Source organism: Cinclus cinclus, chromosome 12 (genome assembly GCF_963662255.1).
Source record: "Cinclus cinclus chromosome 12, bCinCin1.1, whole genome shotgun sequence".
NCBI classification, from domain to species: domain Eukaryota; kingdom Metazoa; phylum Chordata; class Aves; order Passeriformes; family Cinclidae; genus Cinclus; species Cinclus cinclus.
Window position 1 is genome coordinate 17,872,722 of NC_085057.1, and position 110,814 is coordinate 17,983,535.

A 110,814-nucleotide genomic window follows, 5' to 3' on the forward strand; every position below is an offset into this window, starting at 1 on the left:
CCTTGCAGACACTTGTCCTGGTACAGGGAAGGTAAGGGTAGGTGTAAGGCTATGGTGTCAGTGGTGGCAAATCCATCTGAAATTGCATGTTAATTTCTTGTATACTCTCCAAAGTACTCCTGTACCCTTAGGGCCCCATCCAGCCTAGCCCTGAACATTCCCCTGGAAGTATTTCCTGGCCTGGCAGTGTTCCCTGAGCACACTGGTGTAGTGGGAGATGTCCCTGCTCATGGCCGGGGGGTGGAACAAGGTGGTTTTAAAAGCCCTTTCCATCCAGTCAGGGATTTGGGGAAATTCATAAAGTTGATGTTTGTCCTGTAGAATTAGCAAACAAACTCACAAAAAAAGCCCCTGAAGCAGAATGCTAAAACTCTGAGGGTGAGGCTGAGAGAAGAGGCTGATGAGGTTTGCCCCATCAATACAAAGATCTTCCTTGATCAATGACTTCATACTGTCCCCTCACCAGAAACATTACATTTGGTTTTATACTCCAGTTTAACAACTCTTGTGCCCCCGGGTAGGATTCTTAGAACCATTCTGCTGATTGTTTCTCTATCTAGTAGCTGTCAGCTGCATGACACCAGCTCATCAACATAACTTACAGCTGGAGTGCAAGATGCCAGTTTTTCCTTGGGCATTGAAAACACTTGCTCAGGAGTATGCAGTGAACTAGCAGAGCATGTGTGCTGGGACACTTGCCCTGCTTGTAGAGGTCTGCATTTTCTCTAGCAAGAACTTTACCTGCAGGATGATCTACAGAAGAAACATGTAAATAAATCTGCATGCACATGAGAGCAGACCTGTGAAACAGGATAATTCAAGAATGCTTTAGTAAGAAAGAAAATGAGAAAACAGTCAAAGGAAAGTATTTATGTTAAAAGCTTGTCTAGTGAATGGCTGTTGATTAAAACATTCATTTCTTTGACTCTTCTGGGTAGAAAAATCCCCTCCCTAAGCCCTAGGGGAAATGTTGCCTCTGCAGAGATGGAGGGTGGGTTCAGCATTACAGCTGCAGATGTGGCTGGAGTTAAGTCTCTGGGAGAGGAATCTGCCAGCAAATGTCACACCTCTGCTTTCTACAGAGTCAGTAATCCAGCAGTGATCTTTGGTTTCTTGCAAGTGAGGCTTGAAAACAAGTTCCTCACTTCCCAAAAAAGGAACAGGGCAGATTTCTGGATGTACTGAGATACCTCAAGATCAGAGATCTGAAAGTTCCCAAGTACCTGGTTTTGTGGGATGAAGGCGATGAAAATCAAGACAGAGATGCTTTTTGGAGATCCCACTAGATAACACAGTAAAATTCAGCTAGACAAATATTTACAGTAGTTAGAGTTTCAAAAATATATTCACATTCTTGTGATTTTTAAAGGCTGATGTAATAGATGGACCTACAGGAAAAGGTATTTTTGCATCCAGTTAAAAATTACAAGGATCACCTCTGGGAGCTCATAACCAAGCAAAGCAGCTAGTCAATGTGATTATTCTGAGTATATTATTATTATTATTATTAATAATAATAATAATAATAATTATTATTATTATTATTGTGACTATTTATCTATAAAAGCTTCAAGCAAACATTCATTCATTGTTGTTGGGAAAATCACTCATATCCAAGCCACTCAAAAGATAGTTTCATCTGTCCTTTCCCAGGAAAGGAGGGGAGGATGCTTCCCAGTGTGAATGCAGATTTCTCCAAGAAGGAGCTGTCACAGCTGGGGAGGGAATGTTTTTCCTCATCCTTACTGGTATGTCAAAGGTAACCTGAGAGCTGATCTGCCCCTTACCTTACCCAGCCCTGTGACTCTGGGATGTGCTGCTCCTGAACTAAGCCATCAGGTTTGATAGTTATCAGGTGAAGGGGTTGTAAAATGCCCTAGGTACAGAAACTGTTTAAAAAACTCAAAAACCCCATGAAAGCCAACTAAACAAGGTGAATCTGGTTCTAAATGTTAGAGTAGTTCTGAAGCAAAGGTAATACGCTGAGTGGGAGCAGTGTAATGAAAGCTGATTTTTGTGACTATGCTGGAGAAAATCTGAGAAAAAATTTAAAATTTAGACCAAATCTATACTGATATCTTATTAGGACAATGTATGTAATGTGTTTACTTGCAGGTGAAAGTTACATACCTGAACAAAGCTTGAGTTAGCTCCATGTAGATGAGGTGAGTTTAAGGCAGGCTGAAGTGAATTAGTGCATGTCCAGACCTCTGCCAGCTTCATGAGAATAAGAATAACTAAGCTGAAAATTACTTTCAGAGCAGAATCCCCAAATACTGTGGCTTTTGGCTGAATCAAGTGTCATTAGAAAGACACTCCATGTAGGCCAAACATGTACCTGTGTGATTCTCTTTATGTTGCAAGAGTTTTGCACAATTTCATATATTTGAAACATCTCTGATGTTACTTTTAAAATAAATGTCAGCAGGTGGGCATTTGGGCTGTGAATGTTCTAGGCTAAGATATTGTAGTAGGCTTAACAGGCAGGAGAAACTTCATACTGATGATTTAGTATATGGCTTTAAAGCAATCATAAGAGAAAAAAAAGTTAAAAGAGCAAACCTTTTAAAAATAAATTCTCACTAGCAATTACATGATCCATTCTCAATAACAGCATTTTAAAATTTTTTAATTGATCATTTCTGGTTTTTAAACAGTCACCTGTTTGAGGAATTACAATTCTCCATTACTAAGTTTAAGGAAAGAATAAGAAACAATTCATTTAACTATACACTTCCTCATGTTGCTTGGTATAATTTCTTCTGTATCTTCTCCACAAAACCTTACTCCCTATTTTTTACACAAAAATTTTCAGTTCAACATTGTCTCAGCATTCAGATACATGCTAACTCAAATTTAGGGAAAACATTCAATTTGGCAGTTCCATAAAACAAACATTTTCTGGTGGTGAGACTGCTCCTAACTATGACAGTTATTTCTAATTATATTGATTAAACATTCAGGCAGCTTCTATTAATCTCAAATGTTGCTTAGCTTTTTTTTTTCCTCTGTGACTTCTAACCTGAAATTCAAATTAATGCAGCTCAGTTTTATCAAGGGATAAAGAATGAAATATTTGATCCAGCAGTGAAAAATCAGCTTCCTGATATTGCCAGATGAACAACAAACCTTTATTGAGCCATGTATCAGAGTCCTGGAGCTGGAGCAGAAATCTCTCTCCTGTTTAGCAGCCCAGTGTCTCCATGGGTAAGCAGCAGAGTGCTGACACACCATTGACAATGTTGGAGGGAGGTTTTTATCATGTGAACTTACCTGGCTCTAAGGAGTATCCTAAAATTACTCTGCCTTATTAAGATGGGGAAAGCATTAATTCTTTTTAGCTGGTAATCAAGGGGTTGTTTAGTAACAGGTCTCAAAAATAAGATTCAGTTTGTGAAAGTAAGTTCCTTGTGGTTTTGTCTTTCTCCATAGGGACAGAATTCCCAGCTACCAGCTCTCACCAGTACACATAATTACCCAGTTGCTGAATGTCCACAGCAACTCCCTTTGGAAGTCAGCTCAGAGAAATAACATTGCGGTGTACATGAAGGGAGGAGAATCCATGGTGAGAGTTGAAAAATAGTAAGAAACAAAAGGGATGTGACCCTTATGCCAGAACATGCAAAATACAACTACTGGCAGCTGTGTGTGATCAGGGAACAGTTCTGGCAGAGAGCACAAGATGGCAGGGCCAGGCAGCAGGACTCGTCCGCTTACAGGAGCCTCTGCTGCTTCAAGGAAAATGGGAGGTGAGAGCAGATCAAAGCTGGTCACACTTCTTCCACACTAAAAGATTTGACTTTTGTCTCAAGAATTCTCCCCTTCTCCCTTTTGTTCAGATTTGCTGTGGTTACCCATGGTTTTGTACAGCTCACCCTGGATGTATTTCTTGCTCTTTCAGCAAGTCACTGGCTTGGCAGCTCAGGAGTATGAAGCTTTATGAATGGATACCAGTTCTGCAAGTGATTAGCCTGAGCCACGTGACGGGCAATAAATGGAACCACAATTGTGAAGAAGTTTTTATTTTTCCCCCCCTTTTTTTTCTTTTTTTTTTTTTTTGATTGCTCTGGTAATGCAGTTCACTTCCTGAGCATTCACAATTTGTCTGTGTGTCATATAAATATTCTGGGCTTGTGCATGATCTGTTGTGCATAGAACTTGTCCTGCTTGTTTACTTCAATGCCTAGCAGGAATGGATTGGGACAGCAAAAGCTGTCTTCAGGTGTGTGCTGTGTCACAGATCTGACAGAGTGGTTAGCAACCAGCAAGAGTTTGGTCTGCACCTTCCCCTTTGCCCATCCATAACCCTGAGTCTGAGAGCACTACTTCAATCAGCATGGCCAAGGTTTCATCCCAGCTGAGTCCAGTAGCCAGTGGCCAGGCTGGCAGATGTGGCTACCTGTAAATGAGTACTTCTGCACCTTCTCAGCTCACCACTCCCTGGCATTGCCAGTTTGCAGGAGGCCTTTGTGAAAGGTAAGAAACCAGGGCAGGCAATGCCAAGGGTCATGCAGCAGACATCATCCTATTGTGCAGAGAGGAACAAAGCTAAAATTACTGAAATTAATAAAAAAATCTCACTATGTAATGATGGCATGCCTAGTTTCATTAGTTTAGGAAGTTTTGATACCAAGAGCTAATGTGGAAACTACAGTAATTAGTCCCAGTGGCATACCTGCTAAAATTGGTTTAATTTCTCACTAGCAGATCAACCTGTTACGTGAAAAGTAAATAATTATATTATTTCATCAACAATTAAAGGCTAATAGCACTCCTGGAAATACTTGATTTCTCTCAGAGATTTGAAGGCACTCCACCAGAAATTCCCAGCTTGGATCTGCAGTTCATCTCCAACTGTATTTTTTAACTTGTGAACGAAATCATATGGTGAAACTGTTGCTGCTGGTGGAAAAGTATTTAAACCTCACAATTGGATTGCTAATTAAGACCACACTACTTAAAGCGGGCCTTTACTCATCATAGTCACAGCTAAGAAAATACAGGTATGAAGACAAACAGTCTAACATCTTCTGTCTGTTAAGTATATCCAAAAGGTCTGCACAAGGTAAAAACTAAATCTAGTATATATTTCAGGGGATAAATATCTGGAAATAAAAGTGCTTTGGCTAAAAAGCCACTCACAGATTCTGAGTCCCTGGGCTGTAGCACATGTGGCTGCCAGGGCAGCTCTGGGGGCTACAGGAGTAACTGATGACACTCTTGCAGTCACCAAGATCCTACTAACACATCCAGGTCTGTGCATAGAGCAATTGATGATGGCTGGTGTCAAATTTTATGAGAACCTTTGAGTAGTTTCACGGAGAGTCACAGAGAATCTGTTTTTAAAAAACATACACCTGTGTTCTGGATAATTTAATAATAGATTACAGAAATATTGTACTAACCATTTTGTTTTGGTTTTTTTTCAAAGTTTTACTAAATATTTGGGCTTCAGCTGATTTGCTGGGTCACCGTTAAGTAATGGAGTAATTCCATAATTGATGAAATGTATGTAGAATGACAAAAAAAGACATGAGAACTCTTTTATCAAGATTCAGAATGAGTCAGTATTTGTTTCTGAACCCAGATAAACAGTGACGAGGGTGACAAAAATCAGGTGCTGGAATTCCCTCTTTCTGTTTAAAAGCTATAGCTTTTGTCTGTCATACCATTGTGGCATGTATTAGAAATCAACATTTCTGGACTAAATTTCTTATCTAGTGGTGCCCAGGAAAAACAAAAAACAGTATTTCCCTTTCCTGTTTGACAGAGATTCCAGATTTAGTTCCTTTCTAATCAAAGCAACAATCTGACAATCTCTGGCCCATTTCAGGATACTGAAAATCGTGGGTAAAATCTGCAGTGCCCTTTAGATTATTTAATTTCTGAAAGGGCTTAATTCTAATCCTGCTCAGTTTTAAAAGTACTTAGCTACCTCTGTGCTTTTTCCTTTTGAATAATGGGATTCCTGAAAGTCATTGATTGTGAATCGCATCACCCTTGATGCATGATTCAATTGATAAAGCACATCTTGTTTTTGAAGGTAATGGAAAAGTCAGTGTTTTTTTGAAGTGTTTAATTGAATGGTGACAAGCTGTAGCTCCTCATTTACTTTTTTATGTGGTACAAGAATAAATTATGAACATGGGAGCTGAGAGAATCTTCTGGGTCACTGAGTTCACCCCCACTGCTGCAAATTAATGCACACATCTGACAAGCCTACAGCTTTAATTAATCTAAAAATATAAATGCAAACCCACAGTAAACAGAACCTAATCTATTCACAGAGGTTTCTGTAACACTACTGTGCTCTGTCATGAGTTCAGCCCTGGTATTCTGGTAACAGCCAGTGACAGGTGAGGATTCTGCTGTCTGTCACACGTGTTGGCTATTAGCTAGTGGTCAGCAACATCTCCTCATCATCATCCTCTCTAATGAGGCTGGACAGTCACATATCAAGTATAGTCTTTCTGGTCAGCATATAATGATCCACCCTCTTTATACCCCAGAGAAAAGTGAACAGATCCACCACCCTTGTAGGTTTTTTTTATATTTTAAGCAATGGCAACAGGATTACTGTTTTCCCCCAGCACAGCATTTAAAAGATGAAGAATGGCTCTTGTGCTCTCCTAGGACGTAGAAGACATTTTCCATAGTGAAGATCAGGCTCTGAAAACAGGTGGTGCACTGATCATTCATTACCTGTTGTATGAACCTAATTCTGCTTTCAGAGAGTTCAAAGAACAGCTCTAAGGTATATGACCTTAAAAAGATCTGAATCAATTTAAATGGAAAAAAAAAACCCTGTTAAGTCAGTGTATAAAGAATACCAGTGATATTAGAAATTCCAGGACTGGAAGTGCCTCAGTGCTAAGAAAACTTAACATTCAAGCCCCAGTAAACATTTAAGTTCAACTACTTCATGATGTGCAGCTAAAATACTATTCCACTCTGCTATAAAAAAATCTCATGCCAGAGTTTAAAAGCTGCTACAGGACCTACGTCCCAAATGGAGGGCTGGTTTACTTTTATCTGCGGTTCCTTATTTCTGTATATTGTTCTGTGGGATTTTTTCCTCTGGATTCTTGGCTGCTGTGGTAAGTGGGGTTGTTGAATATGGAGTAGACTTGCTTTTGCCTAAGATATCATTAAATAAAACCCCCAAACCTCGCCCCCCACCCCAACCACAGTATGGTTTAGGCTTAAAAATCTTTTTCCCTTGAAAACTACCTTTGATCAATCATTTCTTTCTAACTTTTTTTCTTTTTCAAATTTAAAAGCAACAGAGTAAGTTTCAGTGCTGCCATAAAATTTAATTGTTTTTATTTAATTTGCTGGTTTAATCTCATTGTGAATGAGAAATAAAGCAGTTCTGCTTTATCTGCAGGTGCAAAGGCCCAGCTTCAAATTCATGAGAATGAGATTGCACAAATACTCAAAAGACGTCACAGTAATCTTCAAGTCTTCATTTTCACATGAAAAGTAGTCTTTTCAGAAAGGAAAAAAAAATCACAAATCAAAATTCCAAGATTTATAAATAAGAACTCTGTGCACAAAGGAACTCTGTGTTTGCCATAGAGTGTCATATGATGGCAAAAGCACATGAGGGTCACCCCAAGGATTACAGGATCCGGAACAAAACACAATGTGCATCTCCTGCAGGAAAAGCATCTCAGACAAACCCCATGTATTTGCAAAGCCTTGGCTTTTTGGTCTCCAATGTCTCATTAAATCTAGAAGAGGTTATTCTTACCCTCCTTAAATCTATCTTTCCTGGACATGTAGTGGCAATCTTCATTGAACTGCAAAGCCTACCATGAAAGAGAATCACTTTGTATTGAGAGAGCTCATCTTGTAACAAATTTAATGCAGTATGACAAGCAACTTTTTTATTTTTGGAGAGAAAGAATATTTCTATGAACTCTGCTAACCACTCACACTGTGATTATTGGCCCTTTACTCTTACCCTTTCACACATGTGCCTTAGATACCAAGGGGTTGAAAACAATTAAAACCAGCCCAAGATAAAGACTATATTCAATGGACAATGCCCAGTGCTTCAAAGCTTAAGGAAGTTCATTGTACTGGGCACAAAGTAGAATTCAAAGCTAAGAATTAATAAAACTAAGACTTTCAGGTGCTCAGCAAGGTCCAGTTCATTGCAGAAGGTTTCTAACCAGTTTCTAATATATTATAGGAGAATCTTCAACTTCTTTGAGACTAACACTGTGAATGCTAGAAGTGACAGAAATATTGACAAGGCAGACTTGTTTCTATTATGACTTCCTTCATAACACATGAAGGGAAACAGCTCAGGTACCTGAGACAGGTTAGAAGAAAAGGGCTTTACAGAGCTGTATATATATCTACTGCCTGCAACTCAATGAAAGGTGGCATCCCATGCTTGTTACTCAAGAGTCACAAACGGTGCTGTAAATGATCCCAGGATCTTTTTGTCCCTCACAGTTTTAAAGGATTGCATGTCTCTCAATTCAGGTGGGAAGAAAGTTCCATTATTCAGGGGTGTCACGGCAATTTCTTTTGTCTTCCCAAATCTGCACTGTTTTGCTCTTTTGCTGGTAGTGTCAGACCACCTTTTCTTAGCTTTTATTCCTTCCAATCCCTAGCAGAGCTGCAAAGCAGAGCCCTTCTTTTATTTGTTGCCTATCTGCTGAAACTTCTCTCTGACTCCACAGGATTTACCTTGGCTGGAGACATGGCTTATTTCCCAGATGTAAAGAAACTGACACTGGCCCTCTTACAATTTTGCTGGTCAAAAGCAATAGCTACAACTTGCTTAAATTGTTTAACTCACTTCAGAATAACTTAACTGATTCTGGTCAGAGATACAAATTAAACACTGCAAATGCCCAGACTGTAGATACTGAGTGCCTAAAATGAAAAATGGTCCAATTCTCTAGAAAAAAAAAAACTAAAAATCAAACCAAACCAAAATGCTGGCTAGTATGGGGAAATAATCAGACAGGAAATAAATAGGTAATTTTAAGGCATGCTGGTTGTTTGGTGTTCTGGTGCTACATTTAACAAGTTTAAATGCTTAAAATAAAGCTTTTCTCAGCTTTACACTTGCTTTCATGAGAGTGAAGCACCTGGGAAATTTCCAACGATTTGTAAGTTTTGTTTCTGCTGCTGAATCTCTAATATACCTGATAACCATGCAGCAATAATTGGTGAGCTTGGATGTGTTCCAGTGAAAATGGTGTAGAGAAGACCCACCTCATTGTCCTAAAGGACAGGACTAATCTAAGAGAGCCATATCCATTTTTACAGCAATAAATGTCTGAAATAATTAATTGCATATTAAATTTGTGTATGTACATTAATGCTTCAAGGTAGGATTTTGAAAGTAACAGGTTGGATTTTCAGAGTGACAAGAATTCCAGGTTGGTTCATGAATCTGCTTTCTTACTCTGGTTTATCTAGACCCTATTCATGGAGTTGATCCATGAATACATGAACAACTACTTCTTTTACTCTGGAATGATTAGTCCACAGAAATTAATTTTGGGAATGTCACTGCAAAACTGCATTTCCATTCCACCACACTGTTGAAGTGCTCAACAGTACATTTCCACACTAATGCCTGCATCAACATTGGATATTTCAGAGGGAAGGTAAAGAGCAATGATGAACTACTGGGTAATAAAAAATGGACTAAAGCCGAACACAGATAACTTATCACTTCTTGTTTTGCTGTTTTTTTCTGAAGGTAAATTCCTTTGTGGAGACCATTTTACATGTCTTTGTGCTTTCAGATATAGATTGCTTGATAGGTACTTCTGTTTTTGTCTGTGTTGTTTACTCTTTGTGATGAGAAGCTGGGATCTTAAATCTCAGAAAGCTCTCCTTTAAATACGTGTCTCACCTGAAGAGTCAGGGTTTTACCTCTGTGGAAGGAGCACTTCACCAGGGCTACAAAAGAGAGCATCATCCTCCAGCTCAGCTGCAGTCCCTCCCACCTACAGCGTCCTACTCCGTGTCCGGGCACAGAGCAGTGAGCCAGGTGGGCCTTCGGGTCTGACTATTTAAGGAGCTCTTGTTTTTTTGGAACGGTCCTGAGAGGTGGGAAGAGGCTGGCAGGGTTTGGTCCCCTCAGACAAAATTCGTATCTGAATTGCTCTTTGACACGTACATGGAAGAACAAGTCGGTCAGAGAAGCCATGCACAGCCCGGGGTCTCTCCTGGGCCTCAACGCGTGTCCCACAGCCGCCCTCAGCAGCCGCACTGAGAAGCTTTTGGCTGCAAGGGCAGCAGGCGGTGTCGAGTCTGTAGCCTTTAGCTTTCCCTTTCTATTGCTTGTGACGTGATTTTGAGCTTCGCCCTGGGCTCGTACTCTTTCTTACCGAGGGGACCCATAAACACCTTCCCTATGGCATGCGAACGGTGAAGAGCTTGGGCACCCCTTGCTCCCTTCAGCTGCATCCCGGAGCCCAGCGGTTCCCTCGGGGCAGTGGGATGCCATCGGTTGGCTTCGGGCTTGCCTGGCTCAGCGGGAGCTCCTCGTAGCGCTGCCCGGGGTCAACGCAAGCGGCAGACGCTGCTTCTCCAGGGCCGGGCGGGAAGGAGGCAGGAAAAGGGGTTCTCCCCCTCCCCTTGGCCCCCGCTCCCGGCCCTAGGGAGGGGCCAGCCCCGGCGGGTGCGCCCTTTCCCCGGGCCCGGAGCAGCACCTGGTCCCCCGGCAGCCGAGACGGTCCGTCCGCCGCGTCCCGCTGCCGCCTGGGCCGGGCCGGGCCGGGCCGGGCCGGGCCGGGGGCACATTCCGCCTCCGCCGCCTTCAGGGGCGCCCATACCCGCTGACGGTGCCTCATGGCGCGATGCAGCTGCAGCGGGAGGGAGAGGAAACCCACCCCCCTCTCCTGGCGGCCGCCTTTGTAACCGCCCGGCCCAGCTCAGCGCGCAGCGGCTCGCGGGGCGCCGGAGCGCGGCGGCGGGAGCAGATGGAGCCGCAGGGTAAGGCTACGCCCAGCCCCTCGCTCTAGCCCCGATTCCGAGAGAGCCCCGCGGCGGCTCGCCGAGCTCTCGGTGGAGGCTGCGGCGGCCGCGGGGAGCCGGGCCGGGAGGCGGCGCGGGGGTCCCGGCGGGCCGCGGGGTCTCAGCGGCTCGGGCGGGGAGGCCGGTTCCCGGGCCGGCCCCGCTCCAGGTGTGCGGGACCCCGCCGCCTCCCTCCCTCCCTCTTTCCCTCCCTTGCTGTGCCCTCCTCTCGCCGACCGGCGGGCGGGCGCTACCCCGCGCGGTCCCGCCGGCTCTGCTGGGGCCGGGGCCCCGCTCCGCCCGCGCCCTCGGCGGGGAGCCCGGGGGTCGGGCCGCTCCACCGGGGGAAGAGGGGGGCGCAGCGGAGCTGCCCGCACGGACCGCGGGGCGCGATTGACTAACTTACTTTCTTTATTTTTTTTTTTTAAATTTTTTTTTTTTTTAATTTTCGTTCCCTGCCCCCGCGAGCGGCTGGCGCGGTTCTGATGCAAACCCACCGTCCCCGGGGCCGGCCCGCCCTCCCCGGGCTGGACCCGGAGCGCTGCCCACGGCCTCCCAAGCGCCAGCTGCGGGCTCACCCCGAGCTGCCCCCGCACACGCAGCCTGGACCTCGCGTCCCTGTGCGGCTCACAATGGCCCGGGAATCCATGTTTGAGTAAATGCAGCACTGAGTTGTGTATTTTCTGAAAACCACACAAAATCAGTTCTGTTAAACATTCGTTTCAGTATAGTTGCTGTTTACTGTGTAGATTAAATTTATTTCGTGCCAATCCGTATTTGGGCACTTAGGAAATGCTGAGGTTTTTTTTCCTCTTTCCTTTTAAAATACCTTTTGGAACTGTTAGTACTCAAAACGCAAACGATTTCCAGTTGCAAATTGGAAATCTCTTAACAATAATGGTCTGTTGTGTTTAGCTGGCTGTCACTGTAAAATCAAAATTCTTATGGGGGGAAAAAAAAGCGGGGGGAGGAAGCCCTAAAACCCCTTATGAGATTCATGTTTTGAAAACTGGCCACATGCATCGTAGCTGTTTTTTAAACCTCAGTATCTATGTCACATTTTCCATTCCAAATATTAAGAGTGGTTTAACTGTGTTAAAGGGATATACTGTACCTTAGTTCCATTGCAAGCTTTCGGGAGTCTTAACACAAAGGAAAATAGCTCTGCAACATAAAAGAATCTTGCAGTGCCTGATACTCAGCGGCACCAAGGAATGGGAGAGGCTATTGGCAATTGTTAATGACCAGAACTGGTTTTGTTGAGAAGCATGCAGAATGGAAGGGGTTATGTACAACAACCAATAATTGATAGAAGTATTCTTGCATTCTTTAGAAGTTTATCTTACATAGTAAGCTGTTTTTTACAATACTAGGAGGATGTTTTAGAGTTCGTACTCCATAGCAGAGCTGTGTTTATAATATCCCTTGAAATAAGCAAGCTGGGTTGTTCCTGATTTAGCTCACTTGTGACCCAGTTCTTTATATTGTATGTGTTCTTGCCTAAATGACGCTAAAGAAAAATGATAAAAATGAGATTGAGTTTGAAGGAACTACTTTCATTTTTAAAGAAACTCCTTATTTTTAAATAAATAAATAATTATTTTTTAAAAGTGACGTTTTTCTGCCCTGCTTCTTGGGTAGGTAAAAGGTGGATCAACCTAGGAAAAATTATGGTGAGTTGCAGAGTTGCTGAAGTTCCCCACCTGTCCTGGATACAGAGATATTCAGGCAATCTAACTTCTGGCACCTCCTTGGGTACCAATCTTCAGTACATTAATTTTTAGAAGTTGGTCCTCCCACATTGGCTTAGAACCTGCAGTAGCTGAAATGCCCATGTTTGCCACCTCCTGATCTGTTAGGAAATCTGTAGATCTTGCTTGCTCTTGTGGCTCTCATGTGCCCTGCTTGCATAGTCCTGACTGGACTCATTCTTGAATGAGGCTGGAATTGCTGTTGTCCAGTCTCCTTTGGTGCAGCTTCTTGCATTTAAATGCATGTCTAAAACTCTTGCTGAAGGTGAAGCCGGGACTTTCTCTTTCCGGAGGACCTTTGTCTGTTGCCGAGTGTGCAGATCTAAGGCCTGTCAGGTATCCTACAGAGGCAGGGAAGAAGGATGAGGTCGATACTAGGTTGCCCTTTCCTTAAGGAAATCTAGTGTAGTGTACTAATGCTACAGAAATACTGACCAACACAGTTCTTGTGGGACTCATCTCAACTCCCAACATTGGATGAGATGATAATGTGGGACAAGGCTGGGACTGCAGAGTGTATTTGGTCTTATATCTCAGGTGCAAGAGTGAATATTATATTCAAAACAATAAAAACAGTAGAATCGTAGTGATGATGGTCCTCATGAATTTTTGTGTGGGATAAGCTTCTGTAGTCTGATCCAGAATGAGGAACACTGCCTTAGGTCAGTAGTGATGGAAGTGGGATGTTGAAACCTTGTGACACCAGGGGTGACAGACTTGGGAAGTCAGAATCCCAGGTGATGATTTATCACTCAAGCATTGTTTGCACTGAAGTGTTTTCAAGGCAGTTTTTGTGGCTGGGTTTTCCAAAGTATTCCAGTGGTTTTATACTCTGAGTTCCCCGATCAGGTTTAATGTGTTTGGTTTGAGAAAGCTTTGTTCTCAGACAAGTTATGTGAGATGGAATGATGTGGGCAATGCAGCCCTCTGAAATAAGTCCAACCATTTCCTACTGGTTTTCAATGAAAAATGTACAGGTAACTTCTGCAGGAGGTTTTGAGAACAGCTTTGTCTTCCCATATGTCTGTAAGCTCAAAGAACAGTGAATGTTCCTGACTGAAGCATGTCTGTTACTGCTGACCAAACTCAATAGTTATGGATGCATGTTTTTTTTTTTTTTTCCAGATTGTCTGGTCCTCTTTTTTTAGGAATCTTGATAAGATTATTGGAGATCAATAGTGGTCCTGCTTTGGTCAATAAGTGTGACCCAGTGGTCTGTGTGAGAATTAAAAGGGCAGGGAATGCACATGCAGCAATGATGTGATTAATGCTTTAATTCCTCTGACTGTGCACTGGTTTGTACTAAAGCTACAAAATTGTGAAATGCTTTTGAATAACATTAATTTTCTTCTTCAAGCTGTTTTGTTAAAATTTGCATTTTAATTTTTAAATTTAAATTTTTCATTTACTGAAAACTCAATTTGAAACTAAAAGAAGTGTCTGATAAAAGCTAAGTAATGATATTTCTAGCTCCCTGGATACAGATATTGTGTTAGACTTTTGAGCCATTGATTGTGTAAATGTTAACTTGTTTGAGTGGAGTGAACAGTGGCAAATTAAATGCAGTAATAACTACTTTGTTATCCATTTGTATTGCCATTATCAAATTTTAATGTGAAATTTGATGTTTCACTCGAGAGAACTGAAATGACATTTCACCGACAATGACCTGCGATTCTTACAAAATTATGAATATTGATGGTCTTTTGAAAATATGTCTCTTGTTCCAAAATCTCTGAGCTAGCTGCAAGTCCCTTTTGAGTAAAAAATGGATTTCATATAACTTCATATATTTCTCAGATGTGGGAACAGATGGACTTGGACATGAGTGAGAGGAGAGGGAATATAGGAGGGAGTATTGTTGAACTCCTTTCCATGATGTGACAGTCTCAAGCCACACTGCATACCTGTCACCAGCTCTCAGGGCTCTCATTTTTTTTGTCCTCTGCTGACCCCTTTGAACACCCCACTGAGAACTGAGCCTGGCACCCCTGAGCACAGGACCCCAGATCTCCATGGTGAAAATCCATGTAAAATTGAAAATAGATGCCTGTAGCTCAGTGTTGCATTCTCTGGAGCATTTGGGAGGCAGTCAAGTCCCAGCACGGAACCCTGACTGGTTTGGAGGTTATGAGTGGTGAAATTTGAGATGCCTTTGTTGGTGGAACAATAGTGAGGTACACTGGAAAATGCTTCCAGGGAAACTTTTTTTCCCCTCCCACTACTTTTCCTGCTCCCATTTCCAGCCAGCTTCTAAAAGCAAGGGTTATCATAAGTAGCTTTGCATTCTACACTTCGCAATATCTTAAAATTTTATGGGTTTTTGGGTTTTATTTCAAAGTTTGTGGTTGTTCATTCTATCTGTCTGCCTGTTGTTAGGAGTTCCTGATACTACAATACTGAGTGCTTGCTTTACCTGGGTACCCAGCAAGTGCTGTGCCAGCCTGTGCAGGGATGTGCGTGGTGTCCCTGCCGGTGATGCTAAATGGAGTGACAGCCTTGTGCTCATCTCTGCTCCCTTGGTGGTGTGGCTATTGCTTTTTCTGGCAGCAGTCACCATGTCCTTCTATGAGAAACACTCAGGTCTGCAGTTGTGGTCTGGCTTTTCAGGGTTAACTTGTTGAGTTTAAGTGGCATTATTTAAAGCACATTGCCTCTGTGTTCCCTGACCACTGCCTCACAAAATGCTGCCTTTTCTTCTGGTCTTACTGACTTTTGTTGATATTTTTGTCTTTCTGTGAGAGTTTATTGGTATTACCTGCTTCCTTGTTTTCTGGGTTGCACTTTTCTTGCTCTTTGCCTAGGGTTAAGACCCTTATGTGAAACAGAAAGCCAGTGATTTAACTACTGTTGAGAGGGCTCAGTGAAGAATTGTGGTGGAAGACTGTGAAGAGGAGGTTGTTGATATAGCATAATCTCAGTCATGTCATCCACGACTCCCTACTTGAGGGGCTCAGCAAAGTGAGTTCATCAACTCCTCATCTATAGTCCCTCCATTAACAGAGGGATGCAATTCCTACTTTGACGCCGAGCCGTTTGAACAACCTTTCAGATATGGGCACAATACTTTTGTCCCTCAGTCTTTCTTCTCTTCCTCTTAGTGTAATTAATTTTGTGGCTATGAGCTCTAAAAACCAACAGCTCTTTCACAGTTAACCATCAGCATAAAAAAGTTGCAGGAGTGCTAAAATGGGATTTTTTTCTCCTTTGTTAAGAAGCCTGGTACTGCCAGAATGATGTGATGCGTGTTAGTGGTGAGGCTAGTAAATCTGGCTTTACTGTCACATGGCATCCCCAAGAAGAATTATTGATCCCTCTCTGTACTCATGCTGGGCACCAACAGCCTGAGAAGGATGTTTTGTGTCTTGAAGAAATATGTCAAGTGTTACCAATTTCGGTGTTTTAAATGCCGGTGACTTTCTAGAGAGCCCAGAGTTACTAAAGGCAAGAATAACCGTTTCTAAATTTTAAAATTTCATAGGCCGCTGGAATTTAAATGTGCTGGAAGTATTGATACCAGTTCAGAGGGCACTCTTGAGGTTGGATCAGAAGCAGTCATTGAGCAGTGAAAAGAGTCGTGTAGAATTAATGATCTTCATATCTGTTGTTAGTCATAGGAAAAAATGCATCTTTTGGGATGACAGAACCTTCAAGGTACTAACAGTGACAGAGCACACCACTGGCCATTACTGTGAGAGCTGAGGAGCTCTGAAATGTAGGTCCTCATGCATTTCAGCGTGGCCATGAGCAATTGCTTTACTGTAATTACATTTTAAAATTCTGAAATGCCCCCTTTTGAAAGATTGCTCTAGTCCTTTATTTCTTGTTTATTCATCTAACTTTATGCTGCTTCATATAAATTATTTTATTTAATAAATATTCAAGGAGAGAGCATTTTTATGCTGGACTATTTAATGAATCAATTGCACATGGTACTTGCTGTTTTTCTTTCTTCAAGCATTTTGAGTAATCTCCACTGAAATATATAGAATCACTGCTCAAAGTGTGGTACCTTTACGGTTAATTTCTTGATACTCACTGAGCTGGTTAATCAATGTGAATGGCTAAAACACGAACACAGAGTCCAGAGTTAACACTGGTTAGATGTTAGCCTGTTATTGGAAACCCAACCTCTGTCCTTGGGATGGAGCATTTGGGTACAGCGTGTGCAAGCAATATACACATCTGTACATGGCATCATGGCGATTTGGATGGAGATTTTTGGAGGATACCAGTCTTGATTTAAAGAGTCTAATCTCCAAAAGTCTGAAGAACCCAGTAGCCACAGTATTTTTTGAAAGACAGAGTGACATCTAAATATCACTTGGATGTTAGAGGTTTATCTTCTTTATTTTATACTTCTGAAAAGCAGGCAGGTGTCTGATTACAATGAAGGAATTTAACACTGGTCTCTGGTTTTCTTAAACTCTTGGCCTCTTTTTTTTCTTTCTTTTTGGACTTGCAGGCTCTGAGCAGAAATTCTCTCTTGGTAATTTAACTCTGAGCAAATATTTACATTCATGAGATTCTTGCTACTTCAGTAATCATTTTGAGCCTTGAGGTTGGAAAAAAAAGGGTGAAAGCTATTGTACCAAACACTGGGGCAAAGAACTGTGAAAGGAAGACTAAAGAAGCCTCCAAACATGGGTTTACCATGTTTGATATTAATCACCTGCTAAGTATAATTTGGTTGTCACCTCCAGAATGAGATCTACAGAGATACTCTCTTTTCTGCCACTGTCTGTCTGTGTGTGATGGAGGCTTGTGATTTAAATTTCACCCACAGCTTTAAAAAGCTGAATAAAAATGTTTGTGTAAAAACTGAAGGGGATGAAGTAGTAGAAGAGAATACTGAAATAGAAAAGAAGGGGAAAATTAGTACAGTGCAAAAAATCCTGATAGGGACGAAGGAAGAGATTGAAGAAAGAGAGTTTTAAAGTCAAAATTAATGAGTAATCTGAAATTCGTAAAAGAGGAAACCTGTACAAAATGCTCTGAGAGATTAACCTGTGGGCACTGCAGAAGTAAGGGAAAAGTTCTCCAGGGTAACACCAACAGAGAGCCAAATAAATAGGGTGAAGGAAGGAGTGATCTCTCTGCAGACCAGTGAATGGAAATACCACCAGATCTCAGCTTCCCATGGCTTTGTTTTTTTTTCCTAGGTTTTGTTGTCACAATTCAGCATCATGCCCTGTGCTGGCTGCAGTGCTTCTGGGAAAGACAGGGCATGAGAGTGTACTCAGTTGTCACACCCTTTGGGGGAGAAATATGCCAGGTTCCTCATGGAGGCTCTCAGTGGAGAATGGATCTTCCTCACACAAGCCCACCTTGGCCACACATTTGGAGATGTGCTTGGAGCCCCAGGGATTGGGTAGTGGTCTGGCCCTTGGGTCAACCACTGCAGGTCCACGCTGCTGCCATTGAACTGCCAGGGGAGCAGGGGTGTGCATACCTGCATAGGGTAGCTGAACACATAACCTAGTACAAGCTGGGCATTGTATTCCCTCTTAAATTGGGTGGGAAAAGGGGTTGTGCCCCTAAAGGTAAAATTGTGCTTTTGGTAGACATAGTTGTACTGTAGCTGTGGCTGAACCTACAAAAATTGACAATGATTTAGGCCCAGCCCCCAGGGTGTAGTAGTGTGTACAGCTGTATCTTGGAACTCTTAGGGGTTTGTATTGAAGTAACATATATGGTTTTTCTATTTAATTTTTTTTTCAATTTTTTCCTTGTTTGTTGAGTATCTGCAAAGCCCCTTGCTGGGGGTAGATGGATTTTGCCTGGAAGAAAACCTCAGCCATTCCAATTTCCTGCTGGAGCCAGGTGTTCCACCTCTATGAATCGCTCTCACTGTCTGTGGGAGTCATTCATGCAGGGTGAAGTTTCCCATGGAGGAACAAACAGTGCTGCCTGCTGAGCTCTCCTGGATCTGTTTTACTAATTGCTGTTGAAATTCTCACAGCCTGTTTCTTGGATGTAGAAATGCAGAACCAAATATTAACAATGGGGGGAGAACTCCCCCTCTAATTATTGTGAGGTTGAGAAATGCATTTCTTAAATTTTTTTTTTCATCTTATGCAAATACATGCCATGCTTTGCCATTCCTAATTTACTGGTAGAAGTGCAAGTGTTCACAGCTAGGGGAGAGTAAGATTTCCTCAAAATAGTAAAAGAAAAATATTAATTTTTTAAAAATTTTGTCTCATCCATACTGTGTAAAGTTGTTTGAAACTGGGTGTTTGGTTGGAGTTATGGCTGCTTGATCTTGATGGCTGTGCAGTGAAAAAGGTTGCTTGCCTTGGAATGCAGAACAGATGCTTTTCTTATTCACTTGAAAGCACAGTCTGGTGTTTTGCTGGTATTTCCCAGACCATGCAAGTCCAAAAAGTTATTTTAAAAACTGCTAATCCTCATCTTAGGACAAAGAAACTGATGAAGAAAATTTTGAGGAGAACTGCTGTGTTACTTGACAGTCTACTTTGGGGTTCTGGCCACAGACTGAAAACCTTTGTAGCAAATGGTTATGGACTAGCTGGTAGCAAGAGATAGTTTTATTATTTCTTTTCTTCCCCCTACACGCAATTGTTTAAAAATTCCATTGTGTCTTAAAGCTGGAGAGTTCATCGACTCACAGAATTCATGGCCTTCATGGAAATTGAGTTTTTCTTATGGCTGGTAACAGAATTTCTAGTTCAGAAACTGTATACGGAGTTGTTCCACCGTTTTACTTGTATGTTTGAAGTGGTAAAATGTTGCATCATGACATTATATCGTGAGGGTGGATGTTCCACACCACTCCTCTGTGTCAAGTGTTGCATTTTGGGTTTGAGCTGATCCATTGAAAGCTGTAAGGATCCCACAGGTGAGTTGCCTCCAACTGCACAGTGTGCACTGTTTTATTGTTCCCTTTTCTCTCCTCCCACTTGGTTGGATTAGATTTCACCATGGAAAATTGAGCAGGATCTTGCTGAATGATTTTTGATGACAGCAGAGGCTCTATAGGGTGGTGGTTTCCTCTGTCTTCAGGGGAGGGTCAGAAATCCAGGAGTCATAGGTGATGCCTATAATCTGGGAGAGGCTTGGTGAAATGCTCATAAAAATCTTAAACCTTGAGAACACAGGTTTTAAATTTGGCTGTTTGATTCCCCTACATCTGCTTTTGCATCTGTATTGCTTGAGTCTCCCAACCAAAAAAGTTATTGTATGTTAAGAGTATATGCCAAATCTGCGAAACACATTAGATTGTCCTGTCTCCTGATTTCTAGTCTGTTCCATCAGCTTTATTGGATGAACATCAAACTCCTGTTGAGTCCTGGTCATCTGTTTGTCCCACTTCACAGTGTCTGAGGAATCCTTGAGTACTACTAATGTGGCTCGGCATCAATCTACTACTCTTTTTTCTTTTTTTTTTCTTTTTTCTTTTTTTTTTCCTTTTTTCTTTTTTTCTTCTTTTTTCTTTTTTCTTTTTTCTTTTTTCTTTTTTCTTTTTTCTTTTTTCTTTTTTCTTTTTTCTTTTTTCTTTTTTCTTTTTTCTTTTTTCTTTTTTCTTTTTTTCTTTTTTTCTTTTTTCTTTTTTTCTTTTTTTTTCCCCATTTCCAGCTGTTCTTGGTCTCTTCCCTCTGACATATTCCAGTTCTGTGGAAGCTCCATATTCCTGATGACATCTTTTCCCAAGATGTTTCTGCTGTGACACCTGCTTGGCTGACTAATGAAATTTAATAAACCCTGAGTTACTGCTGTTTGAGCTGAACTTACCCTAGATCTTCAGATCCTTCTAGAGAGCATTTTTGCATTTTTGTGCATTATTTTCCCCCCTCTAAAACTTTTAGTTTTATATCCAAAACATTGAGGTTTAGATAGATTGTGCTTGTGGAGTTATGATAACTGTGCTGTTGTTTGTCTGATTTTTAATTTTATTTAATTTCATCCCCACATGCCACTGAATTTATGTTCCTCTATCTTGTGATGGAGGAAGTGATCTTACATATTAAATGAGAATTTTGAGCATGTAATCTCTTGGTTTGTCTTGCAGAATTCTGGGTGTGGTGATATGATAAATAACAAAATCCATCATCGTTGTCATTCCTTAGTACCATACATCCCATGGGCACCTACTGAGGAGGTGCTTGGTACTAAAAGCTGCTTTTTTTGTTTCACCAGGTAGCGGGGTAAATAAGATGAGACTTAATCTTATATCCATTTGATTAGTAAACCAATATATTGATCTATCTTTTGAAATGCACTAAAGATGTTTAAATGACATGTGCCTTAGTTTCTAGAAATACTGCAGAATCATAAGTTGCAGTAAAGGCCTTAAAATACTTTTTTATGAAATAAAATTGTTTGGTTTTTTTTTTAATATTAGTAACAGTTTTCAAAGGGAGTACAGTTACAGAAGGGGGAGTAGTTCAAATGTGATTCTGTAACTTCCATTTTGGTTTTGTTTATTTATTTTTTTTTTAAGACTTGAAAACCAGATGGTGCTTTAAGGATTTTTTAAGTTGATGCTGGGGATTTCAGTGGCGTGCCATTGCTGAGAAGGCTTGTGGCAGACCTTCAAATCCAAATCGTTATTTTTCAGTCTGGTGTAGTGATGATTACTCTCCTTAATTTCACTTAGAAGCACAGTATGCTTTTCAGCAACTTTGGTGTTAAAAGACATGACCCAAAGAGATTTTATCATTTTCCCCCTGATGATTCTGCTGCCAGATAAATGTATTGGAGTGAGGTCACATTCTCAGGGATTAACACAGGCTGGAGCAAGATAAGGTCTCTTCTAAACAGAGTAGGCAGTGCTTTACCTGGGTATTGCTTCTTGGATGTCTTCTAATGTCGGTCCGGGACTAGAGCTGATCAGCTAGATTGCATGCCCACAGTTTCCCATATAAAGGGAATCTGTTGGAAAAATTCTTACCCAAAAGGGAACCTGATCTGGAAATATGGTGGTAATGTTCAAGTTAATGTTGGATTTATAATGAGAGTTCTGCTTAAAATTATGCTTCTTAATTATATGTATTTTTAGGTGGTGTTATAGCTGGGTAATAGACTTGTATAAATCTGTCTACTGAATGAATGTGTAACTAATGTCCAGAATAAAAGAAATGTAATTAACAAAATTTTTCTTCATAAGGACCACGTTTATCAAAAAGGTTTGTCTTTTCTTTGTTAGCAAGCTGGTCTGGTGGAAAGTGTCTCTGCCCATGGTAGGGGGATTGGAATGTAGTGATCATTATGGTCACTTCCAAAGCAATGTGTGATTCTACAATTCTATGAATAGGTAGAAACTGGATGTAGATTGTTACACTTCCTTGTTTTGGCTGTGACTTATAGTAGGTTTGGTTTTCAGTGATGAAAATGTGTTGCTGCATCTTTAGTTGACTCTTCAGCTGACTCTGAATTTATCCCCTCTCCTTGCACCCAGCTGGCCTATTCAAGATGTGGCATAGAGTCTTCATTTCAACTTCCTGGTATTGATTAAACTGTAGTGTCCAATTTTTTTCCTCTTCCTTTTGGAATATATTAAATACATTTTTAAGAGCTGGATGTCACAATTGCAGGATTTGAACTAGTTTGTTTAAACAAAAAGCCCATAAAAATTGAAAGTCTGTATTTTTTCCACCCTGTTATTTTTACATTTACTTAATGACAATCATGACAGAGGCTGATTTAAGCAGGATTTCAAGTTCAGCTCAGCTACAGATAGCTTAGAAATAAATGTTCATAGAGGCCAGATAGTGACAGTTTGGTTCCTTTGTCTGGCTGAAATTTGTAGCATATTCATTAAAGATATTGACATCTCTGGTGTCTTACTTGGAGTTGACCTTGATAGGTCAGGGTTGCTGCTCTGTCAATCCCACCCATTACATCTGTTCTCTGTGTAGTCTGAATACAAGGGCTAAAATTGAATTAAATGGATTTTCTGGTTTTGTTGATTACTGATATTAAATCCAATGTGGTTTTTGGCTTGAGTTTAGTCTTGTAGTGTTAGGATTAGGATTTTGTTTTAACTAATTGCTTTTTGAGAGATATCAGGAGTATGACTTTCTTCTTTCTAATCTGTTTTTCAGTGCTGACAGGTCTCCTAAATGTTAGATCTGAGCTGACAGATCCACACTCCATCAGCAGACCCGCTTCTGAATTCGTTCCCAGCACACTAACTATTCCAGAAAGTTAATGAAAACACCTCCAGTTTCTTCCTTCCCTCAGCTTCTGTCATACTGACCGTGTAAAAAGAGCTATTTGTGTTTAGACTTGATTAATTTCCCTGTGCTAATATCCAGATTTGGAGTTCTCTGCTGCTAAAACAACTTGCAGGTAGTCAGCTCCTGCCTTTTCGGGGCTGTCCATGTAAACTCAGTTGAGATCTGGCCACTATGGCTAAGGGTCTTCTGCCTGAGGACATAGTGAAATCTTTGTTACAAGTACTCCTTTGGGGGTGCTTTTCTTGTTTTTGTTGGGGGATCTGGGGAGGCTTTTTGTGGGAGGAGGGATGTTGTGCTTGGTTTTATTTTTTTTTATTTTGGGCATTAATTTTGTTTATTTTGTTTGGTTTGGGGGTTTTTTGAGTGTTTTTGGTTTTTAAGAAGACCTTCTAAACTAAAATCATGTGTTGTATACCTGCTGAAATAGCTTCATTCCAGTAGAGGCAAACAGCAGATCCTTGGCAGTACGAGCTCAGCCTTAGTTTGCATTACATGTTATTGGATTCCTGGATGTGTTTTCCACAAGAACAGAAGCATTATCTTCTGAGTTCCGGTAGGCTAACCCACTATTAAAAGTTGGCTTGTAGTGTTTGTAAATGTAGGCACACCATAGTTTTATATCATGTAGTCTGGATTATTATAAACAGTGACATGTTTTCTCCATCATGTTTAGTTTCATGGTGTCATTGTTTGGGAATGGTACTCCCCAATTAAATGTTCCCACCAAGACTTTTCAAATCATGCTCCACCTGCTCTCTCCCTCATGGCAGCTGCATAGAATTGGAGGCACAGCAGATAAAGATTGTGAATTGAGAGAAGATAAATTCACTGAAAACAGCAATGAGGTAAGAAAATTAACAGTAAGGGCAACAGTAGTAATACAGAATGAACAGGAGAGAGGCCAATGATTCACATGCTCATCACCACGCAGAACCCCTGACAATGCCAGACCACACCATGCTGTGCCACCTGGAAGGGACTCCTCCCCCCATCCTGGAAAATGATGTGAAGTGGTATGGAATAACCTGGGTTCTGCAGTAAAAATTAACCTTGTTGTGGCTGGAACCAGAACACGTGGGTTTTTTGGGATGACACTTCAGAAACAAGCACTGATACTTGAGTTTTTAGTGCTGTAGTAGTGCTTAGAAGTACTAAGCAGACCCACAGTGCAGCAGAGGAAAAATACTGACCAGTGTCTTGTTAGGGGAAGAATATTCTTCTGAGTTCATGGGCATTCAGTATATTACCTTGTGGTTAGATTGAGCTTTGTAAGAAAGTGGATATTTATTTTCCCCAGATTTAGGTCCCAAGTACGCTCAGAGATGTGAACTGAATGTAGAGTTCCCTACAAGTCATGTTATAAGTGTTCTCCATATTCAATCTCCCTAAATTATCTTTGAATGCGTTTGAGGACACAGATTGTAAAGTAATCTTAGTTTAAGATCTGGGGTGCTTAACAGCTGAGGTTTGTCTTCAACATGTCAATATCGTTAGGAAAAAGCCCAGGCTATTCTAAATAGTTTTTCTGTTATCTCTTCCACTCTCTATTTACAGGCTTGATAGGAGTTTTATTGTTTATATAGCATGAAAGACTTTGGTCCATAAGAACAGGAAATGATGGGGAAAAAAATGTTTACTGCCTGTTACGTCCCTCTGTTCCAATAGGAAAACAAAAGTAGGAACAAAATCTTGTTTTTTTTCCCCTTCATTTTCCTCTTTGTCAGAGGGGATGTGTTTGTTACAGTAGGAATTGATTGAAGAAGTTCCTTTTGTGCTTCAGCTTGTGAAGGACATGGGTCCATCTGGAAAGAGTAGATTTCTTTCAGTTTGGGAGATTAGGAAAAATTGCAGCAAAGAAAAATATCTGTCATTCTTGAAGTAAATATAAGATGTTTAGTGATCAGTGGCTCAGGCAGTTAAGACAGGGGAAGACAGGGAAAAAATGGGATTCTGAAAAGTGGGGGAATTTGGGTTCTGCCAAAGAAAGTAGCTATGCAATGTTCTTATTAATTGTGTGTTAGTCGAAACTGTTAGCTCTGCAGTAGTTCTGGGGGTCCTACAGGCAGTCACAGTGGTAACAGAGGTTGTCTTGGCATCTTAAAATGGCTGATCGAGTCTAAAAGAAGAAAGTAAATTTCTGCATTTCTGACCTGTTCACCAGTGAGTGCTCTGCTGCCATTACAGGAAACTCCTAATTGCTAATATTGTCGGGAATGTTCCCTTGCCCACTCCACCCTCGAGTTGCTACTGTGCTGGCAGCCAGCAGTCTTGGCACTAACACCCAGGGCAAAACTAGAAAGATGAATGCGTAAGGAATCTCTAAGATGTATGTCAGGAAAAGATTCCTTTAGTTAGAAGCTGGTGTCGTGGTGGACTTACTTCTTTTTGTATTGGATAAAGTGGCATTTGATTGAGTCCTCAAAAGACAAGAGATCTCCTTCACGGGAAAAAGTGGGTGTTGTAGGAAACTCAAGATGTGGTCCTACTAATTCTTGTAAATCTTTCAGCTTCTTTCCACGCTCCTAAACACAGTGTTTGCAGTCCCTAATGGGGTGTGCTGGTTTTACCTTTGAAGGCACCTGAGGGGAGGGCACACTAGGAAGTTTTTCTCCATGAGAACTTCCTCTGTGGATTGATGGGATAATTGGAGGCTGCTTTAGTTGTTGACAGCCTGAGAAACCAATTGGAAAAGTCGGTTCGCTCCGTGAATCACATTTGAAGCAAGTAAACGCCGGGAAAATCTCTCTTTTCTGGCCTTTCACAAGATAACACTGACCTGTGGCCCGGGCCCCTCTCCAATGGGGCCCGGGTCAGGCAGGGCTGGGCTCCGGAGGCTGCTGGGCCCCGTTTCCAGCCAGGAGCCCCGATAGCCAAAAGAAAAGCCCATTGCTGGGATCCTCGCCCTTTTCCCGGTGTGTCCGTGGCTCGGGGGCCCTGCCCTGCCCTGCCCCGGCTCGGAGCAGCCCTGGGGTGGCCGAGCCCGCCCGGCCGCCCTCACGGGCTGGGGTGAGGCAGCCGGGCCCGGTTCGGGAGAGCCCCCAGGGCTTTGTGTGCTGGGCAGGGCAGAGGGAGAACCCCCGGGCTGCGGCTGGAGCTGGGGGCGGGCAGCGCCGGGGGAAAGCCATGGACACACGGCCTTGGCACCCATTTCTCCTCTGCGTGCGCTTTGCAGTTTTCGTCCGGCTCCCCTGGGCACCCTGAGATCCTGACACAGCTCCGGCATGACCTGGAACAGCCCCTGCAACTTCTGTGTGGGATTTTATCTTTTCCAATGCTCAGATAACACTTACAGACTTTCCGTCCATCCTTGGGTGAGAGGAAGAAGAACGTAAAGGATACACTAAAGTCAATGAAGCAAAAGCTAAGTTTTTAGATGGAAGGAGAATGAGGAGACACCATGAAGGTTGGCTGAAAAATCTTTTTGTAAGTTATAGGGGTGGACTGTACTACACTAAAAAGTTCCTTTAAACCATGGGGAAAGGCATGGTGGGGGGTGGGGGGGTGTAAGGTGTAAAGTGTTTGGAAGATCCTTTGCCCTGAGGGAAGAAAGGGGATCTCTTTCTGGGAATGAAGTAGGAACAGAGAGAAGAGAGCTTAAGAGAGCTTTTGCCTTTGAGCAGCTCATCCTTAACAGTAATACCCCATGAGTTTAACATGGCCCACGAGCACAGCTCTGGGAAGGCTGTGAAGGTGAGAGGAGTTTCATGATTGCAGATCTCCGGGTGGCTGCTATTCGTGAAAAAAGTGAAGTCAGGAGAGAACTGTTTGTTTTTGTGTTTTTCTTCTGCTCTTAAAAAGATCCCTATAGCTGAACAAGAAGAAACTCCTCTCCCTAAAGTGAACTGAAAAAGATTTTTTAAGTAAGGAATTGACTGAAGTGTCTCTGTATGTGGTTGAAGTGTGAAAAGGGGAAGGAGGGAGTAGTCTGAAGATCTATTCTGAAGTTATTATTATTTTTCTTTGCATTGTTAATAAAGTTTTCGTTTATCCCCTGTTAAATTTTAGGCCTGCTTTGCTATTGCTCCTAATTCTATTTAACAACAAAAGGTAAATATATTAAAATTGGCAAACCCAAACTATAACGTGGGGCATGCGGACTCCTCACTGAAGTGGCCTGACTTGGCACTGTGGTAGGACATTCTGGTGCCTTGTGATGTAACACAACTTAATTTTGGCACCGTTGCTGCCCTGCAGTTTGAGGAGGAGGGTTCCTCTTATTATATATGAAGAGTTTGGAACTTTTTATTCTTCTAAGACTAATAGCAAGATCATATCTTTGCCTTGGAGCACCAGCGATAAATGCATGGTATATTGAAGTATCTGATTTTAATTTTTAAAATTTTAATAGCTGTATTAACCTCTCTAGCTGCCTAGAGTATTTTTAGATTTCACCTGAAACAACTGGGCATGGAGCTAGGAGGTTACTGAGAGGTACGGTGCTGCTCTAGTGTTCTAGCTTTCTCTGCATTTAGGCAGACCATGTTTTGCACTTGGTTGCTTGATGGTTTCTAATCAGGAGAATTAGAAACTTGTCCTGTTTCACGTGCTGACACTGTATTAATGAAACAACTGACCTTTTAGATGCTAATATACAGTGCTTACACTTTGTCTGAATCAGCTACTTTTGGATTGAGCTTTGAGGTAATACTTTTTTGCTCTTGTCGGCTCAGCTGGACCTCTGACAGCAGTTGAGAAAGTCAAGAAGAAGATTGGCTTTGTTTCCTCTGACCTCCTGAAGCTTTTTGTCTCTTCCATACTTCATTGTGGTCAGTTGAGGACTTTACTTGGAGTTTATAAAAAAGAGGATTAGGTTCTTTGAGCTGTGTGTGGAAAACCCTGTTGGACTTGTTTCAGCTTTAAGGCTACCCAAAAGCTTGGGCTAGATCTAGGCTAGTGTGTTACCAGCAAGACAGCTCTTTGCGTGGAGAGCTGGTGATGTTTTGGATAAAGTTTAAGGTTTCAACGTGATCCAGAGGGCACATATACATGGTCTCCCTTGCAGCTGGATGGATCTGCTCTCCATCTGGAGCATCAGCATTTATTAGTGGGGACTGTGACCTGAGATGCAGAGATCAACAGTTTCTTACAAACATTTTCTCAGTGGGTGCTGCCTGTTAGAAATCCTTGCTGAGAAGTCTGCTCTCACTTTCTCCTGGATAGACTGGACTTTGTGGTTGCCTTCTCTCTTGTGTCAGGCTTGGAGTAAGACTGGATTTAGCTTGTAAGGGAGGAATATAAACAATTCTTGTAGTGTTTCTGTTTCTGATTCAGGAGTGGGAAACAGTTATAGTTGACATTGTTCTGCTTAGAATGTATTCTTAGTTTTTAGTATTTAGTGGTAGATTTTGCTTAGGTAAGAGTTTTACTTTGGGGTTAAAATATCAACGAAAGGAAGAATATCTTGTATTTGTTGTGTCTATATCAGTAGTTACTGTAGTCTATGGAACTGGATCTTTGGAAGGAAGGTGGTGCTGAGGATCACCATCTACCCTGAGTGTTAATATGAAGGGTTTTTACATTAGATCAGCTCATAGTAGGCCCTGAAGGACCATGTGCCTGTCAGCTGCCCTTATGTTCTTGACACACTCACTGAATGCCTCTCCTCTTGTGAGAGAGCAGGTCATACGCTCTGAGACTGTGCTTGGCTACAAACCAGAGCACACTAGTATGAAGGGAGGTGGGAGATAACTTCAAAGGGGCTCTCTGGCTAGCACTAAAATGGGGATGGTGACACATCCCTTGTCAGCCCCTGGAAAACATGCACAGTGGAGTTTTACAGTCACCTTGGTGGGGCCATGGCCCAAGGCTCAAACTGAGCCTTGGCTGCTTTTCTCGTTGGTCCCACACAGGAAAGAAATGTCAGAGAGCAGATTAATTCTGTGTCTGTAACGTGTGCTTTGCTCATCAAATTGACTTCGGATAACGATGAATTTGATGGAGTCTGACTTCATAACACAGAACAACCCAGTCTAACACAGAACTCAGCCAGTAAAGCCAAAAACTAAAGCAGGAGAACCTCGATCCATCCCACTCCTTCTGGTTTGATAGCAATGAGAGCAAGAGATGCCCAGAGTCTGGAGAGGGATCACAGGTGAGCAGGAGAGCACCTTAAGGACAGTGAAAAACAATTTCAACCACTCCAGCCAGTATACTGGCTTGATTAGGACCCAGTTTAAATCCTCTCTGCACATTAATAGAGCATGGGAAAGAAACAAGTGGAATTAAAAGTGTGCAGTCCTATGATTATACCAGCTGTGGCTGGAGCTAGGCTGAGAGACCTGTGGGTGTTTAACCTGGAGAAGAGAAGGCTCTTGGGAGACCTTAGAGCCCCTTGCAGTGCCTAAAGAGATCTAAATCTCAGTGTCTAAATCTCTAAGAGATTTAGAGTAGGACTTTGGACAAGGGTCTGGAGTGACAGGACGGGGGTAATGGCTTCCCACTGCCAGAGGGCAGGGTTAGATTAGATTTTTGGAAGAAATTCTTGGCTGTGAGAGTGATGAGGCCCTGGGCACTGGTTGCCCAGAGAAGCTGTGGCTGCCCCATCCCTGGCAGTGCCCAAGGCCAGGTTGGACAGGGCTTGGAGCACCCTGGGAGAGTGGGAGACGTCCCTTGCCATGGCAGGAACATCTTGTTCAAATGAGACAGTCTTTAAAATGCCATTGAGCCCAAATCATTCTAGGACCTTGACAAATAAAGCCATGCTGTGGAGCCAAGGCTGCCTCCTCTGGCAGTTGGCTTTTGCAGTGATTTCAAACAATTAAAACTTGCCTTGGTGCCATCAGTAGCCATGACCATGACCTTCCACAATAAGCAATGAAATTGTTTGAAGAGCCAGGAAGATGCTGCTTTGTAAGTTGATCAACACTTGTCTTCTTCCTATAAACTGGAGTATTTCCTGGAAGTGTGTACCCCATTGTTTGCTTAACAAGATTGCAAAATAAGTTTCAAAATCAATGTCTTTAAAGTAATATGTTCATTGGAGGGGGGATTACTTTTCAAACTGTACCATTAAAACTGATAGAAAATCATATTTTTTTGTGATCCTGGCAATGGCTCCTTTTTGTTTGTTTGTTTTGTGGGGTTTTCTTTGTTTGTTTTTGTTTTGTTATGTTTTTTAAATTTTATTATTATTTGTCTCCAGGAGCTTCATTAGTAGGATTTTCATGTAATATATCTTTTTCTTCTTGGCTTGGTCTCTTACTTCTCTTTAGTGATAAAAAAGCAGATGTCCTTTTTTAAAAATTGTTCTATCAGAGGTGATTAATATTGTTTGAGAGAGAAGTGCAGGATGTATGTTTCAAAGGCACAGAATGAAATAGGAAGTTTGATTTCTAGTTAAATATCTGATGTTGTATTTGAAGGTTTGCAGCATCCCTGTTGGCCTTTGTTAAGGCATCTGACTCTTTTTCCCTTTTATGATGTTTTTTTTCTTCATGAGGGAAAACAGCTTGATATTTCACCCAAGGTGACAGTTTTCCTTTAAAGTTCCAGTACCAGATTCAGGGAGTTACTTATGGATCTCAGATTAGATTAAAAAAGCTAAATAAATATTTGATTGAGATTTTTCAATGTCTTTGTTGGAGGCATACATCTTTTTAGTAGCTTTTGGACAGTAAGTCATAAAAATTTTGTGTTTCCTACATTTCAGAGAGGTAAGTCCACCAGATCCCTGGATGTGTTATAAGAATCTTATGGCTGATCCTCTTCTAAATACCTGCACCTGGCAGAGGTTTGAGCTTCTGTTTTGGGCATCTCTGAGTCTGTAGGTAAATATTGTCTCTGTTTAGTTCTTTTACTTTTTCCTTCCTAGTAAATTTTTTTGTGCGATGTTCTTTGGTGCAGTTCTGTGTCAATCCACCAGATGACACTTAATGCTTAAGGATGAAAATATGAGTGGTCCCGCATGAAAAATTCCATATTCTTATGTTGACTTAGAAAAAAAAAATCAGAATATCGTATTTCCAAAGTGTTTCTGTATGATACTTGTAAAATTTGAGGGGTGTGTACAAATGATACTCTCCATCCCTGGTCTCAAGGCCAGGCTCATCCTCATCCCTCAAGGTCAGGCTGGATTTGGCTTGGAGCAGCCTGGGATAGTGGAAAGTGTCCCTGCCCATGGCAGAGAAAGGGATGAGATGAGCCTTGAGGGCCCTTCTATGATTCTATACTCTTGTTTAATGAGAGGTTGCTGGTGGGAGCAAAGACCCTCAGAATGGTGCTTTCTTACCCTGTTAAACTCATCAGAATGTGAGTAGTTCTGATATAAATTCGTGTGGTAGAGCCCTGCAATATTGACAGCAATTACAAATCCTCCAAGCTGGGATGAAATAGTTTACAGACCATAGTATGCGTTTGTCACGTGTTTGCTGCCCTCCGTCTTCCCTTACCATCTGTTCCCCAAATCCTTTATTTTTCACTTTTACTCTTTTTTTCACAACTTTTCTTATAATGTTCATGGTCAACTCTTTTGTTCCACTTCAGTTTTGTTGCAAAACCCCATAAAAGAATTAGATGAAAACCATAAAGCAGTAAATGAGACAAACTGAGCTTTTAAACTGTGTTCAAAAGAAATTTGAAATTGAACAAGGGGGGGTTGTACATCCCTAATTAGAGGCAAAGCTAAGTGAGCACGACAGATTTATTGATGATAGACCTCAGTCCTGTTTAAACATCTGTTGAAGCTCAACTTAATAAGTGACAGCAGATTATTGCTGCTTCAGATGCAGTTCCTGGGTGCCTGTGGGACTCTGGAGGAGCTGTGTTGTGGTGTGTTTGCAGGACCAGTCCCAGCAATCCTGGGGCTCTATCCATTGTGCAAGGTTTACTGCAAATGTCCAGAAAATTGTCCTTCTTAAAATCAACTTGTTTTACTAAAAAAATAAAAAAAAAGATCCAGAGTATTCTCAGGGTGTACTAGTTAAGGGGGCAAAAGATGCATAAAAATTACTTTCTTTTGGATTAAAGAGGATCTGAACAGATCTTGAAGGCAGGCAGAAGACTGCAATGTTCCAAGGGCAACAAAATATTTACCTTAATATGAATGTAAAATTACTTGTGTGGAAAATCATGTTTTACAGGTTGGGGAAGAGTGAAGTGGGACATCAGTCACAGGGTGGTTCAGTTCAGCTCTGTTTTAGTGCTGTTGGCATTATTTGAGGGTATGGGTGGTTTGTTTGACTCCATTTACACACATTTTCTCACAATGGGAAACTTGGGAATTTCTTGAAAGTGGTGTTCTGCCTTTAGTATCTCCTTGTGCCCTACTTCTTTTTTTCTGTAGTCAAACAGGTCCAAGTTTTGCTTTGTTTCATAATCAGTGCAGTAGTTTTCCACCTTTTTCATACAGAGATCCTAATTTTTTATATTCATTTAACAACATGGAAGGACATTTCCTTGAGAAAATGCAGGTTTTTTTGAGCCAGGAGTGCATTGCCAAATGTTTGTCTAAAGGATGTCATTAGTATGGAGGGAACAAATGATAACCAGCCCAAATCAAAACCTCTTGGCAGCAAACTACAACAAAGAGCTTTTTGGACTGTCTTGTGCCAAACATTTAAACCCGAGAGGCTGTGCTTAAAAGAACAACATTCAAACCAGAAGCCCTAGATGCCACAGAACAGGCAAGTTAGTGCAAGACAAGTGAATTCTAACTTTGTTCCTCAAGCCAGGGTGCAGTTTCATGGCTGTTTGAAAAATCAAAGGATGAAAGTAAATCTTCCTTCTGCAGCTACTGAGCTAGTTTAGAGCATCTCAGGCTCTGGTCACAGAGCAGTGCTCTCTGAATTGCCATGCTCAGCACCCAAAATAGCAGCTGGCAAAATTCAAAGAACTGAGTCACTTGATTTGTAGCTCTTTGTCTGGGTCCCTTCAGCAAAAACCTGCAAAATCTCAGCTGGGAGGTGTTTGAATGCCTGTAATTGAGATATTGTTTCATGTGAATGGAAATGTTACTTCATTAAGTGCTTTAGGATTTTGGGGGGGGGGGGGGGGGGGTTGAAAGACACCTTTTGTATGATAAGATTATTATTAAGCCTGATTAATTATGATTGAACACATTCCAAACTCCAAGACGAGGGCTCTAGAAACTACAGGCTTGAGTTGATTTGAATTTTGCAGATCTTTGTACAGGCATGAGATGCATGGATTGACCATGTCAAGCAAGTGGGCTGCTGCTGGTTCCTGGCAGGGAAACGAGAGCATTTGTACCTCTTAGGCCTGGTAGAGAAACGAGCAATTGAGTGAATGATAACCTTCTTCTTTGCAGCAAAGAATAAATTGAAAGGCAAAATTAAACAAAAATACTTTTGCTTTGTTTTTAGTGAAAGCATGCATATGTACAGCTAATTGCAAAAGCTGTAGAATAAAGCCTTAAATTTAACGCTTTTTTCATAAATCTAAAGTAGAGCAATAGTCCATGTGAAAATTGCTGATACAATTACAGGCTCTTTGTTACTGTGCAAATTTCTGCAGAGTAAATTTTCTTAATACCATTTTTAGTGTTTCTGAATTAATTTGAAAACTAAGTAAGAGAAACGAGACCTCTGGTGGTCTAGTTGGGTGTTTAAGTAGAGGAAAGCAGTGTGGCATACTGCCTGCTCCAGCAGGAGATGCTGCACTGAACCAAAAAGAAGCCCAGAGGGGAAGTCTCCTATTTTTCTCTGTGCTGGGCACTGATGAGGCTGTGTGTCAAATCCTGGTTTCAGTTTTTGGCCCCTGTCCTGGTTTGAAAGACAGGTATTTGCTAAGAAAGGCAGAAGCCTCACTTTGAAGTGGAATTCCCCCCTCCCTCCAAATTATTACAATTTTTGAAATTAAGGGGCCTCTCAGGCAAAGATATGGGGATAGGAATAACAGTTCTTGACTAATGTATCTAACAAGACAAACAAAAGAAACAACCACAGCTATGAAATTAGCAACAAACAGAACAGTAACTCAGTCCCAGTCCTTTTTTGGCTGCAGGCACCCTCTCCCTGCACTGCAGTTGCCAGCGGTGGGGGCAGGATCGGTTCCACACAGTCACAGGAGGTCTGGGGGGGATGGCGGTGCCGTCCCAGGTGGGGGAGGACTGGAGGACAGACCCCTCCGCTCACGGTGTCGGTCCCAGTGCTCAGCAGAGTGCTGGATGATGGCAGGTTAAAGCAGAAGGCAGCAGTGCAGGGTCTGACAGCAGTGAGGATGCCTCCCGGCGCTGGGATGGCAAGGATGGAACAGCGGGGATCGTTCTCCTCCGATTCCATTGGAAAAATGGGGAGAGCCGGTGCCTTCCATCTCTTCTTCTGGCTTTCTGGATCTCCAGGGGTTTCCCCCTTGCCACCAGGGCCTAGTCAACAGGTATCTTAGCATGACAATGGGGAAAATTCCACAGAGAGAAAAGGGAAAACCAACCCTCAACGGCCTCTTATGATAAGAAAGACCTTGAGGGTCTGGTGAGCGCTGGAGAAGGGTCTGAACCACCAGGAGTGGCTGAGGGAGCTGGGAGGGGGGCTCAGCCTGCAGAAAAGGAGAGTCAGGGGAGACTTTGTCTCTCTCCACAACTCCCTGACAGGAGGGGGCAGCCAGAGGGACATCATGATCTACTCCCAGGGAACAAGGGACTGGACAACAGGAAATGACCTCTTCCCCACCAGGGAAGATTTAGCTTGGCTGTTAAGGAAAAGTTCCTTCACTGAAAGTGAAGCATTGGACAGGCTGCCCAGGGCAGTGGTGGAGTCGCACTCCATGGAAGTGTTCAAAAAATGTTGCTGTGGCACTTGAGGACATGGTTTAATGGTGAACATGATGGTGCTGGGTTGGCAGTTAGACTTGATGGTCTTCTAGGTCTTTTCCAGCCTTAGTGATTCTATGATTCTATTGCAGAGTTCTGCCACCTTTAGTAATGCAAAACAGATATTCATTCAACGAAACCTTCCACCTCTTTTGTCTAAGGCTCCTGTATTATGGAATTTGGATGGGAATTGGTGGTTGTTTTGGACATCCCATATTTACGTTATAAATCCTTACAGAAATATGGTTTCTGTTCTGGATAGCGTTACTTTGATATAAATCCTTATATGAGCCCATCTGCCTCTTTCCGTGTGCTAACAAGTATCTTTACAAACAGTTTTTAATGGGCTTGTGAAAATCAATCCAAGGCTCTACATGTGGAAGACAAAATCTTTGATCTATTAAACCTTGTATGGCAGCAGTGGAATGACTCTGTTTCAGAGTGCCATGAAGAGGACTTACATTCTTTGAAAAACAGGTTTGGATTTAAACCTTGATTTAAACCCGATTTCTTTAAAATACACTTACTGCTCAGTGCAACTGAATCCATATGGAATAATACTCTGTTCTTTTTACTGCTTCTTGCATGAAATGCTATTATGATACTAACTTCTCTGCATGATGTCAATCTCTCCATGCTTCTTCACTTTTTCTTTCACTGCAGAATTGTGCATTCTGTTTGCATTGGGCTGTGACTGATGTACAGATTTGCTTTCTGTAGTGCCAGTGATGTTCTGCCAGTGTTTTAGTAGGGGATTCCCACAAGAATTCCCCTGCCTCTCCCATGTGGAGAAGTTGTGGACACCAAGAATACATGTACTTCAGTTATTTACTTTGTGGAGTGGGAGAACAAAGGCTCCTATTTATTTCTTTTTGTTTGAAACAATACTACCAGCTCACTAACTGGTGCTGAGGGGAGTTAGCTCTGTCCCAGGAGCCTGGTAGGGTGCTGGCCAGGAGTCCATGCTACAGTTCTTTTCCTGCTGTGAAACCTTGGCAACGATTTCCTTTTTTAAAAAAAAAAAAATTCTTTCATTTTCAAGCATTCTTTATTTGAACTGTGAACAAAGCCAGTTTTTAGTAAGTGTTTGTACAGTGCCTATCTCAATGGGCTCTGCTTTCCTTTGGGATTGTTTGGTGCCTTTGTAGGAATAATAAAATTAAAACTAGTGATCGGTCCAACAAGCTGCTATCAAAGTACTCTGACCAAGAGCAAGCCCTGGTACTTCCAAAAAACTGTGAACTCCTGGAAATGCAGCCTGCAAGTTGCCTACTTTATACATACACATGTATTCAGCTAATTGCAGAGATTCATTCTCCTCACTGATGACTTCAGGATGTCATGGACCTGAGCACAGTGTGCTGCTCTCATGCACTTCTGCTATGGGAGCAGTGATACAGATTTTGGGAAGAAAATTGTTCAGTGATGTTATTTGCAGGTATTTTTCTTAAAGAGATGATACATAAAATTAATAATGAAGAATTACTGTAACACAAGCAAACTCTATCTCCTTAATTTGTAGTTATTAAAGGGAGTGGTTGTCAAGGTGTATATGTGTACATGTAATGTATGGATGCATATATACATATATTAAAAATTAAGAATTACATATAAAAATTGAAAATAATTGGCCTGGCTCATGTTCTTGCTAAAGTTGTGTGGTGTTATGCACCATTCAGAGCATACAGCTGTGGTTCCCCTTGCACAACGACTACCTTTGCTTTTTGGGTGAAGTCATGGTCTATTTTAAACCCCATGTTTTAATAATGAAGTTCACTGGAAACTGAAGGAAATGAGACCATGAGCTTTTGTCCTGATAAAAACCAAACTGGAACTTGCAAAGTCAGCTGTGAATAAATATGCATGTCATAGAGTATGGTTTCAGTTTTTGAGGTTTTTTTCTAAATGTTTTGGAAGAAATATGCAGCTCCCATCAGTGACCTCATACAAATAAGTTCTATTTACTTTCAAAGCATTTTTAGACTGTGAAAATAAAATGAAAGTGGAAAAAGGCACTTCACACATATTTGTTTCTGATAGATTTCACTGAGTTGAGCTTCCAGCTCCCCCTGTTTCCCAAATCATGCTGGCTCAGTTCTGGGCTTTCTCCTGGCATATTCCAGAGAAGAACGTTCTGGGAACACACAGCCTGATGATGAAACTCAGAAGTGTTTGTGCTTAAAGGAATGGTCAGCACTTGCCTGTCTGTTGTTGATGATGATAATAGTAGTTATAACTTATTATTAGTACAGTGAAATTTAATATGCTTATTGAACATGTGGTATGAAATGCTGGATCAAAGGTCTCTAAAGACCCATTCATGTAGCTTTTTTGAGGAGTATTTTTTTTGGTTGTTTTTGTAGCAATATTACCCAGTTTAAGTAGGTGAAGTTATTTAGGTATTTAACCTTTTTTTTGGCCACCATTTAAGCCATGCAAGTGATTTAAACCTCTCTATTTTTACTGCAGGTCTTAATGGGGGGAGTTTCTAAAATAAGTTTCAGAAATTTGTGTGACCAGGGCAAAAATTTCTGTTTGGTTTGTTTAAGACTAAAAGAACAAAGATGCTGAGTTCTTCAAGGAATATATTTTGGCAGCAGAGGTGACTGACAGCAGCGCTACTTCCATTTTCTCAGCAGTTACTTGGTTTTCAAAAGTTTCTCTTGCAACAGAACAGTGATTAAACCCCCTTACTGTCTTAAGGCATTTAAGGTAACTCCTAGTGTGTTGGAATGATCAAACTTTAAAGTTGCAGTGCCCCTGTAGTGATTGCACATGCAGAGGGAAATAATAATTAATGAACAGTGTTTCATATAGTTTTTAAAATTTGATATTTTAAAGCAGACAGGGTCTGTAGAGTAGCACCTATATGCCTTTTTAGTGCTTATGGGGATTTTTTCTACTGTTATATGAGAAGGAAATGCTGAGTGTTACCAGAGATGGGGTTTAAAATGTTGAAAACTTAAAGGAGGATTGTGAAAAGTCATCTTTTAAAAAAATCACTTCTGTTTCCTTTCAGGTGACTTGGACTAGGTTGAAATATATGGCAAACCTGTATGGCTCGCAAAAGTGAGCTGAGTGTTCTGCCTTTCTAATGTGTTAGTTCTGCACAGGAGAAAACTGTAAAAACACATATTGCAAACCACAGTGTCCCAGAAGTAACGGGGACCTTTATAAACCACCATTTCCATGGGTGGGTGCACCATTTCAGCTTTAGTGGTGTTATGTAGTGGTGGTATATACCAGATAACATAATACACTTGTGCAGCTCTCAGACATATTAGTAATTGTACATATTTTTGTTGGTTATTCAAAAGATATTATTCTTTTCAAAAAAAAACAAGGCTCTTCTGCTTGCTCCACTGTGCCTTGAGTGATTCATTGCATCTTCTCAGTTTTTTTGTTTTTTGGTTTTTTTTTTAATTTAGTTTTGGTGCATGCAACTAGTGATAGTATGAATATACAGCAACACAAGTGTCTGCATCAGATATCAGTGTTGCAGTTAGGCAAACTGACTTTTCCTCTGTTTCATTGGTAGGTGAATGTAGTTGTCAGAATATAAAATATAGGGTAAACAAATAATTGATATCAACTTGTTCCCTGTTTTGCTGGGTACATGATTTGAAATGATAGCTCGTCCTTAACGATGTCTTCTTGAGTTTTTTGTTTGTTTTTGTTTTTGTTTGTTTTTGTTTTTTTGGTAATTTTATATCTGCTCTTCCAATAGGAGATTGTCAGTCATCTACAAGCTGCCACCAACCATGAGATTAACTCTTCATTTCTTTGCACATGCAAAGTTCTGATAAAAAGCTTCAAGAAGATCACAGGAGGATCATGTAATAATAGCCAGTCATTTGTCAGTTTTGTTTCATTTATTTTTTTTGCAATAAAGGATTAAAGTCTGTTTTTCCCCTCAGCTTTGCACATCTGATACCTTGCCTTGTTACTAGGAGACGAGGTATGATTTGTATGATGTGTATGTTCCTCTCCTGGAGCACAGTGGTTTTAGCCACTTAATTACAGGAATGTTGGCTGGTCAGTCTGTTGCTATTTAGCTGTTAGAAAGTGCAAAACTGATTGCTTTTTTACTTGTTCAGGGAGGCTTCAAAGAAATCTGTCTGCCCTTTCCAGACATACCTGGATATATATGATTTTTGTATACATACAGAAATAAATATATTCTTGACTTTTAATAATCAATATATGCTCTCCCTGCAATTTCTTGACCTTCAGCTCAGCCTCACTGTTTACCTTTGTCTCTCCCTGGCAGCTACCTTTTAAAGAACAGAATAATCAATTTGATCTGCTCCCTGGTCTTGTTGAGCTTCCCTGGTAGTTGATGGTGTGGTTTCCTGAGTAAGTGAGGTTTATGCATTGTGCTTTCTGTCCCTTCTTGCTCCTCAGGCTCATTTCAGAGTGGTCAATAGAAGCAGTAAGGAGCTATATAATATTTTTTTTTTCCTTTTCCTTTCTGTTTTTACAAAATTTATTAGCCAGGTAGATAGATCCCTTGAGAGGAGATGAGTGCAAAGAAGCATCAGGATGGCAGCTGCCAGTTGGACAATGGACATTTGAGTTGCTCCAGATAGGCCCCAACTTGCACTGGTTAGTGCCTGCTGGAGCTGGGAGAGGGACCCCGTGGAAAGCTGGCATAGTGTGAGGGGATGTGGCCAGAAACAGGTAAGCCCATGCCAGGTGAGCCCTGCAGAACTGCTCCATGGTTTCTGGCTATTTGGATTTTTAAGCCCTTTCAGCCCTTCCCCATTACTTGTGTGTAGCACCTAGTGTTTTATAGTGCTTTGCTGTGTTTGCATTGGCAGATTTAATTCTGCTTTTCCTTGACATTGCATATGAAGTGAGATTTTGCTGTGAGTGAAATTTTGCTGTTGATGGTTACGAAGACATGATGATGAGGCCACCTGTAGGAACTTGGGAAAGTTGTACTGTGTGATCTGGGTCATGTGTGATCAACAAAACTGATTTTTATTGTGATATCATAAAATCAGGTTTGTGTTTTGTTTGTATTAGGGTTTTTGATGTGTGGCTTTGTAAAGAAATGTTGAACTCTTGTTTGGCTGAGGAGGAAAACAGGTGGAAATACATGGGTTGGACTGTTTGCTCTCTACTTCACAGGGAGATGGACCTTCCCTCAGGTCCAGGAAGGGTTTCTCCACTCCTGGGACAACTGTGTGTCTTTTAGGGGTTTTATAAGTGTAAATGTAATGTATTAGTTCATCTTACTGCTGTGACATGTTGCAAAAAACATGTTTTCATACTTTTTTCTTTCACTCATTTCAGTTTGGGGCAGAAATTGCTGCAAGTGAGAGAGAAGTGAGAAAGGGACCTGGCCTAGGTTATTTCTTCCACCAGTTCTCCCCTGGTCCCCCTTAGGTAGAAGATACCAACCACTTCTCTCAGGGCACTGGGACCTTGGTGGTGTCTCCTTTTCTCTGGCATGAGACTGGAGAGATAAGGGAGCTCCAGGGAGAAGGTGGCTGCATGAGGGCTGTCTGAGGCAGCTGTGGAGCAGCCATCACTGGGGTTTTCAGAAGAAACTCCAAAGCCTGGCTGATTTTTTCCAGCCCTGTGCCCAGCAGGCTTATAATTGTTCTCTCAGTGTCTCCACCCTAGCTTTACTCTGTCCTCTAACATGGCCCACAACTTGCTTATCTCCTCTCTCTTTGGCTTAACTTTCTAAACAAGCCCATTGGAAATGATAAGTAAATAAATGGTGGATTTTGGAGCGGATCACCGTTAGCTGTTGTGCTTGCAAATCAAAGTGGTCTTTGTGTTGGTGGAGTTTTCTTGGTGTCCTCTACAGAATGTCTGAGGAGGGAGGAGGTCTGGCTATTGTGCCAAGGTAGAGCTCTCTATTAATTGTTGTTAAAAAACTTTTTCTGTGTGTTCAGAGACAGTGTTTGGAGAATTTTTTTGATGTGCAAAATTAAACTACATTGGTAATAGTAATAAACTGATGACTGTGGAAGTTGCTTTGTTTTGTGGCAAATATTGGACGGTGCGTATTGCACTTTAGTTGGAGGATTTTGGTAATATCACTGTAGTTAGCAGCTCTTACCTCTTTCTGAGGCTGGAAAAGACCTCCAAGATCATCAAGTCCAACCTTTGACTGAATCTTATGGTGGCCACTAAGCCATGTCACCAAACGCCATGTCTGCTCATTTTCTGAACACTTCCAGGGACAGTGACTCCACCACTGCTCTGGTTAGCCTATTCTAATGTTAGCCTATTCTAATGTTTAACCATTCTGTTTCAATGAAAGACTTTTTCTTTATATCCAAAAAATACTAAGAATAATATCCTAAAAACACTAATTAATATCCTAAAATGCTAATTAAATTTGTATAAAATATAATCAGTTTGATGAAATGGTATTGGCTGTTCTCACTGGGAATTTGGTGCCAGGCTTCCACCTCCCATGGATTATTTTGAGTGACTTTCCATGGCGACCCTGACAAGACCCAAGGAGGGGGAAGGAGGTGGTTGTGTGGGTCAGGATATCATGAAGAAGCACTGCAGAGCAGTGTATCAGTGTCCACCCTGCTTTTGTTGATGAACTTTTCTCAGTTCTTCAAAGGACAACAAAATCTTTGAGGTGATCTGCTTCATGTTATGTGTGAGAATTGTTTGTGAGAGAAAGGCTGCCCTGTGTTTTAATGATCAGGTGATGATCCTTATCAGGCCTTCCTGAATTAGTCCTCCTTGCTACAGCCTCAGCTCTGCAACAGGTTCATCTTTGTCAACCAAGTTTTAATTGCAGTTGAGCATTTATTCCTATCTGTGTAAATTCTAATATGTAAATAAAGTGTCTTCAGCTCCTCACTGGAGGGTTCTTACATTGTACTTGTTTCAATCAGTGTCCCCTCAGTATCTCAGGGAAGTTTCATGCTTTTCAACGATGTGACATTTGGTGCAAATGAAAGGAAGCACAGGTAAAATTATAGTAGTAATAGTAAAACAGATCTTCTTCTCCTGGACTACACTCCCAAGCAGTCTGGCTTTAGAACATCTCCACCGAGTAGCAGCAATTGCCATCAGCGAAGCCCCCTCCCCTTCCCACATTTATTTCCATGGTAACCCGGAGAAGGCATTCTAGAGCCTCAAAACTACTTTTGCTCTTTCATCATGCAAGCTGGCTTTGTCAAGGGCTGAGTGTATTCCTACAGCTTTGAATGAATATAAAAAAAAAAAAAAAGCCTGAATTTGGCTGTGCAATTTTTATTTGGGAGGCCCTGCAGCAGGAAGGAACAGGCAACCTTCAAGTGACCTAGTGTCCGTACGTTGCTTAGTAAGGAAAAAACAGTCTTGCTTCATTAATTGATTAACGGGGAGAGTGGGGGTCATCAGAATGGTGTGTCTGTGATTTCCTGACTGCTGGGAGGTGGGTGGGCGAGGGGCAGATGGCTGGCCAGGCTGGGTTGGTGAGCTGCCGGTAAGCGTGCGTGCTGTGATCTGTTCAAATAGCGCTTGCTTGTGGAGCCTTTAATGCTTTTTCAGGTATCATGTAGAAAATGGTATCTTACTAGATGCCTGCTCCTCGACTGTGTTATGTGTTAGCCTTTTCCTGGTGTAGAAGTCGAGGGCTTGGGCAATGCTTTCTGGGTGTGAGCAGTTTAGTGCTGGTAGTAAAACATTTGCTCTTTCCATGCAGCTCCATAATGAGCTGTATTGATTTTATGCTTTTTAAAATCTGTATTTATGCAGCATTTGCATGTAAATGTTTAGAGGATTTTATTCTTTTTTGAGCCAGCTAAGGCTGTTTGATTGCTCTGTATGATAACAGCAGCATGTGGAAAGCATAGTACTTGGTAAAAGAAAACCAATTGCTTGCAAACAGTGTCTGCAAATGGGGGATGAATGAAATGATGTTGTAAGTAATTATTTTTTAAATAATCTGAAAGCAGAAACTTGTCTGGTCCAAGTGGTCAGAATCTTGTATGACAAAGGGATTGGATGGATTATTAATTTGGATTTTCTGCTGATGTCTGTTTCCATGTTGTCTGAGTACCTAATTCACAGTGCAGGAGAAGTATTGGTTAAAATATTTCAGGGGTGCTGCTTAATGAAAGGATTCAGTTGCTGTTTGGTTGGCTTGGGACAAGCTGGCAGGATTTTTTTCCCTTTCTTACATTATTTGGTTGAGTGAAATGTGAAAGGGGTGAAAATGTAGCTTCTTTCTAAATGTGTCTGAGGTACATAAATGACTGAGAAGTCACCATGACAACATGGGGACCTGGATCAGTCTTTCCCTCCGCGCTTCTGCTGTTTTGTTGTTTTAAAATATTTGTTATTTAGGCATTCCCTGAGGTGTTTGAGGGAGTAGCAGTTTTTCCACCCCTCTTTGCTAAGGGATGCTGAGTATACCTCTCAGGGAGGAAGAGGGTTTTGCTTGATGTGTTACTGGCTGTTCCTCTGCACTTGTTGGGACACAGTGAAGCCATACTGCCTGAAGGGAGTAAGGTTTGTGTTCAGTTCCTTTCTTCATCTGAGGTATTCAGATGTCACCACTTTAAAAATTGTGGAGTGGTGAACATACACTGGGAGAAGTTGGACCATACAGGGCATTCTGAGCCCTCCTAAAGCCCTGGCACTTTTCAGAAGGGAATGAAAGACTCCCCAGGTTAGAGAGGGTGTGCAGGAAAGGCAGTAGCTGCAGGACAGTGGGTAAGAGGCTTTCATGGGGAGTTGTGGAGGAGCAGCATTTGATTTCTGGCCTCCACTGCCACAGCTGTGGGCACGTGTGTGGAATCAGATGTGCTTATTTTGTGGTTAATATTTTGTGGTGATCCATCTTGGGAATCTTCTAGAAGAGTATTTACTTTGGGGAGGAGACATCTTACCTGGGGATCTCTCCCTGGCATTGTATTCTGCCTCCTCCTTCTAGGGTTGGAGAGATGTTTGTTTCATACTTGCAGCAGCAACCTATGTAATTGATAGTGAATTTGGTGGAATAATGAGTAGTACTAGATGTTCTGTGGAGATGACGTTTCAGTGTCAGCAGAGGAGGGTAATTACATACTTCTCAGTTATCTTCATACTTCTTGATGGGAAAAAAACCACTGTAATTCAGGTAAATGAAAGTAAAAATCTTTGCAGTTGTCACTTGTGCCCATCTACAACTTGGAGGGAAAGTATGTCTGTGACATTTTCTGAGAATGTATGGATTTACTTGCCCTTGTGGAGAGCTGTGAGTATGTTTCAGTATTGAGGCAATTGAAAAGTAAGTATAACATGACTGACTTTCACTTTGTATTATCACGCTGCATCTCAACATAAGAATTTGAAGAACCAGGCATTTTTCTCTTGACACCCATTAATCATATGTTTTATTTGATGCCAAATGAACAATAAAATGGCATCTTTTAATTTGGAAAAATGTTGAGTTCTGTCTTATGCTGGAGCTAAATTTTTAAGTAATGCTTAAAAGAAATTTTCTACAGCTGGGTAGTAGTACGTCCTTTGAAGAACCTCATGTCTGTGTGGTGTAGCCTATTTTCCCTTTCTCTTGAAGTTTCTCTGATGTTATAATTTTGAATATAGAAAATGTGCAGAAAATTTAGTTCTTCAGAAATTCATCTCAGGTATCTACGAAAAGATTTGTTTTGAGCCAGAGGCTCAAATAATGAGATAAATCCATTATGAAAAGAATGAGTAAGAGCAAGAGCCTGGTGGAGTTAGTTATACAGAATTTTGTGGTTACATACCTTGCTTTCAACATTCTTACAGTTAGGATACATATCATAATGCTAGAGGCAAAAAACATGAAAGTCTTGAATTTAGGAGTAGCTAAAAAACAAAACAAACGTAAGCCTGCCCTTCCTTTCCCTGCCAAAAAACCCCAACCACAAAAACAAAAGAAACCTCTTCTTATTTCTGGGGTTGGAGTCAAGCTTGATGCTGTAAGGAAATCAACAGTAAAATAAATCCCTCTAACATATGAAAATCCAGTGGGAATAGGGCAGAGTGACACAGGTGGTGCTATTACAGCATTCTTGGGACTTAAGGGTTCAGGTGATGGAAATGACCCTTTTTACTCTCCCTGTTCTCAGCAGTAGTGCTTGAAAAGGTCAATGACAATCACCTGAAAATCAAGGCATATGTATTTTTTTTTCTTATTAATTGTGTTCATTTCTAAGTGGGGAAAGAAGAGTCTTGGTTTCAGTCCTACAAAATAGGATTAAATTAATTTTCAGTATTTTATTAGGAGCAACCTTGTTTTGCTGTGTGTCAGAGATTGGCACTAGCTTGCAGTGTAATCCTGCTTCTTGTCCGTTCCCAGTACATGAGGAGTGTGGGTGTATGGACCATCATGAAGAACTGCATCCAAAAGTTTAAAAATTCTTTCCAACTTACAGGGTCCCCCTTATCACCCCTTCAAAAATGGGAAGAATTCATCAAAGTGGATAAATTCATGATTCAACATTAATTTTTTTTTTTAATAGAACTATTGTTCTTTGCCTTGCTTCGCCCCACCCTCACCCCCCCCCTCCAATTCTAAATATGCAAGTTCCAACAGGAAACCAAAATGGAGCCTTTTCACTTCAGCATGGGATCACTTGAAGTTTAATTTCCCCTATAAATGTGATATGGCAATAAAAAAACCTTGCCACAAAAACTGTAGAGGTCTGGAAAACACACTAAAAATCTCAAGGTCTTGACCTCTTTGGTTATAAAAGGCAAACTGGTTTAACTTGGGTTATATTTAGTGAATGAGTGGTAAAAATGCCATGGTCTGAGAGGGTGGAAAGATCAAACTGCAGTTTTTTTCATTGTGGAGGTGACTTTGCTTTTAAGGGGAATAAATTGTAACAGTTTTTGAATATGTCTTCCAGTATTTCTGATTCCCAGTGCAAAAGTATTTTGTTGCAGAACAAGAGGTTTTGATACTTTTTTTTCCATGCCATTAGGTAATAATAATTGAGATGAAGTGTTACTGATTGCTGGCCAGTTGAGTTGCAGTAAACCATGTCATTCCCAGAGGTCTGGAGAGTGTAGGACCTGTTAGGACAGCAGCCGTGGTTGTGGTACCACTGTAGAAGATGCCTCCAAACCCAAACCCTCCAAACCTTCTTTTTGCTGCCTGTGGTCTTACCAGCTTTCCACCTCAAGCACTGTTTTCAGACCACTTCCTATGCATGGGATCACCTCAGTCAATTCTGAGTTGGGTCAAATCTTCTAAGTAAGAATAATGTAATGTTTGTGGTTGAGGCACCAGCACAGGAAAACTCTCTCAGTGGGAGGATGTTAAGTGTAGTACAAAACCACACCGTTAGTCCCATGACCTGAATCTTGCATCTTTGTTAAATTCTGTCCTTTAGCCCAGGATTTACCATTACTTTCTGGTATTGGGTGTTTGGTCTGGTTTGTTAAAATGTTCTTTTTTGAAAATACTACTATGAGAAGCAGAATGACAATAGATACGAAACCTGGAACGCTAGTGGTGCTCGTGTGCTGATCCTACCAGGTGCTGAGTTTCCCCTCCAAAGGAGCTGTCCAGTACTCTTGAGTTTCTTCTGAGCAGCCTGGATGGAAGATTATGAAGGGCTTCAGGACTGGGCCTTCAAAGAGTTAAATACACAGAAGTACTAATCAGTGTATATTTAGGTCATGGAGGACTGAGACTGGAGAAAGTCAGAACATTACTGACAGCCGGGTGGGGGAGGAGGGTTATGGTTGATAATGGACTCAGGGATATCTTCTGTCAAGCTGTAGCACCAGATTTTGACTTTGTAATTGTCCTTTCTGTTGTGTTTATGTTCTTAGTTGCATTGCTGTTGCTTTGCAAGAGGTGAAGTGTTCAATAAGTCTCTAAATGGGCTTTCTAGAACCATTACTTGTGTCTTTCATCATGTCCTGCAGCCCTAGTCAGAGCTGAATTCCTAATAATCACAGATATTTTGAAGATTACCTTTAATCTTCAGGTAATTGGTTGTCTTTTCTGAGGAAATGGTTACAAAATTCAATGTCTTACTGACTTTTTGCAGGACTCTGACCCATAAATCACTTCTCAGTGACATGGACAGTTCCAGTTTGAAAAGTGTGGTATACAGGCCTGTCCTTGAAGGCTTTGGTTCCTAAGGGCAGGGCTTTCTGTTCTTATCTGTCTGCAAATTGTCATTGAACATCCTTGGCGTGATCTACATAAGAATGGTAATGATGAGCTCACAGTGTGTGTATGTCCCTGGGGAGAGAGGCAACTCCTGCCTGCTGTCCCTGATGCCCAGATGGTGGTGACTCTTAAAAGGCTTGTTTGCATCCTTTTGAACACCAAAACTGCATGAAGGCTTTGCTGCTTTCAGGAGAATAAGCAATCAAATGTAACAAATTTAATGATTTGTTTTAATTGTTGTTAAAATATCAAACCCCAATAATTTTAATTTAACATTATCATGCGTATTTCCAATAGATTGCTGAGTGGATTGGAATTTTATGCTGTTAAGTGTTATTACAATTTAAGTTCTTTAGTCAAAGAAGCCAATATATTGTTATGGCTTTTATATAGCTTTTATATTTTTAATTCTGAAAATGTTTTGAAATAAAACATATCTTACTGTACAGAAGAAAGAGGAATCCTAGTGTATAATACAGTTTAGAATGTGTGATAAATTGAATTTTACTTGATATGAAAAAATTTGTATAGTTTTCATGGCTATAATGAATTCTTTGATGGAACTGTAATCTGGCTGTTGTAATTCCATCATCAGAGGAGGTCACTGAACTGACATATTTGGAGAACATCCCTGGTTGGGTCACTTATTCTGAAAACTGCCCTCGCTTTGCGTATCCTATGCACTCTGACATTCAAATGTTATATGACTTTTTAAATGACAGATACAGAATTTTAAGATTGCTACAATGTGTATTGGGTGGCCACTTGTATTAAATGCAAAACGAGCTGGAGGTTAACACACTTAATGTTTTTTATACTAAGGCAGTCACATATTCCTGTTATCAAATGTATCTCCTTGTGGAAGATTAGTAGAAGATGAATGTAGTAGTCCTTGGTAGAGTGCATCTTGTGCTCTGTGCCTTTTTCAACATATATCTGTAGCAGGGGATGTTGCCTTTTTGTGCATCTGAGAATTCCAAACTGGCTGCTCTGTGGAGAGGAAGAGGGATCTGCTCAGTCTAATAATATTTTTTGTAGATATTGCGTTGGAAATGCTGTAGGAGTTGCATTCAAGTATCTGGGCAGGAGGAGAAGGTGCACTATGGTGAGAAAGAAGAAATACTCTTGGATCTGTGACTAGAAAATTTGAGAGATTACCTAGGATTTTCAATTTGTTTCTAGTTTTATTCTGGTTGTTTTTTCACAGTGCCAGATTGCATGAGTCTCTGATCAGCCTAGTCTAGTGGAAGGTGTCCTTGCCTGTGGTATGTGTTGGAACGAGATGGTCTTCAAGATCCCCTCTGACCTAAATAATTCTGTGTTTCTGTAACTGTGCGTCCTGTGGGGAACAAAATACCTGATTCTTCCTGGCCATTTGTGCAAATGAGCTTTTCAATTAAAACCCACCTTGAAGCAATTATTTTGCTTGACAGGTCTGATTTTCCCTTTGCCACAGTAGATCACGGAACCTCACCAGAGTATTCCCACTCTGAAAACACAGCTTTAGCCAGTGGTCACTGGAGCTCAGGGCTGGTCCCTCTGAGTGTGTCTCTAAGGAGCGTCTGCAGGAAGGCTGAGAGGTGAGGCAGGAACCCAGAAGAGGGATAGTCCCACGGCACATTGGTGTAGTGGCCCCATCAGGGTGAGGGTGGGGGAACAACAGGCCTGTGTGCTGGGCTGTGCATGACAGGATGTGCACAACAGGCTGTGCACTCAGACTAACTTAGAAATTGCCAGAGCTGCAGCCGTCCTGTTTGGCTTCTCTGAGGAGACCTGTCCTTCCCAAAGAGGGCAGGTGCGGAGACGTGGCCGGTTCAGACGTTGCATATATTTATGAATGCCAGATTTGGGGGTATGGGGAGATGACACCTGAGCTCTAAGAATCTCTCCATTTGCCTCAGTTTATTTATGAGCTAGGATAGAATGGCTTAAGATGCTTTTTGAGCAGTTACTTTGTGTGGTGACAATCATCACAGTGTTTGGAGGGGTCTGCCCATCATATGCAGAAGCTGATCTCGGTGACAGAGGGGAATGTGGCTAAGGACTGTGTGGCCAGTCGGTGTCATGATCAATGACAGCCAATGAGTTGGTGTGTATCAATCATTCCTAGAGTGGAGCAGGGTGGCCAGGGCATAATTAGACCTTATTGCAATTTGTGTATGCATGTGCTTGATGGTTTTTGTTTTTCTTTTTTGGAAGGGCTATGGAGGGCTCAGTGGTGTTTGCTGACATCACTGTGTGTCAGCGTGAGGTCAAAGAAGCAGGAAGTGTCCTAGGCAATTTTGAGATGGATTAATGTTACTGCTTTGTTTTTTATTTATGGATGCTAACTCAGGTCCTCACTTTACATGTAAAGATATTGCTCTGAAAGGTGCCTTGTTCCTCTCCTTGTGATGTCAGCAGCAGTTAAAGCTCTCTGAAACCAGTCTACCATAATAAATCCAAAAAAACTCCAGCCAAACAAAAATTATTTATCCACAACCCATTCTAAGCAACTGATAGGATTATGATGTTATTACCAAATTATACTTTCACTGTCAATTATTGTAAGAGCTCAAAATTGTAAATTCATTACAGGAGTCATTTATTATCTAAAATAATCTTGCAACGATCTTTTCTTCTACTGTTTTTCTTCTACAGTGAGAATTCTTTGCATTTTTCTAATAGCAACTAAATTTCTGTAATGGCTTTTATTTTTACATCCCTCCAGTCATCCTTTCTTAATAATACAGCTTTGCCAACAAGCATACATTGTATGTATGGAGATTTCTCCATTAATGAAAGAATAATATGGAATAATGATGCAGAAATTACATGGAAACCAGTTATTTTGGAAATAGCGGCTGTCATACAGTATGTGCTGTTTTATGCAGTGTAATTTTAAACACAAATATTCAGATATCCTGTGCAAGTAGCATGGTTTATGATTATTCATGTTAGCTATACGTATATATTGGAAAATGCTAGTTGCCTGTTATATTTTATGTAATGTTAGACCACACTCTAAGTTTACTTCAGAATTGAGAGCTATCACTTAAGGAAGAGAGAATGTATGCTGTTTACACAAAAATAATTTGAATGTGTATTTTGGATTAATGGTCTGATTCTGAAATTGTTGCCTGTTTCTCTTCAGCTTGAACTTCCAATTTCTTAAAAAAATTCTTGTAAAATAATTTCTGGCAGAGTTGTAGTTTGATTTTGAGATGAAGTGTGTTGTCTTTTTCTTTAGAATGAAGATTTAGCAGTCATTGATAGGATTTTATTGTTTGTGATTTATGACTGATGTCCCAAGTGATAACTTGGATTCTTGCAAAATGTCCTTGGGTTTCACTTTGTAGTGGCTATGGATTGGATGAAAGTGCAATAATAGATAGCAGGAGAGATGAAATAACTTCTAGAGATACAATTAATTAACCTAAGTTTTGTTTAGAAAACTTATACTAATTCATTTTACTCCAGTTTTTCTCTATACTCTATGTTACAGGCCTTTGATCTGGTGTTACTTTCTTTGGAGCTTGTCAGGCTGAAATAAAGGATGCTTTATGCTGTCCTGTGACTGGGATCCAAAATACTGGAGTTGGTTCAGTGGTTTCCAGTCTCTTCCACTTTATCTGTGAATTGTTCCCATGGATACCTTTAAACTTTCCCAGGTTCTTTTTCTTGCTCTCATTTTGGATCTTAGAGGCTGTGGCTCACAGAGTGAGGAAGCACTGATTTAAGCTAAGGAGATGGTCGTGCAAGGGAAAGAATGTTCTTTGCTCCTGGTTCCTCCATCTGCAGCATACAGAACAAGTGTGTGTCCCTCCATAGCTGGAAGAGACGTGGAATTTGACCTCAGGAGTGGCTCTGGGATAACCTGGGTGTAGGTCTCTGGAGGAGCAGGGTGCAGAGCCTGAGACTGCAGAGAAGGGTAAAGATTGTGTTCTCTAGTTGGCTGAGAAGCCAGTGTGAACCTTTGGTCAACATTGTAGGCTGCTCCAAGTCTCCAAAAAGCAAAGACTCACAGTGGCTAGACCCCTCCACTGCGCTGGATTTACAGTCACTGTGTGGGATTGCTTTGTCAGAAGTGTAGATATGAGGAAGAGGCATGGGGCTAGGGATGCTTTTGCTTTTGACGTCTCAGTGCTGTCCAGGCTCTTAAAGGCTCTTCCAAACTGTGACTGCTTTTGTGAGCCCAGTTTTGTGGCACTTGATCATCCAGTCCACAGCAGAGGCACCAAAGAGACCTGTTTGCTTCTCTCTAGTTGCTGCCCATGTTCAACTCATTAGTCAGAAATTTTTTCTTCTGTGTCCTTTTCTCAATAAAGGGCTTATTTTTGGAGAACTTTTTTTTTTTATAATTTGCATTGTTATTTTGTTACATTTGTTTTAAAAGGGACAAAAATATTATAGATATCACAGTGTAATATATGTCCATGCTTGGAACTAGTCAAACCAGGTCCTGAGCAGCCTGCTCTGTGTGGCCCTGCTTTGAGCAGAGGGGTTGGACTGGGTGATCTCCTCAAGCCCCTTCCAGCTTCAAAGACTATGGCTGGGCCATTTTCTGTCAAAGCTTTAAACTTCAAGTAGGGTGTTACTGGATCACAGTGAAAGCTAAAATATTTTTTCTTTTAGTGATTATTGTGAAATTGTTCTGGATTTTGAAATATGCAGCTCTGCTGTCAAAATAGTGTCAAAACTGTGCTTTTCAGTAATGAAGTTGAATTTTCTTGATTTCTGCAGTGTGGAATGACAGCACATTGTGATCACACAGAAAAGCTAGTCCTGTCCTGCAAAGCTCACTTCTGTAGCAAAGAACCTGAGCTCAATTTTACCTACTTTTATTTAGTACCTAAATAGACTTATAAATCAGCAAAGGCTAATTATTGGTTTAATAAAACTAATAAAACAATTCAGGACTATAAAGAGAAATCCAGTTGATTGGGACACTGTTGGAGATGAATTATATTGTCATTAAATCTTAAATGGAGGATAATTTTTACTCATTTTGCTGGTTAAATGAGATCTTACACTTTGCAATGTGTGGCATTAAGAAGATGCACAGGCACATCAATTGAGCAGAGATCCTTGCATGCTGCTTTTAGTCATTAGGAATAACAATTTAATAAGCTTTTAGTGAAAGAAGAAATTAAGCATTTTTTGACATGGTTTTGAATGAAGGCTGGAATTTGCTCCAAGGACTCAATCAGGCTGTTTCTCATCACTGTGTCTTTTAAATCACTGGAAGGTGGGCAGTGTAATCCTTTTCTCTGTTCTCCCCTCTTCCCACAACTCGCCAGTTCTGGGAATTGGAGATCTGCCATCTTTCTCGTTCTTGGGAGAGAATCCCAAAGACAGTAAATCACTCAGATTCAGGTAACCTGAAAGGAATAAATTGAGATGGCTTTGGCTGTAGTAATTTGTTCATAGAACAAACTTTTTTAGGTTTTCACAGTAATGGATCGCTCTGGTGTTGCAATTCCTGTGTTAAAGTAATACAGATGTTAAGTTGCAGGTGTATGTGTTGTCTAAAATAGTTGTTTGATTTGGACAATCAGTGTAACTATAAGCTGGGACTCTTTCATCATCATGAAAAACCTTTTATGTGTCAGGAGAAAAAGAAAAAAGCAAACTCTCTGCCCATCTAAGAGGAAGTCTCAGGAATGCTGAATAAAGATTCTGCCTGCATCCATTCATCGGGATCTGGTGTGTGCATCTTAGAGGAGAGTCATCCAGGGTGGGCATCTTAGAAGTGATATAGACATCTGACATCAGTGAGAGCTCTGAGGCTATCAGTCAAAATTATAGCTTCAAGTTGGGAAATCCATGGTGAAAATGCATTTATAGATGCAGCTACACACTGCACCTTATGCTCAGCTGCCTTTGGCTGATCTCTGAGAACACTAAAGGGATCAGTTTTGTATGGGGTATTCCCTTCTGGGAGATCAGGAGCTGTCTGTAGATTAGCACCCCTGTGTCATGGAGAAATTATCTTCTCTCTTCAGTGAATCCTCTTGCAAAAGAGAAAAGCAAAGCAAAACACAGTCTTACAAATTAACAAATTCTGGTTTTCAGGTTAATTGTAATGAAATATATGAATGAAAAACCAATTCTCCTTTCCCCTTCTAAATTAGGCACCTGCAACAATTTAAGATGGACTTTGATATCTTGGCCTTGGCCAAGGCAGGAATTAAGTCTTGAAATCCACTGCTGAAGTTAAACAAGTTGCTATGTGTTTCATCACACAAAAGTAGGACAAGACTTGTATGCACCAGAAAAATTAGTCTGGCTGCTCATCCCTTCTTGCTTCGCTTTCTCTGGTAAAGGAAGAGCATCTGCCAGCCCCGTGTGATGGCTGAATCTCCTGATGTGTGCTGTGAGCAGTGTTCTGGCAGGGCTTTTGTTGCCCGCAATGTCAGGCTGGCTGACACCTAACCCAGGCTCCTTCTTTACTTTGTCACTCTTTATGCCTCAATCCTTTTATGTCATTTAACCTGCTTTTCTTACTATATGAAGGAGTCTCAGGGGCTTTTCTCTTCTACCTTTGATCTTGTGTCACAGAAGGTTACTGTGGTGATTATTTTAGCCTAATTAAACCATGCCATTTGAGGGGAAAAGTCAGCTAAATGCTTCCTCCAGAAGAATGATATTTTCACAGCCTCTTTGTTATACTTTGTTAGATCATAAAAGTTTGTAACTGCCTTCCATTATGGGGATTTGATGTTCAGTATCCCCTAACATCTAATCTCTGTATGTCAGTATGAAGAGCAGGCCAAATGTTAATATTGAGATGACTATGGTTAAATGCAGGAATTTGCTTACCAATGAAGAGTCTCCAGCCCTATACAGAGACATTAAACGTTTTTGCAAATTGGAAATTTGTTTCCTGTGTGCCTTGTGGGAATGTCACTGGAGGCTTGAAATCATAATGCCAAAGTTTGGAGCCAGATCTGTGAAGATACACCCAAATGCTGAGGTATGATAGAAATGCTGATGCAAAAGTTACTGGTGGGCACCTGTGTCAGAGTCAACTGAGAGGTGAAATCTAAGGCCAGACTGATACTCTCCAAAGGGATACAAATATAAACAAAATAAGAAAGAATAACTTTGGTACAAGTTTGTCATAGAACAGCATGAAATAACTTGAGAGTTGCCACTTAGGTGGGTGTCAGTCTCTTCTCCCAGGTAGCAAGTGACAGGACAAGATGGAACAGCTTCAAGCAGTGCCAGGGGAGGTTTAGGTTGGATATTAGGGAAAATTTCCTCACTGTAAAGGTGGTCCCAGGACAGTGGTGGAGTGTTCAAAACGTGTAAGTTCAAAATGCATGGAGGTGACACATGGGGGACATGGTTTAATGGTGAACATGCAGGTGGTAGGGGGATTGATGATTCAACCTGGTGACCTTAGAGATCTTCTTCAATCTTAACCATTCTGTGATCCTGTGATACTGTGGAGAAGCACTTAGGGCATTGACTGTGTAGTTCATTATCACACTCAGCAGCACTGCAGGCACAGATCTAGAAATAACAGTATTTGCATTAAACCACATGAGAGAACATATATGACTGCTTGAAAAAATCTCCCAAGCCCCTCAAAATCCATCAGTCCTCATTTAGACTCCAGCAGAGTTTAAATTATAATCACTTACAAGTTTATTAGGAAAGAAATAATTACATGTGAAGTTTTCCACTCTTGGGACTTGCATCCATCCAGTGCTTTGATAACAGTGATGCACGGTGAGGAGCTGCTTGCCCACAGTCCCTCCTTCTCTGCAGGAGATGGTGAGGCTGGACTTGTTCCTGGAGTGCCAGCTGCATGAGCTGGGTGCCTTCTTATAGTGAGGTTTCAGTACAACCCTGTCATTTGGGGCTGACTCCTGTGACTGAAGGGAGGCTGGGGCTGTCTGTGCAGCAGATGGTGTGTCTTCTGTGTGGATGTTAATAGAGGGCTCAATTAAAACATAGTCTGTAAAAACACAAGACTTTTTTTTTAACTTTGGACCAGTAGCCCCACTAGCGGAAGGTAAGTGCAGTACCACATCCTGTTTCATACAGGAAAGAAAAATATTTTTGTTTTGGGGCTTTGTTGTGCTTTATGTTAGTCCTGGAGGAGAATATATTCTGTGGTGCTTTACTTTGTTTTTTTTTCTCATTTTTCTTCTGAGTGAATTTATTCTGTCCTCAGTATGGCTTTTCTGGCTGTTGCTTCCACTTCTCAGGCCCCCTTGGAATTGCCAGGTTTGGAAGCTGGTCCTTCTTCCCATTCAGCTGATGTGGTTTTCCCCTTCATTCATTTTTGGCCAGAGTTTTCTTGGCAGCCTACTACAAAATAAAAATAAAATAAGAAATACCACCTTTCTTCTTTACTAGGTAAAGATGACCTTCCATATAGTTAATGATAGATTCTGATTTTTTTGACCTGGAAAGAAGTTTAAATTTTCTCTACTAGTGGCAAGTTGAATTGATCCTGTATTATATCTCAAGATAATCGTTGGTACTTTGGTTGAAATTATGGGGCATATTTGACTGGCCTTGGAAGGATCCTTGCTTTGTGCTGTCTGTGGGGGATGTGGCAGACAGCTGTACTCAGAACAACATAAAACGCCTAAGAGTAGGAGTGTCTGCTTGATTTTTTTGCCTTTTCTTTCCTTGCCCCACCATAAAGTTGTATGTAACGACTTTCTTGCAGCAGGATTTCCTGAGACATGCTTGTATTTTTGCCTTTTCTTTACCTTGCCATTGGGTAAGTATGAAGATTTTGTCAGGAATTTGGTTTACACATCTGTGTTAAGTAGTGCTGCAATAATTAGGTGTTGAAGCTCCTAATTTCTGTCACTCAGAAACCTTCTCCTGACCATTGTAATTATATAAATGTAAAGTAAACACTTAAGAATCACTTTTATAGCCAACTTTTATTAGCAGCTTGCCAGCTAACCCATATCTGAGATAAAGGCCCCAGTGCCCAAGCTGCCCCTGCAGTGGTGGGGAGCCAGAGAGCCTGTATTGACACTGCATTCCTGCTTCGTGTAGAACTGACAGTGCCCACAGTGTTTCTGGCTGGACAAATGTGGGTATGGAGTGTGAAGTTTTTAAATTTATGTGCAGTATAGAAAATGAGGACTGTGCTCTAGTAGCCTGTCTGGGGAACACTGAGTTGGGACAAGGAGTGTGCTTTATTGTTGTGAGAGAAGGGCTGATGTAGGTCTGTTGTAAAGGTAATTCTTTAAATTAAAATATACCACATTAAATGAGTAATTAAAATTCTGTAATGGTTTCTTTAAAGCAGTTGTGGAGAAATCCCCTGCAGGATCAGAGGTGGAGGAGTGTTGGAAAAGATTTACACAGGTACCTGGATTAGGTGCTGTTCTGGATAGGGCAATAAAAACAAGATTGCAATGACAGATACAGAGACTGCACTGAAATGAGTGTGTAAAAGAGGTTTTTAGTCATTGTATGTAAAAACCTGTTAAAGAAGAACACAAATCAGAGCTGAAAACTCATATCTCCAGAATATGCCTGTTGTGATTCAGATGATGAAAAATATAAGGTGTGTGCCAGTGCTGGTAAAGCACATACTTTATCTGGATTAGCTTTGTCTTGGTTTGAAAGACAGGTGTCTGCTAAAGAAGGCAGGAGCCACTTTTGAAATTGAAAATGTCAACCCCCTCCCTCAAAATTACTGTAATCTTGACATTAAGGAGCTCTCAGGCAAAGATATGTGAATAAGTATTACAGTTCTTTACTAGGAAAATTAAAATAAAAAGGCAGTAATGCAGAAAACCAAAACAGTGACAGAGTCAGAATACAACCTGACACCCTATCAGTCAGGGTGTTGGTAGCAGTCTGATTAAATGGTGGCTGCAGTCCTCCTGAAGTAACAGATGTGGTTCTGTTGAAGCACTGGTCCTGTAGAAGGGTGCAGTTTTCCTCTAGAATCCAGTGGATAAGGCTGCTCTGATGTTCCAAATATCAGATTTTGTCTAGGCAGGAAATGCTTGGCTCCTCTCCCTGAGTGGAGCATCTCCCAATGGGATGATGTGATTTTATTAGTCCTGCAGTGGGACACAATGGCCCATTAACAGAAGGATATCTCCCTAGAGGAAGGATGGGTTGTGGAAAAGATAAAGAACACTGTCCCAGTGATTCTAACAAATGGATTAACAGAAGATATCTGCCCTGGAGATAAGGATCACTGCCCCACCTGGTTTTAACAGACAGTGATAAAATACATACTTTTGGTTACATACTGCTGTTGCAAGCCAAGACAAGCTTGCAGGAATGTACCTTAGATGAATCTAATGAGAATAAAGGGGATATTTCGATGCAGATTTGTGGAAGATACAATGACAGTGATGTTCAATAGAGATGCTATGAAACATCTTTTAGAGAAAGCATCCCCACCTGATGCAGATTAAATTAGTCAGAACAGGTTAAAAGTACACGAAATCTCAGAATCCCAAATACTAGCATTATAGGTCTAGGGAAACTATTGGTCCTTCTTATGCTTTACATGCACAAATTTATTAATTTTAGCAACATGATTATTTCTGTGAAAAACTCTTTTTTGTGTCTCTATTGCTGTAGTGGTGTGAGGTGAGCTGAATATACCAAATTTCTGGCAGCCCTACTCAGACTGGGCAATTTGGGTTTTTCAGCGTTGTTATTTTTGTAGGAACCCAAAGCAGCAGCTCCTCTGTGGCTCCTCAGAGTTGGAGTCTACCCTAAAATGCAGCATTCATTCAAAAATTTTAGATTTTATTTCATCCTTTATCATTTCCCATGAAGATTCTGATGGGAGAGCAGGATAGGGGAAGAAGAAGCTTTGAACATTTTCAGGGCATTTGATGTAAATATTTTAGCAAGCTCCATCCCATGCTGGTAGAAATGCATTTATTGTCACTTTTGTGGCCCCTCATTATTGCCACCTTTTGTGGTCCCTCATTTCCCTTTTCAGACAGCGAAGCAGACTGAGAGTTTGTGTGCTGAGAGCTGTGTTTTTGTTGGTTTCCATGATGTTACTGCTGTTACTCACTGTTCTTGCATTAATATCAAACTATATCTAAGCAAAAAGCTCTGTAAGAATATGAAGGAGGCCTACAAGAGAGCTGGAGAGGGACTTTTTACAAGGGTATGTAGTGATAGAACAAGAGGAAATGGCTTCAAACTAAAAGAGCTTCGGTTTAGGTTGGATGTTAGGAAGAAATTCTTTTCTGTGAGGTTGGTGAAGTCCTGGCACAAGTTGCCCAGAGAAGCTCTGGCTGTTTCATCCTCAGAAGTGTCCAAGCCCAGGTTGGATGGGACTCTGAGCAACCTGGTCTAGTGGAAGGGGGTTGGAACAAGATGCTTTTTGTGTAAGGTACCTTCCACTCCAAACCATGCTGGGAATCTAGGATTCCACAATCTACATTTCTCTTTTCTGTTTCAGAAGACTCAGGCTTCTAAACCATCCGCATCCTTTGTATTGCCTTTCAAATGGTTTGAAACTCAAACCCAGCAGTAATCCCCTATGAATTGTGCTTAGCACAGCTCCTCCATGGTTATTTGCCACATTTATATACTTTGACTCACCAACCGCAGTTGTGGTCGGAAGTGAGCTGGGGGAGGCCAGTTCCTGTGAATATGGCATTTAACGCATGAAATGAAAGCTGCAGCAGGAGCTGTTCTTCCTTTTTAGTTTTCTTACAGCTTAAGCCAGTAAGAAAAATGTGTGAGTCTCTGCTCAAGCACAAGTAAGTGGTATGCCTCTCTTTTGGTGGGGAATTGCAGTCCATTCCAGATTCTTGCTTGGTTTGGAACATAATGTTTACTTAATTGCATCTGTTTCTGAAAGCTTATGGCAGTAACTTTGCTGTCACACTTTTTTGCTGAATTTTATGTTTTGGAATGCCAGAAAAATGTAAGCTAGTTGTTGTCTGTGTTCTGAGCTGGGTTCTGTAGCAGGGCTGTACAGCCCCAGCACACACTGCCTTACCCCCCTTTTGAGGTCTCAGCTGGGCTGGGGACAGGAGGAAGAGGTGAGCTTTAAGTGGGTTTGAGGAAAATGCTGGAGTTAATAAAGCAGGCGTAAGAGGGAGAATTTATGTGTGAGTTTATAAGATAAGCGTCAAAACACCCTACTTTGCAGTACCATAAGAAGTTCTAGCCTAGACAAAAGGAGTGTCTGGTGGTGCCATACATTTGAAAGCAGTGAAGGAACCACAAGCTTTTGGTTCTAGTAAGAAAAGTAAGGTGCCTCACAGCAATGAATTCCAGGAGGAAAAAAAAAGGAATTGGGTTTTAATTCCTTTTGGAACTTCACAAAATTATGCCAACTGGACTGACCTTTTTTTCTGGCTGTGGTTGAAGAAGAATGGGGAATGCTTAGGGTAACTGGTACTTTATCCCAAGTCAGCATGGAGTAGCTGGGCTACTAGGGATACCCCTAGGGATGTGGTGCCCGAGGGCAGGAGGAGCTGTGCTCTCCTCCTTCAGCTGCTCTGGGGGACTGTGGACATGTCTGGCATCTACCAGGACTTTGGTGCTTTGCCAGAGTCAGCTCAGTGCCATGTGCCATGCTTGTCTCATCAGACAACACAGCATGGGTTAGAGGGGTCTTGTCCTGTTTTCTAGAGCTGTGGTAGATGCAGAGATTTGTCCACTGAGGAATTGGATCACTGAAGCAATTTTTAAGAAAATACAACATTGCTAGATTGCATTCCAGTCACACGCTGGTGAATACCTGCAGAAACACTGGACTCTGTTTTCTACATGCTGCCCTTCTAATTTTCTCAAATTTAGGCTTTTCCCTTGTGCAGTGTTTTAATTTCTGTCTGTGTTGAGCTACTGATCATAAGGAAGAAGTCCTAGTCCTTCCCCTTAAAAGCTGGCCTGTGACAGCACTGCTGCTGTCACAGGGAGTTTTTGGTACCCAGAGCTGAGCTATCAGTGTAAATTCTGTCAGTGATGTGTTTGCAGTAATCTAGTAATCTGTTCTAATAATCTTCTCTGTTTTCACTGCATTTTTCTGTTAAATGAAATTATATTTGAATAGAACTTAGTACTTAAAATTTCCTGGTTTTAGCTGGAAGGATGTCTTAATAGCTGGTCTCAAATATGCTGAAAAGAAGATTTTTGTGGTAGAAATACTAATGAAGCTTCAAACAGCAACAACAGGCAGCCATACATGGCGAATTCAGGGATTGTATATTTGGGTGGCAGAGATCAGTAAGTAGATTTGTGCCATCTGAATCTATTTTTGACAGCAAAATCTGCAGTGTCCATGGCTCAGACTCCAGGGGCTTTATTCAAAAGGTCACATCCTGATTTAATACCATTAATATAAATCCAGGACAATTTAGTTGATGTGAATAGGAGTGCTTTTCATTTCAGGTTTTTGATCTTAATAGGAATCCGGCTGAAAGTAGGTTGTGTTTTTGAAGCTAAAGCCATATTGTTGAAGACATCAGAGAAAGGAAAAGACTGGTTTTTCACCTTTAGATGAATCCTTCCTGTGTGATGCAGGCCACCCTCTGCTCTGGCGAGATTCTGGTAAATTCAGCCATTTCAAAACAGTAATAGGGAAAGAATGTTTGTCATGTTTTCTTTGCCCTTTTTTAGTGCATTTATGTTCAAATTTCTAAATTTGATGTAATTTTCATTTCTGAGTACTGCAAGAACCCTATATATTTATATGTTCATATACAGCAACTTTAAACCACATTCCTTTTAAAACTTTTTTTAACCTTCTTGTGACGCACTAGAAAAGCTGATGTGAGGATTTTATGTAGGGTTGCCACAAGTTCAAAAAACTCCAACTCAAATACTGCAGGGTCCATGATGGCTTGTTTTCCAAGTCTTCACAGAAGTGAATCAAGAATGTAAAACTAAAGACCAACGATCATATTAATCACTTCTTTCTCTGTGTTGACACTGGATTGTATCTTAATGGCATCTTCTGCACTGGAGCCTTTTGCAGGCATGTTAATATTTTACATAAGGAGGATTAATAAATAGGGATGAAATGCAATGTGAGTAATTAAATCTGAAGAAATGTTCACTTGTAATGTTCCCACCACATGGAATGTATTTCAGAATCATTATAATGCAGTTGTATTTTATTAATGTAACATAACGTTTTATGCTACAGCACTTGTATTTCTGTTCAGAGAAATCCTTGTGACATGGTTTTTAGGTTTTATATTTGCTCTATTATTTTGGGTATCCGTGGTAAAGAAGTAAATAATTAATTAAAGACAGGATTGCTGAAATTCTGCCTTTCTTATCAGTCAGGCATTTTAACAGGATAATTAAGGCTGGGTATATTGGTTGTGATAACTTGTGAGTGAACGACTCGCCCTTCTCCTTCCCCTCTTCCCTTCCTCAGGAACTTGGATGAGTGATATACTTCCAGAAGTAGCACACATTTTCTTCAGGATCAATAGAACCAAATAAAAACTTCTTTCCTTCCTTCCCTCAGGTTGCCCTTGTTCTCCTTTTCAAATCAAGTGTCACATTGACTCCAATCCCTTGTTGGAAGCATGTGGGGAACTGCAGCACATCAACTCAGCTCAATGTCTCCATCAAGCTGGAAGGAAACCCAAAACCAAAACTGCACTGGCCAAAATGCATCCTCTACAGAAACCCCAAGGCAAGTGGCTTGGACCTTCTAGAAATTGTACAAGCTGCTATTGCACAGTATAATATTTTAAAATATTATACTGTATAATAATTATTTAAAAAATATATAAAAATATTATACAGTATAATATTTTAAAATTATTGTTCCAGTTTGAGTCACAGCAAACCAAGTACTTTTACATTCTAATGTATAGCTGGTAGGGTTTTACTGTCTTCATTTTCCAGTGTTAGATAACCACTTAGAGAAGTCTTCAAGAAGAAATTGATTCAGCATTAACCGATCACTTAGCTTGTCACTTTATATTTCATCCTGTTGTTATACCTCATGCAGCTTTGATGTGTAAGTTGAATTTAACAATATTGTTTGCATTTTTTATAAAATATGTAGAAGTATTTTAGGTAATAATATCTTACTGTTTAAACCTGGTCTGTTTTCCATTTATTGTAAGAACTATGTATGTAGGCAACAGGAAATGCCTAAACGGAAAAAAATGAATTTTGAAAATATGAAGTAGAAGCTAAACCAATCATCTGTGGCTGTGGTATTTCCACAGAACTGCCAGCTGATAGTCAAATAGGTGGCAATCCCAAAGTATGATGAAAGAAGAACCAGGAAGAAGCGTGTTCCAGCTGGTCCTAAATTGTTCTTCTGGTCTCCCCAGGCATCTGAATTCTACAAAAAAACCTGTAGGAAATTTCTTGAAGGAATATAAATTGTTTTCATGGTTCTTCATCAGCAAAACAACATGTGGTCTCTCTTTGTAATGCCAGTTTGCCAAGAGCCCTCCTCTCATCACCTCATGCTTTGTAGAATTGATTACAGTTATGTATGTAATGGGTATTTGCCTCAAGGGAATTGAGGATGCAAAAATCATGGAGCTTGAGAGATGTTTGGAACAAAGAAAGCTAGGCCTCAAGAAGATACTAACTTCATAAATTAAAATGTTTAGAAGATATAGGTCCATGTGGTAGATGGTGATTGTCATCTGAAAAAGAAGATATTTTGGTGTTGTACACACTGAGCCATTGCACCACTACCCCCTCCCAATTAAAATATCTATACAAAAGGAATTCAAAGAAAGCATTGTATTTTATGCTTCTGGGAGTAAACCTTAAACATTAAATTATTATATTACTTCATGCTTGAAACATCTCACAAGGTCTGTGTCTTTATGGAGCTTTCACCTAGAGGTCTTGGTAGCCCAAGTTTAATTAGTGGTTGTTCCAGGAATGTTGTTATTACTGACAACAAAAAGGTATAGTAAAAAAGTGTCTGTTCAGTAATCTTGATCTGTTCTCTGCCCAGTCTTCATCTGGGATTGCCCTGACCCAGGTGCACTTGGCCTTGAACCACATCTGGTGTGGCTGAAATTTTGCTTGCTAAGTAGTCCTTAGTAGGTTTAGTGGCTTTGCCTCCATGCTGATGTCTCCATTTCTCAACATTACTTCAGTAGGTAAAAATTCAGAATGAACAAAAGTGCTCTCCTGCTTCCTTTTGGTCCAGTGCAGAGTGTGATATCAGAGGTGATTCAGATGAATCCACTAACAGGAAAGACATCAAACGTTTACATGGACAGCAGTGAGAGACAGTGTAAATGCATTGATGTTATTACAAAACCTTTGGGTATTATGGATCAGGGCCAGCTTTGAAGGCCTGATGGGGTATGTAGGGTAGGTTCTGACGTGCCTGCCTGCTGAACTATGCACCCTCTGTAAGGAGCACAGAGCTTGTCTTTGGCTAGATGTGTCAGATCACTATGTGGATGCTTGTTTTTAGGTTGTTCTTTATTTTTACAAGGAGAGACATGGCCAGACACTCACTGGTCACATGGTGTGCATATGAAATCCTGGTGAACAAAACTCAGATCTTCACCATCCCATTTGTATGCAAGAAGACCTTCTTTTCCTGTTTCCCTGTTATTCCTGCATAAGATAGGGCTTGTAGAGGTCTCTTCAAAATTGGACTTGAACGAATTCCTATCCTTTATTTTAGGATAGGAATTTCAGATGGTTTTGGAGTCTGGGCAAATCAGTCCTCTTATAGGAAGTGTCATCTTAGAGCTCAGATTCTTAGAAAATTTGATTTTATTCTTTCATGCTGAAATAAATCAAATAATGTAGGAACTTTAAAATCTGACCTATACTCAGAACTCTGAAATGCTTTAACAGCTCTTCATCACTGACCTCAGACACTGTCTGGCTATGTACTACTTTGGCAGCTGCCCATCTGCTGGAGGAGGGCAGACATCTAGGCTGATGTGGATCATAGAACAGATGCAGAACCTTCTGCAAGGAAAGGACAGTTGGAATTGTCTTTTGGGGTGCATATGCCTCTGTTTATCCTCCTGAAGCAAGTAACCCTGGAAGTACATTCAGAACAGTTGTTAATTCAAGCCCCATTACAATGCTGATCACATATGCCAAATGAATGATCAGAGTCAGAAATGGTTGGAAGAAACTGTTCCTGAAAATGTTTTCTAACACAACGTGTAGTTAGAATTTCCTCATTTAATGTGTTAACTCATTGGATAGTCTAGATTAGAGGACACATTTGGCAGTGCTATCCAATCAGTGTGCGCTTTGGGAGCAGCTCCACAGTGAGGTTTCCTGCCTTCCAGTGTCAGTTCTCCCTATGGGAGTTGCTTTCCCTATATGAAACCATGACAGCATGGGAACCTGTGGCCATGAGTTGCTGCCTGTGTATGATAAATCATTTACTCTGCAATCAGTGGAAGATCTGATTAATTTTTTTTAAACAACATTACATTTTAATGCCATTGTTTTTGAAATACTGTGGTAAACTTTGTACCTTGGCCTCCTTGTGAGCTCTGAAGTGGAATGTGAAGGTTCTTACAATACTTGTTTTATTTATACCATATGCAACTCAACATAGAACCAAAAGAGGAAGGAAATTTGTGAAGACTTCTACACCACAGGAGAGAGGGGGGAGGGAGAATGAGAGGAAGAAAAGCCATTATGTTCAGCCTGTGGCAAACAAACACAAGGCACTGAAATCCATGCTGGGGTTGGGTTTTGATAGTTTATTTTGGGATTTGGTTCATCCCTCTGCCCTTTTTTTTCCTAAAAGATTCAATGGGGTGCCAGAATTTTGAGAAGTCATGAAAGGGGAAGCTCATTAGTGTGATTGAGATGGCAAGCAAACTTGCAAACTGAAGCATAAGCTGTGCATCCTGTTTGGTAATGAGGAAGCAGTGCAGTGCTGCAAGCCACTCTGTTTGTTAGCACGGCTAAGCTAGCTGGAGAAACACAAAATACAAGCCCATCATTTTTCTTTAGCAGATTGCTTTGGTTTTAGCAATACTTCAGGACCGCACTTGTGCTGTTTATAAAGATTGAAGAAAGAATGCATACCTCTCGGTCTGGATTTTGTTTCCAGTTTAAGATAAAGAAGATGGAGATTTATCCTCCTGCTTTTTCCCTTCTCTTTTTTTAGTACCTCCTAAGCCTGTCCATCTCAAACCTGGGCAGGAAAGAATTCCTCCTGCACCATCTCGGCCTTTGCCAGCTGATCCCAAGTCATCAAGGAGCTTAGCACCTGGAGAGGAAGAAATACCAATATCAGCAGGAGTCAACACGCTCATTGAGAAATTTGAAAATATTAGGTAAATATGGCTTTGTGAGATCTGCTCTCTTCTCCCTTTTCTGCATTTTTAACTTGGAATATAATAGTAGAAAGCATTAACTGTAATGATCACATGGAAAGTCCTCTTGGGACATTTTCTGCTGGAAGGGCAAAGCTTCACTGAGGACAAAGTATCTTTTTAATAAAAGCTGTGAGTTTCAGTTTGTAGCATAGAGTTATGCTTAAGGAGCTTAAGACCTGCTGAATTTGGTGAGATTCTAGCAGAGGCAAGTAGCCAACAGACTGCTTTCAGTAAATTGGCTCAACATGAGAATTGCATCATAGGAACTTGATTGTTATGATTTGAAATAATTGATTTTTCTGTGAAAAAGATATACTAAACATCAGATCTTGGTTCTTGGAGGGTACAGGGTACTGTGGGTACAGGGTACTGTGAAACAATGTCATGTAGAACAGCTGTTCCAAAATTTTGTATGTGAAAGACACTAGATTGGATAAAACACATGTTTTTTTGCTGTAAACCCAGCTCATTTTACAAACATATGAAAAGTTTTCCTGAAGGACAAATCTGCCTGATGGATCTAAGTGATGAGGCTTTTTTCACAAAGAGGGAGAAGGAGACAGCCATCATACTGTGCCTTGGAGTGTTGTCACCTGGGTGAACCTGCTGTCTTTCAAAAAGGAAGAGTAGTGCCTTCTCATGCTTCAGTGCATCCTCTCTGCAGAAAATACCTTGTCACAAAGGTTTGGTTCTGTTGAAGAATGAGAGCTCTTGTTTAAACGAGCCCAGAACCAATTGCTTCCTTTTAAAGGTGATTCCTTCTCCAGACCTTCAAACCAGACTGTTCTTCAAGGTGACATGGAAAGCACTAAAGGCCCAGGATTCTGGTGGTGCCATTTCAGTAGAATGCAGGGGTGATTTTTTTTGTTGGATGTTGTTGGGAGATCATTATTATTGCAATGTTACTCTGTTGCCTTCTGGGATTGTCATTGGGGTGCAAGAAATGCAACCTGAATCAAATGACAATCAGACCCTCTCAGGGCACTTGTGAAACCAGAGTGTTAATATGACTGTGGTGCTTCTCTTCACCCACAGGCAACCTGTACATATTCTTCAAAGAAACCAGTTAAATTTAGCTCTTAAGATGGAACCTGGCCTGGACTCATCCAAGCAGATGAGCTTGTGTGACTGTGACACAGTGGCTTCCAGTGGCTCTTCCACAAATGACAAAACTGAATTGCATGAAGCTGAGCCCAACATACCATGCAGCATGGATCTAACTAACACAGACATAATGAAAATTAGAGAGCTGAGCATAGGTGATAACAAAGGCCATGAACTCTGTACTGCTGTGACTGTGAGCAAAGAGCCCCAAGAAGAGCTTTGCGATAAAGACTCAACTGTAGAACTGAATGGGAGTGGTAAAATTCCCAACAGAGACAGTGGTATTGATAGTCCTTCTTGTAGTGTGGCTGGGGAAACATTCCCCAGTGAAGAAGGGGCAGAGCAGAAGAAGCCCAGCATGGCTGGGAACCCAGGAGAGATGGAACCTGACAGAAAGGGCACCAAACCTTCCTCTGTGGAGCAGAAGAGAGACTCCACGCAGGACGAGGACAGTGACATTGATGAAGGAAGCAGTGAGGAGCAAGAGACAGCAGAAGTCCCAAAGTTAGAGTATTTGGATATAAACAAGGTAAGGGAATTTGTTCATTGCCATTGAGTGCTCAGAAACCAGTTCCTGACACTGGCAAGAGGTCTTTTGCATAATTTTCATACATTGTTTGGATTATTTATTTGGTTGGTTTTTCATCAATGGATCATGATAGTCAGTATTATTTCCTGCTTTATGCAGATCCTCACTTGTTCCTGACCTAGATAGTTCTTAAGAAAGGTTCCCAGCTTGCTTTGAAAGGTTTAATATAAGACAATCCATCACAGCCAGAGATAAGCTGTTAAAATTCCAATACATCTGTAGGTCAAGACCCCCAACTTGTGATTGTTGTTTGGATTTGCCTAGGTTCATCTTGTTAGAGCATGTTGTTTTCCGTGGAGCTTCGTGTTCTTCAGAGAGATAATTGGATAGTGCATCTTGCAAGGTCAGGACCTTGTGTCTGAGTAGAACGGGCAGAATCAGAATCTTGTCTTACACAAAATTTAGAGTGTTTTTTACAGAAGCCTGTGCTTTTGTTGGTGTGACCACTTCTTAACTGCAAATAAGTTGTTTTACTGGTACTTATGTCAAATTACTCTTCAGAAAACTGTAGCTGGAAAAGAGATTTTTCTTTGATTCCAGACTAATGTAGTCCATGCTGTTGTGTATTTCCAGCAGCTGTGTAAGATTAATGACAGATTCCTTTGATTATCAGCTTATCAAAACAGTTCTTTTTAGAAATAGTGCTGCTAAAAGGGATAAGATTTTTCAAAAAAAAACCAAAACAAAACAGACTTTTGCAAAATATCTGCAAAATGTTCCATTTTTTGCACTTTTTGTTTGATGGCTCTCTTTGTTTGGGTTTGTTAGGTTTTTTCCCCCCAAGCCATGATGACAGTAAAGTTAATAGATGAGATTTTTACTGATTTTCTGTGTTTTAAAGATGATGAGCAGCTGCAGTTAACAATCTATAGCTAGTGAAGTACAGCATCCACACCTCAGTTTCTACAGATCGGGTGATTCTGTTGAAATCACCAAGTGTATTGTGATCTGTGTCTGTCAAGGGCTTGCCCCTTTGGAATTGTGGACATCAGAATGCATTTCTTAGTTTCTAGGTCCATCATCTGGTGACTGTAAAAGAATTATGAAAATGGCATGCAAGTTCTGTACCTCAGAGCTTGACAAGTGTGTTTATACATACATACACACTGTGACTTTAATTATTTTGTAGTCATAATGTGTATGTATGTGCATGTGTGCCACTGAAATATTATTTAAAAGATACATTATTAGTTGCAACAGGCCAGCAAGGAACCATAGAATCATAGAATTTCCTGAGCTGGAAGGAACACATAACAATCATCAAAGTCCAACTCCTGGAAAATAATACATTACATTAAAAAGTCTTTAATCTAGTAATTAAATTTGCAGTTTGGACTAGCAATGCTGTATCAAACAAACTGTGACAACCCCAACTGAACACTTTGCCATATGATTAAGAAGTGCTTTGTTGACAAATACCAATGTTCTGTAAGACTTCAATGATTTGATGCCTGTTCTTAAGTCTTGTTCCTTAGGTTGTGTCCATATAGTAGGAAATAAGGATGAAAAAACACAGCATTATGAGGTCGTAATTCTCTGGAGCTTACCTGGTGAGTTTATGAGAGAGGTATCTCCAGAAGAAAACTCCTGTGTTTTGGGTTTTTTTGTATTACCCTTCTTCGTGATGTGCATTTATGTAATGCACTGCAGGTTGTCCCTTGCAGTTTGTCCCTGCCCTTCTGAAAGGCAGTTTTGAGGCTCACCAAGCTACACTGAGTCACCTTGCTTTTGCAGTCACATAGAGGAGGAAGGCTGAGAGAGCAGCTCTCTCTTCTTCAGTATAAAGATTGTGCCCTCTTCTGGGGACACATTGGGTGAAGCCAATTTCTGTGTCAAGTGTCCACATAAAATCACCAGATCGTTATGGTCGGAAAAGGCCTCTAAGATCATTGAGTCCAACCAGTACCCTAATACTGACAGGTCCACCCCTACACTGTGCCCCTAAAGACCACATTTACCTGTTTTTTTAACACTTACAGGGGTGGTGACTCCATCACTTCCCTGGGCAGCCTCTTCCAATGCCTGACCCTTGAGTGAAGAAACTTTTTCCTAATATCCAATTTAAACCTCCCCTGGCACAACTTGAGGTCATTTCTGGCTCCCCTCTTTGATTCTGTTACAGATATGGGGCACTGCGGACTCAGGGCTACAGTGAAGCAAGGAGAGCTAATGTGATTCAAAGTTGAATTGTTTCATGGTTATTCTCAGGCTGGAATTTCACATCACCCTTGACAAAACTGATAATTTTCCTGCTTGGAGGAAGAGAGGAGAATTCAGTTGGCATCAGCTGCTGGCTTGGGAGGTGGGGAGACCTTATCTCCTTCAGAAAACCTTAAGTTGGGAGAGTGTCATTTTCCTGCATTCCCCCTCCTACCCCTAGTACCAGGCTTTGCAGCTGCACCATGAAGGTAACCAGTGGTCTCATTAAATATGAAAATTGTTATAGTTGGAGGAGAATGCATAAGTACAGCTGCAGAGTGATTTAATGATGGCTCAGTAACTCCTAGGATATCAGCGTAAGTAAAGCTCATGAATAACTGTTCTTTTCTACTTCAGTTATCTCTCCATCTTCCACCCAGGCTTTCACACAGCCCATGGCTGGGGATGATAACTTTGCCTGATACATGACTGGTATTGTTTTATTTAGTCTAGGTTTACCTGTACAGTGATGTGGCTTTCTTTAGGAGTCTGCAGCAGTCTCCAGGACTCACGATTAGCACAGATTTTAAAATCTCAGGAGTGGCTTACTGCAATTTCCAGTTACCTTTTATCAAAATTAAAATGAACCAAGGGGAGCCTGTTAATTTCGATAATGTCTCAGAAAATGTCAGGAGCTCCAGGAAGTGATGCACATTAACCTGGATGGTTACAAAGATGGTTACAAAGAAAAGAAGTGACATGAAAGTCAGACTGAGGGACTGTCGTGGTCCAAAGTTGCAAGACTTCTGATGACTGTCTGAGAGTCTGAGTAATGCTTCTGGGAGGGGTATCAGTGCTTCATAGCTTTTTATTTAGGTATTTTTTCACTAAGGGTAATATATGGTCATTTGTAATCACCAAAAAATGCTTTTCTCCCTCTGTTCTGCATCCTGTTGTGTAAATAGTAACAATGGAGTCCCACATGGGTCTCATGCATTTATGGACACATGCTTCCATTCTGCCTGTACGTGGCTGGAGTTTCACATCTGATTTCATTGTCCAGTGCATATTGTAAAATTTGGCCTGCAGCCCTGCTACTCAGACCTTTGAGTGAGATTGTCTCCATGTATATTCTAAAAAAAAAAGTCTGTATGTCAATGTTTTAGTCATAAAGTTGATTGAGAAAATTCAGATATGCCATCATCATCATAATCATATTTGGTTTAAAATTCTTAAGGAAAATGTCACTTCAGTGTAACAAAGACAACCAAAGATATCCTAACTCATAGGATAACTTTTCTGTATTGATTTCAGCATTGTTGAGTAGGAAGTGGTCCATAATCTTTCTGGGACTTTTTCTGTTCTTTGCAGGGCTGACTGGTGGGGTTTTGAAGAATAATCGTGTATGATTTTAACATAAGCTCCATCCCAGCAGCTCTCTTGCAAGATTTGCTGAAAGCCCTGTGTGAGACAGATGCTGACTGAGTATAGTTGTGCGCACCCATTGTATGAAAAATGGTTGCTGCAAGATTTGAGGTGCAAAAGTATTCCAAGTGTGAATCTGACCTTCATGAGAAGCTGGTTCTGTTTGATTTCAGGCTGTTGTTTCCTTTTATTTTGTTTTTTCAGTTGCAGCTGAAAATGAATTTTTGAATCTTCCACAAAGAAGTGAAAGTGCATCATGCTGCTTAGAGCACTGGAGTGAACTTTCAATGTTGTGAAGGCAGCACCTCCCTCTTCAGTTTTCTCATCTTTCTTGTCACCCCACCAGCCACACTGTTCCATCCAGCCTCTGCAGTAGGTGTAAGATTCCAGAGAATGACTGCATAGGAGATGCTGTGGCTGTGGTGTGCAGTCACCCAGCAAGAGCACTGTGCAAAGCAGAGCGTAATCTCAGTATGCAGATTTATTTTACTTTTCCTTTAGAAACATGGACCATGAAATATCTCGTTCCTAGTAAAATGAATGATGACCCGGGCTTTGTTAAAGCTATCCTGCCATGGCACTAAAGGAGGTTAGAATGAGACTGCCTCACATTTATTAATCTACAATTTAATTTAAAATGTTATGCCCACTGAAAGGCAAATATGTTGCAAATTTGTCTGAAAAATATGCCTGCCTCTACCTAGCAGAGAGAGCAACTGAAGATAGTCACTCTGTAAAACTGAGCTCAAGCTGAGTCTATTAAGCCCTTGTTTGCTATTTAAGCAGATGTCAGCAAGTTTTCTTGAAATATAAACTTGAATTGCAGATGGTGAAGGTCAGGAGGTTAAAAAACGCCTGTGCTATGTAAAGATTTACTTCTGTGTACAAATGCATTTGGTTGGAAAGAAGTATTTTTCCAATTCTGAATTCAAACAACTTGAAGGATGCTCTTGGTGGCTGGCATGCCAGCTGGTTACATCAGTGCCTTTCATTTGAGTGCTTCTTTGTGCCCAGCAAAACCAGCAGATAAATTCTTTCTCGGTGAGAGATCCTTGTAGTTACTGGGTTTGACTGGCCACCAAAATGCACTTCAGTGTAAACTGTAATAAGATGTATTTACTTGGAACAATTTCAAACCTTATTGTGCTGTGATTTTTTTTTTCTCTTCCCTTAAATATTAATACATATTGAACAGAGAAGGATGTTGTGTAGCATGTTGAAAGAGCTTAAAAGAATATTTGAACTGACTTGGAATAATATGAGAGGCAGGGCAGAGAGAGTCCATGTCAAAACTTGCACTCATGGCATGTTTGCCTGTCTTCAGATTTGTACCTAGAAAGAGGAGTTGCTTTGAATAAAGAAAAGCTATTCCTTTTCCTTCAGTAATACTTACATCATGGAGCTGTGGGTACTTCATGTCAAGTGGCACCTCATTCCATGTGGGATAACTACACGAGTGGGATAACTACTTGGGTCTGGTTTGCTGAAGCTCATGGCTTGCTTTGAAAAGCCTTTGAGGTTTTCAGTTGTACTGCAGTTTATCTGAATGTGTGTGGAGGATGGGTGTTTAAATTCTTCTTATCAACTTTATTTGGAAACAAAATAAGGTGATGTTGAAGAAGCTTAAAGAGAGCCTTTATTTGATATTTTCCAACAATCTGATGGTGGCCCACAGGGTTATATCTAGAAGTTCTTGCTCCAAATGTGAACACCAGAGACAGGCATTTGGGATGGAGCACTGCTACTGGTGACAGGTCCAGGTACTTCCTGAAGTGGAAATTGCCCCATGTGTTTAATAGACTTCAGCTGAATTTTTCCTCTATGGATATTTCTGGTTCTTTTGTGAACCTGTGTGAAGGTTGCTGCCGGAAGTGTTGTTGCATGAGGAAGCAGCCCCTGAAGCAGCACCTTGGTGATTTTATTTGATGCCTTTCAGTTTTCTCATAGAAATAGTGATTAATTGCACCCAGTGAACCCAGTTCTCCATTCCAGGAATCATTAATGCACCTCTTACCTTCACCATATTTGTCTTTTCTTTTTGATCCAGCCCAGTATAGTTTCCCTACATTTGATCATCCTTGCTGCCCATTTTCCATGCTTGTATTCCTGAGCACAAGCCAGCTAATGCTCTGTTCTGGACTGGTTTCATTATATGTAGGCATGGTGTTTAATGACTAACCCTGTAAAAGATGGTTGGGAAGCTCAAGCCTGTGTTCTACTAATTCAGGTATTTTTAAGCACTTAGAGAGCGAAGGGTCTATGTAGCTCTTGGCTGAGCTGTGCCTAAAGTCAGTGCTTTATAACTGTATTTAGTTTTCAAGCAGTTTATTTCTAATTTTATTTTTTTAAATGAGCTTAATGAAAGGCTTCACTGAGTGATTTGGATTACCTTGCTGAAAATTCATTCCAGGGAATAGGCCCATGTTTAAAGCTGCACAAAAAAACTTTAAAACATGCCATAGAGAGTAATGCTGTGCTGGTTAGGGTAGAAATCTGGTTGAACAGCCTGGTTTCTAGTTTTCATTTTAGTTACAGGACCTGAGTTCAAAAAGGAGAGCAGTTGATTTACAGCTATTGCCTTGTGTTTGAAATAAACTAGACTTATTTCCAGGTTTAGAGGGTGTTTCTGATTCTTTTTATAAAGCCATAATGAACTCAAGTGATGTCCTGACTAGCCTCTGATTGCATTACTAATTTCTCTTTCAGAGAATAGCATTAAAAATTACTCTGGAGCAAAGTGATCTTTTGAGATTCTGAAATATGCTAATCTCTTTCACGCCAGCCTCCTCTGCTGGTAGGGATTTTGGCCACTGACAAAATGAAAAGCAGAACAGCTAGTGGAACATAGGTGTGGAGGTGCAGATGAATTGTGTAATTTGTTACTTTTTTTCAGTGTACAGAGCCCCAAAAGCTATTCAACATCGCCAATGAGCTGCTCCACACGGAAGAAGCGTATGTTAAAAGACTCCATCTCTTGGACCAGGTAATTCCATTTTCAATTAACTGTCCTTTCTTTTCAGTGAGCAGCAATGATGTCTCCTGTCCCTTGCCTAAGCTATAGCTCAATACAAATGCTGTGTGTAGGTGGAAGATGGAGTTTGCTTTCCAGGCTGTGTGCCATTGGTCCCAGAGCCAAGCTTTGGGCAGGAGCATTCTCTGAGAGGGAACCAGAGGATTGGGATGGCAGAAAGGGAAATGGGAAGTCAGCAGCCCAAGACACAGACACTGCCAGCATTTGGTTCCTCTCTGGGTATATGGGGAGAGGAAATCACGGGGACAGTGAAGGCACTTAGAAATTATGAAATCTGTGATTGCTCTTTGATGTGCAAGAAGTTGAAGTTTTAGTAGAATCAGGCCACATGTCAGACCTGTGCCTACAGCAAACTGCTTTTTTACTACTGTGTTTTGTCATTGTTGTCCATCATGTTTACACGTGGGGATGAAGTGAAATTGTTGTGATGAGTCTGAATTTTCTTCCCCACAGACTTTGAGTTGACACTACACAAGTCAGGCCTTTCTATAATTATATCAAAGAAAAAAATTATGAATGTGCAGGAAGGAAATAAAAATGAGGATGAGACACATTGCTAGCCTAGTGCTTTTTAAAAATGAGTAGAAGAAAAATAGAAATAGAAAACTGTCACCTGGCTAGAAATGTTGTTAGAAGCTGTAACTTGGAGAACCCTTCACCCTACAACTCTTGGAGCTCTATAGAACACTTACAGTGTTTGTATTAGATGAACAGAGACTGTTTCTAGACCACAGAAATCTAGGGAACGTATTTTGCTTTTATTCAGTATAGTGTAATTTTTCCTACTGGGCAAACTCCAATCACATGGTTTATTTTGCTTTGAGTAAATAGCAGTAAATGCTTTTCAGGGACTGGATGTTCTCTGCAGCTTGCACTCCCAAATATGTGATGTCTGATCTTCTCAGTCATCACAATCTTTTTTGAGTTACAGCTCAGATTTTCCTAGTTTTTTCTGTAGCCTATAGTGATACATCTAACCCTGGATGTCAGTGGGCTTAAGTTTCATGAACCTCCTTAGGAAGACTCCAAGGACTGGCTACCAGGGATCAAAATCTGCAGCTCTCTTCTAAGCAGTCAGCTTTGCAAAACTGCAATCTAAAATCAGTATATCTAGGAGTGTTTTTCGTTAAAAAAATATTGGTACTGTCTTGTTACCTTCTGCAGGTTTTTTGCACTAAATTGTCTGAAGCAGGGATTTCATCTGAAGTGATAACAGGCATCTTCTCAAATATTTCTTCCATCTATTGTTTCCATGGACAGTTTCTTCTTCCTGAGCTCAAAACAAGAATTACACAAGAATGGTAGGTAGCTGTCATTGCAATTATTTTAAAAATACATTTTCAAGAAATTGTAGCAAACATAAGGCCTAGTCCTTAAAAAATTCCATTTTTTTATTGTTTAATGCAGTCGTTACGTTAGTTATTTAATATGTTCATGTGAAATCTCTCAGACGTTTCTGACTTAAGGAGTAGGCCTGAGCACTCAAAATTTCCAGAATACAATGTGAACATTTTTCAGTTCAAAGTATTGCCAAAGCTGTTTTGCTTACTACATTCCCACTCTCCTATTATTGCAGTACTATGAAATTACACTACTAGGAAGGAATGAAATTGCTTGTTTTGGCATCATAGCTGAAATAAATATTTTCATATACCAATTAAAATTTAGCTACTATAATAAATTGAAGGTGGGACTTGTTGATTTTAGAGGTCTTTTCCAACCATAATGATTTTGTGATTCTCTAAGTTGTAGATAAGGAAGAAATGCAGTGATAGGTAGAAAGGTTACTTGTAAGTCAGATTTAGGAAACCAGATTTGAGGGGACACATTGGCTGCACTGTGTCCTGCAGTGGCAGGTGCAGATTGTGCTAGCCCTTCAGACCAGGGCTTGCTTCTCTCTTGTCTGAGTCCAGTCTTCACACGTTCATCAGTGACCAGAAGGAATAAATTAATCTCAGCATCTCTATGCCAGACTTAACACTTGCAGAGACAGTTGCAACCAAAGGGAGGAAAACTGCAGAGTCTGGGAGTCAGAAGAGGCTCTGAAGCTTGTCAGCTGGCTAAAGAGGGTCTTGCACAGGCAGACTGGGGAAGAGTGGCTGGCTCTCTACCTGGCCATGACTTTGGAGGAGGGACGTGTGTAGCTGCTGCTGCTCTAACCTGGGGTTACTGGTCCCTAGGGATCACCCAGCTGAACTGAACCATCCCTGTGTGTTAAAACCAATCCAGATATTTGGCAGTGGTGTAAAATACTATTTTTAATAAGTAAAAGTTTCCCACAAGATTTTGTGCTGGGCAGAAGAGATATATAGAAGTTCCTTTAATGATGTGTAGTCAGTCTACTCTTAAAGACAGTGAGGGCAGAGCTATCATGTTCACTATGTGTTCATGTGGGTCCTTGTACATCAGGATTCATGTTTGAAGTTTCATCTAGGATATTGTGTAGATTACCTTAAACTAAACTTAGGCTGTCTTGATTGCACGTGTGTGTAAGTGCTTGTGCATGTGGGAGAAAACTGTGGAAATCTTACAGCTGTGTTTTCTCTCTGAAGATACCATGGATTTCCAGAGATTTCAGTACTTACCTGTGTCTTTACCATAGGAATGTCAACCCACGGCTAGGAGATATCCTGCAGAAACTTGCTCCTTTTCTGAAAATGTATGGAGAATATGTAAAGAACTTTGATAGGGCAATGGACATAGTGAACACATGTATGCAGCGGTCCTCTCCCTTCAAAGACGTTGTTCAGAATATACAGGTATGTTGTTAATTGGCATAATAGGACTGTAATGGTTTAGGAATGATACTTCTCAATTTAGAGACTCCAAAACCACACTGCCACTCCTTTGCTTCCCTCCTCTGCCTTTTTTCCCTCCCCGTGGAGCATCTGAAGAGGAGAGCTGAAGGCACAAAAGGCAAAAATGATGGGTTGAGGTAAGAACAATTTACTGGAAACACCAATGAGATAAGAAAACAAACAGCAAGAGCAACAATAGTAATAATAAAAATAAAAGTGTAAATAAAGAGAGAATGCAGAGCTCAATCCAGCTGCAGCCACATCACCCAAACCACTCCCTCCAGCCAGGACCAGCATCATCCAAACTTCTCCGTGTGCTACGCTTGCTCCACCATAAGGAACTTTCTCCTCTGAAGTGAGACCCTCTCTTCTAGCCTGGCACTGACCTGAGGTGTTATCCAATAACACTGAGGCCCTTGCCACACTCCCTCCTGGGTGCTGGAAAAAATTAACTGTCTGCTGACCAGAACCAGGAGTGAGAGATCCTCACTTAAGTGTGTTTGTTTGTTTCCCAGTTCATTACACAAGTTGTCAAGATAATAGGACAATAATACTAAAAATACTCAGTTTTAGTGGTATTCCTTTCTTCTCTTTTGCTGGTACACAGATTTCTCACACAGCTTTTTTTCTACTCTTTTTTTTTTTTTTAAATACGGCTTTAAACTAACAGAGGGCAGGGTTCAGTGGGATATTGGAAAATAATTCTTCTCCATGAGGGTGGTGAGACTTGGGTACAGACTGCCTGGAGAAGCTGTGGCTGCCCCCATCCCTGGAAGTTTTCAAGACTAGGCTGGATGGGGCTTGGAGCAACCTGGGACAATGGACGGGGGCTGGACTGGATGGTCTTCAAGGTCCCTTCCAACCCAAACCATTCCATGATTCTGTGGTTTAAGAGAAGTATCAGAAGTCACAGAATGAAACTTCACCCTTGGTCCAGTAATTCTGGCCCTTTTGGATTTGTCTTCCACATTTCTAACTTTAATTTTTTTTTAAATAAATACATATTCATTCTGAGGTGAGTGTGCTTAAGTTTAGATATGTCACTGACAGTATCTGCTGTTTGTCTGGTTTTTCTGAGGCTTCCAAAATGGCACACAGCTCCTGGGATCACAGCTCCACAGGAAGATGCTTAACAGGGATTTTCATGTGTTTTCTGATAATGACACAGAAAGCTGTGAAGGGAGAGGGGAAGAGCTCTGGTTACACTGATGTATCCATAGAACTGCTCGTCCCCTGGGCCAGCTGAAGGGATGCAGGCTCCAGCACACCCATAAGTGTCCCTGTGCCAGTCCTGGGAAAGCAGATAATGTCCTTTGGGAGGGGAGGGCTGGCAAGGAGTGGGTTAAGCTGAGCAGGGAGCACAGCTGCCTACCCTAAATGATAGGACTGTTGCTGGGCCAGCTGTCAGGAATCAAATAATCCCCTAGCAAGCTGGGAGAGAAGAGGCCCTGTTTGGAGGTTTAGGGCCATGTCAGAGACTCAGAAGTTTGAAGAAGCTAAGACTGGGGGATGCTGCCATTCTGCTGCTCCACATGGCCTTTTCTTACCCTTTTTCTGCAAAGGCCTGCACCCATCCTGCTCCCACTATGGGCATGCACACCAGCACTGTGTTTTGCTGTCCTCAGTCTGTGGCAAGCCATGACTTTCTGCAGAGTAAATCCATTTGGGACTGTTTTCCCTATAGCACAGGCAAAAACTCACCTGTCTCTTCCCACCAACAAGCTTCCAAACAAATTATGTGTGTTACCTGTTGGTCTGCACTGGTTCCAGACCATGGGCAGCTCTGCTGTTGCTTAAGTAGAACTCTTGCCAGGCAGTGTGGGCACTGGCAATGCAGGCAGGAGATGCACCTCGGAAGCCTGCTGATGACAGAATTGCACTGTAGGTTATTTAGTCACACCTACACAGCACCTTTTGCTCCACTGCTCAGTGATCACAGGTGCAGGAGGCAGAGATTGGACCCACAACGCTTAGTCCACTCATCTGACATATCTCTGTGCTGTGAAAAGCCACTGATAATTTTCAACATACTAGTTGAAGTGTGTCTGCACAACTCCCTGACAGAAGGGGACAGCCAGGGTAGTTGGGCTCTGGTCCCAGGGAGCAGGACAGGAGAGGGAACGGCCTCAGGCTGGGCCAGGGGAATGTTTACATTAGCTATTAGGGAAAATTCCTTGATGGAAAGGGTTGTCCAGCCCTGACACAGGCTGCCCAGGGCAATGATGGAATCACCATTCATGGAGGGATTTAAAAGACATGCAGATGTGGCACTTGTGGACTTAAGTAGTGGCCTTGGTAGTGTTAGGTTTATGTTTGGACTTGATCTTCTCAAGGGTCTTTTCCAGCCTAATGACTCTGTTGATCCATGATAGCTTAAGAGGTTCCTGTACACTCCTCTAGCTGTATGTGAATTTAACAGCATTTTTCATTGCTGTTAAACACCAAAGGCAGGGAAAAAACCAAACCCTCCTGTTCTTGTTTTCTCTCCATTACAGAAACAGGAGGTGTGTGGAAACCTGACTTTGCAGCATCACATGCTTGAACCAGTGCAAAGGATTCCTCGTTATGAGCTTCTCCTAAAGGACTATTTAAAGAAACTTCCAGAAGAATCTCCAGACAGAAAAGATGCTGAAAGTACATGTGAACTTCTTTCTGTCTAAAGAACACAATGAAATCTTGGGCAGTTTTTTTTTTTCACATGTTCAGACACTTACAACCAGGACTATGGTAGAAATGGAGATTTGAATTAATCAAATTATTGCCAAACAAAGGGATTTTGAATGCTTTGGAAATTGAGAAGATAAGTGTTGGAATGCCTGGTCTAGGAATGAAAGCAGCTTTGGCAAATAAAAAGTGACAATATGTTGAAGTTTGCTGTAGTAGAACATCTAACATTTTTGTTTGATCCATTTTGTGGCTAAAGACAAAGACAGAAGGATAGCCTTGCAGTAGCCAGAGGAAGAAAGGAAGAATAGTTTTAAATTTGTGTTGTATTTAAAGCTGTGTTTCTTGCCAAGAAATCCAGATACTCAGTTTATATGGTGAAACAGAAAGAAATGGACTTCTCTTGATTATGAGAAGTTTTTGATTTCAACCAAAACGGGGTCCGTATCACCATACACAGGCCCTGTTTTAGGAAAACAGTCTTTAAAATGTGCTTAGGAAAACTTAAGTGAGACTTAATTTTTAATAGGTGATTCCTGGAAAGTGGAGGTTCTTTGTCACTATGTGCTTTGGCTCATCAGATTTTTAGGAGAGAAAGATGAAACACAGATCAGCTGGACAAGCAGAAGTGATTATGTCTATAATTGCTTATTTATCATCAATTTTGAAGGAAAAATAATACTCAGAGAGGTGAACCCATCCCCCAAGGCGCTATTAAGAAACATAATCTAGAGAATGCATAACTATTGGTACCTTTATTGCAGAGTCACTGGAGCTGATATCAACAGCAGCAAACCATTCCAATGCAGCCATCCGGAAGATGGTGAGTAGCAATTCCAGAATGGAATTGTGATCTGACTGAAACACTTGGCTACACTGAGGGCCTCCCATTGCAACAGGCTTAGTACAGTAACTAGAGAGGAATATATGACTGTCAGTCAGGCTATAAAACATGTGTTAGATGTCTGAGTTCCTTTTATTGTACATGCGGTTTTCTGTGAGTTGTTGAGCTTAAATTCCACTTCCCTCATTCTTAAGAACCTAATGAGTTGAAAAAGGAAGTCTTTATAAAACTCATTATTTGCTTTTCCTTGAAAAGTGTTGAAAGTATTCAAATTAGGCCAATTCACAAGGTGTCCTTGCAGATTTTCACAGTGGATTTTTAATCCCACTGTTCTTTAACAGAATGAAAGTTGCTGTGATTTGGTTTTGGCTCATCTTAAGTGCACAGAATATGTATCTTGCCTGTATCAGTAGCTTCAGAAAGCTGTGCTTCAAAAGCTAGGCAGTCAGACTGTGGAGATTTTAGACATTAGCCCATGTTTTACAAATAGAAGAGCTAGAGCATTCCCATTAAAATAAATGGGCTTTATAGCTGCAGGTGTTATCCCTTTGGTGCACCCAGGTGTCTCAGGACATTTTGTATCAAACAGACCTGAAATGCCGTGTATATGGCTTAGCACCCATTGGACATTTGGAGGTCCAAGGTTTATATTCACTCCCCTGTCAGACCATTACTTCCTCCCCCAGCTGGTGGGGACACCATGAGACCATGTTTCCTGTGTCTGCTGTGTGGAAGTAGCCAGCTGATGTCTGTGTACTGTCTGTATGTCTGAAAACACAGTTAGGAAACCCTCTGTTTCTATTTGAGTCTGGCATGTTCTCTTGATAAGGGTATATTTTTGGTGGAAATTTTTCTGATTTGGGGCCTCTAACAACTCTTTTCCTGGGGGCCATGTATAGTATCTCTGCAGATATCAATATGAAACAACTCATTGGCTCATTGGTTTCTGTGTCGGTTGCTTTTTCTGTTAGTACACAGGAGCTCATTGGAAAAGGCTACTATAATAATTTTACTGTGTGGGGTCCAAGACAGACTGAAAGGAAAGTGAGTGCTGTAGCAAAATCTCATAAAGTTAGTGGAGGGTTGAATTAATTGTTGGCTGTTTACTCCTGTTGTGGTGCAGTAGAAGAAATTAATCATGCTTCCATTATTTGGTAATGTACAGGTCTCCAACTTGGCCATTGATTTTATTGGACATTGCTTCTAAAATTCCAAAGATTAATATTTGGACTTGATGATCTTAGAGATCTGTTTCAACCTTAATGATTCTATGATACATATTTATTGTTGAATAATAATTGTCTAAAAATATCAAATTAATTTATCTCAAAATGTCATTAAATGGTACAATCTAAGTATAACTAATCCAATATGACTAATCCAGAGTGGGGAATAGCACTGAAGAATATGCAACAGGTTTTAATATAAATGCAAAGCTGTAGCGGAAGTGAAAGACTGTTTTCATTAACTTGCATACATGTACCACAGAAATTAAACAGTGGGCAATAGACCACATGGAATAGGTTTGTTTTTTTTTAATTTAACTTGCTGTGGGTTTGTACCTGCAGGAAAAGATGCACAAGCTTTTGGAAGTCTACGAGCGCCTGGGTGGTGAAGAGGATATTGTTAATCCAGCCAATGAGCTCATTAAAGAGGGACACATTCAGAAACTTTCAGCAAAGAATGGCACAGCACAGGATAGGTATTTATTCCTGGTGAGTATTTTAGTTGCTCTTTTATTTCCAGGGTTGTGCTCAGGTTGGATGGGCCTTAGACCATACTGGTCTAGTGGGAGGGGTCCATTCTCAGAGCAGGGGGTGGAACAAGATAGGCTTTAAGGTCCCTTCTAACCCAAACAATCCTTTGAATCTATGATTCTGTGGTACGTTTCCATCTTCCTAAGCTTAAACATGAAAAGCATTCACCAGCTGAGCCCAGCTATTCCTTCTGAGCAGCAGTTTTCTCTTGTAGCATTTTCCTCAAGGATTTCCTTCTTTCTTCCATCCTGTGCCTTTGGTGATGCCTTGTCAGGCCCAAAGGGGTCTTTTCCTTCTCCCTCCTCAAAGACTGAGTTTTTGCAGAGGGTCACAGGAGGTGGTTTCTAGCCAAGCCACTTCCTGCAGGAGATGGCCAGCTCTCGCTAGGAGAAGAGCTGCTGGACTTTCAAGGCAGTCAGATTCAGAGGGAGGAGCAGAAGGGAGAAGTGACTGTCTAACGTGTTTCTGTCTGCCCACTTCTTTCGGTAATGATCCCTCAGCCTCACTTTCACCTTAAATCTCTTCTTAAGAGCTATCTCTTTGAGTAAGACACACCAGAGCCCTAAACTTTCACAGTGCAGGCTGTGTCCAGCATGTAACTGCCTAAGTTAAACTCTTGCCTCATTGCAGTTTAACAGCATGGTGCTGTACTGCGTGCCAAAACTGAGGCTGATCGGCCAGAAGTTCAGTGTCCGAGAGAAGATGGACATTGCAGGACTGCAGGTTTGCATCTCTTCTTTTCCCTTTTTTAATGCTTCTTGGTAGATTTGGAACCAAACACATAACATTATATGAATGTAAAAATATAATAAAATTCTAAAACCTGGCTTTGTATCACTTTGGATCAATAAAGCTTTTCTGCCATAAGAAAGACCTTAAGGTGCTGGAATGTGTCCAGAGAAGCACAACAGAGCTGGGGAAGGGTCTGAAGCATGAGTCTGATGAGGGAGCTGGGGGGATTCTGTTGAGATGGGAGTGAGACCTTCTTGCTTTCTACAGCTGCCGGAAAGGTGGGTGTAGCCAGGTGAAGGTTGGCCTCTGCTCAAGAGTGACAGGATGAAAGGAAGCGGCCTCAAGTTGCACCAAGGGAGGTTTCTGTTGGATATTAGGGAATATTTCTTCACTGAAATGGTTGTTGAGCCCTGGCACAGGCTGTCCAGAGAAGTGATAAAGTCACCACCTCCTGAAGTGCTCAAAAACGTGGATGTGACACTTGAGACCATGGTTTTCTGGTGAATGTGATGGTGCTGTTTTGATGGTTGGACTTGAGGATCTTAAAGGTCTTTTCCAACCTTAATGATTCTGTGATTCTGTCTCTTTTTTGGATTTTTTTTTGGTTGGTTGGTGTTACAAACTGGTTTAACACAGAAGACCAAAGGAAACTAAGCCTCTGTGAACAAAATGGATCGAACCCAGAAAGGTTTGAAATATACCCCAAAACTTTATTAAAACCGAACGAGGTTACATGTTGGTGCCAAAATAGTGATATATTTTATTTAATAGTAAAAGAGGCAAAGAGAAAGAAAGAGAAAAGAAGGAAAGAAATAGAAAAAAGGCGTGCATGGGTGGGGGGACAGGGAGAGGGTGACAGGGGTTAGGTGGAAACATATCACCCTCCCCAGGGTCCCAACAACTTCTTGTTGCTCCTCTCTATCTGTTCTTCATGGTGGTGAGAGTCCCCCTGCCACCCATCGCTGAAAAGTGTGGAATCTAGTGAATTAATACAGTGGTTTGGGCCAGATGGGAGTGCCCACATGCCTCCCCCGGGTAGGGCAAGTTTGACACTGTGCCTTGCAACACTATGGGTCTGTTGCATCGCCTTGGGCCATGACTCTGCTGTCCTTCTTGTGATGGGACTTTTCCCCAGGGTGACAGGGCCCGCAGCTGGGCTCCTCTGCAGAGCAGAGCATGGGCTTCGATGCTCGCTCGGATCAGAGCCTTTACATCACATACCCAAAACCTCTTCACCCTTTGGTGTGAGGTCTGTTCCCCTGGCAGCTGATAGCCTGGAACTATGGCCTCCACCCCGAAGGTGCTAAGCTTGATCCCTCTGTGAATGTATTCTTCTCCCCTGAGTCACTTTATCTTCATCAATGAGCGGTGTACGGCTCCATTCTGGGTTTTGGTGGTTTTCTCTGCAGCTTTTGTACAGTTTTGCTGTAACAGGCAAAAGTCTTCCATGAAGATGTTTAAGACTTAAATGATACATATATTTTAAAATTTTTATATGTATCACTCAAAGGGGAACAGAATAATGGTGGTTGTGTGACATGTTTGGATTGAGAGCCTTATCTTGTCCCCTGGCTGGCACAGGAGCCACCTTCTCCCCCTACTGCTATAGGTGTTGGCTTGGTGATAGGGACCCACAAGTTTTGTAGCAAGACAGGCAACTATGGAAACAGTCCCTTATTTTTTCAACTTCTATACTTTTATTCCAAATGATCCTTTCAGCTAAGCATTTCAGCATTTCATGTATTTTTAAGTCATTAAAAATGTTGGAAAGACAAGGTCAATGAGTAAAAAGCTGATACGCTTTTTACAGGTCCAAGAAATTGCCAAGCAAAATGTGGCTCATACATTTTCCATAACAGGAAAAAAGAGATCATTGGAACTGCAAGCCAGGTATGGTACTTGTTCTGTCTTTGAAGGTTTGTGAATATGTGTGGAGAAATTGATCTACAGGCTGTGCTAGTGTGACAGAGCTTTAAATCACGAGGTGAGCAGCAGAGGTGGGTAACTTAGATATGTAAGAGAATGTTGGTCCTAAGTCAAAGTGTGTTGACTGCATTATAGAATGCTTACAGTGTTTATAGTAGTGCTGGTAGAGCCCACTGTGTCAACAGTTCAAGTATTTTTGGCACTTGGTAATAATTACTGTCAATAATTATCAATAATGTTTAAAAAATAGTGGATAGCAATGATAAAATCTAATGGATATAAAGCTGTGGAGCTGTGAATTGAATTTACTGAAAATATTTTAAGTAGAATGATTATGTTTTCTCTATTTTTCTTTTGTTTTAACAGGACAGAAGAGGAGAAGAGGGAATGGATTCATGTTAGTACAAAGCACCAATGATAAGGAGGGCAATCACCATGCAGGCAGCATTTGAAATTATGATTTTGGGGTTCTGGGGCTGTACAGGGAAGCTGGGTGGGCCAGTCTGGTGGAACTGCTCATGGAGAAGTGTGGAGCTCAGTCAGGGTCCCAGTGCTGACCAGGTGGCCCCAGGGGGGCTGGGAACTCCAGCTGGGCTCCCCTTCCTGCATTCCTTAAGCCAAATATGAGAAGAGACTGAAGCATCAGACCTTGTATATTCTTCCAGTTTGACTTATAGAGACACTGTCTGATGGCAGTCTTAGTTTTTAACTTAAACAGTAATAGGTTTAACACCACTGCTGAAGGTTTTTAAGTTTCCCTTTCATTTATTCAAGTGTAAGGGTTTTGCACCAAATGATATTCCTATCCATTTTCCTATGAGAGAATTTTTTTGGTGATGCTTCTCATCTTTGCTGACATCTTTGTCTCAGGTCATTCAAGCCACAATAGAAAAGCACAAACAGAACAGTGAGACCTTCAGAGCTTTCAATAGCTCTCTTTCACAAGAGGAGGAGCATGTTCCTGATTCCTCAGTAAGTACCAGTGCTGTCTTCTCCCTTGCCAGAACAGTTTTACCAACAGTTAAGACTTACACAGATAACTTAAAAATAGTGGAATCTTGTTCTGGATTTTTATATGACATTACAGGGCAGTCATCTCAATTTCTCTGGCTCTCAAATATGTATCAGTGCAGGACAATCAGTCAGTTACTCAGCCATACTCAGAATAAATTACCAGGCCAATTCAATGCCAGAGACCCATCAGGCATGCTTTTCAGGCTGCTGGCTTTTTTAGCAGAACAGGTATAATTCCTCAGTGTTACAAGTGCTTAGCAGTCTGTAATGTTATTTGTGTCCCTGGAAGATTTTGTTCATTACTTTTACCCATCTTGTCAGAGATGCATTTTGAGATTACTTCTTTGATGTTATTTTATTATTATTTAAAATATTTTAAAGACTAGGGAGGAAAATTATGCATTTTAAGTATCCTGCTACTGATAGCAGCCAGCAATGAGCCGTTTTCAGAATCTGGCATAGTTTACTTATCCTGAACTATTCATCAGCTAAAACTACCTGGGAAAAAATAGAAAATAATCAGCTTATGCCTATTTTTTTCAGTTAACTCATGGCTGCATTCAGAGCCAGGATGCTTTGATGGAAAAAATCTTTTGCTAATAAGCACACTTCTTTCTATGTAATTAAGACACAGCATCTGGTCAAGTTCATTATTATTATCTTGCTTTGTAAATTCAGTTTGATTTTTCTTATGTGTTCATGGTGTAGCCGTGTATTTATATACTCTACTCTTCATAAAAGCCAAGCAGAGCAGAAGTCTGGTTTATCCCTGGCTGTGATATTAATGCAGTTTATACCACAATTTTTTTAATGCCAGAATACTAACCTGCATTTATAGGAGATTAACTTCTCTAGATAATCAGCTTTGAAACTGATGTCACAGCTAAACGTGACAGAAATTGATGTCCGTCAAAACAAACTGGATGTATTTCTGTAAGGAAAACTGGACAAATACTGAGAATATTCTAACTGAATACACTGCACTGGGTAGTGCCCACCAGACATATCATCTATGGAATATTGGGCAGCAACTTTAGAGGAAAAAGTGACCCTTTTTTTCTCCCATGAGTCAAGAAATAGATATGCACTTGTGGATTCCTGGCTGGATCTGTAACCGCTACTAGACATTAGCCTGTAAAAAAAGAGTCTAATTGTTTGGGTTTTTTTCCATATTTGGCCTTACATTTTCTCTCTTATAGTGCTTAGGACTAGTTGCATTTCATGACCAGTGCATGCAACTCTGACCATGTTTGTGTTTCCCTGCTGACTCACATGAGCTCATACAAGCATTTTGTGTTGGTGTCAGCCTGAAATCTGCCTAGAGAAGACTTGAGGTTTCTGGGACGTGCAGAGATCTGAAATTTTGCCTACTCTTAAGATTATGCCTTTACAGGTCTTCAGCAACTAATGAACTCTCTCCTGTCAGGAGAGGAATTTCCAGTGTCATTGCCAACCAGTGCCAGGCAGGGTAATGGTCTTTTAAAAAAGTCTTTTTAGAAAGTTTTCAGTTTCCTTTGTGGTTTAGCTCCTCCATTTTCACCTGCAGCATTTCCAGGCTGTGTGAAAGGTGTTTTTAAAGCCATCTAAAAATGTTCCCAGGGAAAAGGACCTCTTTCACCACTGCTTCATCTCAGAAGAATTGGAGGCTCCTGGTGTGGTGACGGACCCAGTTTGTGCAATCTTGGAAGGCTGGCAAGGAAAAGTGCTGCAGAGAGAGCTTTGTGGAAGTGGCATCCCTATGATTTGAGATTGAGAATGCTTCTGTTAGTTAAGCCATGAATGCTAGATGCCGAATCATCATTATTTCCCTTTGCTGTTTCTTTCCCCATAGATCTGGGGTGGTTCTGACAAACATGTCAATAACTGTATTCTTACCCAATCTGAAACACAGTGAGTGATAATGGTAATGTAATAGGTAGAAGCCCTTTTGAAATATTTTCCAGGTAAGAGTAGAGGGTATTTGACTTTTAGCCCATTATTCCAAATAAACAAATAGATATGGGGATCTGGAAAAGCAACTGGAGAAATGTACTCATTTCCCTAAATTTGCTGGGGGTTTTCTCGAGCTCTTCTTCTTCAAACCCTGTTTTTTCTCCACATTTTTCTTTTTCCAAGTCCTGCCACAGCACACATACATCCCTTTACTAGGCAGAGTAAAACCCTGGGTTGATTAGGATTCCAGTGAAAAGAATTTGCAGAGGACTGAGGAACAGATGATGGGAACACCTTAGGGTTGCTGGGTTTTTGCAGAGGTAGAAATAGCTGGTTAGAGCTGCTGTAATGATGCTTCCCTTAATTCAATCTAATTCCCTGAGGAGGTGCTCTAGGGTGACACAGCCCTGACTCCAGGGGATGCATTTGCTCCTTTCCTTGTTTTAAAGAGTCGATTGATTGTATTAGAATAGAAATAGATCCAATGAGGCATCAGAATTAATAGCTCTTCAATTTGGCCACTTAAACAGAGATTGAACCTTCTTGCTTTAAAATGAAATGAAGCCAGAGTGCCAAAATGCACTGGCCATTTGGATAATCTCAGAATAAGAGATGTTGTCTGATTGGCAAAGGAAAAATTATCTATGGGAATAACAAGAGAATTTATCATAAAGAATCTAATCATTTGAGAATCTGGTGTAAACTAGCAAACTCCATGTAAATTGATTGCAGATAAGTTGGTTTTCCTTCCTTTTAGAATGTGGCCTATGATTTTGGTGCTCAATGTACAAAGCTTGTTATTTGCCCTCTATATGTATTGAATACTATTGAATATTTATATCTGTATCTATATCTATGGCGTACATATAGATATGTGAATATTAGATATTAATTCTATATTAATCGACATATAAATATTATATATATTTATTTATGTATATTTAATACATATGCATCTCTGTAATTGAATAAATGGAGATGCCACTTCACATTTATTTAGGATTGAGGTGTACTGTGAAGATGAGAAACTTAACTGAGTGACGTTTTGGTGGAGTAAATTTCCTTCTTCTCAGAATCAAGTGCCTTCACACAGTCCTTGCTGATCTGGCTGGCAGGCTCCAATGGAGAAGTGTCCTTCAAACCATGCCCTGGCTTTCTGCAGCATGTGGGAGACAGACACAGGTTGCACCCAAAGGCAGGCTGGCAATGCAGTGCCATCTGTAAAATCCTCCACATCAGAGCCCAGGCAATATTTGAGGGTGTCTGAGCACATGTGTGACATGTACACCTGGGCTAATGGAAGGTGTCCCTGCTTATGGCAGGGGGCTGGAACAAGATGAGCTTTAAGGTCCCTTTCAACTCAGATGATTCTATAATTCTGTGATCTGATTTTATTAATCAAAGCATGCTCACAAGCAAAGAGCTGAGGGACTGAAAGCAAACGCTTTTGCTTTTCTCTTCCCCCACCCTTGTTTTTCTTTTTTTTTTTTTGTTTGCTTATCAGTGTTTAATATATTTGAGGAAGAATGTCCATGTTTAAACTGTTCTGTGTCATTCTTTTTCTCCTCAGATAGCCAGCACCAGCTCAGTGGAATCAATGCCAGGAGCAGATGTTGGTGGTGCATTAGGAGGGGTGAGTAATTTGAAGCTAGTACTTTAGTCAGAGCAGTGATGGGAGGTGGGTTACATTTCTTTTGTAGCAGGAAGAATAATCATACTTCAGTATAGGTTTATAGGGTTTCTGCTGTCTGTGGCCTCAGCTGTGCTGTCATTAGTTTCCTGGCTAAGTTATACCCATAGCTGCTTGTTATTTGCAGCATCAGAGAATTTGAATCCTGCTCATATGTGTCACAGAAAACAGGAAATAAACTCTCCAGCCAGTTTGCTGGGTTAGACAGCTGACATTACTTTATTAACAGTGGTGGATGTGTGGGAGTTTTTCCTTAAAGCATGCACAGACTTCTTAAAGCACCATAACCCATTTGGTAGCAGATATATGCTGCACCCGTATCAGAGCTGGTTCCTTCAGTTTATAGCACTGGGTTTGGAGAGGAGGAGGTTTGTGTTGGCTTTTGTGTTTGTTTTTTGTTGGGATTTTTGGAGGGTTTTTTGTTTGTTTGGTTGGTTGGATTCATGTGCATGTATTTAAATTGTGATAGGGAGCTACACTGATTGCTTGAAGGGAGAAGGCCAAAAAGATATCAAGAAATCTATCTGATTAATGCTGTTGCATTGTGTAACTCAGGATTTCATCTCCAGAACCAAATTTTGAATAACACTTCTTCCATGTTTCTGCTGGTGCAGAGGGAGAGATGATAATACTTTCTTATGTTTCTAGCCTGTAAAACATTGTCTGCCACAGAAGCAAAATACTTTTTCAAAGTTATTATACATTTTGCTCAGTAAAACAGCTATGACTGCTGCTGGGTCAAACCCAAGCGTTTGAGTCCTTAACAAGGTCTATTTTTTATCATTCTTATCTCTCTCTTCTAGATTAAAAGATTTTCAGGAAATGCCTAGGGTCAGTTGAATTTACAGAAAATTAGCCTCAATAAAAACAAACAGCCACCAAAATTCCCCTTACCTAGACACATGCTATAGGATGTTCTGTATTAATGTGATGATTTTAGTAATAAAGGAGCTGTTTAGCAGCTCCTCCAGACCTCTGGCTATCCTGAACCTTCTGATAAGTGTGCACAGTGTCAATGCAAAACTGCTAAAGCCAGCAACCTGACCTATATAAAAAACAAGTTATAAGTGTCTGTGATTAGTGTGCTCCTTGATGGTTATTTTTAGTTCTCACTTCATATTTAACAATTATTTCTTTATTTTTAAAGAAATGCAACAATTTTTTCTTTATTTGTAGTCCGTTTTGTGATTAGTTTTGTGCCTTGAGTTACAGGAGCTGTATTTAGTAAGCTACTATAAAAAAACCCCATTTTTTATAGTATTAAAAAAACCCAAAGCCACATAAAAATTTTGGTTGGTCTTGAGTATCTTTGGGAAATGTAAATTTTCTTTGAAATTAAGTAAAAAACTTGTATCTTTTTAAATGATTATAAACAGTTGTGTCAGTCATTTGTATAACATATTTTGATATGGTGAGTAATTTTCCTTAAATCATGTATTTAAAGAAAAATTTAATTCCTGAGATAGAAATAAAAACGGAGTTGATCAAAAAGACAAAGTTTAAAATACCCAAAAATTGTGTAGTACTGATTCTGAGCTCTAAATTTGCAAAAAATGGATAATATAAATGAGAATAATGAATAAAAATGTTAGTTTCAGCCTCAGAAAATACGAATTTTTAGTGCTGACATCCCTTTAGTGACAGCTCAGTGAGAGCACAAGCAATTGTGTGCTCAACAGCTTCACATGCAAACCACTTGGTGGTAGTGGTGGCCAGCAGACTGGGAGCCTGCCTGTGCTTCCCCAGCCTGGTTGAGAGGCTTCTTGGATTTTCTTCAGCGTTTGCATAAAGAGGCAGTGAAATGATACTGCAGGAAGAATCATCTGCTTGTCTAAAGCATCATGGTACCTCTTTGCTGAGTTGTCTTGCTGCTAGTGCAGGTTACATTCAGACTTCTGTGTGCAGGAGGAAATATGAGCCTATGGAAAATATCTTACACGTAGTCTTGCATGTTGGCATGCAGAAAAACAAACTAAAATATTACGAAGTACAAAATTTGCTCTATAATTTAAAATTTTTCACTTATAGTATTTCCAGAAGCACTCACTGATGTTCTACCCCATTGTGGGTTTCTCCAAGTAGTTAATTTATAAATGGAAAATACATCTGTGAGAGCATAATGAGAAGGAAAAGAATTGAAACTACTTTGTAGCTTATGTGTCTGCTCATGTAAGAGTCTCATCAGACTGTATTTATCAGTTACATGAACAATATTGGGGCTGAATTTCTACCTGCTGGCCCAGACAGAATTAAATACCTGGCGCAGAGCAGCTGTGGCTGCCCCTGGATCCCTGGCAATGTCCAAGGCCAGACTGGGCACTGGGGCTTGGAGCATCCTGGTACAGTGGAAGGTGTCCCTGTCCATGGCAGGGGTGGAACTGGATGAGGTCACTTCCACCCCAAACCATTCTGGAACTGCATGATTCTCTGACTACATAGCAAGTCATAAATAGTGGTAACAGCAGTCTCCTAAGCCCACTGGTTTTCTTGATGTTCCTACCAGCTTTTTGGTGATTCTTCCCTGCATTTAAGAAGCAAATGGAGGCTGCATAGTTCACTAAGTTCAGATCTCTGCTCACCTCAGAAGGCCAGCCATAGGCCTTCATCTTGCAGTCATGTGAATTGTACTTCTTGCTGGCATATATGCTATTTTTCCACCAAAATTTTAAAATTGGAGGAAACTCTCAGGATTTAGAGAGTTAAATGCAGTAGAGTAAAAGCAAATTAGCAGTCAAAACAGCCTAGTCTGAATTTAGATCATGCCTCTAAACAGATTTTATGTGAGTGTTTTTTTCCTGTCAGACTCAGCAGCTTCAAAACGGAGTTGGGCATATTGAGAAAGATGAGAAATATGGCAATTATTCAAGATCATTAGTATCAAGATGCTGAAGCGAGGGCAGCTCTGTGTTAGCACCCCTTTTAAAAGGCATAATCAGTAAGTAAAGTAGCTTGTATAATAAAGGACACAATTGCAAAGTGACTGTTAAATTTATCCAGGATGAGCAGTGTGAGTTACAAGGCATGTCCTTGTTTGCTACAAAAGCCTCTCTGTTCAGATGATGTGCTAAGACTATGTGGTAAGGTCACCTGAGCCATCACTGGGTGGAGTGAGGGAACTGCCAGTGCAGGATGGTCTCCTTGTTTTCACAGGAATGCAAAGCAATTTTTAAAAATTCTTTTTTCAGTGTCAGCAGTTAAATAACATATTATTGAAAAAGTCTTTATTCTGTATTAGCTCACTGGAATTTGCCAAGTAATAAAGATTTTTTCATTTTTATTAGCTTTTCTGCAGCTACAATAGCAATGTTTCAAACTCTCGTGTTCTCACTGTACTCTGACAATGTTGACAAATACTGTGAAATATTGCTGGCATTCATCAAACACTTATAAGACATATATGCAGCACCTTGTATTTTTGTGATCTGCACATTGGCATGTTAATCATAGAATCATGGAATGGTTTGGGATGAAAGGGACCCTAAAGATCATCTCATTCCAACCCCAGTTAGAGTTCTACTGACCCCTGCCATGAGCAGAGACACTTTTCACTGGACCAGGTTGCACAGAGCTGAATCCAACTTGGCCTTGAACACCTCCAGGTGTGGGAAGTCCAGTTGATGCTGCATCCAGTAATGCTATTCAGTTTACCAGGAAATTGTGCAATAGGGTTTACTGAGTGACTTTAGGTACGGCCTAGGATTTAGAGGCTAACCTTGCCTGGCCACCTAGACAGCAGATAGTGCAGGTCCCTGGTGTGAGTGTCCCTGCCTTCTTGAGGAGCTTTATGCTTCATCTTGGGCTGGGAGGGAGCCTAAGAAAACTCCTGAATTAAGCATTTGACCTTGGGTGGTGCAAAGTCCACTCCCAACACCATTCACTTCTTCAGTCAAGCCATTTTCCTCAAAGTCTTCACATCACCTCCCCACCAGGGAGTGGAAGTTTACAACACACTCACAAAGTCAACCTGTACCTTGAAAAAGGAAGAAGTGAGTGCTGGAAGGGAAGCTTTTCTTGAGAGGCCCACCTTGGCCATTCCTCCACCTCCTCACTGACAGACAGGGTGAGGAGATTGCACCGTAGTGGGCAGGAGGCAGAGAGGGGCTGAGACCACATAATGTCCCCCTGAGGTCCCTGATGGTTAAACCAGCCAGCCCTCCAGCTAAGGCAAGCAGCAGAGTCATGCAGATTCTTTCCTAAAATGGTATGAACCCCAAAAAGTATCTTTGTCAGGACAACTCTATAAACAATTTTGCTGCTGCTACTATTATTATTATTATTATTATCATTATTATTGTTATTATTATTATTATTATTATTATTGTTATTATTATTTCAAGTACTTGTACTTTTAATTTCAGAGTGATTCCTCTAGGAAATCTTCCAAATCCAAGCGAGACAAGGAGAAACAGTCTTGTAAGAGCTGCAGCGAGAGCTTTAACTCCATCACAAAGAGGCGGCACCACTGTAAGCAGTGTGGGGCAGTAAGTATCCCAGCACACTCAGCTCTTGAGTTTCTTCTGCAGAGACCATTGATGACAATTTTTTATCTTTTTCAGTGCAGGGACTAAAAGACATTCTGGTTCATGGCAAGTCATTGTCAGATCAGTTTTTTCCACTTGCTTTACTCTCTGGGTATCAAGGGGAAAAAGAGCAGAACTAGTGCAAGGGTCCTAGTTTGTGCTGGTTTAATGGCAAATTCAGTGCCTCAGTGGATAGAGAGAAAGGTGGTGCTTTCTGGGGAAGGGGTTGTAGTTTGTTTGTAGAAGCAATGGCCTTAAGACAGCTTTACTTCACCCAGACAGCAGCTCTTCTAAAATGAACAGCTGAACATGCAGTGTTACAGGTGGGATTAAGCTATTGCAGAGCATCCAAAGGAGGGCAATGAAGATGGCAAAGTGAAGCCGTGTGAAGACCAGCTGGGGGCACTTCTTCTCTTCAGCCTGGAGGAGAGGAGACTGAGGAGAGACTCACTGGGGTCAACAACTTCCTCTGAGGGGAGGAGGGGCAGACTCTGATCATTTTCTCTGATCTCTTTCTAGTACCCAAGGGAATGGCCTGAAGCTATGTCAGGGGAGGTTTAGTTTGGATGTTAGAAAGAGGTTCTTCCCCAAAGAGTGGTCAGGCACTGGAACAGGCTCCCCAGGGAAGCAGTCACAGCACCAAACCTGCCAGAGCTCCAGGAAAGTTTGGACAACACTCTCAGGCACAGGGTGTGTGACTCTTGGAGATGTCCTGCGTGGGGCCAGGAGCTTGACTAGGTGATCCTTGCGCTTTCCTTCCCACTCAGCATATTCCATGATTCTGTGTTTCTTTCCCTAAAGAAAGGTTGTGCAAGAGTGGTTTCCTCCTGCTTGAGAAACCAAAGAAAATTTGTCCCAGAGATGCAAGGCTGACTTACTGAAGGCCCTTACCCACCTCCCCTACAGCCATTTATTGATGACTGAATTCCCATTTCTTTTCTGCAAATCATAACCATGGCCAAGATGAGATGGATTGCTGCAAGATAACTTGAAACCTTATTCAGTGTTCCTAATGTAACTAAGAGTAATGTTATTTAAATAATATTAGTAATTTGAAATAGGGATAAAGTTTCAGCTGCAGTGAAATCTAAATGTATAGTTAAGATATTAAAAGAAACCTCAGTCTCAGCAATTGAAATTAAGCTGCTGTGCAGGAGGCGTTTTTACCCTGGAGTTGGGATTTTCAACCTTCTGAGTTTGTTTTTATTAATAATTGCTCAAATCATCAAATATGTTTTTGGGGGTTTAAAATATCCCCTTGCAAAGTCAGCATAACTAAAGAAATGAAATAATGGCATTCCCCCAGGAACAGGGAGATAACAATTACATCATTAATAATTTATTGTTAAACCATTGTTTGTTGTGCAATGCCTTGTGGTGTGGCAATAGCATTTGAATTAAAGAGGTTAATTTGCCTCAAGGAAAGACTATCATGTTGCTAAAAATGCTGCCTTGCTTTTGTTTGGGTAACACTTCCTGAATTAAGGCAGTCCTCTTCATATAGTAATTAAAGTCTTACAGTGAGTCATGTAACAACATACATGTATGCTGCGGGTTTGTAGTCCTTATTGTACAGAAATTCAGAATGGATGTCCATTAGGCTGACACCCTGGCGACAGTTTCTCTCCCTGGAGCAGGTGTATTAGCATGAAAATAGGTTCTGGAGCTGCAGATCCAGCATTCTTTCCAAGAACTGGTTCCTTGGGCCCAGTGTGCCACTGCATGCTCTTGGGAGCTGAGGCAGACAAATAATTTTTAATGGATAATATATTGGACTATGTTCTTAAAATAGTTTGTGCTTTCTGGATTCCTCAGTTCTCTAGAATATCCTTTATTGATGAGGAATGTCAGCCACTTTCACTCTGAAAATCAGTCCTTAGACCATTAGAAAGCACTAATTACTTCTTGAACTTAAGCTCTTTTTGGCTTATAAAAGCTTATAAGAAAAGACAAGAAAAGCAGACTTGCATGATGTTAGTCATACAGTATTTCCCTAAAGACATAAGTTTTCTTTAATTTGTTATTTTGGTATATGGCATGGGATCACAAACACGCTAATTATTAATGGAGGTAGATATAATGAATATTATATTGGTCTCTCTATCTTACATTTACATTAGCTTTCATAGAATTTTGCTTTACTAACAACCATTCTGCAAGTCAATTTCATTGATAAAGGGTTGTGTTTTAAACATGGCTAATTAAACACCATCTGCCTGTTACAGGTGATCTGTGCAAAATGCTCTGAGTTTAAGCCACTTGCAGATAACAGCCGCCATAATCGAGTGTGTAAAGAGTGTTTCCTGCAGCTCTCAGCAAGCCCCTGCAGCCCTGGGGTGGAAGCAGCTGGGGAACAGAAGAAAAGACTAGCTGCAGAGGTACAGTCTTCAGTTAAGAAGCTTTGTGAGGCTCTCTCTTTCTGTAGTGTATTTATTAAAAACTAATCAAATTGCTTTTCTTTTCTATTCCACCATGGTATTTAATCCTCTGACCTATAACTCTCATTGAACACGCCTGCAGCCTGGATGCTGTTTGTAGATGGTGAGCGTTCATCATAGGATGCTGATCACACAGGGATGCATACAGGTTTGGCAGCTAAGCTTCAGCTTCCAAACTTACAACAAAGAAGGAAAACCCTCTGACTTCTTTTTATTATGGTGTATTTCCAGTCTTGATCTGTTCACAGTAACTATTAAAAAAATAAGATCTGTTGTCTGGGGGCTTTGTCAGCTTTGTACCCAAACACATTTAAGATCTCAGCAACAGTGTGGGATAAAACTGCAGGTCCACCTTGCCCTGCCCTGAGCTGCCAGGTCTGCAGAGTGCAGAGGAAGTTCTGGATCCAGAACCTGATCCCATCAAAACCTTTACATATGGTATCAGATATTCCCCTCTGCGGCAGGGGGTTGCAATGAGATGGTCTTTACAGTCCCTTCTGACCCACACCATTCTGTGATTCTGTGATACTTGCTCCAGCTGTGCCTAAAGATGATGAGCTATTCATGGGTGCCAATACAGTCTGTGGTATCTCATGACAAACTTTACAGCACTGTTTCAGTAGGAAAAGTTTCAGGTGCAAACCTGCACCTACACAGGGAAGAGAGAGCCCTGTTCATCTGAAAAGATGACAGGCTAACCAGTGAAATGTGACCCATGGCTTTACTTCAGAAATCAGATTAAAGCAAAAAGCTGTAAAAACCCAAGGAAAAGTATCATTTTTTCCCTCCTCTACTCAGGCTGCTAGTTTTTTTGTTCAAGGCTGCTTGTTTTTTTGTTCATCCTTCAAAGGATGGAGATAAAATGCAAGAAGGCCCGTGGATGGAAAGAAAATATCAGAGTCAGGCTGTTTCTTTCACTTCTATTTACATTAAACTTTTTTACCAAGCTTAGTAGGGGCTGAGGAGATTTGCCGCTTAACAAGTGTTATTAGCAGCTGCCAGAAATCTTCAGGAGACTTCTGTGCAAATACAAATGCAAACAGGAATTTTGATTTTCTTTGCTTTCTATCAGAAATTTCTTCCAGTGTTTTTTTGGACTCTGATTTGGCTCCATCCATGCACAAGAGGATCTGTTAATAAACCTTTTGCATTCATTTGAAGTAATCTCCCAGCCTACTTTGCTAAGCAAGAAATAAGCTGCATCATCTTAATTACCATTCTCAATTTACTGGGTGGAAGTTGAATTTAGCTTCATGTCTGCTGGGAATGGTGGTTCAGCCTCTGCCTCTGTTACATGGAATTATGCTATTTCTTAATTGTATGTAATAATTATTAATTTTTTATTTGGTTATGGCCTATCCAACATTTGCCCTCAGGTGTTATTTGACTCTGTACCATGTGAATATTTTATATTTAATTCTAAGTGTTTTGCACACCTAAACATAAATGGAAGCAGCTCTGGTTGTTTGTTTGTTGTTTTTTTTTCCTTCATCTAGAAGCAAAGCATCCTTGCAGCTGAAAACAGCCTCTTCAGCAGCTACCTCCAGTTCCTTGAAAAAGGGAAGACTTGGTACAAAATGAGGGTGACCATCCCCAAGAGTGAACCTCTTGTTCTGTATCTGCAAGGAAGCAGCCAGGTAAGATGGCATTCACAAGGGTTAACACACAGGAAGAGAAAAGCATAAGTTTAAATATGTCAAGCTGAGAAATGGGTCAAAGGATTTGGCTTGTTTTCAACAACAGAACTGAATTTCCTATTCTGGATATTCAGAATTTTAGAGATACTCAGAATTTAGATTATCTTGTTACCTGTACTTACTGCTGATACAGTTGTGAGCAAATGTTAAAGCTCATTGCTTTTCCATTCAAATTTTTAGCAAAAAAATAAGGGGACAAAACAAGGATAATTAGGTTATCCTTTAGCTTTTTTAAGGTTTCAGACAGGTGTAGTCAAGGGTTTTATTACTCTTTCCTTAGGGAAGGCACTTTCCTGTTAAATATATAGAAAAGCAAAGGAGGCTGGATATTGCAATTACTGGAACTGCTGGTTCAGTTTTTTCTTTCAAAACTAGTTCTGGGTGCATGAGATAGAGGAATTTGTGAAAAGGTAGATGTTCTTCAGCCTCAAAAATTATGAAGCTCCTTGTCATAGCATCATGGGGTTTTATCTTTACTTGAAACACTTACATTGATAAGAGTTTTTTGGCTCTAAATGTAGTATTGAAGCTAACTACCATTTGTGTGTGATGAATGTCAAGGGATAGAAACATCTATATCCAAACTAGAAATGTCTGTCATGCTTCCTTAGCACTGAAGAACCACAATGCTGAAAGGAGATGCCCCATATCCAGTTTTGCATTTGACATTTGATATATTTATACACAGCTTTGTTTTTATCTCCTGTGTGGGATGGAAGAAGGAATGGAACTGAATTCAGCCAGCAATTACCCTGCTGTAGTTGTAGTAATAAGAAGGTTTAAACATAGTGCTCCAAGAGGCTGAGAGCTTGAATTTGGAGTTTCAGCTCCCTTGGCTCCACCTGTGGTTCCAACCCCACGCTGAGGAAGCATCCAATTCATCCTGCAGGCAGCAAGCTGCCTGGTTTCCCTCCTAGTCAGCAGGACACGTGTGGCTGAAATGACAACTATATTGGAATAGCAAACAGCCTCAGACAAGGCACTAAAATGAAGGTAACAAATCCAGTCTTTGGCTCTCTCTGGAGTCAGGGTCTGGGGAAAGGAAGGATGATGCTTTAACAAGCCAAGCAGAGAGAGCAGCTTCACCCGCAGAACCTTTCAACTGATGAGAGAGCTGTGCCTCAGACAACAGCCATTGCAATCCACACAAACCAAGCAGATTGTCTCACAGTCAGGCAAGGACAGAGGGAATAGAGGGAGGGAAGTTTTAAATTCTTTGGCCTTCCTCACACAGAAAAAACGTGTGTGATCTAAAAGATGGCAGGGGTGAGAAGCTGAGAAGAAGCAATACCCCATACATAATATGATTGAGAATTTCTCCTACTGCCCAACTGATGGTTGCAGTACAGCACAAATAATAATCCATGGACATAATTCACCTGCATTCAGTGCAAACTTAATGATGCTTGGTTCTTCAGGCCCCACCTGACAGTCATGCAGTGCCACAGATGGAAGCTGGAGGAACTTCTCTCCCTCAGTTGTTGTGTACTTTGTCCATGTCCTGCTAAATTTGATATTGAGTCTCTGCTGATAAGATCCCTTTTTTTTTCCTTAGGGGAAAAGGGTGCCTCTGGCACAACTGTCAATTTTATGACAGTTAAATTTAGTGGTTAGTGTCTTCAACTATTTCAGGGGTGAGAGAAATCCCCCAGTAAAGTGTAAAGAAAGCAAAAGGACAAGGTTATTTATCTTATATTCCAAAACCAGGATTTACTGTCAGGAATGAGACTATAAACAACAAAAGTTAGGCCCCTTTCTTCAAGGGCCTGCCATTCCCATTTGCATACTTCAATTTCCATCCAACTGCAGGAAAAAATTCACAAGCAAGTCTTACTTCCTGATAATAATCCAACATTATTGCTAATTCTGGTTTACATAGGACACACTAGACTTCTGAGGAAAATCTCTTCCAGAGCTTCATTCAGTCTGAATGTCTGGAATCAGTTGGGAGCCACTCACGTGCTTAAATATTCTTTTCCCAGGCATAGTTCTGTTATGGACAACCACCTCTGTGGATCTTAGAGACCTCTTTAGACCTGCAAAGAAGCATTTCAGTGCCTGAGATGTGTCTTTGGGGAATAATATTGCCAACAATAGTATTAAAGATCTTGAAACATAAAGCATTACTTTAGAAGTTTCAAAGATGGGAAATTATTGTTAAGAACAGAAAGAATAGCTGCCTCTTGGGAAGAAGGAGCAAACCAAGCTGAATCTGGAGCTTTGGATACAGTGAAAGCTTCTTCCTCTGCACCCTTGGCCCTCATGCCAAAGAAGGGATGCTAGTGCAGGTAGAAACATGACTCACAGATTTAAAATAGCAAGAAAACTGCTCTTTTGCTTTAGACCCTTGTTCCAGGAGAATGAATTAATTCCCTGAGTGTTCACAGTTCAAGTCTTGCATAAGGCTTTACGCATGAGGATTCCCAGCTTGTTTAGGTTTGGGAATCATACCAGTTTGATGTGTCCTCAAATGGAGTCACAGTTAGTACAGCTGTTTGTCATATTTATCTCAGTGAAATTATAAGAGTTGACTTATAAGCAAAGACCACTTCAATTGTAAGGAGCAGCAGGTTAGTCTTGTCCTTTCAAGGGCTCCACCTGGACCTTCTGCCCCTGTTGGCCTTGTAAAATGCACGGCTGCTTGCAAAGTTCTGATATGAACTTACCTGATTGTAAAGTTAAGGCTTCCAGGCTAGCTGGAAAAGTAATGGATTTTGGAGAAATATGAAAGGTAAAACTAGTATAGCTAGAGCTAGTGTATATATCAGATCAAGCTTGATCCAAGACAAAAGTTTTGTTTCATAAAGAAGAAAAATCTTCCTTTCATCATGTAAATGTGATTTACTTTTACAAAATAAAGGAGAAGCTGAGTTTCAATTTGAGCTCAGGGGTTTTGAGAAGTTTGGTTGGTTTTTTTTGTTGTTGTTGTTGTTGTTGTTGTTGGGTTTTTTTGTTTGTTTGTTTGTTTTGTTTTGTTTTTTTGTTTTGGTTTGTTTTGGTTTGGGTTTTGGTTTGTTTTTTTGTTTGTTTTTTTGTTTGTTTGTTTATTTGTTTTGTGATTGTTTGTTTGTTTGTTTGTTTGTTTGGGATTTTTGCTTGCCTGTTGATCCTGTTTAGTAGAAGCTTTACCTGGCCCTGCACAAAACTCTGCCTGGCCTTTTTTGGCCCTGAAGATCTTTGCATCACATGGATCTCTCAATGGCTTCTGTAAGGTTGGGGTTAGATCATGAGTTGATAAAGAGTGGAATTTAGGTAGAAAAAAACCCAGAATTAGGAGGGGGGAAGATGCCATTGGTGGGTCCCTGTTGCCTAAGAGAGCTTATACACAGCAAAGAGCTGTGGACTGCAAGAGACGTGTCTGTACACAGGGGTGCCTGAAACAGAACTGCCTGTGTGGTGGAACTGAGCTGTCTGTTCCCAAATCTTAAACCCTGGGTGTTGCAATGACTGTAACAGAGCAATAAATACATGCTGCTGTAATGACCTAGATAAATAACCCATTTGTGCTGTGCTGCTGAGAGTCAGGATGAGTGCACAGTACATGTGATTGCTGACAGTATTACATATCCACTATATTTTTATCACTCACTCACTCACTCACTCACTCACTCACTCACTATCAGAGGAAAATTACTGTAATCAGCCCTAAAGTGAAGCTCTTTCAGCACCATGTATTTTGGTTTGATAAAATACCAGTATCATGCAGTCATACTATGTTGCATGCAGAAATATTTTTTAAAAATACAGTCCAACCAGCCAGATCGGTAGGCTCTTAAAACTAAAACATGAATTTCATCTCTCTTGTAAGGCCTGTAAATCCTACTTACATGCTCAGTATAGAGCTGTAATTCCTCATGGATGCATAGTAGCCCCTGGATTTGCTGGGCTTCAGGTAGGAGGGAAGGGCTCAGTGGCAACACATGACAACCACAGATGCTGCTGGTCCCAAAGAGAAGTCTGGATTGGGGATGGGGTATTCCTCAAGGTGAAGTGCTTCACCTTTACCTGTCAGCAGTACAGCTTTTCTGAGATAATGTAAATCCCTTCCTTTTGGATCAGGCAGGTACAGACAAAGTGCCAAAGGCAGCATATTAAGGGAGGATGCAAGACCAAAGGCAGACTGCTTAATTTGCCTGTGTCTGCACATGTTGGGTAGGTGCAACAAATAAAACTAAAACATCAGTTTGCTCTTATGGTGCACTTTGTGGCTACAAACAACATCATTTTTCATTGTCATGGGCAGCCTACAATCTTCCATTTGACAAGTCTAAATGTCTACTCTTCCAAACCAAGACCAGTGAAACAGGCATGGTTGAGCCTGCATGTGCTCTTGTGTATTTGTGTTCATCAGTCCCACGTTTGCTTGCTTGAGCAGTGCCATGTGTGCAGGAGCTGCTCTGTACATGCCAATTCTTCTGCATGGGTAAGACCTTCCTGTTTATAGGGATGCAGCTGTGGTGTCAGGGAATAGAAATTGTGCTGCATTTAGGACAGCTAGTTGCACTCAAATGGGAACTGAGTGTAACTTTAGTGTTTGGCCTAAAGCTGCTTTAAATCTCATTGAATAGTGCTTGGTCTTCAAGCAGCTGGACTCCGGCATTTTTGCATGACAATAACAAGCATTAGATTAATAGATCAAGAAGCCTGTATTGATTTAATAAACTGTGATACATCTTTGACTGTGTATTTCTTGCCCATTTAGTTAATGTATGTGTTAGCATTGATGTGAGCAGTTTTGATACTTGAATTACTTCAGACAAAGTGTTAGAAATGTAGGCGCTTTTTTTTGGCCATTGTTTTCAGGATTTTGGTCCTCTTCCAGATTTACCAAGTCATCTGCATTTGGTGTGGGCTGACAAAAGAATGACTTTGCCACTTCTCTGTGGGACACTTCATTAGCTTTGGTATGGGGCTGCAACTCAAGCAGCTGTTAAAGAAGGTGACAACTTTGTACAGATGCCTGATACCTGTGTGATTCAGACTTCAGTTTGGGGACTCATCCTTAGAAACACTTCTCTGGGAGCAGTTGAAGAGTTTGCTTGGCTATGGCACACCCTGCCTTGCTAAAATATGTCTTTCTTGAGAGTTTAGGAGAGGAGTTGGTTGATGGTCAAGATGTGACTTTTAGAAAGCTGTATTGCTCCTTAGATCTGGCTTTTAAAGGATGGTCAAGAATTTGAGCACTGGTTTCCTTGAGAACTCTCAAAGGCATCATAAATGACTGAAAATCAAAAACCATCTTTTCTTTCAAAGACTTTTCCCTTGTCCTTTAGTTGCCGTGGTGTCTCTTAGGATCTAGCTTTCTTTATTTGCTTCCTTTTAACCAATCCTACAAAATATCCCATGATGTTCAAAAGGGACAACACCAATCTCAGCTGGATCCCATTGCCTGTATCTAATGCAGAGTAAATGCTGTCAAAGACACATGCATAAGTAACATGAAATTATATGAAAATCCCTGACCATATTTACTGTGAAAGGAAACCAGTGAAGTAAGAATAAAGCACCAGTAAGGCATTGCTTTTTGCTGGTTTAAGCTGAGCAGTCAGTACTGCCCCGTTCCCGCTTCGTCTGCTGCAGAGCCTGGGACTGCATCCGTGTGCTTCCCGCAGTGTGTGCCTGCCGGCTCCATGCAGTGTGCCTGCCCCTCCCACCTCAAACTGCATTTGGTCCTGAATTCTTACACTTGTTCTCTCTCCTTTAGGATGGACGAAGCCCACGTCCTATCCCTCTGCCTGGCTACGAAGTCAGTTTACCAGGTTCTGGTGAGAAGTTTGACGTGAAGCATGTTTTTAAGCTTTGCCAGTCCCATCAAACTCTCTATTTCAGTGCAGAAGATGAAGAGCTGCAGATTAAATGGATGGAAGTTCTCACCAAAGCTGCCAAAGGGGAGACTGAGGATACAACTGAAGGGCTCAGCAACCCATAGAGCAAGTTTCACTTAGTTTCTCTCCCACATGCTATAAACCATCACTTGAATTTGGTCTTCATGGCACTTTGGAATCTGTATGGCTTTATATTTTCATGTGTCTGCATAGGAAATTCAGTGGTTTCTCCCCTTTTATTGTACATTTTTCACATACAGTAGTTACCTGCCATATATTATGTTAAATGAAAACGTAGTTATAGTTGGTGGTGTCAATGCTGGTTTTAAAACAAAAGACAAGGAGTAAAGCATTAATTTTAACAAAGATAATGGAAAACCATCAGTCTTTTGTTTTCCTAAATGTATATTTTCCAGTCCTTTTGATTGCTGTTGAGTGCAGGATGTGTATAGTCTGTGATTAGTTCTATAAATGCTGCCTTTTAAATTAAGTGTTGTAAAGGCTTGTGCTGGCCACTGACATTCCATTCTCTGCCTCACCCTCCTGGTAAGGTCTTTGTGATGTGTGAGCAGTGTACTGAGTATTTTCCCATTGCTAAAACTATGTCTCTGCTATTCTGAGATGACCTGTTCAAATGACAAATACTGTAGAAGAAACTTCTAAAAATGACTGCAAACGGTGCAGAACAGAACATTAAGAAGCCTCATTGATTTTAAGCATTTATTATATTGATTGCTTTCTTCTGGAACCAGTACCTTCCTTCCTTATATTGGAACCCATTTTGATGTAAGTGAACATTTTATACTGCAAACTGGGTCATGATCAATAAACAAGAACATTTTTAGTATACACCATACAAAAAGGTGACTTTTTTGTTGTATTGATTAATTTAAGTGGCCTAGATTTTATTTATATATTTTGTAAATAATATTTCATAAGTATTTTAAGAATTTTTAAAAGACCTCAGCTAATTAACAGGATTTAGTGGGTAGTTAAGAGATATTTGTATGAACTGAATTTGTAATTTAATTTTCCTGTTCACTTGTTTTTGTCTTATTTTCAAACATAAATGGTTATCTATTTAAATAAAAATTCCTGCAGTTAACTCCTGAGCCAGATTTCCAAGGCACAGCAAAGTTTAGGTCAACATTTAATATAGGCTAAAAAAATATATAAAAGTCCAAAACAAAACAAAAGAAGGCATGTCTGTTCCTAGTGGTAGTAAGCATGTAGTATCAATCAAAATGAAATAAAATCTGTCACAGTATTGTATTTTTAAATGGTTTGGTTTAACTTTTGTTTCCTCCTTAGCCTCCTACATTTTCTGATATTGATAGAGAGGAAGAAATGCTCCATACAGACAGTTTTTTAGGATTGTTGAAAATTAGTGATCTGAATCAATGAGTATGTTTTGGACCTACAGGAAAGGACTTATCCTTCTCTGGGTTTGGTTTAAGTTTTACATTTGTGAATAAATCATATATCTGAAGTCCATGATGATAAAAAATTAGAGGCCATGTATTTGATTATCTACTGGAACTTTTTCTTGAAACTTGCATCTTTCCTCTCCTCCCTACTCACTCTCTCTCAGCAGTCTATACAGAAAAGATTTCTTGAAGAGTAGCTTTTACCATGAAAAGGAATTTTTTCCAGTGTGTGTTATTTCTTCTCCCAAGCTTCCTTGAAAATGTAATGATGTAGAGTGCTTGCCTTGAAAATTTACTCATTTAGTACATTTCTGGTTTGGAGGTGGAGTGTTTGTTTGTTTGTTTGTTTGTTTGTTTGTTTGTACTAACATTCTCTCATTCTATGATTCTAAGAAAATCAAGGGAAATGTGCTTAGTGAACACATTAACAAACCAACATGCAGTAATGCAAGAAAAAAGCACCCTCAGAGAACAGCCACAGGCTACAGAACTCTGTTATAGGAGAGTCTCTCTTGATCTGCATTGACTGACCAGCACAAGGTCCCAGAATACAGTGCTGCTGTGAAATCACAAGCAAATCCTCTGAGAAATCAGTACACTCTCTGAAGGTTTGTCCTAAGTTTACAGCAGGTTCTAATCTTGTCCAGATCAAAGGCTCTAGGGTTAGGACCTTTGTTTCATTCTCTTTCCTCTTCTCTCCTTTGGAAGGAAGTGGGAGCTCCCAAAGCTGAAGAAATAGGCATTGCTGACACTATTTGTCATAAAAACTGTAAGCTTTAGACTTTCCTTTGTCATAAAAGCTGTTCTTCTGAGCTCAGCCTGCTTCTGTGCAGAGGGTTAGCACAGGGATTAAGCATCCCAAAAATCCTACTTATGCCTTCGTATTAGTGCATAAATAAGATTTAAGCCACTAATAGCCCCTTACTAGCTGCACAGAGCTGTATTATATATGCTGGTCATGATAAGACCAGAGAAAAAAATTTAGATGTGGCAGCAGCAGTTAAGTTTAACCAGGGTACTGAATTTTGATGAAGTGGGGATTAAAAGTACAATACCCATAGCTGCAGTGTCCCAACACCAGCACATTTCAGAAAAGATGCCAAAATCTCACAATAAGCCAAGAACCTTCTCGGTGCATGAGGGATGTGGCCTGTGGAGCTGTGCTAACAAATCCTCTCCTCTTTGCTGCTTGCAACCATGAAGTAAAACGCACCACGTCTTTGTGACTCTGCCTGTCAGATCAAGACATCAGATCCTACCTGCCTCACAGCCAGAACACTCCTGCTCTGAGCATGGCTGGGCCACAATTAAACCAAGCTGTGGTGCTCCAGCCTCTCAGGCACTGCAGGATCCCAGAATTCTGCTGTGTTGGGAGCTAAACCTCACAAATTGGTGAGAGCTAGCTTGGTGCTTCCTGTCAACAGCTGGATAAACCTTTCCTTTGCTTCTCCAGGAGCTGCTGTCTGTCTCCAAGATGCCCATCATCTCTTGACTGAATTAAACTGTTGTCTGTAATTTTTTTCTTTATTTTTTTCCTGTAAACTGACATTCACAGATTAAGGATTTGAACAACCCTGGATTTGTTTCAGGAAGATTTCATTAACAAATCAATTAGCTGTATTTAATCTCATTCCCACACATTTTTCATTATGAGTGCTTATTTATTAATTTTCCTATTCTGTTAAAATGTGGTGTTACACCCTCAGAAGGAAGAGCTGAAAAAGGCAAAAATACAAAGAACTGGCAAGGGCAAGGGAAAAAGGCAGTGACAGAGCAGACAGATGAGGCCACTCTCCAATTATTTATTTCCTACCTAGAGGTGGGATGTATGTTGCTGGGTGGCTCATATTGCAGGTGGTGAGCAAGTGTGGTGATCAGGATGAGGAGCAGCACAGAACTACGACTTGGAGAGACACAGCATTATAGAAATTGTCTGGATCCAGTTGATCCACCTACATCTTCTCCACCTACATTTGAGCCTTTGGTACTGTCCAAGCAATACCTGAGTTCTACCACTGTGATCTTTGGAGTTTGGACAAGACTCCACTGTCAGCCACAGGACTACAGGAAATCAAACCAGTCAGTGAAGAGGTTTTACTTGAAATCAATGTCTCCATTCAAAATTATGAAGAGGGAGTATAAAATTATCAGGGCAGAAGTGTTTTTCTTGCTAAATTATGTGTGACCTTTTAATATCACTGGCCCCAGACTGCTCATGGGTATCTAAAGGATCAGGGATAGTGTATCCAGGGTTCATCAGGGACAAAGTTGGCATGGACAAATCTGCTGAGAAACAGAAAAACTGTGAAATGGATGGTCCTTACCTGCTGTGTCTGCTGAGGACCATCAGCACCAGGGTATTGGGGCCAGGTTTTCACAGAGGTAAATGGGACTGATCCATTCAGATGGACTATTTATTATTCACCTTAATCTCTTATAAAAAGGCTAGATTTCAGTGTGCTCATTTGGTTTACTCATTCTCCAGCCTCTGTGTTGGCTATGATGGGTTATACAAGGTTCATTGACTGAGGGTTTAGGAGAACTAGTGCCACCATATCAATGCCTTGTTCTGATCAAATGAAGGTTTTTGCTAAATCACAGAGTTACAGTATTGTTTGGATTGAAAGGGATCTTATAATCATCTTGTTCTACTCCCTGCCATGGGCAGGGACACCTTCCACTATTCCAGGGTGTTCCAAGCCCTGTCCAACCTGGCCTTGGACACTTCAGAGATGGGGCAGCCACAGCTTTTCTGGACACCCTGTGTCAGGGCCTCACCACCCTTACAGAGAATTAATTTATTTCTTAAATCTGGACCCCATGAGTCCCTATGAGATGAGCATAATCATATATGTGTATATAAAACTGCTTCTAAAGGTGATGCTGGAGAGGCAATGTGAATCCCAGATCTATTTTTCTGTTCTCAGGGAAATCCTTGTGACTGACAGTTGCTCACAGTTTCTTCAGAGAGAAAGATGACAAAGCTGTGAGTTTCTTGTTTGATGCTGGAGCTGCTCAGAGAGATAAAATACAGTACAGCAGTGAAAATGAGAAATATGTTTTTCTCTCCATTGTAAGCATCTTTTAGAGATGGAACAAAACAATCACTGTGCTGGAGCACATTGGGATCATGTATATGCCCGTGTCCCTTCTCCAGGAGTGATGTGGAGGATGCTGGTGGATTTGGGAGGTGAGCACCTGTACCTGCCCAGAGTACACAGCATAACCAGGTGAGGAACCTGTCTCCAGCCATGGCCAAAGCAGATGTGAAGGAACTTGTATGGATGTGTAACTGCCAGCTGCCTGATGTCTGAGCTAGAGATGGTACCTGGCCTTTAATAAACCCTTAGAGGATTTTGACCTAGAAGTTAACTGGTTATTTTTTTCACTGTAATTTTTTTTAATTAATATCCTCAATATCCTGTGTCAAGGAGTTCTGTAGTGAAACCCCACCTTGGCTAGAAAGTTTCTTACCTTTTTTGAAGCTGTAGTACTGGCACGTTCCAGGTATGACCTGGGGAGCAGCACTTAACAGCTCCCCTGTAACCTTCCTCAGGACCCTGAGGTTGCACAGAAGTCTCCTGGGTCTTCCCAGGTGTCTCTGTACCTAAAGAGTCAACTGTTCCTTTGTTCCTTGCTGGATAGCTCTGATCACATTTGCTTCCTCTCCTTGAATCTCCTTTCTTTGATGACACAGGACATGAGGAGGGTCAATGGCAGATGCTGGTGCAGGGAATTTATTTTTTTTCACATTTCTGTCTCGGACTGCTTATGTCTGGGGCAAAGAATATTTGAGTATTTTCCCTCTTCAGCATCGTGTGTCATTTTGACTGTCTTGAACAGTAGCAATGTGTGAGGACTTTGCTGGTGGGCAATATTTCCCTTGTTCAGTACCTTAAACCAGCTGGAAGAAGAAATATTAACCCATACCAGCTCAGTCTGTTTTGAAGTTGATGTACATGCATATCCTTCAATCATTGCTCTTTGCTAAATGAGCAAACTGACAATGTTGCAGAGCATCTGTGTGATTATATTTGTACCACTTAGAGACTGTGGCAAATCCATTATGTGAATTGAAAAGTGCAAAAGGTTAAAATAAAAATGGCTTAATAAAATTGCAACAATCCATTTAAAACTGCACAGGGGACATGCAGAACTGTGAAAAGCACTGAGCATCCACCATAAAATAAATCTTTATTTGCTAGAACGGGCACTGGGCAGCTCCTTGGCTGGTATAAATAGATGGATTTAATTACAACTGTCTATTAAATTAGCTGGGGATCTGACCATATAGCTTTGTTTGATCTTTAAGCATTTCTGCTTCCTGCCAAGCCTTAGATAATCAGTGATTTACTGTCCCTAGATGCACAGGAGACTTGAGCAGGATGTCCACTTCAAGTAGAGTCATTTGGAGACAAGGGCTCTACAGCTTTTCATTTGTCTTGGCTTGCAAATAGTTAATGTTCTCCCTTTACACTGAATTTCCCCCCATTTCTCCTAGCATAGAGAAAACCTGACACTACAGTATTATTCCAATAGCTGCTAAGCTTTTTACCTGAGAGATCAATTTAGTGTCAAATTTGTGGCACATTAGCAATTCTTCCCTGATTTCTGAAGACTGCATTAGGCTTAGGATAATAATACATTTCTGTAAGTCTGTAATGAAGTCATCAATCAGGAACAGCACACTAATGCTTTACTATGCACCTTAGAGATGGCTTCCTGTTGCTGTTTTGAAGGGATAAAAGCAAATCCAATATGCGTCTCGTGCAAGGGTCTAAAGCAGTTGTTGGTGTCACATGGGCTCAATCCTCAGTTCTGAGTTATGCAGATGAAATCCCCAGGATTTGTTTGACCTGGGGGCTTGGCACATGTGCCAGCTTCATCACACAAACCTTACCCTGGTGCCGTGGTTCAGGATGGGTTTGGAGCAGGCCCCACCAAGTGAGTGGTGTTTCTCTGAAATGAGGGAAACGTACTTGATATTCACAGGGGCATAGAGTGAAGGGGAAATAAGGGGTGAAGGGGAAACAACTGTAAGCTGAAGGAGGGCAGTGTTAGACTAGATATTAGGAATAAATTCTTTACTAGGAGGGTGGGGAGGCCCTGGCACAGGCTGCCCAGAGGAGCTGTGGCTGCCCCTGGATCCCTGCAAGTGTCCAAGGCCAGGCTGGATGGGTCTTGGAGCAACCTGGGATAGTGGAAGGTCTCTTGCCATGGCAGGGGGTGGAACTGGATGGATTTTAAGGTCCTTTAACCATTTTGTTTCTATGTTTACTTGAGGCTTATAAAATATAGAGCTCATCTCTGGTAGAGAATGACCAGATATAGAATGAATATCCTGACATTTGTAAAAAGTAGACATTAGGAGAAGGAAATGAATAAATTAATTTGCAAGGCCATGTCTACTTATCTGGAATCATGCTGATTAGCCCCAAACAATGCTGGAGGAGATAGGCTGCATGACTGTTCACAGCAACATTTTATCTGGGATTGAATACACAAATGGTTGTTCTCAGAGTGTTTGTTTTTCCAAGCTACTGACAAACAGAAGGTGTATTGATGCCACTTGGCCTGTCACACCGTATTTATTCATTTCTACAAAAGAAGGAACAAAAATATTCCCTCTTCAAATTAGCTCAGCATTTTCAGGCTCCAATAGGATATATGTAGCTGTGTTCCACTGTGTTTTTCTATACTGTGGCACTGGACTGCACTTAACAGTAATACAAGAAAATAGTTCCTGGGCTGTGGCCCCAAACTGAATGTACCACCCCCCTAACACTTACTAGAAAAAAGGAAAACATACTGGAGTTTGCAGCAGGCAAGCAGGTCACTTGTTATCAGCCATGAGCCACCTTTACACGAGCACGGGAGAGCTCTGTGCCACTGATAGCACAGGGGAGCCACTGGAGGAGCCAAAATGGAGCTGGGCGTGGGCATACACTGTGTCCTTAGCAGAAAGGACTCTTCAGGTTCCTGCATGTAGTATCCTTAGTGCAGGACCAGGTTGGTTTCTTCCACACTGAGGAGTTCCCAGCATTGCTCCTCCCTGCTGAGAGAAGCAATACTTCGTGTATCATAGAATCACAGAATGATTTGGGTTGGCAGTAACCTTAAAGCCCAACTCATTCCACTCCCTGCCTTGAGTGCTGTGTTCAGTTCT

General features: G+C 41.0%; 1 protein-coding gene across 1 annotated transcript; it reads left to right on the top strand.

Moving 5' to 3' along the window:
* Positions 1–10,476: 10,476 nt before the first annotated feature.
* Positions 10,477–104,556, top strand: FGD3 (FYVE, RhoGEF and PH domain containing 3). Its single transcript, XM_062500465.1, is given in 21 exon segments — positions 10,477–10,598; positions 10,600–10,756; positions 10,758–10,971; positions 61,271–61,441; positions 64,886–65,054; positions 66,132–66,729; positions 73,247–73,336; positions 74,549–74,685; positions 75,987–76,143; positions 78,678–78,816; positions 79,611–79,669; positions 81,259–81,405; positions 82,078–82,170; positions 83,990–84,069; positions 84,472–84,502; positions 84,976–85,077; positions 88,622–88,684; positions 93,100–93,222; positions 95,487–95,639; positions 97,196–97,336; positions 103,101–104,556. Coding segments are annotated over 21 exon segments (3,171 nt in total). The 3' UTR covers positions 103,326–104,556.
* The last annotated feature ends 6,258 nt before the right edge of the window (positions 104,557–110,814 follow it).